Source organism: Uloborus diversus, chromosome 6 (genome assembly GCF_026930045.1).
Source record: "Uloborus diversus isolate 005 chromosome 6, Udiv.v.3.1, whole genome shotgun sequence".
Taxonomy (NCBI): domain Eukaryota; kingdom Metazoa; phylum Arthropoda; class Arachnida; order Araneae; family Uloboridae; genus Uloborus; species Uloborus diversus.
In genome coordinates, this window is record NC_072736.1 from 64,421,420 (window position 1) to 64,565,598 (window position 144,179).

At 34.0% G+C, this 144,179-nt stretch overlaps 1 protein-coding gene across 1 annotated transcript; it reads left to right on the forward strand.

The window, feature by feature from the left end:
• Positions 1–25,209: 25,209 nt before the first annotated feature.
• On the forward strand, positions 25,210–90,115 carry LOC129224786 (neuropeptide Y receptor type 5-like). Its single transcript, XM_054859333.1, has 2 exons — positions 25,210–25,408; positions 89,073–90,115. Exons 1-2 carry the CDS (start codon positions 25,210–25,212, stop codon positions 90,113–90,115), a joined length of 1,242 nt encoding a protein of 413 aa, XP_054715308.1.
• The last annotated feature ends 54,064 nt before the right edge of the window (positions 90,116–144,179 follow it).

The window sequence follows — 144,179 nt, forward strand, 5'->3', positions numbered from 1 at the left end:
TGTTTAGAAATGTTCCGTTCTCGAATGAAAACACCCATTCATTATTTTAATTAGCACAGAGTTTTTGCATAAAACTTGAATCGTTACTTAAAATTAAAAGCAATTAATTATAATTTTGTCATATCTGTACCGGCATCCTCATCATTTTTTCGACCTATTTAAAAAGTTTTCCGGGTTTAGGAATCATTTAATGATTTAGCGAATGATGCTATTCCACCATTTTTCCTTCTTTTTTATTCTGCATTCATTACCCTGTTTTTCTCAACAGTTTAAGTAGCTTTACGTATCATTTTGTGCAATTTTATCTAAAATTTCTGGTCTAGTTATGTATTTTTTTTCACTTAGTATTAAGGTAGGCGAACACTCTAATTTTCGGAAAAAAAAAATCATTTTAAGACTGAGAAATTTAGAAAACCCCAGTGTTCTTCTTTCTAAATCTGAGTTGTTTTTTAAATTGATGAATTATTGAGAAAACTAGAAGAAATTTACTTAACTCAAATACACTGCTTATAACTGAAATTTACTTTTTCTTTCTTGATTCATAACCACGTTTTCAAAGTTTTTATTTACGCCAACAGCTCTAGCGAAAAAAGTATTCACTCTAAAGATTTGAAACTTTTCAAATATGGTAATTGAACATATTACTGTGATATAATCCTCGAAAAATTAATCTACATGCAATAAGTGGTATTGAAATAATGATCAATTAAACTTAGGGGCCAAAAGTCACGTTTTTCGGAGGAATTTTTTTAACATTTACCCATAAAACCTGCTTTTAGTTAATTATTTACAAATTGGAGGATCATACTACTCTCTGGTATCTAACGAAGAGATAGACACAAAATATTTTAAAAATATGAAAAAGTGAATGCAATATGAGTGTTAAAGAAATTGTAGTTTTTTTTTTTTTTGCTATTATTTAAAAAATCCAATAGAAAATATATTTTTCAACAAATAAATTTTTTACTTATGTTATATTTAATAATTGTATAAACTTTTAGAAAGGTGCAATGAATATTGAAGAAAAAGATATTTAGGGTGTTCGCCTACCTTAACAGCTCTGGTGTTAGCATGTTTCTAGTCGTTAGTTTGAATCGCACTATTATTGAAAGATGTTTTATCGTTATGGCTGCCATTTCGAAGCTTTACAGGTCGCTTGGTACATCCAAACCCCTCTTTCTGAAACAATTACCGTCTGACATATAACTAGAGTTTGAGGTACATGCAATTTTTTTTGTCAATATACAATTCTATACTTTAGCTTCTTTTGGCGATAGTGAGTATAAATTCATGAAAGTGACAAAGTTTTGAAACAAAGCATTTTACTCCGTTTTTTATTTGCTATTAGATTTTTTACTATATTTTTATTAACTCGGCTTGCTGTAGGTCTGTTCGGATCAAGTACAGAGTTAGCATAAAAGAATATCCCAGTTTGAAAAATTTATATTTCACAAACTATTACACTTACCACTATAAACGATATATAAAAATAAAGATAAACTGTTCACGTTTTTTTTTTTCAACATACGTAATTAAAACATGTACGTTCCGCACTAGCGCAGCCAGATATTCCTTCCGGAAAGGGTTTTTTGTTTACAACAGTCCTTACACTTGCATTAACTACAGGATTGGTAACAAAGTTAACCAAGATCTATGGGGATTGTTTTTACCCCAAAACCTGCGCCATTGACGTTCCGAAAAGTGGATTGGCCGTGCAGGTGATGATAATTTACCCTTTATGCGTTGGCCGGCCAGGTCCCCCAATCTAACCCCATGTTTTTTTTTTTTTTTTGAGCTATCACGATTGTTTATTGCTTTTATTTGACTGTTTTGATGTCCTATGATTTTATTTTCCCACCAGCACCCTCTGCAGCATCACCGTCGACCGGCTTCTCACGATGCTGCTCCTCTAGCGAAAACCGTCTCCAGGTTGCATCCATATCCTACACACACGCGCATACATACACAACTACACACACACGCGCATACATACACAACTACACACACACGCGCATACATACACAACTACACACACACGCGCATACATACACAACTACACACACACGCGCATACACACACTACACACACGCGCACACACACGCGCATACACACACAACTACACACACACGCGCACACACACACATACACACACACTCAACCGCATACACACATACACCTGCTCACATACACAAACACATACATACAAAAACACACACACACACGCACACATACACACCACTACCCCCACACTCATGCCTGCACACAGACACAAACACACATGCCTACACACACACATACACCCCCAGACACACAAACACACACTTACACATACACACACACACTCGTGATTGCGAAAAACATAATTTGAATTCAAGATGACAAAATTCAAAAAAAAAATTTTAAGGAGGTTTTGTCAAAGACAGTGTTTATACACCAACAATTACCTACAACATTGCAAGAATTGAAAGAACGCACATGCGCAGCGTTACAAAAAATTGAACAGTGAAACATTCCAAAATGTATGTTGTAGATGTGTGTCGCGTTACGAAAGGCGCCCACATCGAACATTTGTGCGTGAAAAAGATCTTTCACAGTTAAAATTTATTTTATGTATCATTTATTATACCAAGTGCAATATTTTATGAAGTCGGATTTTTTAAAACCGGGATACTCTTCTATGCTAACCCTGTATTATGATTCATTTTTAACTAACTTCTCGGTAAGCTAGAGGTTTGAAATTTCGAACGCGGTTCAAAATCTGCTCACAGTGCAGGAAAATAATTTCGAAATGTTCCAAAGTGTTACAAATCTAATTTTAAAGCCTTAAAATTGCAGTAAAAATATTTTTTGTGCTCGAAATAAATGCAGCAATGTTTTGTATTTAATATCACTAAAATGCCAAAAAAAAAAAAAACACTAGAGGGTGTTGGTTTGAAACATGCATGACAACTAAGAACGCATGGAATAATTATTTTTAAATGATTCTAAGCATAATTATTTGAAGGCTGTGCGTCATCCAAAAACAAAGTTTTGTTTTGAATAACTAACTAACGTGAATTTTTAATGTAACAAACTGAACATCACCAATATTTTAGTTTAATGCATTTGCGGGAAGGTTTCGATGGCTGGAAGTCTCGCCAATGTTTCCAATTATAGCCATTTTTACACCACGTTCTTATTAACTCGGTTTGTTGTACTTCTGTTCAGGCAAAATCTTGTTAGTGGTTTTCAATTCACTTCCCGGTGAGCTAGGAGACTTGAAATTTTGAACATAGTTCAGAATCGGATGGCAATGCGTAAAATTAGTTTTAAAACATTACAAAGTGATTTATTTATCGGGTTAATAGCAAAATGCACAAATAGATAGTCATATTATATTTTATTATATATGAAATACAGTATGCGATAACATTTTTTTTTTCTTAAGTGTGTAAAAAAATATTAGTGTACATTTTAAAGTTTCAAGTGAAGATTTTAAGTTTTCTCAACACATATTTGCCTGCATATTTTTTTCGTTTTTAGTGTATACAGTGAAACCTGTGTAAGTTGACCACTTGCGGTGCACTACTTTAGTGGTCAACTTATAGAGGTTGAATTATATGATAAGATCTAATTATGTGCCTGAAAAAAGCGGTCAACTTAGACAGGTGGTCAACTTACAAGGGTGGTCAACTTTACAGTTTTTACTGTATTTCATATATTTTCAATGTCTGCATATTTTATTGGTTTTTTAGTGCATATAATATGTGCTTTACTTTATTAAATTTTTACCTGGATAATGCCTCCGTAATTAAATACATTTTTGTAAAACTTTATCTAATATCTTTTTGACATGCTTTAAAATCAAGTTAGAAAACAATTTAGGAAATAATTTCAAGTCAACTTTCATGAATGAATAAAGTTGTTAGTTGTTTGAAATAAGAGTGCATCGTTAAAGGACGTATCACTTGAGCATAAACAGAATAAGACAGAGCTGGTATTGACTCTCTGGAAGAATAAAAGGGTCGTTGGTCAGGAAATATTTTCAAAATAGCTCAAATCTTCTCTATCGTGTTTAAGAGTTTAGCTCATTTCGCTAACTACGGGAACATTTAATCACGTAGTTGGTTTGAAGTCTTGTTGATGTTGATTTGGTGTCTTGTGCATCTCCATTCTTTGAAGATGTAAAGTTTTACCTGAATGGCAGAAATGAACATTGGGCATGGCAGAAAATAACTTAATTTTTCATTTCGAAGTTGTGATAGAACGGAAAGGTTGCGAATTAAATAAAAAATAACTAAAATTGAAAAAAAAAACGACTAGGTCGCAAATGTAGAATCAAGAGGGAAAGTTCAAAATCTTTCTAAAAGCTTTATTCGCAACTCCAGTAGACTATAGGGGGAGCTGCAGCCACTGTCTAATGGCGGACGAAAAAGGTAAAACAAACGCATGCCGTAACTTATAACTTGCTTGGACGCTCAGTGAACGACATTAATTTTTCATCGTGTTTGTGGGAAGCTTTCTTTTCTATTCTTCTTAAATTACATTGCACCACAAACTGGCTGAAGCCTGTAATTTACCCCCAAAGAAAACACGTGGAGCGGAATGTTTTACCTTTTTCTTTAGTATTGTTAATCACCGCAAGGTAGCGTATTCGAGCTCTGGAGTTGCGAATATTATTTAAAATCAATTACAAGTATTTTATTTGTTAACCAATAAAAACTGGCAACAGATAAAAATTTTAAATCATTCCGTTTAATTTCCTTAACGAATTCGGTTACCAATCACGTGAATAAAGGCTTAGCCGTATTTAAAATCTGCTTTTAAAAAACATTATAATTCGAAATCTATATAACATGGAAGTAAGTTCCAAACAGACGCAGAAAACATTACTCTTTATTTTGGTACTAAATTTTTAAATTTTTGAATATGTTTTCACTGCAAAAATCGCATAAAACCTTTTAGAAGTTTTTAATTAATACCTCCGTTGACTAATGTCATCCAAAGACGCGACCTAGCTAAGAACACTCTCGATCAACTCTCCTATAGAACAAAACTTTTTTATTCAAAATCAGTCAATCGGTTTAGGCGTTAGAGTACCGCAGACAGATACACAGACACGTCAAACTTATAACCCCCATCTTTTGTGTGTCGGGGGTTAAAATAGGGGGAAAAGAAACTAGCAGAATCGGTTGACATCTTCCGGTCACGCAAACTTGACACAATATGAAAGAACTTCATTTTTTAGATTATATTTTTAATTTTTGACATTTTTTTTTTGTACTACTAGGCCATTTTTAAATGCTAAAAATGCATAAAAAATGTATTTTTCCCATTACTTTGCCAAATTTTGAGGCTTATACGCGACCAGAAAGTTATCAATTGATCGAAGCCACATTTAAACACGATGTTTTAATATTCTATTCGAAGACGTTACAAACTATGACATCGCGAAATCATCGAATTCAAAGTTTTTATAAATATTTGCAAAATAGGAAGTTAGCTTCATATTTTGTCAAACTTGTACGACCGGAGAATATCAACCGATTTTGATATTTTTCTTCCTTTTTTTTCAATAGAACAACTTTTCTGCGATTTTGGAGCTTCAAAATTAAAATAATAATAAGTTTAATTGGCACACCCTAGAGAACATGGCGAGGAAGAGGAAGGAAAATGGAGTGCTGTTCGATTTTTACTGATGGTATTTGGCATGGTAAGATCAGGCTATAATTTCGCATTTATTTACAGATTCCTTATTAAGGAAAAAACTATTGGGAAAGATTTTTTCTACTGAATGAAAGCTAAAGGAACAAAACTCGTACATTACTGAAAGCGTAATTGTGATGCTTTATAAACTCACGAGATAAGAAGGAGACGCAGGCCAGGCATATAAAGAATTCAGAAAATTTCTCAATCCCCATTCCCTCACGCTTCAAGTATGATATGGTACTTATTAGAGTGGTTCGAAATTTTTTTTTTTTTGAGCAATCACGATTGCTTATTGTTCACACTTGACTGTTTTGATGTGCTATCATGTTATTTTCCCGCCAGCACCCTCTGCAGCATCACCGTCGACCAGCTCCTCACGATGCTGCTCCTATAGCGAAAACCGTCTCCAGGTTGCATCCATATGCTCACGCGCATACTTACAAAACTACACAAATACACACACGCGTGCACGCACAAATACATACACCTACACACACATACACAAACACATACACACACTCAAACACATACATACACACTCACGCATACATACAGACACCTACACACCTACACACAACTACCTACACACTCATCACACTCATGCCTACACACAAATACCCACACCCTCATCACACTCATGCCTGCACACAAACACATATTAAAGTAAGACAAACAACGTTAGAAGAAGCACAAATTTACAAATTGCAGCAGATGCTGTTATTTGTAAATTTGTGCTTCTTCTAACGTTGTTTGTATTACTTTACTGTAACAGCACAAAGGTATTTATTTAACAAACACATATACCTACACACACATACACATTCCCCACCACACACAAACACTCATACACACAACTACCAACACACTCATACCTGCACACAGACACAAACACACATGCCTACACACAAATACCCCTTACACACAAACACACATACCCCCCCCCACACACACATAAACACACATGCCTACATACACACACACACTCGTGATTGCGAAAAACATAATTTGAATTCAAGAGGTCAAAATTCAAATTATTATTTTTTTTATATATATAATTTTTTATTTGTTTTGGAATCGCGTTACCATTCAAAAGTTGTACTTTGGTACCTACAATTGGGGAGAAATAAACGAAAAATTCTAAGTTGACATCTTCAGTTCACGCGTGAGGCTGAAAGTTGCCAAAAATTGAATTTTTCAAAATATAAATTAGCTTTTTTTTTTTTTTTTTTTGTGAGGCAACAGCCATAAATTGCAAGTATATAGCGTAGTTTGAACCTAAAAAAAATATTTTATTGTTTTTACATAAGATCTTTAGTTTACGCTTACGCATTTAATTGGGTTAAAATCTCCTGAAATTTGAAGCCCAATTTAAGGCGTATGTGTGAATTAAAAATCTTATTTAAAAGCTGTAAAATTAGGGTCAAACTACGCTACATACTGACAATTTATGGCTGTTGCGTTACGAAAAAATACAAAAAAAAAAAAATAATAATAATAATTTTATTATTTTTTGAAAATTTCAATTTTTAACATATTTTTTCAAACTTTTTGACTCATGCACGAACTGATGATGTGAACTTAGAATTTTTTTAATTTTCCCCCAATTGAGGATACCAAGCTATAACTTTTGAGAGGTAACGCGATTCCGAAAGTAAAAAAGTCGATTTTTTGGAACCACCCTAGTATTTATGCATGTGTATACCTTTTATTGTTTTTAATGCGTTGAGTACTCCCCCCCCCCTTTCACCTCCTAAATAAATTTAAAATGGCTTAGCTCTGGAGGTTATCCGATTTAGAACGATTTGTGCTAGTGACAGTTGAGGAATATAAACACAATCTCTTGAATTATATTAGCTTTCAATTTAAGAATGAACAATATTTTAATAGGAGTACACCGTCATGAAGATTCATGAGAATTCCATGCGGGGCATATTTTTCTTTATAAGAATTCTATCACGAATTTAATACTGTGAAATCCAGTTACAACGAACAACAAGGGGTGGCAGAAACTAATTATTTGACTTCGACAACCTGCCATTCTTCTGAAAGAGCGTCAAGTTCCAATTTCATCTTTTTGGATGACCCCTTAAAACTTTGAACTGCGATATATCCTTGAATTTTGGTCGCACAAATGTCAAGTTTTTTGTGTTTGTAATATTTTTCAATGGAGATTATTTCAAGAAAGATAAGTTAGGGTCCTCTAAATTTAACTAATCCTAAATTTAACTTTTTATGTGGGACCTAGGGCCCATGGAAAAAGTTGAATTTAGGATTTTTTGGCTCATTTTTCTTTTCGCTTCAAATTGTTAATATACCAACGCTGCACGTTATTTTGAACATTTTTGCAATTAGAAATATGCGTCTAGGGCAAACGGTTGCGAAAATAGAGGTGTTGCCGTTTTAACGGGAACGCTCTGAATAATGAGGCATAGTAAAATCCTTTACGAGAACCATTCACCACTTTTACATTGAACAACATGTATGATAATTTTTCTATTTACTTCCATAGATGTTAAATTTAATAACATTTCCTGAGCTAGTTTTCTAAATTGTTACCTTCCTCCTAGAAATTTAATAATCACGATATATGTGCCCTAGTTCGATACGCAGACGTGTTAAAACTTGCAGCTTTGAGATTCACCTGTAAACATTTGTTTTCCGCGCATAAATTCAGGAAATGTGCCAAGGAAAATGAGATTAGAGAGGAAACGAACTGAAACTCAACATGTCTCAGTGAAGAACTAGATAGATCATGAATTACTCTATACATCCACATGGAAATTTCAAAATTAAACAATTTTATGATCTCTAGAATTTATATTGTCAAAAGCAGCACCTAAATGTTAACTAAAAAGTTATTAAAGATAAAAATTTGTAAAGAAAAATAAATGCACAAAGGAATTAAAATTTCTGACGTCGAAGAATACCAATGAAAAATTAAAACTTCCAAGGTATGCATATGAACTTAAATGTGCTTATTTTTAGCAGATCATCGCCTCAGAGCAACAGTATGACATCTAAGCATCAGAACAACATTAAAATATTTTACTGTTACCCTGAAGCAACGATATGAAGAATATATCTTTTATTAAGTCAGGCACTCCCGTTAAAACATTAATTAATGTTTTTCATTATTTTTGTTATTTTCGAAATAAAATGAAAAGTATTAGATTTAGTTGATTTACTTTTTAATTTATTGTAAATTTTATGCAAAATTTGTTTTACGGTGGTTTCTTTTATTTAGTTTTTTTTTTTTTTTACTAAAACAAGTTTTGTTTTTAAGCTATTTTAGTTTTTTGTTCTTATATCACTTTTTTTTTTGTTCTCGATTTTTTTTTTTTTTTTTGATATGAAACATTTCAAAAAAATTTCATAATTTTAGTTTATTTTATGTGTCATCACAATGCACGCTTCTTTAATTTTTTAATTCATTTTACAATCAAAAACTTTTTTCCCAGTCATTTAGAGTAACTTTAAGTCACAATTTCTCTATTTTTAAACTGCCTCACTCATAGTTTAATAGTTTTAATTTTAGTTATTATTGGTATGAAAAGGACGAAAACTTATTAAAGTATTCTCCCGTGGGCAGGTAAATGGCAATATCTACAGCAATGAGTTTTTAAGATAATTAGGAGAAACTCGTTTTTGATTCTGCACAAAGATTACAAAAATGTTGGAAATCGATGTTTTATGACTCATGCTTTATTTTCAGAAAAAGCCAATCAAGCAACTTTGTACAAAAAAGAAAAAAGAAAAAAAGAGCAAAAGTTATGTAAATGACAAAAATGAAAAACGAAAAGTTTGCAGATACTGCTGTTCACCACCTTATGGCAGTATTTTATAGTTATCCAAAATTAAGAAAACAGAATTATTAAATCCATTTAAAATGAATTATTTGCCGGCTTCAAAGTTTGAATCACGTCTGAAATAAGATGTAAACTAAATCAGCAAATGTAGGGTAACTTAAATCAGAAAAATAAAATTTCTGAATGTTTAAAATCCTCTCCTTTGTTCTTCACAACACCAAAAAATTTATGTCATTTATAATATTACATGTGAATATTGCAATGGAGGAATAACAAGTAGGGCTCGACCGATGGCATTTTTTGGCCGATGGGCCGATGCCGATTGTTGGCCGATTGTTCAAAGATGGCCGATGGCCGATTGTTTTCCTCCAAACGGCCGATTGCCGATGGCCGATGTCGTTGGCCGATGCCAAAAAAAAAATAAAATAAAAAAATAAAACAGAAATAAATTGATAAAATTGTCAGGGATTTAAAGGATCATTGATTCATTTCACTTTACTTCCCTTCTACGAATAAGGAATTGTAATCACAAAAAAAAAAATCTGATTTTGACCTAAATATCTATTTTACGATCACCCAATTTAAACTTCACAAGTTTTTTCGGCACATCTGTACATGCATATGCACCTAAGAACATGTAGATGACCGAAATATCCATTTTGAACGCCTCCTCAGTTAATTATCGCAAATTATTTTCTGATGTCTTCACGCGCGTGAACTTACGTCACTCAAAAACGTTATGAAATAGTAAGTTGAAAACGTATACGTACGTAGTATGATCTAAAAGTTAGAGGACAAGTTGTATAAAACCTTACCCTCAATAGTTCACATTATCGAAGCACATCTATCTACAAAATAGTCACCTTGAACGACTATGCACTTCTGCCAACGTTCGTATAGCTTTTAGAAGCGCTCCTGGAAGACATTTTTCGCAACCTCCTGTAAGGCCTCTTGCGCTGCTGCTTAAACTTCATCGTGGGGAACAAGGCGACATACATGTTGAGGATGCACGGTTCGATTGGTCAATACTCTGATATGACAAACAAATAACATAAAGTTTCGTCGAACTTAGCTCCGTGTTACTTTTACCTGTTCCCAGCAAAAAAGAAAAAAAAAACATTTGCACGGACGCCGCTTTCTTCCGTCAGGAGAAGATAAAGCTGCATCATAGAAGGTAGCGAAAAATGGCTTCCATGAGTGTTTCCAAAAGTTATATGAACACTGGCAGAAGTACATAGTCCCTCAAGGTAACCTTTTGAAGGTGGATGTGCTTCTGTAATGTGAACTCTTCTGGGTAAGGTTTTATACAGCTTGTTCCCGAACTTTTGGATCGTACTACGTACAATCTGTATAGGGTGTAGTTATGCTTCTCCTTTTTTGACTGCTCTATGATGAAAGAGAAAGAACAACAGCCAAAATAAAGAAAGAAAGAAAGAAAAAGGAAGAAAAACAAAGAGACTGTTTAATAACCAATTGATTTTTTTATTATTATTATTGAACATTTCAGTAATATTGTAATGATGTATGGATTTAGTTACACTAAACATAGTTAAAAAACATTAAATTGTGTTGTTAAATCATTCAAAAAAAAAAAAAGAATAAAACTATGAAACCGTCAACAAAAATTATGCAATTAAAGTGAAAAAATTGCACGTAGACATTTTTTAGTCATCAAATTAAACAAAAAAGGAAACGGATAAATTAAAATACTAAATCAAAATAGGAATATTTTTATACTTATTTAAAATTTATGAATAGAAAATTTTGCATTTTTCAAAAAACTAAAACAGTTGCATAAATTTTGCTGAAAAAAAAATAGCCGTGAAAAGAGCGACGTTCTTAAAATGCAGCTACAATAAACAAACTCAATATTTACACCAAGTTAATAAATGAATACACATATACTACTTGATCTGATGTTTGCACACATAATATTGAACAATTTGATTGTTTAATCTTTTATGAAGTTTTACAAACAAGTTTAAATTAAATTGTTCAATTTAAAAATGATTTTCTGAAATTTAAAAAATTGCATAATAGAAAATGCTTTAAACTTTTCTATAAAAACGAAAATAACTTATTCATTGATTTTATATAAATACATAAAATAGTTAGTTACAATTTAAAAAAAAAACCGATCGCAATTAATGATAAAAAAAAGATGGCGCATTACCAAATGGGGGGGGGGTTACCCTCTGATTTTGCAGTAACTCACACTTCGGCCCCAACCTCGGCCTATTTTTTTTAGTACAGAACCGCTAAAACCAACGCCTCGGAAGAGTTTCTGAATCTATTTCAGCACTTAGGAAAAAAAAATTCAAAAGTCCCTTCGATTTCCGAATTATGTCACCATTCAAAACGTCTTTAATCAATTTCGTACATTAATGCTCTAATTTCTTTCTAAACAATAGATAAAGTTTTAAAAAAAATAAAAAATTCTCATAATATTATGAATGGTGTTAGTTTTAAACAACTCAGAAGTACAACAAGAGTTTAATTTCAGAAATTAAGGGAGTGGGAGGAGGGGCACGCAAGTGTTCTCGGAAATTCAAAAAATAGTCGTAAAAAATAGAGTTCAAAATAATCATAAACATTGAGCAGAAAAACCTTTTCAAAACTTGTACCCGAGTTTGTTTTCACGTGCAGTGGCGGATTTAAAATATAGGGTCTGGTGGGGGAAAGTGGTCAATGGGGAATGGGATAAAGTGGTCATTGGTCAAATAAATGGCTATATCTTGGAAATAAATGTTCGAATGAATGTGAAAATTTTATTATAGAGTAGGGCAGTTAGAAACTACATTTTGAATACAAAATTTTACAACTGGCAAAATTTAATTTGGTAAACAAAAATATTTTGTGTGAACATAAAAAGTTTTTAAATCTAAACGCCTCTTTTAACTTCCTTGGGAAATTTTGTTTGTTAGAATTATGAACAGATTGACTGCATAGGAAACTTCCTACATGTCTCAAGAACTCTTACTCATTAGCAATTAGCTGAATCTATTTTAGATAATTTTTTAGAACAATTTAAGTAAGATGGGGTAAAGTGGTTATAATATTAGGCTTAGTGAATATTGTTCTTCTACTGTCAGTTAATCGTTAAGTATAAGGCAGATATAAATTAAATATTAATTTCACTTAATATGTATTGTTTTTACAGTAAACGGGGTTAAATATACCAGTATATGCGTATGCATACGCATATACTCGTAGGCACGTACATAGACGTATTCACATAAATGCACCAATAAATACGTATATGGGTATCTGCAAGTATTTTTAATCTATACAGATATACATTCAACTATACACGTATACACTCGCTTATACTCGTATATATATAAACACTTATACACTCAGGTAGACACGTATATACACGTACGTACTCGAGTAGACACTTACGTACAAACATATGATATACAAGTATACAGGGTGAGTTTAAACTTTTGGGCAAATTATTAAAAGGTGTTAGAGGGGAGGATAAGAAGGAAGAATCATAAGGAACATATGGTCACAAACACAATGCTGACGCGCTACATGCACGCAAACACAGAAACTCATAAATACAAAACAGGTCACATATATATATATATATATATATATATATATATATATATATATATATATATATATATATATATATATATATATATATATATATATATATAAAATAAAAGTGAAAAATATTGAAAAGACCACACCAAGAGCCCATAGATGCGCAACGCAGCAAAACTAAAAAGCCAAGTAAATATAAAATTAAGCAATCAGAATTCCAAATATTAAACAAATTATAAATAATAAATGATAAAAAGGAAAAATGCAAACAGCTATTAAGTAGGAATAGATAAAGAGTGAATCCAGAGCTCATCAGCCGTGGAGGATTCATTAATTATGGTCAAAAGACCAAAATTTAACTATGAACTAGAAGAGAATGTTTAAGCTCAAGTACATGCAATATAGAGTAACAATGGGCAAAAGCACCACTTGCTAAACTAAAAACAATAAACTAGAGCTCAAACCTAAAACTAAAAGCAGGGGGTTTCGCCTCGACTAATTAGGAACAAGTTCCGATAATTAGCCTTCCTCGGGACAGTACCTGCCTATAACAAAATTGTCTTACCTTGAAATCCACGTAAACACAATCCAATCCATTGTTCAACCTGATAAAAAAACATTCCATTTGTCAACAAAACATTAAAAACATAAAAACATATCCAGAAATCAGTCCATAGACATACCGAGTCACCTGTTTCGCACGTGTAAAAAATTCATCCACCCCGGTGATTCATAAAAAATGGTTTGTCATGGTTGTATCATACATTTACACAGTTAAACAGATTCAAAAGAATCGAAATGCTCATCGAAGGCTATACTTAAGCAAATGTTTTCAACTAGATTTTTATGGAAGTTATTATTAAAAAGTAAGTTTTTGAGTACTGAAATTTCTTGCTTAAATGCAGAAATGGTATTGCTAATTCTTTTTATTCTGATAGCTTGCGAAACAATAATGCCAATAAAAACCTTTTTACTTAAGCAGGAGGAAAAATCTTGTAAGCTGTTAACTGTGAAATTGAATTCGCGTCTTTTATCATATGAAAAAATTATTGAAAATACAAAACTTAAAAAGACCAAGAAAAAACAATTCATTAAAATCAAGGGAATCCTTGACCGAATTAAAAAGTTCTGAAACAGAGGAAAAAAGTTCAATGAGTGGGATATTGGTGAATAGGTTTTCAAAATCAAAAACTTCTAAGTAATTTATATCAAGCATATTAAGTAAATTGATCACTTCAACACTATTAACAATCCAGAACCAATTTATTTGTTGAAGTTTAAGTTGTTCAAGAATTTTTTTGAGAAACTGTTCGAGCTTTACACTCAGATTTTTTCCGATGGTGTTGGTGGCAGAGCAAATAAAGCGAAATCCAACAGGTGTTTTATGAAATTTTGGAATTGCATATAAGTAAGGTAAGTTAACAGAATCAGGACGTGGCAATTTAAAAAGTTTGTAAGCAGCAGCAAATTTTTGATGATGGAGGATTCATTAAGTTTGGAGAAAACATAAATGGTGGTTTTTTCTAGTTCATTTTTCAAAATATTAGCATATAATTTTTTGCAGCAGATAGAGTAATTAGAGCTGGCTTTATCAACAACTGTAAAGACAAAGGCTTTTTTAAAATCATTAATGGCATTATTTTCATCAGCAGAGAGATGGAAGAATGAAGATTCTGTGTTAACAATATCACGTAAACGTGATTTCAGTTCAATTAAAAAATAGTGTCTATATTCAAGAAATGCATTAATCAAAATAGCTTTAATTTCCTGGATATCAACATACAAATTGACTCAAATTGTTCCACTACAATCTATGATAAAAGACGCGAATTCAATTTCACAGTTAACAGCTTACAAGATTTTTCCTCCTGCTTAAGTAAAAAGGTTTTTATTGGCATTATTGTTTCGCAAGCTATCAGAACAAAAAGAATTTGCAATACCATTTCTGCATTTAAGCAAGAAATTTCAGTACTCAAAAACTTATTTTTTAATAATAACTTCCCTAAAAATCTAGTTGAAAACATTTGCTTAAGTATAGCCTTTGATGAGCATTTCGCTTCTTTTGAAACTGTTTAACTGTGTAAATGTATGATACAACCGTGACAAAACCATTTTTTATGAATCACCGGGGTGGATGAATTTTTTACACGTGCGAAACAGGCGACTCGGTATGTCTATGGACTGATTTCTGGATATGTTTTTATGTTTTTAATGTTTTGTTGACAAATGGAATGTTTTTTTATCAGGTTGAACAATGGATTGGGTTGTGTTTACGTGGATTTCAAGGTAAGTCAATTTTGTTATAGGCAGGTACTGTCCCATGGAAGGCTAATTATCGGAACTTGTTTTCCTAATTAGTCGAGGCGAAACCCCCTGCTTTTAGTTTTAGGTTTGAGCTCTAGTTTATTGTTTTTAGGTTAGCAAGTGGTGCTTTTGCCCCTTGTTACTCTATATTGCATGTACTGGAGCTTAAACATCCTCTTCTAAATAAAGAATAAATACCTTTGTGCTGAAAAATTAAAATGTCAGTAATCCAACGTTATTAAGCACAAAACTTGCAAATGATTGCAGACACGTGTTTCGGTGTTACAAGGAACACCTTTTTCAATGCAAAGAAGTGTGAGCTTTTGGATGAAAAGTCATCCGAGAAAAGCAACACGGTGGAACAGGAGGTAGTATAAATATCAAAAAATAGAAATTAAACAAAACAAAAAAGATAAAATGACACATGGAGACAAAATTTATTATATAATTCCATCAGGAAAAAACCGTTAAGTAATAAATTTTAAAAGAAAACCCATAAACAATGCAAAAAGTCCAAAAATGAAACCACTCTGAATAAATTAGCAATAAATTTACCAGCGGGAAAAACTATGTATGGAAGCAATGTATCAAATGGAGAAATGCAGAAAAAACAGAGTGAAGGATAAACATATTGGAATTAGTTAATCACAAAACGAAATAAGAAAGCAAAAAATGAAAAAATAAAAGTAAGAAATGTACGACGTTTACATAAAAATAATAGAAAATCTAAACCAATTTTAACAAAGGAGTCCACACAGAGGAAAAATAGGGAATTGCAGTAAGATCGTTAACTAAAATAGAACGGTTCCTCAGGATGTGAAAAGATTCCCAAAAATCAAGATCCAACGAATTGGGGCATATTTGGATAATTTGATAAGAGTTAAAATCAAAAGAGTGATTCGATTCCCAACAGTGTTGAGCAATACTGGATTTATTCAGCTGTTGTTATCTCACTTTTGGTCTTTTGACCATAATTAATGAATCCTCCACGGCTGATGAGCTCTGGATTCACTCTTTATCTATTCCTACTTAATAGCTGTTTGCATTTTTCCTTTTTATCATCATTTATTATTTGTTTAATATTTGAAATTCTGATTGCTTAATTTTATATATATATATATATATATATATATATATATATATATATATATATATATATATATATATTACACAACATTTTAGGTTTTAAGAAAGTTTTAAAGCGATTGATGAAATTTCCGGCCAGCAGCTGTAATACATGTGCGTCGCAATCACAAAGCACTTTCTGTTGCAATAACGAGATTTTTGAAAAACTTTCATCAGTCCCTGCGACTTTGTTGCGATGCTTGTATTAGAGCTACTACAGGCCGTAACTTTTAACAACTGCTCTAAATATTTCTTAAAAACTAAACTGTTAGGTAAAATTATCTTTGTTTAATAAATTTGTTATTTGTTCTGCATCCATCTGTTTCTAGTTTTGTGTGCATGTAGCGCGTCAGCTAACGTAAGTTCCTTATAACTTTTTACTTCTTATCCTCCCCTCTCACACCCCTCAGATTTTTGCCCAAGAGCTTGGATCACTCTGTAGGCGCGCATGTATATAAGCTTATATACTCGTGTATACATACATGTAGTGGTGTATACACGTAAATATACGTATATACGTCTATACAGGTATATAATCGTGTTTGCACGTATACATACGTATATACTCGTGCTTCACAATATATATATGTGAGTAGACACGTACAAACACGGACTGGTTGTATCCACGAGTTAACTCGTGTATACTCGTATATGTATGTATGTACACATATATGCGTGTATACGTCTACTGTACACGTATATACTCTGGTATGCACGTATATACTGGAGATACAAGTGCATACACGCATATGATGTTTGTTTACACGGGTGTGTTGTATATCCGTACATACACGTGACACGTATTCGTGTAGAGACGCATACACTCCTGTAGGCAATCACGTATACATGCTTATATACTCGTGTATACACGTATATACTTGAGAAGGCACGTGCATGCATGTATCTGATGCATACTTGTATCTACTCATATATAAACGTGCTTACTAATGTTTACACGACACGTATATAATCGTGTATATGTGTATATACACATATGCTTGTGCAAATAATACTTGTAACTATAAAAATAACCGAAATATACAATTACTAGGGTTGTTTATAATGGTTTTGCATCTATTTTTAACTGTGACCACTTTACCCCATGCTATGACCACTTTCCCCCACCCCATGGGGTAAAGTGGTCATAAATACGAAGGGAAAAGCAAGTGTTATAAAACTACTTAAATCAATATTTATTTTTCCAAAACTCAATGTACCGTGTTCTTTAATAATGCAATGTAAAATAAAAACAAAAAAACTTTAAGTGTTTAAAGAACTTATTGTATTTATTATTCACCTAAGTTAAAAACCTGCGATTTTATGACCACTTTACTCCCCCAGACCCTAGCAATTGTTGCAGTTGCGCGAGAGGTCCCATAACCATAGAGGCACCGTAGGAGTTACAAAAATCTTATGATAAATGTTTTACAACTTCTGTGATAGAGAAATAGGGCCCCAAAATGTATTTCGACGGGCCCCAAACTTGTAACTCCGCCGAAGCAATACAGAAAAGACTGCATTACTGTGATTTATATTACAAATATCGAAAAATTAAAAATAACCGTCGGCTCAACAGGAGTCTATCAAAATGACACAAAAACCGGTTTTGCCATCTCATATTAGTTTCCATGGTCTCCAATTCGGCAATATATGACCAAATGATCGTCAGTCTGAGACGCTATATTACTTTTGCATTGAATAAGTAATTAATAGCCACAAAAAATGAGTAAACAGGCTTTTCAGAACATCCAATCGAAAACAAAAAAGGGAAGTGCACAACTGGAACGTACGAATATCCAACATGCGAAACCTTATTCTTCTACAGTTTACCATTTTAGAGTTATGACTTATGAGAGATACATACGTACATCCAGCAGCAAGAAACAACGCAATAATTAACTTACTTGGTACCTGAATGCAGTATCAAAAACTCTTTCAGGGGTGGCTAAAACAGAAATTCATACTGAAATTTAGTAAACAATTTTATATGAAAACAACCTTTACTTTGTATTAAAAGGTAAAACATCAAAGGTTCTTTTTTTTTTAAAACATCGGCCAATTCCATCGGCTTTTCGATGTTTTTAGGGCCGATGTTTCCTGCAATTTAACATCGACCGCCGATGCCGATGGCTAAATTGTTGAACCATCGGCGCCGATGCATCGGCCAGGCCGATGCATCGGTCGAGTCCTAATAACAAGTTCAGCAACATTAATAGTAAGTATTAAAGAGTAATTTCAGAATTACTGAATAGGGTAAGGTGGGCATTTGTGACTGAAAAATCCATTGTTGATCTTTGATTATTTTTAACTGGAAAACTATTTACAGCAAAGTATTAAAATAAAAACTGTCAGGTGATGTACATATTTATGTACATAACTAGAGGACCCGACAGACGTTGTTCTGTTCAAACTTTGTAAATTGAACAGTTAAAAAATTTCAATAAACTGTCAAGTGTTTGAACAGTTTTGTTGAAACAAATAAGTAAAAAATATGTTTTAAGCAGCTATGGTGTCAGAATGCGTATCTTTATTACAACTTGATTTATCGAATGACCACAGAGCAGTTGTTTTATTAAATATTTTTTCTCCCGTACTTGATGGTTTGTTCCTTCAGCCATACTCAAAGGATAAAAAGCGTCCTCAGATATTAAGTGTAAAAATCTAACTACCCATCTAGAACAAACGGGAAATCCCGCTGCAACATCTCCCATATGAAAAAGAATAAAACAATCGAAAGGATATCGTTTAGAAAAATGATAAAGGTAGATACAGTTATCTGAATAAGCGAAAATCACTCATCCCTCCCCCCTCCCTCGATGTAAAACAAACACATTATTCAACTAAAATGAATAAAACCTCTTTAAAAACGAAAAACAATTCTTTGCAATTTGAAATATTTCGCCAAATAAACAAAAAATACAATAAATTATATTAATAGTAGATTTAAAATGTAAACTATTGATCACACAACTCTATTGTTTATAGCCAAAGTTGCCAAGCCACCACGTTACTGTAATCCAGCCGATCACTGAGCGAAGCCAACTCCGACCGATTAGCCGTCCGATCTTTTGAAAGAAAACTTTTTAAACTTCATATATTGCCTAATTTGTTCTTTCCACCAAAGATAAGGATCTTCCACTGCACTGATTTTTTGTCTACAGAACTACCCTGTTGTAATTTAGCTGGAGGAAAATAAAATTTATTTCATCTTTAAATTCCATCATCTTTTCCTTTAATAGTGTTAATAAGTTAGATATTCCTTACAGTATTCTTGACATTGGTGCTAAAACTTAGATGGATTTGAGCCGAGAAAAAAATGTTGCTAGATACAGTACCTTCTGATCATTTGGTTTGGAAAACTTAAAGCGCCGATCCGGTCACATGGTTCAACTACGACGACTGAACACACGTTTTGCATGAACCTTCCAATACTTTACTTTAAAATGTATCACGGGCCCTAAAATCGTTGTTTTCAAGAAATGAAGGCTTAACTTTCTCACTCTACGCAGGGACGATTTAAGCCAACACGGGGCCCGTAGCAAATATTTCCAAGGGGCCCTCGTTTTTGCATGATATAGTAAACAATAAAGCTCTTCTTCATGGAGATGGGCGGTGCACTTATAACACGCATGAATACATAAATGTGGATATAATTTTAGAGCTTTACGGCGGTTAGGACCCTCTTATATTGCCCTTCGTCTTCCCGTTACTACACGTTTTCAACTTTTAATTCCAAAAACGCTATTTTTGGACGATATAAGGGGAGGGGTATCCGGGGGCTTACCCCCGGAAATTTTTCGATATTTCAATACTAAAAACTCACTTCTAACGATTCCTGGTGATATTAGGAAACGACTCCTGGTGGGAAGAGAAGATTCGGAGGTCATCATTTGGAGAAACTGAAGTCAAAGAACGCGATTGCATCCTATCAAATTAGGTAAGATCAAAGGAAAAAATTTGAGTTCACAATGACTCTCTCCAGGCAGCTTTTTAAAATTGAAGCCTTAATAAAACTGTAGATAATCTTTAATGATGTTGCAGAGAGAGGGAAGAGGGGTGTTCAAGGAGGTCTCATTAGAAAATTTTCGAGTTTATTACCTATTATTAACCTACAAACACAATTTTAAGCAAAAAGTCTCGAAATTATGTACTCTGAAAGGGTAGTTTTTTTTTTTTTTTTTTTACCTTCTTTGGTGATTTTGGGATGGAGGAAATTTCTCGAAAGTGAAGTTGTGAAAACGTGATAAATTGGAGGCCATCGCGAGTTACATTTCGGTATGGAATGGGGTTCAGGCACTCTCCAAGGCAACCCGGAAAAGTTTCGAAGTTGAAATTAAAAAGAACATTTTGGACCATCATTAACAATGTTGGAGGGGGAGAGGTACACTCCCATATAAATTTTTAGAAATTATAGTCCAAAATAGGCACTTGTAGGCCACCTTATTATACGACGTTATAGGGCGGGATCGAGCTCCGGATTACAACGTCGAAATTTTTCGAAACTGAAGTTCCAGAAAGCAATTTTAGCGGATTTTTGATTACGTTAAACAATTTTCTTCCTGATTTTTTCTGAATTTCAAGTTCAAATAAAAAAAGTTTAAAGCTATCTTTGGCGATGCAAAAGAAATGGATTACGTTCGGGGCATGGGCGGCAGCTTTTTAGTTCCCTCCCACTCAGAGGAAAAAATTAAAAACGATACTTAAAGTCTTTCTTCTACCCATAATTATTTTAGTTCATCAAAAAATAATATCCTCTTATCAATTTATTTATTTCGCTCAGCATAAGTGTGAAGTCTCAGAATCTTTTTCTTTTCTTCTATCATGATCTCTTAATTTTGCTAATTGTTGTTTACAGCGCCGGATCTACGGGCTCGTGTCGCGAGAAGAGGGGGTGGGGTGAGAGTGAAAAATTGGCATGAAGTTAAGTAACCAAAGAGGATTTAAGGATGACTAATAATTACCTTTTCAGGACTTCAATTTCGAAAGCTTTAAGAAGAAAGCCACTTTCAAACAATTTCTGGGTGGTAACCCTTTCCCATCTCTTGTCTAACATCGTCAAAGAGAGCTTTGAAATGTGGTTTTAGGATTTGTGTTTTAAGAGTTTTAGCATCCTCTTTCTCCAACCACCAACTCCAAACCACCACTCTTTACCCAAAGCTAAAACTAAAAATAGCCTGCTTCTTGAAATATTTCAGTTCCTAACATTTTAGGAAGCAAACCCGTAACCCCCCCCCCCCCCCGCCCGATAACGTCGTCAGTGATAATCTAAAACCGCGTCAGAATTGTTTCTGGGGGAGTTTCCTTTCTCTAATCCTCCCACATAGCTTGAAATTTTGTTTTCAGCTATACGATGGGACGATCCCTCAAACCCTTTCCTCCCAAAGATAGCCTGTAATTGACTTCAGTTTTGAACACAATTTCAGGAAATAACCCCCTTCCCTTAGGGCTCTCCAACCTACGGCTCGCGAACTCGTTGGAAATATAATTGAGACAATATATTCAATTACAAATAGTTACTTAAAGTCTTTTTACCGTTAATTTAAATTGTTTTTTGATCATTTTTTACCGTTAACTACGTTTGCAGCACTCATCTCTCTTTTTGCTCTTTCCAATAATAAAAATCTTTTCTCCGCGCCACATTCTCCCGCTTGTCCCCTGACACTGAGTTTTCCCTGACCCCGGGGAAAACATGTGCTCCATTTTACAGTTCTCTACCAGAAAAAGACTTTCTAAAAAATTCATGCCAAAGCTATGTTTTCTCTTTTTACATCCACTTGCAAGTGTGAGCAGACATTTTTAAAATTATGTTGAATCTAAATATAGATTTTCTTTATCGGACGAACAGTTAAAATCTCTCTTAATTATCGGAAGTACGAATTTTGTCTCCGAATTAACTGACATTTTTAGCGGTAAACAAATGCAATCTTCTCATTAATTGTTTAACTTTTTTAATGTTTTTAAACGTTTTACACGTGTTGTGTTCTTATTTATTTCCAAATGTTTAATCGTCATTAATTGAATTAAAAAAAGTTATTAGAGATTTATTGGCACATAAAATGTAATTTAATTTAGCTAGTAGTAAATATGTATAAGGAAATATAGCAACTTAGAAGTAAGCCCAGAAATTTTCAAAAACCACCACTGAGCGCTTAATTTAAATATATATATATATATATATATATATATATATATATATATATATTCGCTATGTATGGGTGGAGGGGAGATAGTGCTAAATAGATCATCTGAGCTAAAATAGTATTGTACTGGCCCGTCTTGCCTCCAAAAATTGACAATGTGGTCCGCGAGTGAAAAAGATGGGAGACCCCTTATCAAACAACCTAAATTTTCTTTCTTTTTTTTAGGTTTGAATAGCTAAAATTTTTAGGCCCCTAACTCCCTTAAATTTCTTTAGTTACCCTAAAACTGACATCATTTTTCAAAAAAAAAAAGAAAAAAAAATATCTAGAGAAAACTCAATACTCCGTTCTCCAAACATTGCCTAAAATTGTAATTTTTTGGTCAGTTTTGAAACTTTTCTTCTTCTCCTTCCACTGAGAAAGATCATCTAAAATTGCGCTTTTAAAACTTCGATTGAGAGAAATTTTTGGAAAGCAATCCAACGAAAAAATAAGATTTTTACTTTACCTGAGCATTTAGAAAAGCTAGATCTAATAAAAAGAAAATGATAGAGATAAATTTGAACGGATTAAAGTGCAGAAAGTAATTTTTTTTCTGGAATTTTTTCTCATGGCGCCGGGCCCGTAGCATTTGCTACTTCTGCTTTATGGCTAATCCGGCCCTGACTCTGCGTTTTATCTATTCTCAATTGACATATCACAGTAGGAAATTTCATTACAAATTGCAGAGCTGGCTTTCTTATTGTCCTTCGGCAACGGGTTAAATATTTTTTTTTTCAGTTCTCGCTCAACAATAGGTTAAAATAAATGTTAATCATTTGGGATAAATAACCATCCAAAATTATATTTTTAGAACAAAAATTAAAAATTTAGTGAAAACCTTCGTAGATAATCAACAAACCTGAAATCCATGTTCAAAAGTAATGTAATAGGAAAACTTCATCCATCAAAAAGTGTAATGTATATGCATCTCAAATACTTTTGAGTGTTACATAAGACATTTTTAGGTATAAGACTGAGGTAATTTCATACAGTAAATAATAATATCACCGGAACAATAAACCCTGGTCACATTTGCCCCAAATCACAATTGCCCCACCTTACCCTGCTGAATGTTGAAGTATGCAATTAGTTGTTTGGGGTTATTTGATCAAACAGAAATTAAATGTCTCAAATTTTAATCCTTCTCTTCTTTTTGTGTGGAAACTGGTGCCCCCATGAATTTGTTGTCGGTAGATAAGCGCAATATGGACAATCAGTTAAAAAGCTTAAAAGATTCTACAGCACTCATACTCAATCTGAGGTCCCTAGGTCGCTCGCAATCCCCTGAATTCTTCAAAATGTAATATAACATTATTCAAAAAGAAAAATCAAACAGAAAACTAATTTTTGCGGAAAATGTACATAAAATACGCTTAAATTTAGATTATGTTTTAATGGTGGGTGTGGTGGAAATGCGTTTCAGCTACATACGTCATTCGTCCCGGGATCTGATCCGCGGGTCACGTATCCACTCGGTTTATTTTCGAGCTCAGAAAATCGTCAGTGCCCATGTCGTATGATTATGTGACATTTAAAAGATCAATTGGGTATTCGTCTGGCTTTTAGTACCCTCTACAAAATTAAATACCTAGTGCAGTTTCGCATTAAAGAGAGCTTAGATACCTCCATCCGGTGGAAAACTGGGCGGCAAAATTATCTTTGCCATTGACATCAGTGCCTTAATAGTGACACATGAACGCTGGATGTCATATCGGAGGATCGTACTAGGTCTATAAAAGAGATCATCTAACGCAGCCCAATTAGAATGAAAAAAAAAACTTTAAAATTTAATCTTTCAAAAAAAGGAAGACTGATAAACTTAGTTATTTCCATTCACCCCATAGTTCACCATATATGAGAAAAATGGAAACACCTGAATTGCACGTAAAAATAAAAGAGAAGTCAATACTAAATATTTTTAGAGTAACTTTCTATATGATAAATAATAAAACTAATTGGAACCAGGGGACTTCCCATTTGTAGACAAGTCGGATAGGGAGATCAAGATCCCTAAATTAAAAATTAAAAAAAAACTTTAAAAAAAAACTTATTTCAGTGTCATTTTCAAACAATTATGGCATCTACAAAATCGTTTAGGAACGCACGAAACTCTCAAAATGTTTTCTATATATTGCCCAATCTTCACTCACCAGTAACAGAGTTTCAAAATAACCACTATCACGGTAATAGAGTTTGCCATCATTTATCCCGCGTATATTTTTCTCTCAACTGACCATACAATATTTCCAACATTTTCTTGTGAAGTAAAGAGTACAATTTTTTTTTTCACAATCTTGAAAGGAGGGTACAACACTTTGCCTTCTATTTTTCTTTTTCTTTCCTTTTCTTTTTTTACATTCAATTTATTAAAAACAAATTTAAAAGGAACTCAAAGTTACCCCAAATGACTCTTTATCTTATGTACGTTTATTTGAATCCTAAAACAAGTGTTTGATTGAATTCCTAATACTCTTTAACTAAAATGTATTTTTTTTTAAATACAATAAAAGGTTTAGACAACATACCTATCAGTGCCAGCGCTGCACAGGATGAACCTGGAAAGTTTCAACAACTCATCCGCAATTGCTTCTTCACAAACCGGATTTCACGTGACCTTCCAGGAGCGTCAAAAGATGGAATTACTGGCTGCTGGAAGTAAAAATGCCTCAACAATGGAAGTGTTCAATTTCAACATAAGTCAAGCAGTACTCATCCTGGAAGAGCACATGAGTGATCATGTTTTTGAAGGTAATATTTAACAGTAATAAACTTAAACTATTTTAAAATGTGTTAATTTCGGATGTATGTATTTCTCGTGCAGTTTATTTCGGCGTTACGAAAGTGTCTTTATGTCCATTTGAAAGTGTCTTGATCAGCGTCATGAAAGTGTCTTAGTGTTACTCTGAAAACTTACTTTGAAAGTACGTTGATCGGCGTAACGAAAGTGTCTTGATGTTACTTTGAAAGTTTCTTGATCGGCATTACGAGAGTGTCTTGATGTTACATTGAAAGTTTCTTGATCGGCGTTACGAAAGAGTCTTGACGTTACTTTGCAAGTGTCTTGATCAGCATCATGAAAGTGTCTTGATGTTACTTCGAAAACTTACTTTAAAAGTTTCTTGATCGGCGTTACGAAAGAGTCTTGACGTTACTTTGCAAGTGCCTTGATCAGCATCATGAAAGTGTCTTGATGTTACTTCGAAAACTTACTTTGAAAGTGTCTTGATCGGCGTTACGAAAATGTTCTCTTAAAATAGAATTTTAGTAGTATTATCTTAAATTTATTACTATTAATTTAAAGCGCCGTAAATGATATGTTATTATCTTGATAATTGGATGCCTGAATTGCCAAATAGAATAGCTCCACTTAAAAAATTTAAAAAAATCCTCATTTCTGCTTTAATAATGCTTTATCAATGCTAAGAATGAATTTATATTAAAGTTTTGGTACTATCGTAAAATGATTCAATGGGTAAAACACTTGCCACGTCAAATTCAAAAATCGACAAACGAATTGAAGGTTAGAAAAAACATTTTAATTAAGAACTGTTAGTTGAAACGTATATACAATGCACATTATTTATATCGAAAATTGGGAACATAAGTCCCATCAAAAGGGGGTGACTCTCGTCACATCAAAAGCATCGAATTTCAACATTCATCGAAAGGTGATTCAGTGGCGACTGAACTCTTGATTCGAGTTCATGCTAGGAAGCGTTGAATGGCTGTTGCCATTTCAAATCAAATAATTTTCCACACACTCCCCACTATGAACTCTTTCAAGAGTTCATCAATATCTCAATTTCAAATAATGTATTAATTACAAAATCGTAATTTCAAAATTTCAAATACACAAAATCAATAAATCAAAAATATGCATGAATCAAAACATTTTCAAATTTCAAATATTAAATATAATCCTAAAAATGTTAGTGAAATATACTAAATATTGTTAATTACCAAATTTAAAGGTTAGTACAAAATATCAATATAAATAAATGTTCAATTTAAATTAATATAGAGTTCAAATTCCAAAAGTTCAAAGTTCCAAGGGATACAAGTGTTGTATCGTTCTCCGCAAAAGTCCAGAAGCAGTTTTAACTTCGTATGAGCGTACGTTATTATCCCGTCCGAGAAACGCTCTTTCAATTTTTCCGAGTTTCCAAAGCAGTTTGTTTTTGGAATCCTCTTCGATGAGCACTACATCTCCTATTTTAAGTGCCGGTTGTTTGTTTGGATTATTCAAAGAGTGAACAGTTCTGAGGTCAAGTAAATATTGCTGCTTCCATTTTATCCATAATTGCCGGAGTAGAAGAGATTGATATTTTTTCTGTTTCAAAAGTGAAGATCTTTTCGATTCATTTTCTACTATTTCAGCGAAATTGATAGGATATTGAGGTTCTCGTCCAAAATTTAGGAAGTGCATTGGTGTCAAAGGCAAAGGTTCACTATTATCATTATAGACGTAAGTTAGCGGTCGCAAGTTGAGGACGGTTTCTATTTCTGTAAGCAATGTAGACATTTCTTCAAAATTTAATAAAGCTTTCCCTACAATTTTCCGCAGGCAATCTTTTACGGATTTCACAAGTCGCTCGTAAAAACCTCCTCACCAAGCCGCCCTTTCAATTATATTTTTCCAAACTATTCTTTCTTTAGTTAGAAATTGCGAAAGTAATTTGTTAGAAATAATTTTTGATAAATCTTCTATTTCTTTTCTCGCCCTTTTAAAGGCTTTCGCGTTATCCGAATAGATTACCTTACAGTTTCCTCTTCTAGCTAAAAATCTTCGAAGTGCCAATACGAAGGAATCTGTTGTCATATCGCTAACGAGTTCAGGGTGAATTGATCTAGTAATCGCACAGGTAAACAAAACTATATAGGATTTTCGAACCTCTTTAAAAATTTTCACATAAATTAGTCCCGCAAAAGCTAATCCGCAAACTGAGAATGGAGGCGTGGTGTTACTTCTGTCAAACGGCAACGGAGCTGTAATTTGATTAGCAGCCTTCGAAAGATATTTTTGGCAGATTAGACACTTTTTGATTACACTCTTGACTAATTGCCGTTCCTTTGGAATCCAGAAACGTTGCCGAATTCGCGCTAAAGTACAAGCTGTTCCACCGTGCATCACTTTCTTATGTTCTCTTCTCGCGATTAAAAATGTCAGCCAGGACCGTTTTGGAAGAATAATAGGATGTTTTTCTTCAGTAGATAATTCAGCAAATTCTAATCTTCCTCCTAGTCTGATAATTTCATTTTCATCCATGAATGGCAAAAAGTTAAACAAATCAGAGTCTTTTTGAATCGGATCTCCATTCTTCAAGGATTCGTAATCTTCTTTAAAAAAGATCTTCTGTTCTAATCTTATGAGATGATTCTCAGCTTCTATTAATTCTGCAGCGGTCAATATATTTCCTATATTAGAAATCTTTCTAAATTTCATGATCGACTTCTTCACCCAAGCTGTAATCCTTTCCAACTTCTCCATATTACTAAATTTAGTAATGTTGATTGGATTTTCCTTTTCTTCAACAAGACATTCAACAAGACCGATTTCTTTGTGTATTCCAATTCTTCTGTATTTATTGCTTCATCATTTTCTGACTTCGGCCAGTATTATGGAGAATTTTTTAGCCACTGCGGTCCTGTCAGCCAGGTTGGATCTTCTAGCAGTTTAGAAACTTTTGCTCCCCTCGACAAGGTGTCTGAAGGGTTGACTTTTCTGGGGCAAAAAAAACCAGTCTGAAGGTGCTGTGAATTCTCGAATTTCTTCAATCCGATTCTTGACAAAAGGTTTGAATTTTTCAGGATTTCCTTTTATCCAAAAAATTGTTATCTTCGAGTCAGACCAGAAATAGCACGGAATGTCACGTTTCAAGGATTTCAAAATATTAAAACTTAATTTTGCTGACAATACTGCAGCCATGAGCTCCAGCCGAGGCATTGTAAGAGATTTTATCGGAGCAACTCTATTTTTAGAAGCTACAAAGGTCGTTCGAACGTCTTCATTTCGAGATAAAACACGCATGTAGGCAACTGTTCCAAATGCTTTCATACTTGCGTCACAAAAGAAATGAAGTTCAAGAGTCTTGATATAAATATTTAGGTTTTCGGAAAAATAGTGGCGTGGGATTGAAATTTCCGTCAGTTGAGGAACTTCTTCGCACCAGCTTCTCCATAACGAACTTAGATCTTCGGGTAATCTGTCAACCCAATCAATACGTAACGCCCAAATCTGTTGCATCAAACATTTAATTCTCACTGTAAAAGGACCTAAAATTCCGATAGGATCAAAGATACGTCCTAAGACCTGGAGCACGTATCGTTTAGTGTCAGTTCCTCTAGAAACAAATTTGACTAGATCTCCAACATCAAAATAACGAATGTCCTTTAAGTTGTCCCATGCTATACCCAAGACTTTGTAAGTCATATTTTCTTCTTTGAGGGATTCGGCATTATCACTCGAAATCACTCCATGTTTTTTCCATAACTCGCGTAGGGTCTTCGAATTGGTGCGCCACTTGTGTAGTGACAAACTAGCACCTTCGAAAATTGCTATGGACTCTAATGTATGAGATAAGGCTTCCTCTACAGATGCATGACTACCTATGATGTCATCGACATAAATATTATCATTTAAAAATTTTGTAGTCACTGGATATTTTTCAGTATACTGTTTCAGATGATATTTCAAAGTTCCTGCCAATAAAAACGAACTGCTACTGATGCCGAATAGAACGCGAGTAAATTTATAAACCTGGGGTGCAATAGATTCGTCCGAGGGGTCATCGGTAAAGAAAAAACGAGTAACATCTCGATCTTCTTCTTTGAGCGAAATTTGCAAAATTGCTTGTTTGGTGTCCGTTGTATAAGCAATGGGGTGAAAGCGAAATCTCAATAAAATATCAAATATTTCAGAATATAAATTTGGACCTATATGAAGACTGTCATTTAAAGATAAACAATTAGAATCATGAGAGGAGGCATCGAAAACTATACGCAATTTACTCGTCTCACGATCTTTCCTAATTATTTCTCTGTGGGGCAGGTAAAATTTAACTTCGTCTTCCTCATCTGGGTTAATAACTGGTTCAATAATTTTTTGTCGTAAATAGTCATCTATCACCTTTTTGTATTCAAAATACAACTCAGGGTTTCTATAAAATCTGTTTCTAAGTCTAGAAAATCTCTCTTCAGCTATCTTCCTATTATCTTTTAAATCCCGCTTTTCTAATTTCCAGGGTAACCCCACTGTATATCTTTTGTTTTCATATTTGATCTGAGACTCGAATTGTCTCATGATTTCATTTTCTGTTGGGTCAGCATCTTGTTTCGAATCAATAAGACCTGAAGTTTCTAAGTCCCAAAACTTCTGAATTTGTTCTGAAATCGCGCTATTTTCTACGACTACATTCATCATTAAGGAAAAGTTATTTTCACTCTTTTTCCCTTGTAAACACCAACCGAAAATTGTTTCAACTGCAACTAGTGTTTTGCTCAAATGCTTAATATTTCCCCGTTACAACGTTATAATAATAATCAGCACCAATTAAAATTGTAATGGGTTCTTTACTTTCTGGAAAATCCGCGAGTGTCATATTTTTTAACTGTTTCATACCCTTAAAGTCTTCAACTTCGGGAGGGGGAATATTCGATCCTGATATTTCGTCGGTAACCAACACTTCAATTTCTATTTTTAAGTCGGGAGAGTTTCTGTTGATTAACGTAAGTTTGATGACATCGTAGTATTTTTCGATCGGGGTTTTACTTCCAAATGTGTACACTGACAATTTTTCTTTCCTTTGTACTTTGCATTTTAATTTATTAGCTATGTTTTGCGTGGTAAAGCTACGCATCGAACCACAATCCAGTAAAACGCGTGTACCACAGTTCAAATCTAAGTTTTCATTTTTTGCTAACACGTAACTCGTTTGCAAAAGAGTCCTATTTTTATTTCCCATATGCGATACAGCAGAAATTACATTTTCCGTCCCATCGCCCATAAGAGATTCTTTATTAGATTTATCGTTAGCTAAATTATTAAACTTGTAGCAAATATTTTCATTATGTTTACCGGAACAGTACTTACAATTCCTTCCCGATAAACAATCTTTCAAACGGTGTCTTAATCCAAGGCACAAAAAGCATCTACCTTGATTCTTCAATACGTTTCTCTTTTTTTCAACACTTAAGCGACAGTTGAGAACATCGTGTTCTTTTTTGCAAAATAAACAATTATCCGTTTTCTTATCAGCGAAAGCTTCATTTCCATTCTTCGCAGCAACGAAAAAACCGCTGGTGGAAATGTAAGCGCTATCTTGTCTATTAGACAAAGCTGAATTTTTATTCCTACTGTTTGATTCAAATGGCTTCGACCTACACGAATAAGTTCGTTCTCTTGTTAAAATTTCTGTTTGCAAGAAATTCAAGAATTGATTTATGTCTGGAACGCAAGAGGTTTTCTTATTCTGTCGATTATATTCCAATGCCAATTCATGGGGGATTATTTTCAATACTACTGCTAACAGCATTGAAGAATAGGAATTCGACTCCAATCCTAAAGCGGAAAGGCACCGAACGTTAACTTCTATTTCATTGTGAATCCGTTTTAACTTTGGAAGGTCGGTAATTTTGTAAACAGGAGATAAGTTAAGCAATTTGTTCATATGGCTGTTAATTATGACGTCTTTTTGTCCGAATCGTTCTTTTAATATTTGAAGCGCAGAGTCGTAATTTTCATTTGAAATTTCAAAACCCGCAATTGCATTAGCTGCTGGGCCGCCTAAATAACTTTTTAGGTAGTTAAATTTCTCAGTTTTTGAAAGAGTGTCATTTTCATGAATCGAGACTTTGAAAGTGTTGTAAAAGGAATAAAATTGGGTGCAATCACCGTAAAACTTTTGAATGTTCAATTTTGGAAGCTTCACGTGTTTTGTTTCGTATATTAATTTCTCGCTCATGTTCGAACTTATGTTTGCTTGGCTATTATTAGAGGATTTAATTTCCTTTAATTTTCTTTGAGCGCGAAATATTGTATTCGAAACCTTTTCAGCGTATTCATATGCTGATATCAGTTCTTTTTCGTATTCTTCTAATTCTAACAACGGTTCGATATCTTCATCAATTTTCTTTAAAAGTTCTGCTTTAATATGCAATTGATTCAATAGCTCTTCTAGGGTCTCTAAATCTATTTGATTTTCTTTAATTAAACCTTCAATAGTATTTGTTATTTTCGTGACTGCTGTTCTAATAACAGTTCGGTTTTTCTTGAGCTTTTCGAAATCCATTTTGGAAAATAAAAATGTCTCTCTTACCTTTTGTTGTCTTCGCACTAGGTGCTAATCCATATGAAAGTCTTCTAAATCAACAAATGTCACACGCAACGAACTAAAGTTGAATGCAAGCGTTACTTTTCGGCCGCTATGCACCATATCGTAAAATGATTCAATGGGTAAAACACTTGCCACGTCAAATTCAAAAATCGACAAACGAATTGAAGGTTAGAAAAAACATTTTAATTAAGAACTGTTAGTTGAAACGTATATACAGTGCACATTATTTATATCGAAAATTGGGAACATAAGTCCCATCAAAAGGGGGTGACTCTCGTCACATCAAAAGCAACGAATTTCAACATCATCGAAAGGTGATTCAGTGGCGACTGAACTCTTGATTCGAGTTCATGCTAGGAAGCGTTGAATGGCTGTTGCCATTTCAAATCAAATAATTTTCCACAGTACAGTGCATTTCTGACCCTGTGATGGCAGAAAATGTAACACTAGTGCCTATTCACTCCTATGGATAACACTATCTTCTTCATCACTTTTCTCGACTTTTTGTTTTATGGAGTTAATGGATTTAATCGATTTGGCAAGTGAGACATCCAATTAAGGCTGACCCTTTGAAAAGAAACGCGATTACGGAAGTTTATTTTAATTAGTTTTCATTAACAGATTAATAAATTTTTGAAGTTGTTTTATTCTACATGATATGTTTTCCATACAGTGAAGGTTTCAAGTTCTGATTTTTAAAAAAAGTATTTCGTTAGGAATTTTGTTAAGCTTCACGCCTTTTCAAACTTTTCTTTTCAGATACACTGTAAGAACATTTTTCTGCGAAGAAAAGTGTAATTGCATATTTAATTAGCTGAAGATATTAGCCATCGAGTTTATCGAACTTCAAAACTTACGTTCAAAAATCAAACACATTCGTTAAATTTTCATTTTTATAGAAGCTTATTAAGTTAAGTGTAAGTGTAGAAAGTCATTTCCGAAAATGATGCAGATTAAGCTTCAGAAAAAAATCATTAGAGTTTAATTTCACGCATCGATAGGCATTGAAAAGCAACATTAAAAACAGTATTTGAAAAAAACGCATCATTTCTTTCAAGCAAGTTTCATTAATCTGATTATATTTAATCTCCTTGTTTGGATTGTTAACTAACGTTTTCACTTTCAGAAAAGAATTTTAATGCTCAATGCACTTCAATTTTTTAAGTATCTCTACCTGTTTTCAAAAAACTGAATACTTGTTTTTTTTTTTTTTTTTGTTTCGATTAATTAACCCGAATTTTTTTTAAAAAAAACCTGGTAATATAGTTAATTCCTTTCAATTTTCCGCTTAATTTTTTCCCAGTTGACTTAAATGGACTGGATCTTTTTTTTTTTTTGCTTAAAGAAAGTGCATTTTATAAATAAAAACCGTACATTTTTTTGAGAAATTGTAATTTAAAAAAAATGCATAGAAAATGGTTTCGAGAAAATACATTGGTTTACTATACTAAAACAGTAAAAAATATTTTTCTCTGTACTGTCATGAATTGTAGTATTTACACTTTACGATTTGGTTGTATGAAACGTCTTCTTTCAAACAATGTGAGCTGCTTTCATAGATTTACGGTTTTGAAATTTTATTTGGAATTCCTAAAATAATACCTCGAGTCTCTCGATTTTAATGTTATAAATACAAAGGGCTTTCTGATGCCATGTTGAGATTTACTACTTTTAAAAGCAGATTCAAAATTTCAGAACTTTCGTAAAAGCATTTTTTTTCTTCAATTGCTGTAATTGTACAGGTATAGCATTAAAATTTGAACTCAGACTTTTTTTTTTTTTTTTGAGCTGTTCAATAACTGAATTCGATGTTTGAAACCGAAGTATGGGTATTTTCATACATTTCTTGGGGAAAATTCTTCATAGTGAAGTTCATCACTTCGAGACTCACCCATTTGTTCGAAGATAAAAGAGATGTGCTGCCGTCCATGAAGTTGCTTACCAAAGATTTTTGAACATTTCAAATCTGTGTTAAACCGAAATTATATTAGACAGTAGAAATTCGGAAAAAAGACTACGCTTAGTAATTCATCATTATCACCATTGTGAAAGACTTGGCTAAGAACCTGTTCCGGCTTCTTGGTTATTCCATCGTTTTTTCTAGGCCTCCATTGTCTTTGTTTACCTTTCGACCTGTAGTGGAAGGCAGCTCTAGGAAGTTTTCCTCATTTCATACGTTGAATAGTAATTATTAAGTAAAATGTTAAGTAAAAAGTTTTTGAACCTTTCAAATCTATGTTAAACCGAAATTATATCAGAAAGTAGAATTTCGGGAAAAAGACTACGTTTAGCAATTTATCATCATCACCATCATAAAAGAACTAGGCTAAGAACCTGTTCTGGCTTCTTGGTTCTCTTCTGGCATGGGGCTCTTGAAATAAACCATCGTTTTTTCTAGGCCTCCATTGTCTTTGTTTACCTTTTAACCTGTAGTAGAAGGCAGCTCTAGGAAATGTTCCTCGCTTCATACGTTGAATAGTAATTATTAAGTAAAATGTTAAGTAAAAGGTTTTTGAACCTTTCAAATTTTGTTGAACCGAAATTATATTAGAAAGTAGAATTTTGGAAACAAGACTACGATTAGGAATTCATCATCATCACCATCATGAAGGTTTAAGATAAGAATTTGTTCCGGCTTCTTGGTTAAACAACCGTTTTTTTCTAGACCTACAGCTGTCTTTGTTTACCTTTTGACCTGCAGTAGAAGGCAGCGCTTGGAAGTTTTCCTCGCGTCATACGTTGAATAGTAATTATTAAGTAAAATGAATAGTAATTATAAAGTTAATATACTTCCGCTTTTTAATTCATGCCAAAAAAGTAAAAGTATTTACAATGTTTGTTTTATTTAAGGAATTAATTTCAAGCGAGCAGACTATATTTGTTGGTTTGGGGCACTTTAAACTTTTCAAATTAGGCATGTTCTCAAAAATTTATTTAATTCCAGTCACGTTATCCGTTTAAAACCATATTCCACATTGCTTAAGTTCAGCATTTTATAAACAAAATAAACTTTATAAATACTAGGTATTCGTTTTCATTGTTTTTTGGCAACCATTAAAACGTGGATTTCCAGTATTGTCCAGTTTTCTCGTTGTTTTTAATCTATTTTGTTCATTGGAACATAAAATTTTGTTGTAAATATGTCACGCGCAGTCAGGCGCAAAAAGAATAAGAGCGTGACGTGAGAGAAAACGTCTGGGAGAAGTTACAGTTCAGAATGTGAAAACAAAAATGATAAAAGTTTCACTTCTATCGTGTGTCTTTACAACAGGCATTTTTTTTTCTTTTAGTACTCTTTTTTAGAGATTAGCAATTCAATGTAAGTAAACTAGTAATAAATGCATGAAATTAAAGAAACTTTTCTTAGCATCACACGTTCTTCTCTTAAATAATTGGTTGAAAAGCAGCAGACAAGCATATATTTGATATGATTTCTAGAACACAAATTTTTATTATTTGATTCCCATAATAGTATATATTTTACTGACTAGTTTGTGCTCTGATTTATATATTACCCGTAGTTCGTTAAATACTTAACACACAAAAACATTTTTTACAGTAATTACATTTATTCCATTTTCCCCTTTTTAACACACAAAACTCAACAGTTTTGTGTTTACGTTCAGCATTAAATGAAATCTTAAACGCGAAAAAAACCTTACTGAAATAACTAAATCAATATATCCGTAGCCGGGCTTGAATAAGTGGATTTACGCAGCCAATTGTAGTCAATAATTCTTAGAAAAGCGAAACAGAATGCCTTCTTCTATAAATGGCCGATGAGTGGGCCACTGTAAATGACAATAAGTGTAAACTTTCGCCTGCTGGCACAAAGAAAGGGAGCTGAAACCCGAGTGTTCTTGACATCGCCTGAAGATCTATTTATTAAGCTTCAAAGAAAATTATTGGATTCCGTGCAATAAAACCTTTCAAAAAAAAAAAAACTCTACCGATACAAAGTTCTAGAAATTGGGAGATATTATATAACTAGAAAATCGCCCGTAAAGGTATGACGGGTGAAAATTGCTTTTATATTTAAACGAAGCAATTGCCTGTAGATGTGCTTTAATTTTGGAAAACGATTGTAAAGGTTGTTTTTTTTTAGAGGTATAGAACTTTAAGTTGGCAACACTGTTTGATATGTGTGGCATTTTGATAGCTGTCCCTTGTTTTGTGTTCAGTTCGGTTTGCCATTTCATCATGAATAGACAACAAGGCGTTGCAACATGCCACACAGCACGCGTCACAATTGATTTATTGAAAGAAACGTTCGGTGAACGAATAATTTTGCATAATGGACCCGTGAATTGGCCTGCAAGATCATGCGATTTAACGCCGTTGGACTACTTTTTGTGGGCTATGTGGAGTCTCTGGTCTGCACCGATAAGCCACAGACAATTGACGCCTTGGAAGAGAACATTGGCCACCTTATCACTGACATACGACCTCTATTGCTGCAAAAAGGGAGAAAATTGGACTTTCTCCGAGCCAGCCGAGGTAGCCATATGCCAAAAATTATATTTAAATAAAAATGGCAAAGAATCATCTTTCGAATAAAGCAACATTCATGGCAATTAAAAACATTTAACTGTGTTTTATTTGAACCTAAAGTTTTCTACCTCTAAAAAAAAAACTCTTTATTATAATAACGAGTTCTTATATTTCAGTCAATTTTTAACAGAGAAGTAATATTAACTTGCTTATGCTATCGGAATAATAGATATGAGGAGACAAAATATTATTAATATGCAATAGAAATATCAAAAAATATATATATAACTCATACTAAAATAGTACGTTTTAATGAAAATTACTCATAAAATAGCTTAAGCTGATTCTTATTTTATTAGATTCACTAAAGCATGCACATTTTATGTTTTTTTTCAGTTATCTGTTTTTTACCTTTTTCGAGTTTAGTTCGAGCATTATTTTAAACAAGAAAATTGCTCGTCAGGGTATGACGGGTGAAAATCGCTTCTACAATTAAACGAAGCAATTGCCTGTTAGATGATTTTTTGATAGCTGAAATTTTAACCCTAACTCGAGTGGTTTAACCCTAAATGCCAGTAGATAGCGTTAGCCGTTGACCAATTTTTCGTTTCTGTATTCTCGTAAAATTAGTCTTACCAGTAAAACAGTTAAGTTACCAGATCCAGTTCTGGCTTGACAAAATAAAGCACTTCCCTGCATGTCAAAAATTACCAAAAAATATTATCGAATTATCATGCTGTGGCGCGAGTTTCATTGTTGATGACGTAAGCGTTACTCGAGCTGCACTGTAAAAAAATTCCGAAACGTTACTGGGTATTTCCGTGTCACGTTTCGGGATTTTAATGGTTTTTATCCACTTCCTGGAAAAATTAAGTATGCTTGACGTTTCCTGAATTGCTACAAGTCGCAAGAATGCAGACTTTTCACTGTTGTAAAAAATATTTTTAGCTCCCAGTTTAAAGATTAATTGAGCGTATTTATCAAGTGTATCGGCTTTACTTCAAGTATGGCCCGTCCATGCTAATTAAACTCCGAAAGGGAGCGAAAAAGTGTGGACTGCATTGCTCTGCAAGATTTGCAGGCAAGTAAAATTCTCGTTACTTACTTGCAATTCTGGCATAGCTTTGGCCATGTTTGCAATAATGCACTTTTAACTTCCTTGATAAATAAGAATGATGCTACGATATTATTTCCACGGACAAAACTGGTTTTAAACGGGAAGAGTTCTGAATTTTTCAGGAAGCTTCTAAGATAATATCAGGACGGTTACTGAATTTTATCGGAAAAAGTTCCTGGAATTTGCAAGATATGTTACTGGCAGATATTGTGCACATCAGCTGCACATTATTTTCCAGGAACGTTTCTGAATCGTTTTTACAGTGTGTGAATTCGCTATTATGTATATATGAGGATGCTGATTAATGTTTATAGTTATAAAATAAAAGAAATATGCAAAAATTAGTAAAAACTATTAGTAGTAGTTTATAGTAAAAACTAAAGAGCAGACATTTTGTTTTTACTTGCTAAAGTTGTATGTCAAAGTCTAGTTCTTTCATTTATATTTCAATAATTGAGAAAAAAATAAGTGAATATTCAAACCGTATGTGGATGACATAGGATTTCCGACTCTGAGTCTGCTTCAGGACTGTAGTAGCGCCCCCTCTTCTCACCCTTGCTTATAGTGTGGGGTGCAAGTAAGCAGAAGAAACTCCAAAACGAAGTAAATGGATTCACGTAGTCTTCATATTTTTTCATATTTGAATAGTAGAACAAACTTTTTTTATTGATATCAAACTGATTTTTTTTTCCTTAAAGATTGCCCCCGGGGGGATGAAACTACGAAAAATCAAAAACAGCAAAATTATTATCGATAGATCTTCAGTTCTTTTCATCATTCAAAACACAAACTCTACGGTTTTACTTCTTAACTGCAAGATGATAGCTTACGTTTTGAAGACTAAAAGTTTTATATTTTATGTTTCTTTTTTGTGTAAATATTTTATTAAAGAAAAATGTACTTAATGTTAAAACAAAATTCGATGTTTTCTCTCCAATTGTGTGCAGGAAAAGTTTTGCCAATAGGTGGAAAGATATAACAGTAACTGAAGAAAAAAAAAGAAAACATAACAAGTTCTGGAAGCCAAATTACGAAGTAAACTGGTAGTGAAAGTCACGCTGATGAGCCTTTGTCCAACAATGAAAATCAATGCTTAGAACAAGGGTTTCCAAACTACTGCCCGAGGGCCACATCCGGTCCAAGGAGCTGATCCGTGTGGTGGATCGGTGATTTGTTAAATGATCAAATCGAAAAGCACGATTAGTGACAATATCACAAATTTAAAGCAAATTCGGAAATTGTTTTCTGAAAAACAGATGCATTTAAAAAAAAGAAGCATAATAATTGAGAACAACAGTTATTGGTTTCTAATTTTCTTTCCTTTTCTATCTTTGCCCATGTTATTAGAAAAGAATGAAATATTTTGAAATTTTATATGTCTTTTAAAGTGTGTGGATGATAACTATACTACGAAGCCATCTCTCGACTATATAATGTTTATAGACTGGTTATGATGACTGCCTGAAACGTGCACGGTGTACAATAGGGTGGATCGAAAAACACTTTTTTTTCCTAATCAATTTCTAATGGCGCGGAGAACGTGCGCATTGGCATCCTAAAAACGGGAAAAATAGTTTTAAAAAATTTAAATAACTTTTGAATTCGCGCAAGAGCCCTCAAGTTGAGAAAAATAGAAAAAATCGGCAATTTCTCAAAAAATAATTTACTTCATTTCTAATACAAAAAAAAAAAACACACACACATTGTAATTACTGGAATGTATAGAAAAAACTTAGGGACACATTATCGATCCTTTGAATTGGCGCAGAAAGCCTCAAAATACCATTTTTAAAGTAAAAGTTATATTATTTAAAAAATTCTTAAGGTGCTTAAAGCAATAAAAATATACTGTTAAATTTCCGTTTTAATGTTTTACATAAATTTCTATTATGCTGAAATGACTCAGGACTCACCACATGCAGGCTTATCATTTCAAATTTCTCCGGGGTGGGGGGGGGGGGTCGAAAGGTGCAAATTCAATGGAAGTTTCAACGGAAAACAGCAAAAATCACGCCCACCCAAATGTAGATACATTTATTTCTCAAAGTTGTGGTGGAGGCAATGGACCACCCTCTGACCTCCTAAATGACGAGCCTAAACAGGCGACGGTGGCACCAGGTCGAGTCCAACTCTCCAACCTACCCAATAAACCAATAAAATGAAAAGGTGAAACTTCCGTGCCATACTCAGTCAGTTGGAGAGATGTGTAAAACTTGTGACAGAGACTAGTGAAAAATTTTGTGAGTATGAAAACTCAAATGATTTTATAAGTAGACAATATTGAGATAAAGATCTTTGATGAAAATTTTGATATTAAGTCAAAACTTAAAGAACTTCAACAGAAAAATCACACACAAATTGGTTGGGTAGGGTGTGTGTGGGGGGGGGGAGAATTCGACTTGCTGCTACCGCCACGTGGTGATTCCTGAGTCAATTTAACCCGGTGGAAAATTAAGTAAATCATTAAATGGATGTTTGATATTCATTGAAAGCCAAAGCCCTGCCATAACTTGAATATTTGATACCACACTCGATCGGTAGAGATAAGCAAAACTTGTGACAAAAGCTGAAGGAAATGCCCCAAGCGTGAAAACCAAGAAGGTTTTCATAGTAAATAACAATCAGATCAAGAACATTTGATAAGAATCCAGAATTTAAAGAACCTCAGCATAATGAACCACATCGAAATTGGTTGGTTGACAGGGTAGGTGGTGAGGTTGGGGGGAGGCTCGACTTGCTGCCCACCGGGGGTCAGGTGGTGGTCCATTGCTCCCCACCACGGCTTTGATAAATGCATTTACATTTGAGTGGTCGTGATTTTTGTTATTTTCCGCTGAAACTTCCATTGAATTTGCACCTTTTGACCCCGCCCCCACCCCCCACGGAAAAATTTGAAATGACGATCCTGCACATGGTGAGTCCTGAGTCATTTCAGTAGAAAATGTTTGTAAAACATTAAAACGGATGTTTAATAGAATATTTCTATAGCTTTATGTCAGCCTAAAAGTTTTTGAAATAATATAATTTTTACTTTTAAAATGTTTTTTTAAGGCTTTCTGCGCGAATTCAAATGATCGACATTCTGTCCCCGAGTTTGTTCTATACATTTCAGTAATTACAAAGTGTATTTTTATGCTGTTAGAAATGAAGTAAATTATTTTTTGAAAAAATATACGTAATTACAAATTACCGATTTTTTCTATTTTTTCCCAACTTGAGGACTTTTGTGTGATTTCAAAAGTTATTGAAAAATTTGTTAATAATTTTTCCCGTTATTAGGATGCCAATGCGCAAGTTTTCCATGCTATTTGAAATTGATTAGAAAAAAAAATGTGTTTTTTGGCCTACCCTATTGTACAATCAAAAATGAAATGGTAGTGAAAAGATAAAAAATTTAAAAAAAGTGCTAAAAACCGCAAGTGACTGACAGAAATATATGTTGTTGTTGCTGTTGCTTATCCTCACTGTCTGACGGACTCAGACAAGATCAACGATCCCGTTTACTGTAAAGAAGTCGAAGACCAAAAGGAGATTGCTATAAAGATCCTCACTGGGGACTCCCATGCAATCCAAAATGTGAACTGGAGACTTAGGCACTTGGTGCAGGTGGTGAAAGTTTTGTGGTTAAGTGAGTCACTTGATGTGACCACTAGCAAGTCTTGAGTGAGCAGTTCAGGCACGTCTGTCACACGGGAGGCCAAGGGACAACGGACAAACCCGGTTTTGATCCCTTGTACCAATCATAAGTGGAGGGGGGGGGGGGCTGGGGTCCACTGCTCCAAGATTTTTTATTTTTCTCGGGAGTATAACTCCATAAAGGTAAGTGTGGATGATGGAGTTGTTGGAATCCTGCGACCCTCCTTAACAAGATTATCGGCCATTTCGTTCCCGTGTATGTTGACATGAGAGGGTATCCATTGCAAATGAACATCATGATTAAGATAAATGAGCTTTAACATAAGTAAGATGGAGTTGCTGGTCTTGTTGCCCAAAAGAAGCCAATTACTAAGATGGTGGAGAGAACTACGACCGTCAGACAGTATCCATAAGTCACCCATAATCCTCCTCAGAAAGAATAGCTTCTAGTCCAAGATCTGTTGCAATCAATTCACTTCTGAAGACGGAGCAGTGATCAGGGTTACGATGAGAAAGAGTCAAGTTAGCATGAGGAGTCTGTATAAATATGCCAATACCTGCAACGCTGTCAATTTTACTAACGTCAATAAAAAGTCTGATGGCATTGTTAGGAATGTGATCTAGGTTTCCTAAAGCCAGTTGTCTAAGATGTTCTGGGATGTAGTCTTTCTTTTTAACAAGAGAACTTAAGTTAAAGTGAACCCTGGGGAGACAATCTGCAGGATTCAAGCAGCATTGAAGCAAGTTGGGTTCAACTTTACAATTAGGCAGCTGTAGAGAGGCGGGCAGATTGAGAGGGCTGTTTCTCTTTAACCTTTGATGATTATTCCAGGTCTTGTTCTCGGAGTCATAACTAGAGAGTTTATTGTAGTATTCAACAAGACCAGCTTGTCTTCTAGTATGAAGTGGCTGCAGGTCAGCCTCATAAAGAACGATTTCAGAAGGACAACTATGTCTCAAACCAATGATAATGCGAGCAGCACTTAATTGAACAAGTTCTAACTTCTTAAGGTTGGTTTTGGAAGCGCAACAACAAATTGGGAAACCATACTCAAGAATAGGGTGGGCCGAAAAAAGCCGAAAAGTTTTTTTTCGAAATCAATTTTTGGATAGCGCGCAAAAGTTGCGTGATGAGCTAGTTAGCCCTCACAAACAATTTCTTGGATATTAAAAAATATCTAGCCGGCGCTATTTGACACTAAAAAACTGAAAAAAATGAGAAAAATGAATTTTTGTCGAAATTTCTTTTAAAAAACTAAATTCCAAATATTTTGCTGAAATGCACCGAAAATGTTATATAACAAGAAGTTCCGTCTAGAACTAGACGAGCCTACTTTCCCGTGTACCCATACTACTTTCTAGTACCTGATCAATATTCTCAAAAATAGCTAAAATCGCAAATTTTTTCAAACATATATTTTTTAATATTTTAAGCTGATTTCTAGGAATAAAATATTCCTTACTTTTCTTCAAAAAAACGAACAAATAAAATAGCAGCACCTTTTAAACAAAGCAGCTAATACACTTCTTTCCATTAAAAAAAATTTTTTAACAGCTTTCAAAACGAAAAAATAATAATAAGTTCATTAAAATAAATACATCATATAAAAAAAATCGTTTCTTTTTCCCCTGTTGCCGAAAATAATTTTTTAAACGAATTAATGCACTTACCAAAATAAAAAAAAAAACAATAAAATGTCAACTTAAAGAAATAATTTTCATTGTCAAAAAAAAAAAAAATCGTCTGCGCATATTTTACGAGTTTATTCACCGAAAACTAAATACCTAAATTAAAACTTTAGCGTGAAAATAAAAACAAATCATATCAACAATAATTATTTCACAGTTAAAACCACAGCAGCGGAGTCGGAGTCGGAGTCAATCTCATTTTGGGATAAAAGAGTCGGAGTCAAATATCCAAGAATCGGAGTCAGTCATTTGTCCTCCGTGTATAAATGTTTGCCAAAGCTACGAAGTCAGAGTCGAAGTCGGGGAGTCGGAGTCCGATTAATTGTCGGGAACAGGAGTCAGAGTCAGTGTCAGGTCCCCCTAAATTCTCGGAGTCGGAGTCGGGAGTTGGTCGTCAAGAGCTATTTCCAACAAAGTTTGTTTGAAGTAAATCCGCCTTCAAGTACGGAATCTACATTGACTTTCAGTTTCCCCGTAGGCGCTAATGTTAAGGGATTTGAACTGTTCAAAATTGAACGGAAAATTGTTCAAATCAAAAAGATATCTTATATACAAGTTTTTTTATCAAAAGCTTTTTCCTACAAAGTTTGTTTGAAGCAAATTCGCCTCACAGTTCGGAATTGCTTTGAATTTCCCCGTAGGCGCTAATGTTAAGTTTTTTTGAACTGTTCAAAATTGAACAAAAAATAGTTCAAATCAAAAAGTGAAATATGGGAATGAGGTGTCCTCGCCGAGATCTTTCGAACAAGAAAAAGTTTGTTCGAATCGGACTATTCATTCAAAAGTTATTAGGGGGGGACAGACAGACAGACCGACAGACAGACCGACAGACAGACAGACCGACAGACAGACAGACCGACAGACAGACAGACCGACAGACAGACAGACAGACAGACCGACAGACATTTTTCCCCATCTCAATACCCTACTTTCCAATTTTTAATTTTTCAATATTCATTTAATTATTTTATTTATTTTTGACTTTTTTTTGTTTTTCACGATATTTTTAAGATGCATTAAGCCTTCTTTCATGCTTTTTTCTTATTTTTCTGACTTTTACTAGGAAAGTAGGCTAAAAACTAAATTCCAAATATTTTGCTGAAATGCACCGAAAATGTTATATAATGAGCCAGTTCGAGCCCATAAAATGTTTCATTGATTTTAATGAGTATTTAACCGCTCCTTTCGGACATCAAAAAATTGGAGAAAAATGAAGAAATATTGAAGTTTTTAAAAAACCATTGTGAAAATTATTTTTCAAAATTAAATCATAGACTAATTAATTAAATAGCACTTTAATGTAAGCTGTCTAATTGTAAAGTTGAACCCAACTTGCTTCAATGCTGCTTGAATCCTGCAGATTGTCTCCCCAGGGTTCACTTTAACTTAAGTTCTCTTGTTAAAAAGAAAGACTACATCCCAGAACATCTTAGACAACTGGCTTAATCTTAGTAATTATTATCACGCAATAATATCATACATTTTCTAGAATTACATATAAAGATAGTAAAATTTTGAAAAAGAAATCTTCAAATTTGATTTATAATACCTCATGCATAATGAATATTATTTTTTGGAATAATATTGTCCCTTGTTATCAAATGATGGAAGTTCTTTCCTAGCTTGAAGTTTGGGACGAATGTATCCATCTCGTGCAGTTTCACCACGAACTTTTATTGCAGCTTCGGTTTTTAGTTTCACACAACGTTCCACAGCTTGCGTGTGACAGGGAAATTTCTCGAAAGTGAACTCTGTAGGCTGTTCTTTGCACATTTCTTTCAATTGCTGGTCTTTTAGATGCTTTGTAAGAGGTGGCTCTGTTGCAACACAGTTTGCCCAATGAACTAAATCAACATTATCAATGGCTTCAAAATTGAGTTTAGGACGCTTAAAAAATCGTAACCATCCAGCTCTTCATCTTCTTATTTCTAGAGTTCAGAATGCACCTAACAGCTAATTCCCGAATGTATTTTCTTGAGTCAAACAACATTGTCAACAGTAGCTGTTCAGAATGAGCGAAATATGCATTATTTGTTACCTTATCCACTTTTCCAATAGCCATTTTTCTTACTGTCCTTTGATCAATTAGAAATTGTTTTTCTCTATCAGTTACTTTTGCTTTTTTTCTGCAATTACACGAATATAAATCTGCGCATTTGCAGGCACAAACGTCAAACAAAGTCGTAGCCTCTGCTTTAAATTTGCCTAAGCTTTGATTGTAAAAGTTGCGTCTTTATATTTTTAGCATTTTTTGTTGCGCTATTCACTATTATATTTAGAATAATAAGATAAAATCATGGTAATCACTCTTCTTATCGAAACAAGGGGAAGGGAAGCACACCCCCAAATATCAATAACTTTTTTTGCAACTACAGCGGCCACACTTGCTGAAGATGGTTGCTTACTTCCTTCTCCCTTTATTTGCATCTTGGTGATTTGATAACATCTGATAATGTCCTCATATGTTGGAAGAAATAAAACATCGGGAGGAGACAAATCTTTTCCAGGTCCAAATAGAAGACTACTTGTGCTTGCTCGCGTTACTTTCTTTTTCGCGCGTTTCTACATAACAGTCGTGTTGTATACCAAAACAAAGATAATGCAATGACATTCGAAATGTCCGGCTCCCGTTTAAAAGACTTCAGAGGATTCACATTTTTTTAATACTCAAGGGCTCTATTTGTCAAACATATATAAAATAGTTATAACATAATCTTAGGAATAATAGAAGCAGTTGAGCGCCGTTTATTATCCAGGAGAAACAATTGGAACCGAAGATTAAAAAATTAGCATCTTATGTAACTATTTTTTATTTGAGTGTGTGCATTTTTTAAAATTGGCTTACAAATGTCGCATAAAATTGATTGAATTTTCACTGTTTTTTCTAAGTAACGTATTGCGTAACATTTCAGTATTTACTTATTTTGAAACTACTTTATTTATTTATTTTTTTTTTTTTCATTTTTCCCATGTGTCAGTCTTAAAGGAGCGTAGCTAAATATTCTACGAAATGTATAAAAGTCTTTGAGGATTTCAACTAATTCACTGACAGATACTTCTAATGTTTGCTGAAACTAGCTTCAAACTTTCATTTTTAACCCCCCCCCCCCCATTTTATTTATTTAGTTTTTTGAAAAAAGTGCATTTTTGCCCTTTTCTTCAGTTTTTCAAGGTCAAATAGCGCCGGCTAAATATTAAACAAATTTAGCGAAATTTTTTATGGGTAATAACGGGCCCATATAGCAACTTTTCCGCACTATCCAAAAACAGATTTCCAAAAAAAGTTTTTTCGGCCCACCCTACTCAAGAATAGACCGAACCCTTCTCTTCTCTCTCAACAGAATTAGATAAAATATTCTAACAACTTCCTTTTGTTAGCTATAAAGTTACTTTTCTGCTGTGTTCACAATATGATGGTTTATTCTAATTTAGTTTAGTAATAAGGTGGGCGCTCCAAATAGGGTCATGTGGACCAACGAGGCCAAACCTGCGTTTTTCTATGTAGGATAGTAAAAATTTCCTAGATAGTGATTTATCGTAATCAGAAAGCCTAACTTATAATAAAGCGCTATCAACAAGCCGTTTTATAACCATCAGGCAAAAATGTGGTATTCGTTTTTACAAAAGAGTCTCGTCAAAATTGCCTCTTCCTATTTCACAGTAAATTTTGTCTCTTCGTGTTTATTTGGAGAACTTTAGCGTGGAGAATTTGGGAGTTCAATTTTCACACCAGGTACACGCTCCTGGGCTCTCTTCGATGCGAAACTTTACTTGGAATTTTATTTTACCAAGTGTCTTCTCGTGTTGCAACGAATATTTTGTCCGAAGCAGAATCTTCGGCCTCTTCAGCCCCTTCGACGAATGCCTAAGTTAATATTTGGCCTCGGTCAAATACTGTGCAAAAAATGTATTTTTTTTTCGCATTAAAAGTTTCGTAAAATGTTATTTAATCTTATTATGTTTATATATATAATGGGTACTTAAAATGCAACCTTTTTATGCTATAGTTCATAGTCATTTTTGAAGGGTACTCAATCAACAAGTAAGGCAACTGACAATCTTTGTAGTACTACAAATCATCACTATCTATTAACACATAGAGTAAATCTATACAAAATTTTCAGGTAAAGCTGAAAAACAAAATACTTTTTCTGGCATATTAGGAAAGTTGATACGTTGATGTTTATTTTATATTATGAAACTATCTCTAATACATAAAGAATTCAAGTAGATAAAATGTAAACATAACTCATATACGAAGCATTGGCTAGTTTTTCTTCTCCTTCAAAATAAAATACGCATAAAAATTGAATAGAATGATATAAATGAGTTTTTTCTCCCAATCTTTTCAATTTTTGCTTAGTAAATATGACAATTTAAAATGAGAAAATATTCATTAATGTTATAATTTCTTACACAACATTTAAAAAAATATTATTTGTAATGTTTACTGTTGAGGATCATAGAACAAAGCTTTTTGCTGTGCAAACCCAGATCATGATATTATGAAAAAAAATTAGCATTTTTAGTCGATAGGTTTTTTTACTCTCTCTCTCTCTCTCTCTCTCTCTCTCTCTTTTCTCATAAAAAGTTACCAGATTTTAAAAAGAAATGTACATTACATTTGGTACATGTAATGAAGCCCAGGGTTCTGAAAGGTACTTTCTGGTCATTGGAGAAATTTTAGGGAATTCATTTTCCATCACTATAAAGACCAATTTCTTCATTCAAACCACAATTCTGGGAAGATAAGTCAATTTCTTTTATTTCGTATTGAACCCACGTTTCTACTGAAGTTTCACTTTGTCGTTGGTTAGCAATTTCATTAATATATTCCTAAAAGGAATTTTGTGCTTGAGATAGTGAAACAATTATGATAGAAATATTTTGTTCCGACTCTTATGCTGGTTTTACGCTGATATATTTACCCACGTAACTAATTTTAATTTCTGTGTCCTCCACCTGAATTTTGTTGTAGAATAATTTGAACATTCTGCAAAAGCAGTTGCAATGCATAATGGTGTTCATGATCTTTGAATGAGAAAAATTGCTTCTCCTTCTTTTATTCAAGACTAATTTTCATGGTACCTACATCAATAAACTCTGTATTATTAATCTAAACATAATTATATTTTTTCTTTTGGAATAAGTTCAGAGAGTAAATTTTCTTATAGTTAAATTTGGTTTATTACTGCTAATTTTGTGAATGTATATGCGTGATTGCAATTCCATGTTGAATCCTTTTGCAGTTAATTTATTTTCTTTTTTTTTTTTTTTCTTTTTTGAATGAGAAATTTTTCAAATGATAAGAGCCTAATAGAATATTTTTTAATTTTTTGTCTGAGAAGCTTCATGAAATAATAAGAATGTAATAGAAGTATCTAATAGAAAAAAAATACTTTTAAAAACTGAAACATAGGACTCTAAGAAATGCTATTAAAGAAATATATTCTTCTTTCTGGTAATTTTTTCTACAAATATTTTTGTAATTTTTAAATAATATTATCACTTAAAAAAATACTCCAAATTATTTTTTAAAATATTTGATAATCTATATTGAACAATTACCCATTCAAAATTATGTTTTAAATGCAACCTGTGCTTTGTTTTTATGTGAAGACAAATTAACTATTGGACACCCGATCAGCCGAATGTACGGCCTAGTTTGTGACCGAGTATTCGGTATTCGGTCAAATCACTATTCCTTGCATCACTAGGTGAACTCGAAGACTCATCAGTCTTAGAACTCATCAGTCTGGTTTAGTGAATAACCGAGCTGGAGGCAGATGTCAAATCATTGAAGCTGAGAGGGCTAACAAACCGGTAGAAAAAAGAAATTTAGCTAAACAGCGAGTGTCCGCAGCATGTGCGGTTCGACTCGTGAATTGAAGGCAAAGCATGGGTATTTAGCAGTACGTTACCGCCCCTAAGCCAGGGCTAAGGCAGAACTACATGCAATATGTCGTACATGTTGTGAACACTCGCTGGTGAGATTTTCTTTTTTATCTACCAGTTTGTGTTGGTCCTCTCAGCTTCAATGAGATGACATTTGCCTCCAGCTCGGTTATTCACTGCAAGCTGCATCGTGGGGCCAGATGTTCCTTCAGGGAACGTTTATATAGTCTGTTGTGGTGTTGGCCTCCTGTTCTTTCAGATCTCGTAAAATGTGCAGAGAGATTTGATGTTCTTCGGGGTTTTGTTTTGTTTCTTGGACTCTAGTTGTTTTTGTGCATTATATTTTTCTTGTTTGTGTTGTTAGGTGTTTTGTTTTGTGTTTTTCCTTTTTGTTTATTTGTGTCTTATGTTATTCTTGAATGTGTTTTTTGTTTGTTTAAGCATTTGTGATTTTTACTTACTTTTGAAAGTCTTATGTTATACTTTGTGGTGCATGAGGAGTTCTGAATAGCTCTTAAATAAAAAAAAAAGCCCTGATGAGTTCTAATAAAAACAAAACTGCAGTCTCTGGATATGATAACCGGGTTGTCTGGGATATTGCATGTATTTACATTGAAATTTACGTCCCGTGGAAAGTGTGTCCTTAAATCTTTTAATGAATAACTATGCAAAAGTTTTAGCAAATCAAATTTTGCTTATAAAACGCTGCTCTCATCTTTGACAAAATGATCTTTGCAGTTGAAGGCGCATCAGGATTTTATCATTTTTGAAACTTTTTAAGCATTCCCGCTCTTTGATCACATACGAAGAAATTTCGACAATGGAGTCGTTTCCAAAATTTTAAATTTTTTTTTTTTTTTTTGAAAGAGCATGCTTAAAAACATAGGCTCTGACCATTTTTTGATAAATTTGTTTGCGTTTAATATTTTTAAAAAAGTACTTAAATCGGAGTGCTTTTATTGCTTACGGCTTCTGCCGATGACATCACAAATGATGAAATGCTATTCAGTGTTGCCATTCACAGTGCAAAATATTTAATTTGCATCTTTACTCAAGTGTATTGGCAACGATATAGTTGATAGAAAGCGTAAAGCGCAATTGTAATTCGATGCTTGATTATCATAACGTGGAAACGTAGTAGAAAGATGCGGCAAAGTGCATCATTTCTGACGTCATAAAGACCACGCCTTGTTTGAAAAATCGGCTATTTTAAAATATTAATTTTAAAAAACTGCTGTAAAAATAAAAGTATATTCTGGATCCATGTTTTTTTTTTTTTTTTTTTTGGCTCATTTTATCCATTTTAATGACTAAAAGTAGTACTTTTGACTGAAGGAAACCTCCCCATTGTGACAAAACAAATCACTATTGGCAGCATTAAACTGTAACCTGAAAAAGCGGTCTATGTCTATTTTTAATTAAATATTTTGTTTCCAAACACACTTTACAAGGAAGTAAAAAAGGGAAAAAATCACAGCTTCTCAAGTAGAAATTTGTTTAATTTCTAATTTTAGATTATTATATTAACGAAAAGGGTTGTTTTGTATTACAGAAAATACCAGACAGGAATATGTTTTCAGCATTTTTATGTCGATTGCTATCTACCACACCATATAAAGATTTGAAAGAGATATTCATCGCTGAACAAAACTTCTTATATTACTTTTAACTTCTTAGCAGGTAATACCGAGAAAAAAACTGCATTTAACATTAACGATACCTGACTAAGCTTTTTTTTTTTTTTTTATCGATTAATGTCTTTCACCTTTCACTCCCTATCACATCTCAAAGAGAGATCAAGTCAGAGGAAAAAAAACTACTTCCCGAAATCAGAGAAGTTTTTTAAATTATTTTCAGACTCTAAATACATAATTGCGAAAAAAAAAAAAACTATGCTTAATACTGAGAAATACCCGAGTGAAATATTTTTTCAATCAGTTTATATCATTTGCACGCTCTAATAAGGGATGAAATGGGGGTGAAAATACATTGCTATACGTCGTTTTTTTTTTTTTTTTCTTTTTTGGCTACTTTCAGATTCTTGAGGCGTATGAGCAAGAAAACGTTGTCTCTATAATTAATCAGTTACTCTCTCAAATATTTTTTCTATTAATTAATCTCTTTCCCCTCGACTTCCCGCTTTTAGGAGGTGGCAGAGAGGGGTGTAAACAAACGTCTGCGTATTTGCGCAACTTATAGAATAGTAAACCATTTTAAAGAACAGTCACTTTCTTGGGAAGTATAAAAATTCAAAACTAATTCCGGATTTCATGGTTCTTTGTTATATTTAGCAAGCTTTTTGCAATAAATATTTGAACATTTTGCCTTTATACAAAACTAAAATGATAAAAATATTTTTAAATAAATTTAAAATTATTTTTTACTATTCGGTCCAAATTTTTCATTGGAAAGAGAGAAAAGCTCGACTTTTTCTTTTACCTACTAGAAAATCTCCTGACAAGTTATGACGGGTGAGACGGCTCCTACATTTGAACGAAACCATTACCTGTTTGGTGATATTTTGAAAGTCGAAACTTGAACAGTAACTTCTGTGGATTAACCTTAAACCCCAGTAGATAACGTTCATTGTCGACCACTTTATCGTTTCTTCATTCCCCCGAAATGACACAGTCTTACCAGTAAAACAGTTAAGTAACCAGATCGAGTTCAGCCTTGTCACAAAGCCTTTACCTGCATGTTAAACATTACCTAAATATATTATCAAATTACCATGCCGTGGCACGAGTTCCATTGTTGATGACGTTAGGCGCGTTACTCGATCATTGTCTATTATATATGTGAGGTTGCTTGGTTCAGGAAATAGCTCTATAGCGAGTGGTGGTGTTTGTCTGTGTGCAGTACAGGAGGTCGTGGACTCCAGTTCCACCGGTGCCATGGGTGTGAATTCCTCTCTTTATGCTGCAAATATTTTTCGCATTACCTTGTCTGTCAAAATAGTTGAATAAATTTATTTAAAAAATTATAAAATAATCGTTAGACAAGCAATGGTAAAATTAAAAATTTGAAAAAACCCCGACTGAATCGCAACTGTAGAATCAAGGGTGAAAATTTAAAATCCTTTTAAAAGCCTTAAATTATTAAAAATCAATGTCAAGTATTTTATTTGCTATTAAAAAAATGGCAACAGATAAAAATTTTAAATAATCATTGCGTTTTATTTTCTTGTCGGCCAATAATGAATTCGGTTATTAATCGCGTGAATAAAGGCTTAGCCTTTATTAAAATCTGCATTAAAAAAACGTTATAATTCGAATTCTATGAAACATGGAAGTTCCAAACACATTCTATCAGACGCGGAGAAAATTCTCTTTATTTTGGTATTAAATTTTAAAAAATTTTACTGTGTTTTTACTGCAAAAATGGCGAAAAACCTTTTAGAGGTTTTTAATTGATATATTCGTTAATTAATGTCATTCAAAGATGCAACCTAGCTAGGAACATTCTCGATCAACCCTCCTTTCGGACTTTTTTTTTTTTTCAAAATCGGTCCATTCGTTTAAGGCGCTAGAGTGCCACATACAGACACACAGACACGTCAAACTTATAACCCCCTTCCTTTGTTTGTCGGGGGTTAAAAATGAAACAAAGGTAGGGTGCGTAGCATTTAGTCCTTTTATAACTGCGTAAGCAAATGCGTCCAACAGAACTTGAACTTGATTGTTTCATTACCTATAACGTGCTTCGCAGTAATTTACGTGACAAAAGATAACGTTGTTCTGTAAATCTTCTAGATTTTTTATTCATTATCTTTCAATTTCATTTTTTTTAATTCATTTGTTTACTTATTTATTTAATTTGGTACTGCTTCTTTAAGGAAGTTTCAACGCCTGCTGAAGTATACATACCTTTTTAAAAGTGAACAGTAAAGAAATGAGACAGAGAGATAATTTCAAAAGCGATTTAACAGAAAAAAAAATCAAGATTATTAACTGCTTTCACTCTGTCGTGGCCTTAATATTATATCAATCCACATTCTGATTGGAGACAGCTAGTCACATGATCCCTTTTCGCATTGTAATTGGTAAATTGCAGTCAACATGATCCATTGTTTCATTTGACCCTGTTAACTTAAGTTTTACGATGTCGTGGTACTTAGCTAAGGTCCTTAGATGCGGTAGAAACAGGAGAAATCAATTAATATTCTTTGAATCACATATAACTTAAGAATTTCGTATACCAAATATACTTAAATGAATTCATTTGGAGTACGTTTTCCATTTTCATTTTGTCTGCTCAGAAAAAAAGTTGGGGTTTTATTTATTGCTTAAATTTTTCAGCAATATCTTTTAATATTACAACTATAAACATTTCGTACTGCATAGATTTTTTTTTTTTACTGATTGCTTAATGTATCTTGGTATAGCTGTGAATTTTTTTACGATTTATTACTTCTGTTTTGCATGAATAAAAAACTATACAGGTGAGCTGGAATTTATGTAAAATTACACCTTCTAAAAGTAGAGAATATTAAAATGGAGAACTTAGAAATTCAAAAAGGAAAAAAAAAACATTTAAAATACAATAAAAAGTGATGTTTCAAAATTTTGCCCGCAATATTTGATTGCGATAACTTTATCTTGTAGAAAAGAATTTTTTTTTTTCTTTTTCAATGTGCGCAAACTTAGTTATTTATTACATTCCAAACCTTCAGATTAATATCTTCAGTTCAATTCGCAATCCAATAAGCTATGGGAAGCGCTGCAGTCTCTGGCCAATGACCGCTTAAAGAGATAAAACCAAGACCCGCCCATCTACATAGGATTTAACCTGTCCAGTGAGACATCTGCCGTGGCCGCGGAAAATTGAAATGTTTTACCTCTTTGTTTCATTTCTTAAATCACCGCAGGATGGCGTTATAATGTTCTAGAATTGAAACGACGTAAAATTTACATTTTTTTTAATCCTCATACATATAATAGCCAATGATCGAGTAACGCTCATGACGCCATTAACAATGAAACTCGCGCCACAGCATAATGATTTGATAGTAAGCTTTGATAATGTTTAACATGCAGGGAAAGGCTTTATTGCGACAAGGCTGAACTGGATCCAGAAACTTAACTGTTTTACGGGTAAGACTAATTTTAGGAGAATGAAGGAACGAAAAAGGGGTCAACACTGAACGCTACATACTGGAGTTTAGGTTTAATCCACTGGAGTTAGGGTTAAAATTTCAACTACCAAAATATCACCAAACAGGCAATGGCTTTGTTCAAATGTAGAAGCGATTTCCACCCGTCATATCTTGACGGGCGATTTTCTAGTAATTAATATTTAACAAATGCTGGAATTTATTTTTCATTCCTTTTTATCCATCATTGAAATCAAGTTTTTGAACGGTATTAATCATTCATTAAAAAGATTTCGCTCATCTAAATGAAGTTATGAAGGGTCATATTGCGTTAAACAATGTTTAACTAACGTTAAGCAATGCATAAACCGTTTAAGAGCGTAAGGCATTTCCCCTCCCTGAAACTCGCTCTTCTCTGCTTCCACCAACCAATTACGTGTCACTTTTAATCAACGCCAGGGCAGTCAAATATTTGTCTGATAAAGAGGGTAGTTATAAACTGGCTCAGGAATGTTTACTCAATAAAGAACTTCTCTCACAAGTATATTATACATACTACCTGGAATGGCGATAATATCCCACCTGTAATTTTTTGTTATCCTCTTAGATTATACTTCTTAAGTTGAGCATTTCAATTATTGTTTGAGAACATATCTTTGCTTCATTATCATAAATTTCGCCCTATTCGTTAAAATAACTAGAAAAGTGTTATTAAACTATAGAACGATAGCTGCGTGAGTCAAAAATTTTATAAACTGAGTAAAATATGGATTTGGGTTTTGATCTTTAGTTCATCTATTAAGTGTATCAATTGCAAACAAAAATGCTAAATATATTGCCTTTTAAAAGCACACGTTGACTATCCACTAACTGAAACTGCTAGTCAGATGATAACGAAGTGGTGTAAGCAGAACGCACCGAACTTAAAATTTTGGGAGAGCAGAAATTCTCAATTTGCCGGATGAAACTCCGAAGATCGCCGAATGATGATTTATTTCATTTATAATTCTATCGCTCCAAATTCAACTGTGTCATAAGTTTTTTACTGCCTTTTGCTACAACTTTCATTTTATACACATTCATGTCCCTTTTTGTTTTTCTTTCACTTGAGGAGTTATTTATTAAAAGGGAACATATCCCCTTTTTAGAAAAATTCATTTTATGACATTTCCTACATCTTTCAGATGACCTTTATCAAATCGCTTACTCTCAAAAAGTCCAAACGTGGAAAACCCTCTTTTATTTAAGGGTCAAGTGTGGCTTTTTGATGAAAAGGTAACAAATTCGTCCTCTGCACGTTTTATTTTGAACAAAAGTGAACACACCTTGAAAGAATCTAAAGACTTTTCGATCCAAAGGAATACATGTCCAAGATCCTCAAATTTTAATCCACTACTTTTAGATTCATGTACTTCGATATGATAATATGAGAAAGTGAAATGTTAGGGTTTTGGTGAAAGTGGAATTCTCAACATTCAGGTGTTCGTTCAAAAGGGCACATATCCAAAATAAAAGATGGCGATATCTCTTTTTTTTCGGGTTTTTATGTATGTTTTCGTATTACTCCAAGAATACTGGACCGATTTGAAAAAAAATTTTTTTTTTGTTTGGAAGGGTATACTTTCCAGATTGTCCCATGTTAATTGTGTCTGGATCTGATGAGGGGTCCGGGAGAAATCTAAGAAAATTTCATATTCATACGTTGTGGCTACGTAGACCCGTTTTCTTCAGCTGCACGAAACGTTACAGGTTGCGTGGTTTTGGTGTGACTGGTGCATTTTTTCGATGGAGGAATCTTGTCTTGAACAATATTTAAGTCTTACGCATCGGAATGTTTTATTTTCACAGCGCCGCCTGCTAATTTTAATTATAGTCTTACTATTGTATTTATTACTCATGTAGCAAATCATTAAATTAAAATGTATTTTGCTACAAAAATAGTTGAATTAATTAATTTAATATAAAAAAAATTTTGCTAATAAAAAACTTCATTTAGTCATTAAAGGTTTTTTTTTTAATATATATTTCAGTTTTCAAGTATATTTAGTGTTCAATTCAAGGAGAATTGAAAACAAAAAATCCCCCTCTCCCCCGCCGATTAAATTTATATTCCTTCTTAAATGCATGGTAACTGGTGTCCGATTTCTAAAGTCTGGCAAGTATTCAAGATTTAATATTTCATGATACCGTCAGTTCAATTTAAAATTATAGCAGTACTAATTAACAGACTTCGTTGGGATTTTTTTATGCACTATGCTCCTCGATTACTAGAAGACGCCTGGACCGATTAGGAAAATTCTTTTTCTGTTTGAAACGGTATACTTTTCCCGGTCGTCTAATGGTCTTCAAGTCCGGGTATGAGGGATCCTGGAGAAATCGAGAGAAACTCTTCAAATCTCATACTCGCGCTTTCTTGCTTGTAAATTCGGAGCGTCTCACTTAGTGAAATAAGTTCCAAACCTTTGCTTCACCATAATTGTTCTTTAGGAAAACGTTATGGGCAAAAGACAGTAAACTTCATTTAATTTCAATATTAAACGATTAAATATAAATCCATTGTTAAAGAAAGTGCCATAAAACGAAGGTACATTCTTTACAGTGTTAAAGAAAATACCATGAAACATTAATATTAATCAGGAGTGCCCCATCAAGGGCGGGGGGAGGGGAAGTGTTTTGAGGGGTATTTTTTTCCTTTTTAGATGGTTTTTGCATTGGGGGAGAACCCCCCCCCCATATTATATATATATATATATATATATATATATATATATATATATATATATATATATATATATATATATATATATATATATATATATATATATATTCCCCTGTATTAATCATTAGTAGTCATATCACAAATCTCTGAAGCAAACAGGAATTTCATTTTGTATCATTGCTTTAGTAGTGTTTTGATCATTATATATACAACATTACAGTAGATATTTTGTTTATAGTGTTGTGTTGATCAATAACGAAGTCAAGTAAAGAGAAATGTGACTTTTTTCACTAGTTACGTGACACGTATTATTGTGAAAAATAAAATAATCAGGAAAACCATTGACTTTTAAATGGCGCATCTAATTAAACTAGCGCACATATAAGTCCTGGAGAGGAACTAAGATCAGTTTTTTGTGCCAATCGTACAAAATGTTATGCGCATTAAGATTTTTTTCTTTTTTTTAAACGACTTAAAAAAAGACGTTTTCAATTCGTTAAAATCTTATTGTGTACGTCCCCCGTAAACTCAAACACCCATTGATCAATTTTTAAAATTCTTTTTTTTCTCCCGTTTCAAAAGGTATATACTTCTTAGGTGAACCCATGGTCATCAGGTCAGTATCTGAAGATGGGATCCTTAAAAAATCAAGAAAACTCTTTTAAACTATATGGGCAAAGTTAAAGTAATTTCTGTTGTTTTTAAGTGACTCTGGATTTTTTTTTTTTTTTCTGAAAGCTTACTTTGGTGAAGTCAAACTGATGATGAAGACAATTTTCTTTGTAAATAATTGAGCATTTGAATAAGACTTAAGTCTTCGGAAGTCTGTGATTTATTTATTTCTCTATTTTGCTCATCTTAGCTGTTTTCAGACTCCTGTGCTTGACGCTTTCTCACTCGAGATGTACGTAAGGAGTGTACCACATGCTCTACCCTACGAACTTATTTTATATTTACACCACTATAAAGCAAAAAATAAATTTATTTCAAATAAAAAAAGAACCGACTTCAAAAACAAAGAGGAACTTAAAAGGGAAAAATAATTGGTCATACTTACATACGATTTCCTACCCAAACGTATAAATCAAATTTATTTTACAATTCCAGTACAAAAATCAACTAAACTAAACCTCCAATTATAAAATAAACACCGATTTTAATTACTGTACGATGAATCATTTTAATACCGAACTAATTATATACGATTTCTTAATTTTTGATAACCATTTGAAGTCGGAGCCTCCTATAAACTACTACCTAACGTAATTGAGTAGCTTTAGTTTTAAAGACTTTCGCGTTTTGTTAAATTAGTGTTTGACTCAGGATTTGGTGGGTTGTCAGTTATGTTAGGTAGTAGTTTATATGAGGCCCCGACTCATTGAATTCTTCGCCAATTTGCTGTGTAAATTTGCTCGTCCATATTATGGTTCCACGTTATGATAATTTGGTAATTTACTTGTCCACGTTATGATAATTTGTTCGGTAAAATGTTCTTGAAATTGGAATAGAAAAAGAATAAAATCGAATTTCTGAAAAATCGCTTCGAGGTGCACACCCTCATGCTACAAGCTAATTCACTGTCAAATTTCGTGAAAGTCGGCCAAACGGTTTAGGTGCTATGCTCGTCAGAGAAAGACATCCCGACACAGATCCGAACAGATATCCCGACAGAGATCTAGATATCCAGACAAACTTAGAGCTTTATTATTAGTAAAGATAAAGATTTTCGTTTCTCTGGCAGCCAATAAATTTCTTGTCCCTCCCACCAACGACATAATAAGTATACAATAAAAGCGGATGATAGCAAGAAATTCCGTCCATAGTTACCGAGCCTACTTTTCCACATACCAATATATCCACTTTCTAGTATCTGATCAATATTCTCAAAATTATCTTCATAGCTTTCTTTTCTTTTCCATATTCTCTCATATTTCCCTTGTTATCTCCCATATAAGATTTTGTTTTAATGTTATGAAATTTTGTATACGTTCTGGCCCGTGAGAATCCTTTTAATATGAGGTGTGGACCTGGGGTAGAAAAATATTGGACCTCACTGTATTTACGTAATGGGGTCGTTTCCAAAATTTTAAAAGTATTTTTTTTTTCTGAAAGAGCACGCATAAAAACATAGAATCTGACCATTTTTTGAATAACTTCTTTAAGTTTAATATTTTTAAAAATTTACTTAAATCGGTGTTCTTTTATCGTTTAACGCTTCTGCCGATGACATCACAAATGATGAAATGCCATTCAGTGTTGCCATTCACGGTCCAAAATATTTAATTAGCATCTTTACTCACGTGTATTGGCATATGGTTGATAGCAAGCGTAGAGCGCAATTGTAATTCGCTTCTTGATTATCATAACGTGGAAATGCAGTAGAAATATGCGCCATAGTGCATCATTTGTGACGTCATAAAGATCACGCCTTGTTTGAAGAATCGAACACTTTAAAAAATTAATTTAAAAAAAAAACCTTTGGGAAAATGAAAGTATTTTCTGAGTCTATGTTATGTCTTTTGCTTATTCTATCAATTTCAGTGACAAAAAGTCCTTTTCTTTTGCTGAAGGAAACAACCCCATTGTTATTAAAGTTCCTTCAAAACTCTCCACTATATCATTAATAGCTACATTTAAATTAGTTGCCTGATTAGTAAGCTTTCAATCGTTAGCTATCCTTTAGAAATTTAGTTGGTGCTATGTGAAAATTGCTCACTGTAAATCCAATTTGCAAACTCTTACAATTTAGTATATATTTACATCCATCAAAGCAGGAATTCAGGACTGCTTTGAAGTGTTCAAGTGGTATGGCGGTGAAAAGATCTTTATACATTACCATGTGCAGTAATTTCCAACTTTTACATTACCACTTTAATGTGCGTCTCCCGGTGCACAAAAGTTCCAGTCGAAAATTACAGAAAATCAATACAATTTAACTTTTATATATATGCGTCTCTGATGTAAGAGGTAACTTTAAATTTTGCGTAGATAAAATTTTTACACTTAGCGCCTATTTCCTCAATTAGTTTTAAAACTTGTAGTATTCCATTTCGGAGAGCTTAAGGTAGAAGCTGATTCAATACGCATTCCTACGTGGACAAGAATTGTGAGTTTAATTTCACGTTTAAAAATATTCTACAGACATAGCATTAACAAAACAATAAATACATAACAAAAGAGACTTAAGTGGTAGCAAAGTACTCGCTTTCATAAGTCACGACTAGATTTATAGTTACAATCATGATTATAAATTTACATTTAAGTATTGCCACAAACAACTTCTTATTTATAAAATAAATATTGTTACACGAAACACTGGATGCAGCTGTTTTACCGCAGGAAATTTCTTGCAAGCAAAGGTTATTTTCATAACCCTTTGCAATATCTCACAATAAGTGACCTTCCCTCATCAAGTTTCCAAAAATTGCTACTATAGATAGAGTAAAAGTTGTAAATAAAAAAAGTATATATATATATATATATATATATATATATATATATATATATATATATATATATATATATATACTTATTGGAAAGATTATCATATCACTATAAGTAGAGGTATATGGGCCAAAGTGCGTGAAATGGTAAAATATTTTACTGCGGTACCTTCTACCGGGAAATACTTTAGCAACGTTATTAAACATACTTGATTCCAGTCGGAAAATAGCCTTCTCTGAAGGTTGAAGTACATGGTAATAAAAGTGATCTTAAAAATTTGATAGACATATTGTAATATTTTATGGCTCATTAGAAGTAATTTTTTTTTACTTTAAAATAGTAAAGAACTTGCTGTTACTATTTAAAATATTAATTGTGACTTACTAATGTTCAGTGCAGTATTTATTTATCCAACATTACGCATGTTTTAATTTTAAATGTGTAGTATAATTTCTCGAATGCATGCAGGGCAAAGTGAAATGGTTTACTTCATCTATTGATTCATTTATTAGTTTTTTTACACATATTTATTGTTTCACTCAACCCTTTTTCAATAAATAATTTAATTGTATTCATTAAACATTCAGTATTTTATCTACTTGTTTATTAGGTCATTAATAATTTATTTATTTTTCATTTATTCATTCACTTTTTCATTCATCATTCAGTAATTTATTTACTCATTTTTTTCTGTCATTAACCATATATTTATTTTTTCATTCATTCATTCACTGTTTCATTTATTTATCCAATCAATCAGTAAATAAAGTATTCATTCAAGGAAAACAAAATATCAAGGAAAACAAGACCAATAGAAAATATTTTAATAGAAAAATATTTTAACCATCATTTTCCCACAAGAATAAGGCTAAATGATAATTCTCCACTTTTATTTGAAACGTACTAATATGCAACACATAATATGAACAAATAACGTTTCAGTTCCAGATCTATTATAAAGTACAATGTTGTCTCTTAATATAAGAGAATTTTCGAAATAAATTAGCATATTGTGTATTTCGAAACATGTTATTTTATCTTAAGCTTTTGAAACATGTTTTTTCTCTTTTTTATCTATTTCACTTTGCTCCACATTCCTTTGCAGTATTTACTTCCGCGAAGCGAGGGGGGGGGGGAGCGTTTGTTAACATACATTATTTTCCATAACGTTGTTGCGTTATTCGGCACTGTTTCAAAACTTCCAAGGTTCTAAATTTTCACATTACGTAGGAATAACCAAGCTAGAGCATTGCTCTTTAAAGCAATCGATTATGAATTATATTTGAGTTAATGGAAGGATGATCCTATAAATCGGCTAAACTATTTCGAGTTCGATAAGCCAATACTGACGTCATTATGGTCGTTAAATTTCCAGGTAATTCTTTGGATTAAACCCTTTATGCAACGGGTTACAAATGAAAACACAGCCACAAGTGAGTAAACTGATTTAGACGCCATAATTAGAGTAAATAGGTCAATTGAGTTGTATGCTACGTAGGTAATGAACAGCTAATATACTTTTATATGAGGGTCATTCAATAATTAAAGAAACAAACTAAACTGAACCAAAAAAAAACTATTTAATGTAACGGCAATAGTAACAGACATGCTTAAGGCATCAGGGCCTGATTACTGCACAGGCCTATAAGACCTGGGCCGGGGGCCCCATCTTACAAAGGGGTCCCTAATTTCTTAAAGAACTCTGCATAGTATTACAACTATATGAAAAATACATGTATTTTTGAAATAATAAAGTTTTGGCTTGTGTTGTAAAAAAAACTTCATTAAAGGGGACTTTTTATTCATTCTGCCAGTAACGAATTTATCATAAATATGAGGAGCCTCAAAGGGGATTATTAAATGCACATGATAAATGATTTACACATAGATAAATGATAGACAAAGAGCATTCCGACAGGCCCTATACCTGTAACTCAACCACTGTAGAGTCTTCAGGGGGCCTCCAAATTAACGTGGGCCTAGGGCCTCAATTTTAGTGAGTCGGGCCTTGTAAGACATCGCTCTCAGGTTTACTCTATTTTCTGAGCCTTTTAATGTATTTATACTTTTAAAACTATTTTTCCCTCATGCAACTACATCTCATCTAACGTTTGGCTGCTTCTGGATCCTCTAAATTGGTTAATTCTATTTTTATTTGCTCAATTTCAAAAAATGGTCTGAACCCCCATTAACAGACACTGACAATTCTGATGATACCCAATAACAGATAGGATGAGGAAAGGATAGGTAATAGACAAGATTCCCTTTTTCTCTTCCAAATGGGCAAGAGTTCTTTATGTTTAACTCAGAAACCTTATTAAACTCATATGAAAATGAAACACTGACAGACCTCGTGGTGGCTGTTCATAACCTCCCACCACCTTGTAAATACCAACTGGCTCATAAATTCCCTCTGATGGTTGCACCGCATTCATGGGTCGCAGCAACATCAGTTTTACCCGCCTAAAATTCTATTCAAATCCAAATTTACGACTGTCTGTTACTGGACCCTTGCCTGTTACTGGTGCCGTTAACCTATTTCTACAAAATAAGATTTTTCCTACTTTCTAGCTCAATCCACGTCAACACTAATGCACTTGTCCCAAAAGTTTATCAGCTTTTCTATATCGGCTGCAAAAAACTCTTTGCCTTGGTGTCAGAGCCAAAATCTCACATCACTCTTGACATCCTCGTTATCCTGGAACTTCTTTCCTCGTAATGTCTCTTTTAGTGGATCGAACTAATAGAGATCAGAGGGAAATAAATTAGGGCTATAAAGAGAATGAATAAGTACAGGGTGTCCTGTCAAATATCTATAACAGGAAAACAGTAAATGGTAAAAAAAATAATGCCTGCTGAAACTTTATGTGGTGGGCCGTAAATACTTCCCCACTGAGTTCCAAATTTTAGTTGAAAAATTTTCCAATAGATGGCGCTACAGATAGTAAACCCGTAAATAAAAAAAAGGTAGAAAATTACATCATAATTTTGCGAAAATAATTAACAGAAGAACAAAACAATATTTTCAAACAATCGGCGGTTGCAATCACATGCCGCAATCGGAGGAAAAATTGGTGAATTTCAATTCTTTTTTTACTTACAGGCTTACTATGTGCAGCGCCATCTGTTGAAACATTTTTGAACTAAAATTTGGAACTCCGAGGGAAAACATTTAGCGCCCACCACATGAATTTTCTACAAAATTTAAGAAAACAGTCAGTCGTTTTCAGGACACCCTGTATCATCCAGCCGATTTTATCAATGGTTTCAAGAGTTAATTGTGCGACGCGACGACATGCGCTGTCTTGCTATATAATCATACCTCTCCCCTGATATTCACGACGTTTCTCTCCCATGGCTAGCTTCAACTTCTTCGAAAGCATATCTGAGTATTGTGTGTTTTCCATGAGAAGGCACTTGACTCCGCCTTCGTCACGTGGTATTCGATGATTCTGTTTGGCTGTTTTCTTCAGAACGCATATTCGGATCATAGCATTTTGTCGTAAAAGCAGCAGTATTTAAAATGTAAGAATAACGAAAGTAACAACAGACAAGTGAAGCAAGTGATGTTAAGGGCACTGACATTTTTTTTCACATTAAAATGCGTCCCAAAGTTGAGGTTGTCTGGTTGTTTCATTTATAAACGCGTCGATATGGTTACCTATCACCCCCGTGTAAAATGGAACTCTGCGTTTGAGAAAACGGGACGAAATGCCTTCTTGTGGAAAACGGACAACAGTATTGGCTTATAATGGAAAAAGGGGCATTTTTGCACCTCCAGTTTCTAAGTTTAAAATTACCGATCAGTATAAGAAATGATAAACTAATGTTTGTGAAAAGTGCAACGCCAAGAAGGAATTATGTAAATGAACCGAAATTCACAGGAAATGTATAGCAGAATAAGATGTGCAAATGATTAGAATTACAGAGATGTCGCGCATGCGTAAACCGAGAAACGGCCTTCGGATCTGCGGCGTAGACTCTGTACATAAAAGGCTCTAAAGGTTTTTCGAAATCAGTGTATGATTATCTGCCGGTACATATGGTAGATGTTGCTCCAGTACTCAATATTCCTCGTCCAAAGTGCAGAGCATCATAGGAACGAGTCACGGAGTTCGAACGGGGCTGCATGATCGGCATGCGTGAAGGTGAACTTACGTATAGAGAAATCAGTGCCCGCACGGGGTGTAATGCATCAACTGTGATGAGTATTTGTAAAAGATGGACAGAGGATGATGAAATTAGCCGAAGGACTCGCACCAGCCCACGCAACCAAGCAATGCCATTGGGTTATCGACACCTGACCCACCTAGTTGTGAGGGATCGTATAGTGTCCTCTCGTACGCTAGCACAACGTTAGAGTACGGCTACAGGTGTCACACTTGCTGTATATACAGTTCGTCGACATCTGCTGCACCATTACCTGCATGCAATTATTATCCTATACAGGAATCCCTTCATCCTCATCCATCTTTTGCTTCTGGCTTCAATGGGCACACCAAAATGCCGAGTGGCGTGCGAACTAGTAGTAGGTCGTCTTATCGGATGAGTCCAGATTTAATTTGCACTATAACGATGGACGTCTATGCGTCAGACGTTACACGTGGAAACGTTACCTCCCAGCGTGTGTAATGCGACATAACACCAGGCGTAATGGTCTGGAGCTCTATTGAATATCAAGGGCTGTCCCATCAAGTCTGAATTGCGGGTAACCTCAATAGCGAATGCTACTTCAGGGACGCTGTGATGCCGGAGGTACTACCCTTTCTTCAGAGCATTTCTGGTGCAGTGTTTCATCCGGACAATGCACGTCCACATGTCGCACGTAACGTACAAGTGTTCTTCGATGCGCGACAGGTTACGCTACTTCCTTGGCCTGCCCGTTCTCCGGAAATGACGGTCATCAAGCGTGTCTCGGATTGCTTTGGTCAGAGACTAACCCATGTGTCTCGTTCTGCAGTTGGTACGGATGAACTTTGGCTTCAGATTGAAGACATGTGGAATACCATTCCTAATTTCACATTCAGAAGTTCTATGATTCGATGCCAAAACGTGTACAGGCTCGCTTAGCTGAGCGGGGTAGCTACATTCAATATTAATTTACGCCTGTTATTTTTATTTCATTGATCTGTAATTTTGATCGTTTAATTGTAGCTCGATGAGTAATATGTGTAATAAATTTTATTCAATTTCAATGAGTCTTTCATGTTGTTGCAATTTTCACAAACATGAGTGTAGGGTAAAAGTGGGAGAGACGCCATAAGAGGAGAAACCTTCAGAATACCTTCAGAAAATATGTGTTTAAGAAAGAGATGGCTGTATTGCTCACTGTTTTAATTTACTCATAAACGTTTCCTTCTTAAGGTGTCAGTTCTTATTCGACTGAGTTTGAGTGTGAGGTATGTATGACGAAAAGCTGATTTTCGTACGAGCATTTTTCGACGAAAATTTTGAGTCTCTGTGATTTCAATAAGTGTCAAATGAAAAACAAAGACACCGTAAGGTAAGAACTGGGGGGGGGGGGGGGGGTAATGCTGATTTAGCTTGTAATTAACTTATTTCTACTACATTTTGCAATGTATGTTAATACTTAGGTGCGTAATACCAATGTGGCATATCTTCCACAAAAGAGGACAGATGCCAAACTTTTCAAACGTGTAAATGAAGTTGTGTTTCGTTTATTATTATTTTGTTTTTAGAATGCAAAGAATGTATACGTGAGGAAGCATATGGAAATTAGGGAGTAGTGGAGTGAAGATAACTTAATTCGGGCTATTGAAAAAAAAAATAAAGAAATATTAAAAAATGAAGCTCGAAAACCACATGGAATTCCGTGGGAAGTGCTAAATCAGATTTTAAAGCTTGTGGTATATTCCCACTCAATCCTAATGCTATTCCAGATTGTTTGTTTGCTATATCAGATTTAGTTGAAGAAGCTACTCATGACATTCCTCTACAAAGTACTACCACGCCAGCTCTGTCTCCACAAAAACCATGAACTTCCAGACAAACATCCTCTAGTAAAGAAATCCCTACAAAGATTCTTCGGAAGTTTTATCCATTGTAAAACTACCTAGCTCGACAGTGAAGTGAAAATAAGCTGCGTGGGATAATGGGGAAAATATTGTTAGGCAAAAAAAAAAAAAAAAGACTGAATTAAATGTTTCTTATGATAAAAATGGCGGCATGAGTCAGCTACAATGTGCTGTAATAATTAGTAGGGAAATAATCCGCAAAAATATCAAAAACCTGAAATAATAACATGGATGGCATTTCTCTCACACTATACACTGGTGTGCAAAAATTAAGGACGAAGTCGAAAAATTGGCATATCAGCTGAACGAAGAGGCAGAGCGGACAGAAAGACCAATCAGGAGATGAAGTAAGGTGATGTACGGTAGCACATGCGCAGATATGCAGACAGACGTAATGGGGGAGTGTCTGAGTAGTATAAAGCATGTTGTCGGTGTAAGATCAGTATTTCTGGTCAAGAGATTGCACGCCGTATAGCAGTTAAAATCACACCGAAATGCAGCCTTTAGCGAAAAATGGCAAATAATCAATCTGTTAGACGACATCTGGATGCTTTTAGCCGAGGTCGAATCATTGGGAAGTTTGGAGGAAGGCCGCAGTGTGACAAGTGTGGCTGCAGAGTACGGAATTGCTCACAACATCGTTTCACGATTTTGGAGACAATTTCAAACTACAGGAACAGCTATCTGGGGGTTCAGTAGTGGTCGTCCACGAGGAACCACACCCGCAGATGACCGATATATTGTCTTACAGGCCAGAAGAAACAGGCTGCAGACAGTGGGAGAAATCGCTAGACAAACCCGACACAGGCGACTCGACGACCGATATCGCGTTTTAGCGTGGCCAGAAGGCTGCACGATGGTGGTCTGTTTGCACGACGCCCTATACGGTGTGTACCTCTAACGCCTGCCCATCGGAGAAGGCGTTTTCTGTGGTGCCGGGATAACCGGAATTGGAGAGACAACGAATGGGGACAAGTACTGTTTACAGATGAGAGCAGATTCAGTCTGAGTAGCGATTCTCATCGGATACTCATCTGGAGAGAGCGGGGAAGCCGCAATCATTCCTCGAACATCATTGAAAGGGACAGGTATGGAGGTCGCAGTGTTCTCGTTTGGGGAGGCATCATGCTTGGTAGTCGGATAGACTTTCACATCTTCGACGCAGGTTCAGTCAACGGGACCCGTTATCGTAACGAGATTCTTCTTCCATATGTGTGTCTTTTTAGAGGCGCTATGGGTCCACAGTTCCTTTTCATGGACGACAATGCACTATGTCATCGCACAGTAGCTGCCGAACAGCTCTTAGAGAGTGAGGATATTGAACGTATGGATTGGCCGGCACGATCTCCGGATCTCAATCCCATCGAGCATGTATGGGATTTTCTAGGCAGACGCTTGGCAGCTCGTACCTTACCACCAGTAACGATTCGGGAGCTTTGATTGCGCTGCAAGACGAATTGGCAGCAATGCTTCAACAACTCATTGACACCCTCATTCTCAGCATGGGCAGACGCTGTGAAACCTGCCTAGCAGTCGGGGGGGATCATATCCCCTACTAAAGACCGGATGTTTCTTGCTGGACACCCATTACAGGGATTTTTCGGCCTTCAGTCGTATTGCGCTCCATGCTACTTTTTCAATAAAGCTTCTTTTTATCCCTCTGATTTCTCTTTTAGTAAGTGTTGCTTACATTACACATGTCCTTACGTATTGGGGATCTTACGGTATTAAATGTGTTGATTTGGAAAGCTTTTGTACAAAGTTATATTAAAAAAACCGTCTCGTCCTTAATTTTTGCACACCAGTGTATTTCGTTTCTCCTACACGTTATGGGAGAGATGGCCTGTTGTCAACTCGCACTTTTTATTTTTCATTTATTTTTTATTCGGGTCTAAATCTAGTTAATGGTAATTTTAATATTTAATAATAGTGTAACATTAAAATAAAACATACAGGGAGGATTTATATCGCATTTTGAATTTTTTACCTAATTTCTTCAAAAAGTATGGCGTCTCTCCCACTTTTTCCCTAGTATTGATCGATTTCTGTGTTGAAAGAAAGATGAATAGACTTAAGTGTGTTTTATATCTCTCTTATGCTATTTCATAGAAATTATAATAAAACTTTGAATTGGATGGAAGGAGTCTACACTGTGGCTATCTGTCCCGATTTCTGAGGTCATGCCGGAATTTATTTGAGAAGGTTAATTAATCCAGAATGAAATTAAAATCCAATAGCACAGCCAATTTGCTCAAGGAGTCACCTATAGGTGTGCTGCTTACCAAATTTCCCCCTCCTATGACCTCCCGCTCCACCTCTTTTTTAGTTCATCAGCCTCATATGCTCACAGTAATTCGTTTTTCTAAACAGCGAAAAATGAGCTTTCATTTTGAAGTCGGAATGAGCATTAGAATAAACAAAAAATAAAGTAATTTATCTTTCGCATGTTTTTTGTTGTAATTTCAACTGCTTTTATTCAAAATTAATAAAAATGATATTGTTTAAGTTTTATATGACTTTCGATGAAAACTGTTTACACATATTTCATAAACATAAACTATATTACGTATTCCTAGAGATAATTTTCCAAGGTTACTAGAAGTTAATATACGTAACCTCTTCTACCAGGGTGATTTTTGATATTTCTCTGAAAATAAGCTCTGTTATGTTGGTGTATTTTCTTAGTAACATTGCAATTTCTTTTTTAGTAACAAACTATAGAATACCAGTAACAAATTTAACTGATAATATCAGAATGACTGATAAGCAAAAATTCTTAATACCACGTTACAGGTTTTAAAATTTTTTCATTTTAGTCAAGTAAGAAAATATTGAATTGGCCTTGGAAAATAAAAAAATGCGCGTAATCAATTTCTTTAACATTTTCATAGCAATCCCCGTATATATAAGACAATAATCGAGTAACGCGATTGTTTCAACAATGACACTCGCTCCACGGCATGATAATTTGATAATGTGTTTTGGTTATGTTTAACATGGATTGGAGTTTAGGGTTAATCTACTGGAGTTAGGGTTAAAATTTCAACTATAAAAATATCACGAAACAGAAAATTGCTTTGTTAAAATGTAGAAGAGAAGCAATTTTCACCCGTCATGCCTTGACGGGCGACTTTCTAGTATTTAGAAATTATTCCCAAAGCCAAGGGTTACATTTTTCACTTCAAATGCAATCTAAAGAAACTGCATCGCATTTTTTTTTTTTTTTTTTAAACTTTTTAGTGAAACGATATAATATTTTGGTTAGATACAGTCAATAATAAAAGTAAAACAATTCGTAAAATTCAACCAGAAAATAAATTCAGAATATTCTGAAAAGTTTTGGAAAAAAAGTGATTTTTCACATGACTTACATAGAGAGATGAGAATCAAATTGAAAATATTTGACTGTGCTCATTAATCAGAGTTACAGAGGCGATCGTCGATATAAAACTTTTTCTCCTTTCAAAAAATCACCAAATCCTGCTGTGAGGAATTCTCTTACGTAACAGTTCAGAATCCTAAATATTCGTTATTCCTCCTTACATAAAAATACTAGTGGCCCCCGTACGGCTTTGTCCGTAGTTGAAAATTAAAAGATAAGATCATTCGGTTCGCCTGTGTATTTACAAAGAATGGATGACGAATTTCTCGCCAATTGGCTTTGTTCATTCGCTCTCCCATTCCACGTCATGATAATTTCGTAATTTACTCGTCCATCTTATGATAATTTTGCTCCGGAAAATGTTCTTAAAATTGAAATAGGAAAAGAACAAAATCGAATTTTCGAAAAAGTGCTTCGAGGTGCACAACCTCATGCTACTAACTAACTTTGTGCCAAATTTCGTGAAAATCGGCAGAACGGTCTAGGCGCTATGCGCGTCACAGACTTCCTACAGACATGAGACAGAGATACTTTCAGCTTTATTATTAGTAAAGATTACTAACACAAATAACTTGACATTTGTGTGACCAAAACTCAATCGAGTATCAAGTTTCAAAGGACAATGCAAAAGATGAGATTGGAACTCATCGCACTTTCAGAAGAATGACAGAGTATCGAAGTAAAAAAGTATAGAATACGGTGCAACCATCTAGTGTTATCAGAGATAATTTTATGAGCCAGTTGGAATTTATAAGGCAGTGGTGGAAGGTTATGAACAGCTGCCACGAGGTCTGCCGGTTTTTCATGTTTATTTGAATTAAATAAGGTTTTAGATCCAAAAACAAGAAATGTTGCTCATTTTGAAGAGAAAAATAGAAATCTGTCCATTACTCATCCTTTCCTCATCCTATCTGTTACTGGGTATCATCAGAGCTGTCGGTGTCAATTACTGGAAGTCGGACCATTTTTCGAAATTGAGCAAATAAAATTGAATTAACTAATTCAGAGGATCCAGAAGCAGCCAAACGTTAGATGAGATGTTGTTGCATGAGAGAAAAATTATTTGTGAAAGTCTAAATTCATTAAAAGGTTCAGGAAATTGATTTAACTTGAGAGCAATGTTTTACGCCTGTCTGTTACCCTATTTATATTTTTCATTGCTATTCAAAAATAAATGCAGAAAATCACACTACAAAAAGTCGTATAATTTGAAAGAACATTCTATGCACACACCATAATTTTAAACCTTTGTTAACCGCTATATTTACTCCCTACAGGTATTATTGACGGCGCACGTAAAGTGGTGTACATCGCAAACCGCTGCGTTTCATATCTCGATGAATATTGATCGAACTAATGTCGTTTGTTTTTCATTGGAATTATTTTTCAATTGAGATCCTTTCTTTAAATAGACGCTTCGGGAATTAGGGCGCCGTATAAAAGTTACATTTCGTATTTTCTGACTCGTTTTTTTTTCCCCCGCTTCTCACTTTCACCACCTTAACTCTGCATCTGATTTTGAACATTTAAACAGTTAAAATATGAATCTAGGACTAACGGTTGCAAAATAGAGGTCTTCCAGGTTAAACGGGAACACCCTGTATGTATACAGGGTTTCTCAGTTAAATGTTTCAGAATTCCTAAGAGAGGTAGGATATATCCTGACAACTGGAAATGATATAGCAATGCAGGGTAGGAAACATTTGCTCGACCCGAGAAATTTGAGATATGCGAGAAGTATTTCAGACTCTTCAGAGTTCCCTGCGACGAAGGTGTGGGGTGTGCATTGAAGCCGGTTGAAAAAACTTCCAGCACTTGGATCCATATACCTTTTACTTTTTTTACATGTATTATTGAAAAGATTTTTCATTTACGGTATATTTTCTTTATGGTGTTTCTGTGTACATCACCGCTTCAGGAAAGTATTTCCGATCCCGCATTGCTATATGATTCAAGCCATCAGGATGTACCCTAATCCTTCTTATGTACACACACACACACACATACATAAATTATTGCATGGTTTATGTTTCAAAAGAAAAACACGGGAAGAAGAAAAAAAAGACGAAACTATAAGGAATCTTTTCTTTCTCATTACAAAACCACAGTCTAGATTCCCCCCCCCCCACACAGAAATCCATTTCTTTTCGACCTTCGGAAATAAAGTCCGCGAATAATTTAAAAATAGATTTACGGTCATGCATAAAGCTTTCTAAATAAATTTCATGATTTCATTACTCTGCAAAAACCAAGATTAGGTTGTTAAAAACATTTGAAAAGCAAATATGTTTTTAGTGCGATACATCCACGTAAACAAATATTTACATTACCTAAGCAAGACATAAACATCCGCCGATGATTCTACTTTTGACAGTATATTAATAGTGTTTATCATTTTCTTAAAAATATGAAATGCAAAACAGCTCAGCTTTTAAGATGCGATGGATTTTTTTTTCTAAGTGCATGTGTGTTTATTGTTAATCTTAATATATAAAAATCTTCTGTGCGGACGTTTGTCACCATAAGGCTTTTAAACGGCTGGACCGATTTTGATTAAATGTTTTGTGTATAATTAAGTTGTGGCAAACATGGTTTCGAAGCGCGATGGATCGAATCAGAAAGATTTTTGTTAATTAATTAATTAATTTAAACATTGGATGGTTATATCTCCCAAACGATTAATTTTTATTTTAGCCCATTGTTGAGCGAGAACTGAAATAAATATTTAACCCTTTGCCAAAGGACAATAAGAAAGCCAGCTCTGCTTTTTGTAATGAAATTTCCTACTGTGATATGTCAATTGAGAATAGATAAACCGTAGAGAGAGAGTGAAGCCTTCACATTTTTCTTAAAAGCAACGATTTTAGGTCCCGAGATATAGTATTTTAAAGTAAAGTACTGGAAGGTTCACGCAAAACGTGTGTTCTGTCGTCTTAGTAGAACTATGTGACCGGATCGGTGCTTTAGGTTTTCCTAACCAAATGATCAGAAAGTACCGTACCTAGCAACATTTGTTTCTCGGCTGAAATCCATCTGATTTTTGGCACCAATGTCAAGAATACTTTAAAGATTATCTAACTTATCAGTGCATTATTAAAGTAAAAGATGATGGAATTTAAAGACGGAACAAATTTCATTTTCGTCCAAATAAATTACAACAGGGTAGTTCTGTACACAAAACTTCAGTGCAGTGGAAGATCTTTATCTTTGGTGGAAAGAACAAATTAGGCAATATATGAAGTTTAAAAAGTTTTCGTTCAAAAGATCGGACCGCCAATCGTCGGAGTTCTCTTCGCTCACTGATCGGCTGGATTACAGTAACGTGGTGGCTTGGCAACTTTGGCTATAAACAATAGAGTTGTGTGATCATTTGTTTACATTTTAAAGCTACTGTTAATGTAATTTATTGTATTTTTTGTTTATTTGGCGAAATATTTCAAATTGCAAAGAATTGTTTTTCGTTTTTAAAGAGTTTTTAGTCTTTTTAGTTGAAGAATGTTTATTTTACGTCGGGAGGGGGGGAGGGATGAGTGATTTTCGCTCATTCAGAGAATTGTTTTTACCTTTATCATTTTTGTAAACGATATCCTTTCGATTGTTTTATTCTTTTCCATATGGGGAATGTTGCAGCGGGATTTCCCGTTTGTTCTAAATGGATAGTTAGATTTTTTCTTCCTTTTACAAATAAAGGAAGTATTGTGTTCGCGAAAAAATTTTCACTCAAAATTTGGCCTTAATTTCAAATTTGCTCACCCCCGAATAAATGTTGGGTTTTTTTTTTCAACCCGACCGCAAGTGGATATATACCTAGGAACGTACAGACACCCGAAATATCCATTTTGACGATCCCCGAGTCAAGTACGGCAGAAAAAATAGTTAATAAAACAACTGCTCAGTGGACATTAGATAAATCAGTAATAAATATACGCATTCTGACACCAAGCAGCTTAAAACATTTTTTTCTTTTTACTATTTTTTTCAACAAAACGGTTCAAACACTTTATAGTTTATTAAAAATTTTAAACTTTTCAATTTACAAAGTTTGAACAGAACAACATCTTTTGGATCCTCTAGTTTAAACTAAAATTAACATATGTACTGGATGATATTATTCTTATTTCTGGTCTAAAATATGCAATATTTGCACAAGTTATCAATTGTTTAAAACTTTCTTAATTCAAAATACGAAATCAGAACTGACTTGCGCAGCCATACGGATGCCTCAATTCCAAATCGATTAACTCCATTTTTTTAAAAAAATCCTCATTTCTGCTTTAGTAGTGCTTTATCAATGCTTAGCATGTGAGTTTATATTAAAGTTTTGGTTCAGTACATTTCTGAACCTGTGATGGCAGAAAATGTAACACGAGGACCTATTCACTCCTATGGATAACACTATCTTCTTCATCACTTTTCTCGACTTTTTGTTTTATGGAGTTAATCGATTCGGCAAGTTAGGCATACATATATATCAATACTAATAATATAAAGCTGAAGTGTTTTTGTTTGCTTATTTAAACGCGCTAATCTGAGGAACTACTGGTTCGAATTAAAAAATTCTCTTTGTGTTGAATAGTCTATTTATTGAAGAAGTCTATAGGTTTTTTTTGTTTTTAAATCAGATCGACCGAATTATTTGTAATTGCAAATTAAATATTTAATTAATTGTTTAGTTTTATGAATTCCTAATAGATGGCGGAGTAACTTCTGTTCTATGAATTTGTAATAGATGGCAGATTAAATCATTGAGAGGGCGCAGGCCGACACTGTCGATAGCTACGAGGAACCATGCTGCGCGACTCAGACGCGTGGTCGACTACGCTGTTGTAGTCAGCGAACTGATTTTTTTTTGGGGGGGGGCCGATATTCAACTACATAGTTTGATTTCGTACGATTTTTCTATTGAGTTTTGTTTTCCTTATTTCTTCAACGTTTGTTTTTGTTCTTATAGTTGAAGATAGTTAGTTATTCAACCTAAATAATTTGATTTGTCGTATTATTCAATTGTGATTGCTTTTAATAACATTTTTGCTATAGTACTGTTTATTTGGTGAAATATTTTAAATTGCAGAAAAAAAAACGCATCACTCGCTAAAGGGCAGGGTTGCGGTAGCGTGGTTGCTTGGCGCGTTAAGCGATGAACTATACAGTTGAAGGATTATTTTGAGTTTTAAATTTACTGTTAGTCTTTTAAAGCTACTGTTTGTGTTTTAGAAAATAGTTTTAAAATCCAAAGAGACTTTATAGACTAAGAGCTGGCTACACAAAAAAAAATACTCAAGGTACATTAAAAATTTATGTAATGGAGAGAAAGTAGATACATAGCCAAGAATTTATCACTTGGTCTGCCAGGACGGGTAAGGGACCGGGCGGGTAAGGTTAACAGACAACCCACTAAATCCTGAGTTGAAAACTAATTTAACAAAACGCAAAAGTCTTTAAAACTAAATCTATTCAGGTACGTTAGGTAGTAGTTTATAGAAGGCACTAACTTCAAATGGTTATTAAAAATTTAGAGTCGGATATAATTAGTTAGGTGTTAAAATAATTCATCGTACAGTAATTAAAATCAGTGTTTTGTTCATAATTGAGTGTTTAGTTCAGTTAATTTTTGTACTTTAAATGTAAGATAAATTTAATTTATATGTTTGGGTAGGAAATTGTATGTAGGTATGACCAATTATTTTTTAGTTCCTCTTTGTTTTCTGAAATCGGTTCTTTTTTTTATTTGAAAACTAGCCGCCTGCGGCGACCAGCTGGTCCGCCTTTTTACGCCATTTAACTTTTTACGCCAGGGGTGCCGCCTTCGGCAGCTGCTTAAACAATTTAGCGACGACATTAATCAATGTTTTTCTCTATAAATCAGTTATCATTCGTTTTTTTACGCCAATGTTGCCGCCTTCGGCGGCTGCTTAAATAAATTTCGTGGCGGTGTCAATCAATCTATATCTATCTATATCATTAATAATTTGAATAAAATATTTTCTAGATCAGTCTCCAGTTTCGTCGGTTGGAATATTTTTAAAGGAGAGGGAGGGGAGACACAAACGACGTACTCTTCATGCAAATTTTGTCGAAAAATAACAAAAAGCACTTCCACATGAAAGCATTGTTTTTTCAAAGTCATGGTGTATGTGGGGGAGGGAGGGGGGCATTGACATCCAATGTGCAAGCAGCCACCTACGGCGGCTGTTTGGCTAACTTGTCATTTACTTCAAGTTTGCCGCCTTCGGCGGTTGTTTAAATAAATTTGGCAGCAATATTAGTCAATCAATCTCTATCTTTTTTTTTTTGTGCCATTCACATTTTTACGCCAAGATTGCCGCCTTCGGCGGCTATCTACATTTACAATCTATCTCAACATTTTCTTATCCATCTCTATTTATTTTGACCTCCTCACCCATTTCCTAATAAAAATAAAGAACACTCAAAAAACCGCTTTTTTTATTTAAGTATAGCAAAAAAAAAAAAAAGCTCAAATTCCCCGTAGTGTGCAAAAAGTAGCGTTTGACAAAGATAAAAAAAAATCTCGCTGTTTTTATTGAATTAATGCGCACGACTATGAAATGTAACGTAATATAGATACAGCGAAAAGTCCAGCTTGGGGGGGGGATGGAAAAAAAATAAATGCAATCCCTAAATAAAACAAAAAAAAAGGAAAGAAAAAAAGCAAGCGCTGCCGAAAAAACACGTGGTCATCACGTCAGAAAATGTAGAAGTAAGCTATATAGTAAAAAAAAAAGATTAACATGGCTTGCAATTAAGATTCCATCGTAAATATCGAATCGAAACCCAAGTAGTGACGTCACAGGCATAAAAGATTGAAGAACGCTTTTTTCGACTGATGCGTGAAAGGACATGATGTGTTCAGCATTAAAAAAATTGTAAAAAAAAAACTATTGCGTATTTTTAAGAACTTTTTTCTTTTGAAGAGGGCGAAATGTTTTTACTATTACCAACTTAAATTTCAGAAATGAGGCTTTGATACTTCTCGCAGGATGATATTAAAAAAAATAAAACCCAGAAAAACATGCAAATTAAAGGTTTTTTCAAAAATTCATAAAAAATTCAAAAATTGCTCTATCTTCAAAATTTTTTTGTTCATCATATTTAAAATTAAATTTCCGACACTATAGTACCAAAAATATTTGTCTGGCGCGATTGGTTCGGGGTCTGTGAGGTTAAGAGTACTAAAAAGTGCTAAAAATCACATAAAACATTAAATAACTTTTTTTCTAATTAAAATATCAAAAATCGAAGCCCGAGGTGCACAACTTCAGCAAAAACTACACCTGTATACCAAATTTCATCTTTCTAGGCCTTACCGTTTTCCCGGGATGCGCGCCACACACACACACACACAAACATCTTATTTTATTATATGTATAGATAATTTATTGATAGCGAATTCGGGACCACACATTTTCCTTTTTGTATTGCATTGACAATGTGCATCAAATACTTTTTATCGCCTTTTAAGTCAGTTTAACTTCTATATACTCCGATCGAGTTCTGGCAAAGTTAATAACAGATGATTTTAAAAAGCAGTTAAAACTTTATCAATAATGCCTTAAATTTTCCTCTTTCACAGTCCAGCTATTGAAAGTGTTGTAAAACAGGTTGGTGAGTCGGTCGATAAGTATTTAGGGAAAAGGCAAGCTACGGATTTATAAGGAAACTTATACTCGTGATCATCAATGCCAAAACTGAGTCCGAAGTCCGACTTAAAACTTTGATTTAAAAGTAGAGACATGTTTAAAATCATATTGTAATTGTACATATATAAATAATGTTGCTGGGTGGATGGAAAGGACAGAATGGAACTTGAAATGCAGCCACCATTTTGTGCTAGGCTCTGAGCTGTTTCTGTGACAAATTATAGTTGCATTTCCAACTAAAACTGCACTTGCAAAAGCATAATAACAGGAGTACAAAAGAAGAAATACGGCAATGTGCAAAAAAAAGTGCTATAAAAAGTCAATTTTTGGTTAATTTCGCGAAATTTTAAGGCTTACGTACGAATTAGAAACTGCGAAGAATATAAATAATTTTAAAGATATGTGAAAAGAGTGTTAAAGGGAAGCATTTGAATGGTATCAGAAAAAAAAATTAATATTAATTTTCATAAAATGTTTTGAAAATTGACCATTTTATCCTATTTTCAGAAAAATTCAAGCCTTGGTAGAACCCCCAAGGAGTTTTTTAAACTGGATAATATTTTATATCTGTTTTATGCTTGGCAATACGCAACTTTTGGTGGGAACTGGTAAATCGAGATTCCAACTTTTATTTTTTTGCGGGACACCCTAACATAACGAATCACGACGTTCAAAAAAAACATGGATAGTTTATCTATATTTTTATATATTATTTATAGAGGTAAGTGTAATATTTTATGAGGTATAAGTGTTTAAAAACAGGATATTATTTTATGCTAACCCTGTGTAAGTTGAGGGTCACGAATTTTCTATTTAGCTTTCATTCCACAAAACACTTTTTCTATTTAGTGAAAAACAAATAGTTTTAAATTTTTTAAGACTTGCTTACAAACGTTTCTTATAATAGATTTTCGGTGACATAAATACGGTTTCCTGTAATTCAAAATACTTTTTTAATTGATAAAAATAGGGGGGTTTTTTTTTCGATTTTGCAGAAAGTGTTATTTTGGGAATCATTGGGCGTGCGTTCTAATCCCGTCTGCACCGAAATTAAATTTATAATCTTGCAACTCAATTTTCGCCCACTTTTTGTGATCAGATTCTTTTAAAATTTCGAATGCAACCTCAGAGTCGATGACAACGCAATATTCTATAATCAAATTAATTTATTAACGATAAATCATTAGTTTATTCTAACTAACACGCTTTTATTAGCTTAACTTGTATGTTTGTGGGTTCAACTTCCATTTGGGAATAATATCCCTTTGGGCAAATAGCCAGTTTCTTATTGGAATTACTTACAACGTACAAATCAAAGCTGCGGAATGTAAAAATGTTTGCATATGATTTTACCAGAAAGCATTCAAAATGTCGGATGCAAATAATGCAATAGAATACTAAGATACATTCCATTATAAAAATCGAACACACGCACAAAGATTTCATTTAAGAGTTACAAGTGTTAGCAATATTTAGTATCTAAATCTTATTTAAAAATAAAATAATAGTTTAAAAAACTGAAAAAAACACGCTTAGTAGCAAAATGAACTAAATGGTTAAAAATAATCTTTGGATGACCAGTACATAAAGTAATTGACCAAACACTTAATTTTACTGCAGTAAAAAAAAGCGTGGGGGGGGGGGGTTCTTATCAGTTGTCTTAAATTTCCTCCACTTGTTATCCATGCAAAAATGTAAATAGGCAGGCCCCCACGCTTTTTTTAATTACAGTAAAATTACGTATTTGGTCAATTACTTTATACTACTATTCGTTCAGTGGTCGAAATTCGACCATATTCATAAATGAATATTTGAGAAACCTTGTAAGAATTTAACTATTCCCAACATTTTTATTTCTACGTTCACTCTTGTTTACTTCATATCTGGAAACATACGACTTTTATACGTACACACAATAACAAAAAGTAATAATTTATTCCAATTTTGCTTTCTGTCTGTTAATCTCAAAATATATGGATGAAAAGGGATATTTCGGTAATGGGGTCGTTTCCGAAATTTTTAAAGTGTTTTTTTCCGAAAGAGCAAGCTTAAAAACATGGGTTTTAACAATTTTTTAAATAATTTTTAAAAATTAAATATTTTTTAACCATTATTTTAATCGGTGCGCAGGTTGAATTCAGTTTTTACGCTTCTGCACATGGCATCAAAAGCGATGAAATGTCCTTCACTGATGCCATTAGCGTACAGCGCAAATTATCATAGCGTGGAAAGATGGTTGACAGCAAAGCGTAAACATTTATAACGGCAATGGAGTAGCGCACCAAAGTACATCACTTGTAACGTCATAAAGATCACGCTTTAATTCCAAAATCTAACGCTTGAAATATTAATTAAAAATAACTGTCGAGAAAACAAAAGTTTTTTCTGGCTCCACATTATTTCTTTTGCTTATTCTATCAATTTCAGTGACTAAAAGTAGTACTTTTGACTGAAAAAAAACAACCCAATTGAGAAATTGGTGTGGTCGTCAAATTCTTGGCTTGATTAATTTTATTTTGGATACCATGTTGCTTTGTGCTAACCCTATGCAAATAGATACTTCCTTACTCTTTGTTTACGTATGCAAAGGAAAAACATTTTTTGCGCTGGCATTGAAACAAAAAATTTGACGCCAATGGATAAAAATCGTCAATAATACAATTTTCGAAATGTTCCCGTATGAAATGAAGCATCAAAACTCAGTTTATACGAAAAACTTATGTGTGAACAATATTACTTATAAAACGTCTACTATTACTGAGTAAGCAGCTTCTTCATCATTAAAAATATAAATTTCCAAATATCAAATGAACGAACTCTACTAGTGGCAACATATAACTGTCCATTCGAAAACACTGGACGTCGCAATAGTAGTACATTTTAAAAAAAGGTCATCTTTGAGATTTGTTTATGGTTAAGGGCGGTGCATAACAAATGTCACGCTTTTCAACATTTTCGACCCTCTCCCCTCTTTGTCAAAGTTTCGCAGTTCACCATACCCCTCTTCCCGTAGTCACATGTCATGCTGTTTTTCATAGACGTTCCTATTGAAAAAAAGGCTTGTAGTCACATTCTCCCCATTGTATGTCCCTCTTGTCATTTCTTTCCTCTCCCTAGTCACAAACTTTTACTATTTCGTGAACCCCACCTCAAAGCGGGACTTCATTCGTAGACAGCCCCTGCTTTGTGGTAACCGTATGGAAATATATATTTCCCTACTCTTTGTTTACGTATGCAAAAAAAAAAAAAAAAAAACATTTCTCGCGCTGCAATTGGTGCTAAAAATTTGACGCCAATAAATGAAAAGCGCAAATTTCCAAATTATCAAAATCTTCCCGAATGAAATGCTGCAAAACTCAGATTATACGTAAAACTTCTTCATGAACAATATTTCTTCTAAAAAGTTTAAATGTTATTGAGTAAGTTGCCTTGACCTCTTCCATTAGAAATATAAAATTTCAAATAGACAAATGAACGAATGGTACTTGCTACATTAAAAATTGTCCATTCAAAAACACTGGACATCGTAATAATAGTGCAATTGTATTTAAAAAAAAAGTCTTTGTGATATGTTTACGGATTAGGAAATAACAGACAAATGCACTTTTCAAAATTTTTGACCCTTCTCCCCATTGTCACGAAGTTTCACACTTCACTTGTCCCCTTTGCTACATGTCATGCTGTTTTTAATAAACTTTCTTACCAAAAAAAAGGCTTAATGTCACATTTTCTCCATTGTATGTCCCTCTTGTCATTTATTTCCTCCCCCTTGTCATGAACGGTTAATTTAATGAACCCCACCTTAAAGAGGGACTCTATTCGTAGTCAGCTCCTTGCAAATAGACATTTCTCTACTTTTTTTTTTTACTTTTTTTTTGCGCTGGCATTTTGGTGCCAAAAATTTTACACCAATGGATAAAGTTCGCCAATTTCACAATTATGGAAGTCTTCCTGAATGAAATACATAATACCGTAAAACTCCTTTAATACGTAAAACTTCTGTATAAACAATATTCTTTGTAAAAGTAGGCATGACCGTTGCCGTTAGAAATATAAAATTTTCAACGGTCAAATGAACGAATTCTACTCGCGGCAACATAATTGTCCATGCAAAAGCACTGGACGTCGTAATAATATGCCAATTTTATCAAAAGTTTCACTTTGAGATTTGTTGCTGGCGATAGCAATTGCAGGAATTATTGTGAGAAGAAGGTAATTTTATCGAAACTGAAAGTCCTCCCTCCCTCACTCCGTAAAACGATTTATTTAAACATTAAAATCGCGAAAACATAATCAAAATGAAAATATTTTTAATGCTCATAGTTACCCAAAAAGCCTCAATAATAATTTTAAAAAATGCAAGTATTTCATTTCTTTATGCTCAAGCGAGGAATGGCAACACCGCAATGTTATCCAGCAATTTCTTCACGCTAACTATGTCGCGTGAAAAAGCAAACTAAAATGAATTTTCACTAACTTTTAATTGCTTCTAGTTCATTTTCTAGTCATCTTAGCGGGTTTTCGTTTTTTGCCGTAAACAGGGAAGTAAACTTTTTTAGAAGTAGTTTTCACGAGCTTTCCGACCATACTAAGCTCAAAGCACTAAAATGCATTTTTCGTGTAGAAAAAGCGGTTTAAAAAATTAATTAAAACTTAATGTTTCAAGCTTCCAACAATGAATTTCAACAATGGAAAAGAGATAAAATTAAAATGTTTGAGTTTCTCTAACTAAAAAACGCTTATAACTTTTTTCTAGTGGATTTAGGTTATTGGACTTTGAGCGCCATGACAATTTTTTCGTTAGGAGTATTTTTTAAAGACCTTTCCAACCATATCAAATTTGAAAAAATTAAACCATCCGTTCCGGTAGAAAGAGGCATTTAGGACGAAAATGCGTTTTTTTATTAATATCTCCGTTAATTAGCGTTCGATTAAAAAAAATTATTGATGACACTAAAACTCGGCAATAGTTACCGAACAAAAAAAGAATGAAAGAAATCGGTTCACAAACAGAGGAGGAATCGGTACCGAAAGAAAACAGCTTGTCTATTAATAAATGCGTTTTTTATAAATATCTCCGTTAATTAGCGTTCGATTAAAAAAAATTTTATTGATGACACTAAAACTCGGCAATAGCTACCGAACAAAAAGAGAATGAAGGAAATCGGTTCACAAACAGAGGAGGAATCGGTTCCGAAAGAAAACAGCTTGCCTAAAAATATATATAAAGATTTTCTTCATCCAAAGATTATTCTTAACTTTTTAGTTCATTTTGCCACTAAAGCGTGTTTTTTTAGTTTTTAAACTATTATTTTTCTTTGCTTTCTGCTGCACTGAGAGTAATAAACATGTTTTCTTTTCTTATTCGTGTCTTGTCTTTTTGATGATTTGTGTCGTCACTACCGCGCCAAGAAAACGTTTCTGACTATGCTTTGCTATGTGGTTTCCCATCGTCTAGCTGCACTCTATCTGCCTTGAAAGTCTGTAAACGCTGTAGTGATACACCCTGTATATTGTAGGACTTGATATCTTCAAGAAGTTAAGCCTAAATTAAAACCGAAATACAATTTCACAAAGCTGTGATTTAGTTATTTTATTTCATAAGCGTAACTTATCTGACTTCATGCAATTGACTGCTGAAGTTTCTCAGAGAAAACGTTATCTTTAAAACAATTACAAACGAATGCCAAAAAAAAAAGAAAAAGAAAAACAGCTGTTAGGTTAGCTCACAAGCATAAATAATTACTGTTTTTCCTTGGAAACTTTGATTTCCAGTATACCTAATAAAATTAATTATGACAATTCCGCGAACAAAGTAGAATAGGAATTACGTAAATCTGTTTCCCAACGTGAAAAAGATTTAGATATATGTGTAGAGAGCAATATATATATAGCGTAATTCAATTAGTCCATATTCAATCCTTTTCATAGAAAATACAGAAATAAAAACTGTTATTGCCATTAATTGCTTAACAGTCATAGAGTATTTAAAAATTACGCGTGTATATACATATTTACTACTAGACAATATTATAAAACGGTTGAAAATTACCGTGTATGTACAACGTAAAGTCTTCGCTCATCAGGAGTAAATTTCCATATGTTTCCTTAAATGCTCCAAAAATTTTTAAAAAATCTATATTGGATAACTGCTTTGCTATTATATCGTATGAAACATAATATTTAACTGTCAGAAAATCGTCAACAAGATATTCTAATCAAAATTCACAATATATAAATGACTAATTTCGAATAAATTTAAAAGCATTTTATTTGCTCTTGTGAATTTACTTGAGAAAAGTAGAAAAAAAGTTCGGATGTAGTCTATAAAGTCTTAAGAATCGATACAATATTACCTGAATAAACATTGTCAAAGTTACCGTTTACTAAAATTAAAAGACAGTCATAGAAATGAGTTTGCAATTTACTTTTAATATGGTGTAAACACTTATTCCGTTATTTAATCGAGAAATTAGTAATATCCCAAATATGTGAAAAGGTAGCAGGATATTGTCGAAGTAGCAAATTTTCGCGTTTATTATCTCGGAAAAGTTTTATATTTTAAATATGTACTTAAAGAACCAACTAGTTTTATTAATTACACAAAAATTATTTTAGGGCTTTCTAATTGGATTTAGCCAGAAATATTTCAAGTATCAACACAGTGGCAGGGATATGTATGTTATCCCCATTAAACGCCAAGTCTCCCATTTTGGGACCATACCACATCTCCTAACCTAATAAATATTTTAGCAAAATTTCAGCTACATATGATTAGATATGTGTATTGAACATCAAAACATATGAAAACTTAAGTATTTTCAATGTGATTCATATAGCGGAGCTTAATGGGTTAAAGCACCCCCCCCCCCTTTTTTTTTTGAAAAACAAATTAAATTTAAATATTTTTTTTTAAATATTTATGTAATGATTTTGCTTATAAATAGATGGTAAATCAGTGCAAAAAATTTCAAAACTCTAAACTGTTTAATAAAAAAATTTTCAAAATGTGTCCCAGACCCCCTAAGAAAGCGTTAGTAAGGTGATTTAACCCTAAACAGTGTTTCTTTTTTTCTGTAAACTTATTCTTACTGAGTAAAAGAAGTATTATGCTAACGAAATCATTTCAATTGGATATCAAATTTTAAGTTCGCTTTTAATAATACTTGAATGAATTTTTACTGTAGTTTTTTCGGTACTTCTGTCTGTACGAACAGCACTGTCATTGAGAGAGTTGCGCGGGAGGATAGTATTGCAGAATAATGTCAAAATTATGTAATTTTCACGTCGAACTTTATTGCATTATACAGATGCGATCACGATAGTAAAGTACTTTTTTTTACTATAAATGAATGTTGTTGTTGTGTGCCAGCCAGGCTGGCAATTTGGGGTGCGCTGCGTCACTATTCCAACTGCATCGTAATTTGGTGTGAAGTCCAACTTCTACAGTACAAACATGCCAAGGGACCCGTTTATAGGGTAGGCAACCATTCACAGCATAACAACACATTCACACAAAGAAAGGACAAGTACAGGAGAGAGAAAGTACGTCCATGCCCAAGCCGGGATTCGAACCCGGACCTTCGTGTCGCAGTCAGACTTCTCTGACCACTAGACAAGGCAGGTGGCACGATGAATGAATAAATTCAGTTAATGATGCTAATGGTGGATGATCATGTTGCTTAAATTTTACAATGAATAAATTCGGTTAATGATGCTAATGGTGGATGATCATGTTGCTTAAGTTTTACAATGTGTAAATCTGTCAACCAAAAATCTGTACCTCAGAGCCAGAAAGACGTAAATCTTATGATAATTTTACAGGAGAGGGAAAAACTTTTTTCTGACGCATGCGAAGGATGCGACACGCGCTTTTTTATAACAATGATAAAAAAAATTGGAAAGGATTTTTTTTTAAGAATGAGGTCGTTTCCAAATTTTTAAAAAGTATCTTTTTCTGAATGAGCATGCTTAAAAACATAGGATCTAACCATTATTTAAATACTTTTAAAAAATTACTTAAATCGGTGCGCTTTCATTGTTCACATTTCTTGCCGATGACATCACAAATGATGAAATGCCATTCTGTGTTGCCATTCTCAGAGCAAAATATTTAATTCGCATCTTTGCTCACGTGTATTGGCAACGATATAGTTGATAGCAAGCGTAGAACGCAATTTTAATTCGCTTCTTGATTATCATAACGTGGAAACGCGGTACAAAATGCGCAGAAGAGCATCATTTGTGATGTCATCAAGACCACGCCTTGTTTGCAAAATCGGACATTTTTAAAAAAGTAATTAAAAAATAACTGTTGGGAAAATGAAACAATTTTCTGGGTCCACGTTACTTTTTTGTTTATTCTATCAATTTCAGTGAATAAAAGTACTACTTTTGACTGAAGAAACAACGCCATTACGTTCTCATGGCTCTGCGTCAGTCTGGCTCTTAGGTATAGAAATAAAACCACAGTGATAATTTTATCTCAGAAAGGTTCCGTTGCACAATGCTCTTCGAAATAAGTGAAATTGCAAAGTTTTGCAACAAGTATATCAACCTGTGAATAAAATCCAAAAGTACTTTCCTCGTGATAATTCAAAGGTTTCTCAGGATATTTGTGGTGTATATTTTTAGAAGATAATTTTAGACAGAGAGGATTAATTCTAAAAGTGGGGCAGTTGCAATGCTAGAATAAAATACTTTTGTGTAAAATATTTTAAAATGTTAAATAAAGTAGTTAACGTGCGGCAATGAGCGGTATTCTTCTAGTACAATGAAAAGATTTGAGTTCCTCAATAGTTAATTTTCTGGTGAACTAATTCCCACCAATGCATGTCTCTCAAGAGGGAAGATCATTAACAAACTAATCTTCTTACAGTGTCTCCCTTCCCTTATTTTCACAAAATAGCCGGCAATTAAAGACTATGTGTGTAGAATCGGCGTGTTAAGGCCAAGTAACTTTCCCACTCTCCAAAAATTTCCTCCTTCTGGTTGCCATGGCTACTGCCCTATGAATTTTTCCCCCATGTTGCTCCTGCAACACTTAAACTACTTTATGTATTGCAGAAGCAATGTGGGGAAATGCCGAAAAACACTTTCATGAAATTCCAGGCATTTATAGTCCATGTATCTAGAGTCGGCGTGTTAAGGCCTTGTAACTTTCTCATTTACCACCCTTTTTCCGTCCTGGTTATCATGGTTACCGCAACATGACTTTTCCCCACGTTGCTTCTGCAATATTTAAACTATTTTACGTGTTGAAGCAACGTGGTGGAAAAGTTCATAGCGCCGTAGCCATGACCACAAGAAGGGGAAAAGTGTGATGAGTGAGAGAGTTGTATGGTCTTGACAAGGCGATTCTAAATACATAGGCTACAGCCTTCTCTCCATTTTTACATGTTCCTCTACTCAAAAGCAAAAAATGTTTAAAATAAGTCCTTCTATTACAGTTGTTGGTTAGTTTTGTGAAATTTGTAGGCAGAAAAAATGGTGTCACCTTGCTAGTTTTTTTAAGTTTTGGTTTCCGAAGATACACCGCAATCGGTTTATAAAATCAACTGATGTACCGTTTATGTTTTTATTTCTTCGTTTTGATTTTAAAAGCCAAACACGGAAGGAATACAACTTCAGCCTTCAAATGCTTCTAAATTAATAACATGAATCCAAAATTAATAAATTTTTTAATTTGTTTTATCATCGATTGGCTTTTCTAGAGATTTAATTGCATTTAGTCTCGAAAAATTATGGGAACAATAATTTCCCATATTTAGAGTAATAATAATGATTGAACTAAATCTTATAACAGTCAAAAGTATTAGAACAATCTTGATCTAAATACACTCAATTTTTTGTTATGCAATGCAAAAGTTAGCAAGACAACAATTAATTTCTATCCTGGACTTTACATGAAATAATTGGCACAGCTATGACTTCCTGCAAATTATTTGTTCAAAGCCATTGTAATATTTTTCTGAAGAAATGTTAAAGAATTGTGTTAATCTGTGGCATAAAACTTTGATTACCTGTATCCTAATATATTATGAGGCAAAAGTGATCAATCCTTTTATTTCTAGAATATTCTCTTTCTAGCTGAATTTAGATGCAGCTTCATTATTATCTAAGAACGAGTAGCATTGACACGGTATTGAGTAATGGGATTTGCGGGATTTTGTACTGATGAATGGAAATAGGATCTAGCTTGAGAAGAACTAGATAGATTTATAAGGAAGTAATTTTGAGGAAGCTCTAGCAATAATCTTGAACTTCATTACAAAGTATCAGCTACGTTTCCGTAAGCTTATTTAACGCATTTCCTCTTAATAAATTCCTTGATAACCTCAAAATACTTAAGTTTTCCTTAAAAATAAACTGTTTATTTTCATTGCCTCTTATTTTAGCACAATAATTTTCAAGCATTTTTGAAGTTGTTTCATGAAAAAGTCAAGTAATTTTTATGCAAGATCGAGAAAATAAAATGCTCGTATTAGGTCTAGACAAAGCAGGAAACTTTTTTTGTTACTCTTACTTTGAAGCATTTAAAATATTTTGCTTTGATTTAATTTTGATTTTAAAAAATTGTGTCAATTTACTTAACAAATTACTCTGGAGATCAACAATTAGTTTGTCTTAAATTTGTGACATGCTTTTAACTGTAACGGCCTTGCGTTCAAAAATGATATTAGTTTCCATCAGGCCAATTTTTAAGGTTCATGAGGATCAATTGGAGCTACCAATGCACAAAATATATTTTAGTAAAAATATATGACAAAGAAAACACAAACAAAATTTTTAGATAAACGACAATTGCATACATTGGTAAATTTTTGTATCAATAATACAAAAAACTACCTATTTATGACACTGATGATCACTGAACTATAGCACATTTCTTATTGAGAATTCAATTTTTCGCCGCGACAACAAACTAAATTAAAATTTGTCACAAATAATAATAATTATAATAGGGAACCTCACCCCTTTTTCGTTTTGCACATCAACCCCCGTACTTAGGCACAATGCCGCCTGCTGCGGGCGATAATTGAATTGGGTTTTAATGCTTTTCAATGTGTCAGGTCATCCATAGAATGGATGTCCGGCTCTTTAAGATCTAGAGGGGTGAGACAGGGCAGAATCGTCTTACCAGGATGTCCTTCATCCAACGGTACCAGTATTGACTTGATAGACATTGTCAGCCCGGAAGAAGCAGACGCACACAAGTTTTAATAGTATAGATTTTAGAAGAAAAAAAATTCAATTTCAAGACTGTCTCAGCCATATACTAGCAGTAGAGCTTCATATGATAAGTGCTCTCCCGCAGAAAGTGGTTACCTTCACATAAGGCGTAGACTGTAGAGAAAACTCCTGACATGAGTGGAAACAAACTACTTTATTTAACAAAAAAATACATGATTTTTGAAATAATTCATTTTACTGTGGATTCACTTTCGAAACATTCTATCATCTGTTGCATTAAGTTATTTTTCGGTATATATTTTTTTTAATCTTAAGTCCTATTAATGAAACCAATTATATTACAGAAGACAACAACGCAAAAACAAAATGGTAAGAAACTGATACCAGCTTTTTTGTCCAATAATGAATTACTTTTTTTTTTCTCACAGTTTAAAGAAACGATTATTGCGTAAATACCGAACGTGTCATTTTTAATATCTCACTTAAATCTATAAAATATTATTCGTATTTTGATGTTTATAAACTAATTGAGGCTTATTTAAAATTCCCATTACAACGGATATCTCACACTTGGTAAATCAAGCCTACATATTATTGTACTCTTGTATATATGTTATCTTTCCTCTCCGTTGAGTTCAGAGAGTTGTGGAAAGGCTCCCATTTTCAACTGCGTCGTTATTAAAGTAAACAAGTGAATAAACTAGTAGTATAAATATTTTTCTGTTACAGGTACAACCAAGATCATGTTGTTCTCCGGATATGTGCTACTCATCATCGCTGGTGTGTGTACAAACCTGCTAGTCTCCCTAGTCATCATGTCAAACTCACGGTTGAGGGTAGCGCGCAACTTGCTCATCGTCAACCTCAGCTTCGCAGATCTCATGTTGTGCCTCTTCTGCATGCCCTTCACCCTCGTCGACCTCCTCAACAGAGACTGGAGCCTGGGCTCATTCCTGTGCCGCGGGGTTCCCTTCGTCCAAGGAGTCATCATCTTCGTCTCGGCCGCGACCGTCTCCGCCATAGCAGTGGATCGTCAGCAGGTGATTGTCAACTTCAACAGCAGACAGAAGCTCGACAAGGGCAGAACTGACATGCTGCTGTACACATCGATCCTGTGGTGCTTCTCTGTGATCCTGTCCTTGCCTATCATCTTCTCCAAAACAGTCACCACTGTCTCGATAGCTGGCATGGTGCTTTATGAGAAATGCATCGAGCAGTGGCCATCGAAGCATGCCAAAGCCATCTATACCATTCTGATCCTGGTGACTCAGTTTTTCACGCCAAGTGTGGTGCTGAGCGTTACGCACTTCCGGATTAAAGCCTATCTGAACAGGAACCAGAGAAAACACGACGCTAAAAGTTCTCCCCGAACATCGGAGCGTCTGCGAAAAGAACTTAGGAGGAACAACAGGGCTACTGTGGTTCTGTCTTTCATTTCGGTTGTGTTTGCCTGCAGCTGGCTTCCTTGGAATGCTTTCAACATCATGGCAGACTTTGATCTTCTATCTAGCATGCCCACGGATCAGTTCTATTTGGCGTTTGCTGTATGTCACCTAGTTGCCATGACATCCAGTGTCACTAATCCCATTCTTTACGGTTGTTTCAACAGCAATGTGAGGAGAGAATTGAGACAAATGAGAAAAGCTGCAGGCAGACACATTTTTGGCTCCTCCAAGTTGGGGAAAAGCGAACGCACCAATGGCTCGATTCTTTTTGAAAATACATACATTCGATCAACGGCGAGGAAGGATTTTCAAGAAAGTCAACTATAGGAGAAATATTTCCTCGAGACCCATACTTTTTTACACAAAAACATAGCGTGAGATGATAGACCTTTAAATACATTATAGGCTTAAAACGGCTATTCTTTATAACAAAACTAACCTATTTTAAATGAAGATCTGTATAGTATCATCGAGCTCGTGCTACAGAGCTAATCTATACTAATATTATAAAAAGAGAGGACGGATTTTTGTGTGTATATATTTTCGAGGTAATCTCCGGAACCACTGCACCTATTTGAAAAATTCCTTCACAATGTGAAAAGTGCTTCCTTACTGAGTGACATAGACTATAATTCGAAAAAATCCGATAAATATTTTTTTTAATTCCAATTTAGGTCCAAATTTCTCATAAATTCCCGAATGTGGGAGTGAAAAATTACTTGCACATACTAATATTATATATCATTGAAAAGGGTAGAATTTTTCGGGTTTCAAACAATTTATTTCAATGCTCTAACTTAATTACGGCGGAAGTAATTTGCATTTTAGCTCGAACTTTTTTAGGCTTAGCTGAAATTTAGGCACTACTTTCTTCATTAAATCTATCAATAAAAAGGGAAGGAACTGTCCCACAGTTTTCTTTTTGACACCATTGGAAAAAGGGACATTTTTTACTCCAGATCTCTCTCGACTTATGGTCGAAAAACTTAGCTTCTATCTTCAAAGGAAAAAAGTTACAAGCGTTTTTAAATCAAATTCAAAAAATGTCATTTTGATTCAGGTTGTCAATCGTTTTATTTTCGCGTTTCCACGGTTTCGTTTTTTGAATCCATTGTTTCTTTCCTTATTTTGCATTTAATTTCTTAAACTTACTATTTTCTTTCGTGTTCCCATGGTTACGCTTTTAAAATCCATCTTTCGCATTTTATTTATTAAAAGTATTTTAATATCTGTCGTCGTTGTTTGGAAGGGTAATTTTGCATGTTTTTTTTTTTTTTTTTTTTTTTTTGTTCTTTTATTTAAGCCTGATGGCTGAATATATGTCACTTGACACGATTTTTATTCTCAAGGTAGACCGGGCAAAGTCGGGTAACGCAGCTCTTAATATATAAAGATTTAAAAGCTACTGTTAATGTGATTTTATACTTTTTTGTTTGTTTGGTGAAACATTTATTATTGCTAAAGAAAAAACATCCGCTTCACTCGCAAAAGGGCTGGGTTCCGGCAGCGTGGTCGCTTGGCTTGTTAGGCGCTGAGCAGTTCAGTCTAGAATTATTGTTTTAAAGCAACCGTAAATGTAATTCATTGTTTTGGCGATTTGTTTTGAAAGAAAAGAAACTTTGATTTGTTTTTATCCCAGTATAATGTACGACATTTTCTCCTTTTTTTCTGACGATGATTTTTGAATGTTTCACTGGATGGGGGGGTTTTTTTTTTCTTTTTTTTTTTCGTTAGATGGATGGATTATGAGTGTGGTTGCTGGGCGGGTTTGGCGATAAGCAATACAGTTGCGGAGCTAGTTTTACATTTGAAAGTTATTCTTTGATTTTTTTTTTTTTTTTTTTTATTCGGCGAAATATTTTAAATTGCAGTAAAAACCGCTTCCCCCGCTAAATAGAGTTTTAAAGCAACTGTAAATCTAATTTAATGATTTGGCGAAAAGTTTTAAATTTCAAAGAAACTTTTATAGGTTTTTTTTTAAAAAAAAAAGGTGTGTACGCATTTTATACAAAGAAAAATTATTTCACATCAGAGGGGGAGGGGGCGTCAAATTTTCTAATTCAACGGACTTACATTAAATTTTTAGCACGGGCATCGCTGTGCGGGTACTGCTAAATAATTATATTATTAAAATATAATTATTTAGTTTAGTCGAAGTGATTCGGTATTTTCGTTAACATTTTGTAACGAAACTTGGTTCTTTCATCGCATTAGCTACTGTTTAAATAAGAAAATTGTCCAAAAATCTTTCTGTTCTCCTGAAGTTTGTATTTTCTTACATCTCTTCTCAAAGGAGAAAAAGGAGACATCAACAAAATCATGGATAAACCAAAAACCAGAATAGCAAATTATACCTCGGGTCCCTTTCGCGAGTTAATTTGTACATAAAATGCTGTCAATGTGTGGCAAGGTACATCAGGCTTTTTCAGTATTTTTGAATGCTTATCTAAAAAAAAACTGATTGTAAGCACCGTTTTTTTGGCCTTTCTGTTGACATGGCAAGGAGTTTTTTTTTCTTTGTTATTACAGCATCAAAAATACAATTAGTGATTGATCTCACAAATAATGCATGAAAGACCAATACAGAATTTCGAACACTTCATTTAGAAACTCTGAAATTTGTCTTTAACTTAGAATCAAATGATAAGTGGAATCTGTAATCTACTTCTCAATCTAATTGTGCACAACTATCCTAAACTTTAAAAGAAAACAATACATGAATCTATAGACATTGATATTTATCTATACATAGGGTAAATGACTAGTTATGGACATAGTTAAGGGATTTTTTTGTTTTGGATTGTTGTTGAACTATGTTGTTGCAATTGGAAAATGCTAATTCTCACGGTGCAATTAGAAACAGCAGTTTTAAGACTGTAATTTTAATTAAATTTTAACTATTATTTACGTTTTCTTTGTTTTTTTTTAACCACCGACATACAGAGGATGGGGGATATAAGTTTGACGTGTCTATGCGTCTGTCTATATGTATGTGGCACTCTAGCGCCTAAACAGATGGACCGATTTTGAAAAACTTTTTTTTTTTTCGAAAGGAGAGTTGATCGAGAGTGTTCTTAGCAGGTTTCGTCTTTGGATGACATTAGTTAACGAAGATATTAATTAAAAACCTCTAAAAGATGTTTCGATATTTTTGCAGTGGAAATATATTTAAAAATTTTAAAATTTAGTACCAAAATACAGAGTAATTTCTTTCTAGAATGAGTTTAGAACTTCTATGTTTTATAGAATTCTAATTATAACGTTTTTATAGCATATTTTAACAATAGCTAAAGATATTTAATATCTTAATAAATGAGGAAAATATACCTATGGGATAGGGGAAAAGCTACAGAATGACTACGTAGCAATAAAACTACAGCAAAATGCTTTTAAAATAAAACAGCAAATCTCAGCTCTATAAGAAAGAAACCCTTTGAAAAACTTAAATGGAAATGAAATTCCTTATTGATGTCTGAGAAGCAACAACATTACATAAATCACACTGTTGTCAAAACTTTATGTTCGGGGAAAAAATGTGATGGGGGCGTTCTTGAAAGATGCTTTTTGGAAAATCCACTGCTGGTGTTCCTGGAGTATCGATTAAAAACTGGATATTGACGATGCAACACAAACCTGTCCATCACTGGTTGGATGTCCAGGACAGAACTAGTTATTTACCCTATGTCTTTACTTTCAAACTGCTGGAAGTTTGTTCAAAGACATGTTACGTATTTAAAAAATATGTGTAACATTACCAAAACGACGCAACATTTTTGTAAACTAATAAAAAGCATTGAGTTGTTACGTAATGTAAAACTTCGCAAAAATAATTATTTTTTATGCATATTTTATGTTTAGATTTGTTAAAATCTTAATAAACAAGTTATTCGTGCAATATTATTTATGACTAAAATTTACCAAATAAATGTTATCATTATTTTTAATCTATTATTTTCGATTGATTTCACGACAATTTTGCCTCGTACTCAAGTTGAATGATTTTGTAGATGGTTAATAATTAAAATTTGACAATTAGCTCGGAAAGCAGTTTATAGATAAGTAAAACTGCTGACGAAATTCATTACGTGAGTAACAAAATCGAGAGATTTCTTTACAGTACTGCATGAGAAATTAGCTATTTAAGCAAAAGTTTTGTCAAACTATTTAAAGCGAGTTAGCTTGTCAGAAATCTTCTTCGATAGGAAAAGTTATTTCTGTTGTGAGTGTTGCCAACATTTGATTTAGTATTAGTTACATATATTGCGACATACATTCCCCTTTAAAACTTCAAAAGAATTCAGCTATCATTATAACTAGAAAATTGCTTCAACATTTGAAGGAAGCCATTGCCTGTTTGATGATTATTTTGATAGTTAAAATTTTAACCCTAACTCCAGTGGATTAACCCTAAACTCCAGTAGATGGCGTTCATTGTTTACCAATTTACGTTTCTTCATTCCCCTGAAATGTAAGTCTTACCATTAAAACAGGTAAGTTACCGGATCCAGTTCAGCCTTGTCACAATAAAGCCTTTCCCTGCATTTTAAACATTACCAAAACACATTATCAAATGATCATGCCGTGGGGCGAGTTTCATTGTTGATGTCGTCAGGAGCTTTACTCGATCATTAGCTATTATATAAGGATACTTGAGCTGAAAAAACATGAAATATTTATAAAAACAAAATTCGTTGTTTGATTTACTATACTTTTTTATTTTACTGCCAGTGTTCCATTATAGACCATAAAAAATTGAAATTGCTATAAGTGAAAAGGGTTTTGAAAAGCAGCTAAAAATTCCAAGTATAATTTAGTTGAAGCGCATTTTGTATGATCTGATATTTTTTATAGCTTTATAACAATATAATTCAGTTTTTATACAACTTTAAATATATTTTAGTTGATTTGATGGTAAAAAAAAATCAGCTAGCAAACAAAAAAGAGAGAGAGAGAAATCGTTATAAAAATTCTTTTTGGATACAAAATCGTTTTTATGCGTAGAAGCTCTAGATAGTTGCTGTGCTGTCGGATAATTTATGAAAATTCATTTTAAAAATAAGTTAATCCAAGTTAAACATCAGTAGTAACTAACTCGGTATAGATATCGAATTAAAACTAGAAACACTTCACTCATTTTAACCGGTAAAATTTTGAATAAAACGCTCGAAAAGTTCAAACTGTATGTAGACTTTCATTCTGCTGTATAGCAGATCCTAGCAGGGTTACTGTAGTACCATCTCTTGCACTAAAATAGATTATTCTGTCGCTGTATCACCAGATTGCTATTTTCGGCTCTTATACACGTTAATTTTTAGGTGCTTCAATTGCCCAGTTTATCTTTTAAAATATTTTTTGTAATCTAGCAGAAATATAACTTTTACAAGGGTACTATGTAAAAAAAAATTTTTTTTCCTCTCAGAGCTCTATAGCTAAGACGCTGTGAGAGAAAAATATTAGAATTTCAATATTGTTTTTCTTAACGTCCTCTCACTGCATTAAAATATTGAAAGTTTAGGGTCGACTGATATGAGTGTGTTTTTTTTTTTTTTTGGAGGTGAAAGGGGCACTTGATCATGAAATCGTTTCTGTGACACCTGCGCAACACTCAATATGACGTTTCTCCAGGAATGTTTAAGATCCAAAATTTTTCGAAAATTCTGGGATGTTTTTTCTGAACATTTTAAGTTGACGACACATTCTAAAGCTGAAAAATTATTGAAAAAAAAAAACCATAAAAGGTTTTTTTTTAATGATTTTGTATGCATATTTGCAAAGTTTCTACAGGGGAGGGGTCGAGATTCCTCATAGTTCTAAAAAATTTCACACCGTCTAGAGCAAGTTTTATATATGAGTTCACTATCACCCCAATTTTCTTCTTTGCAGCCCCAATCAGGTGCACCCCGATAGGAGGTCACTGAAGATCACCGTGTTCTCTAAAAATGTCTTTATCCGGCAAATTATGCTGAAAATTCGGCAAATTTGGAGGAAATATTGCAACATTGAGCTTCTTTTCTTCGTTTTTAATTTTGAAATTTTTCAATCGAGTCTAATCTTTCTTCTCATTATATGTTATTAATGTATGATATGTGTGCGTGCTTCGTATTTTATCATTTGGTTAAAGTTGTGATTACATCAGACAAACTGAGAATTTTCCTCCTCTAAAATTTTAGCTTGGGGTGCCCCAGACCCCAATTAAATCCCTATGTCGTAGCTTTAGTATAGCGACACTTCCGCTATCTTGCGGCTAAATGCTGCTTTCTTCCTATTTCATGAAATAGGTTTGATTTCCTTCTTGATTGTGGTGCTGCTCAGTTGTGGATTAACATGGAGCATGGCCCAACTAGATGGCACTGACGCTTTCGGATCTTGACAATTTATGACTTTTTTGTGTTAAACTGATGCAACTATATGATCTGCTCTGTGCGTCCACCAATCAATGACACATTTCAAAGTTGGTCTTTTTTTGCTGGACGTCGTTTATTTTGAGCGCAAGAGGCGCTAAAAGAAACCCGTACTCGACGTAGGCAACGTGATTGATCTCTGTAGCGCCCTCTTTGTCGCCATGAGTTCATGACTTTTCTGTGTTAAACCGATGCAAATATGATCTGCTCTGTACATCCACCAATCAATGACAAGTTTCAAAGTTGGTTTATTTTTGGTTGAACGTTGCCCATTTTGACAGCAAGAGGAGCTGAAAGGAACCCCGTGCATCCACCAATTAATGGCAACGTGAGGATCACTGTAGTGCCCTCTTTGTTGCCATGAGTTTATGACTTTTCTGTGTTAAACCGATGCAACTATGATCTTCTCTGTACATCCACCAATCAATGACAAGTTTCAAAGTTGGTCCAGTTTTGTTGGATGTCACCCATTTTGACCGCAAGAGGCGCGGAATCCACCAATCAGTGGCAACGTAGGCAATATGATGGATGCCAGTAGTGCCCTCTTTGTTGCCATGAGTTTCAGCGATTGTTACGGCCTATAAGCGTAAGCGAAATTTAGTGGGGCCATGCATGGAGTTAATAAGAAACCACAATCAAGAAACAAAACCATGGAGTAAAGAGATTACATAGAGAGGCCCCACTATACTAAGAAATTGAAGCCAGAAGTTGCACCGCTGTATCCTAAGATCCTTAGCTTCTTACTATATATCTTAAGATACATTTTGATTCAAAGCATTCTATCACTGAATCTCAATTGGTTGTTAATTTAAACTTAGATATTGTTGCAAGTTTATGTGCCACAGTTTGGAAATTGCATTACAACATGAATTAAAACATAAACTAATCCGCTAGCTACTTTATTTGATTGTCATCATAACCCTGTCCATAATTGCACCGCTGTATCCCATAATTCCGGCTTCAATTTCATCTCTTTTTTGCCATAGACGGGACCTCTCTATGTATATTTTTTTATTCTGTAAACAAAACACGTTGCTTCACCGTAGCAGACATAGGAAGAAAGCATCCTTTAGTCCCAAGATTGCGAACGTGTTGCTACTCATTTTACGATTCAGGATTTAATACCAAGAAGCATTTTAAAACGCTTTACATCCGTCACGAGCAGAGGAGAAAACTTTATTGTGCTTCTATTTCTCTATCTGTTGTTTTGCCAAAGTGTGAAATATTTATTTTTGGAATTTTTCCTCGTGGAAAAATGTATTTCGTCTGAAAATATTGAAAATAACTTATTGTTACTGATATAAAAGATTATTGTGAAATTTTCAAATGTATTATATATGATGTATTCCACAGTAATTTTTTGAATAAATATTTTCTTCATGGAAATGCAAGCGATTTTTTATTTATTTGTTTCCTTCACAAACTCAGACGATTAAAAACAGGAGGTTTAACATCTTTTAAGCAGAAAATTTTGTGCTAAAATTTAAGTGGGCAGTGTTTTTTTTTTCCAATACTTCCATAACTTTTTGCAAGGAAGCAAAAATTTATGTCTCAACGCGCTTTAATGCACTTTCGAATTAAAACTATTTTTTAAACTTTCACTACTATCAAAGAAATGTAATTTTTTTAATATATTAATCAGACCTATACTAACCAATTTTTCAATGACATAGACTATGACCAAAGCTGTAGAAAATAAAATAGCCACTTTTAACGAAAAATTCTCCAGGCCATTTTTGGTGGGATCGAAATAGACATATAGTTTGGGGAAAATAATAAAGTACGTAAAAAGTAATCAAATAAACTGGATGGCACATACTTTTAGAAAAGACGGTAATTCTAAACTGAAACGAGCTGATGTGTGCATCACATGATTTCCTTTTACTCCAATTTAATGTCATTTCCCCGTTACTGGTAATTTTAATGTGATTCAAGAGTTAACTTTCTAAATATCACCAACAATGGCCAAATTAAAACCAGATTTAAAAAAAAAAAACGCCAAATTTGTCACCAAGTTGGCGTCAAAACTTGGCGGCCAAAAGACTGGCGATATATCGCCAAGTGTCCGCCAAATTATAACACCACTTGAGTTTACATCGAAATTAATAATGATTTTCCCCTAAAAAGGGGCAAAAGACCCCTTTAGAAACACCCGAATGAAACCAAAAGGGAAGGCGCACTGCTAGACCTCACTAGAAGTCTACGTACCAAATTCCAACTTTCTAGGACTTACCATTCTTGAGTTATGCGACATACACCTGCACATACGTACATACAGACGTCACGAAAAAATTCGTTGCAATTAACTCGGGAATCGTCATTATGGATATTTCGCGTGTCTATACGTTCTTATAGGCATTTATCCACGTTAGGTCACAACTCAATATTCATTCGGGGGTGAGTAAAATGGAAATTAAGGTCGATTTTTGAGTGAAAATGTTTTCGCGATTACTCCTATTTTGTAAAAAGAAGTTAAAAAGAATCTCCTTTGCACACCATTAATAAGTAGGAGAAGGGCAATACCCAGATTGAGATGGAAGGAATCTATGATTATTGACTTCCTTACCATACAAGAAAAGAAACTAGCGCACAAGTGACAAAAATAAAACGCGGTGATTCTGAAAATTCAGAAGACACTGGCCAGTCTAGCAAGCATGATAATGATGATGTCAAGACAGACACACACATATCTCAATGAAAAAGATAAAATTGGTTTCCGTACTAGAATGGGTTTAATCAACCAAATTAATTTTCCACATTTAGTGAAACGATATTTTACAGAAAAAGATACATATTTCTTTTCAATCATTGCAGTAGTTTATTTTTACGTTTGTTGTAAACGGTATAGTTAATTGCTGAAAGTGCTTTCGCATCATGTTTCAAAAAGCGCAGGAAATATAAAGACAAATCTTTCATATTTTCCAGGAAAGTCGCAAAAATGACGAAGGAATTGAATTTGCATTTTTTTCCTGTCTTTTTTAATCTGAACTTGAAAAAATACATATACAAATAACCCCCCTTAAACTTTTATCAACCTTGGTAATTTTATAGAAAAGGTAAATTTATAATAATGTTGATTGTGACATAAAATGCGTGAATTTTTCTTAATTTTTAAAATAAGATAAACTCATTTGTGTGCTCTTTCATTGCGCAATGAAACTTATAACAATCATTAATAACAACCTTACATAAACAATTTTTTTGGGGGAGCAACTTTCCTCTTTATGACTTGGAATTCCATTACCTATAGTAAATGATTCTTCACTTAAAAATACTTTTCAAATCTGAAAATAAGTGCGGAAGTTATTTTTGCCAACGACATTAATCTAACAGAAAATTTCCCTCAGAAGCAAAATTTTCATAAATCTCATTATATTATAATGTCATATTTCGTTTTCTAGCAAATTTTCATTTTCGCTCTGAAATTCAATCTACAAATAATTTAACAAAACACAATTCTCCGAAACATTTCTAGTAAAAATGTAAACTTTGAAAAATGTTACTTCAAGTTCCATAATTCAGCACACATTACGAGTCTAATTTAATTTCAAAACAAACACAACACATGACAATTCGTGTCACGGTTGTTTTAAACTCGCTCTCTGAAAAGAGTTTATTTTAAACACGATACGTGTCGCTTGCTAGCAATACTAATCTACTTAATCTGACGTTTCTGTTCTTTCATTTTATAAGGAAGAGAGGAAATTTATCTTTCAATGTCGTTTACATTTTAACAGATTTCTCTCCGTGCCAGGCAGAAATCGGTAAATCCTTTGGCGTTGGGCTACTCTATGTATTATTCAAATAAATCATGTTCACTGGCGTAAAATATTCATGGGTGTACCGTGATTCCAAAACTGCTGCAATTGTATTTTTTTTTTTTTTTTTAAATATCCGTTGTATGAAACTTTCAAAGCGAAAACCATATACTTCTGTTTTCACGCATATAATTGAAAAACTTCGTTTCAGAAAGCGTTCTGTGAGATGTTTTTGTAAAAATTTTAATTCAATAGGAAAGAGGAAAACCTCTGGTAGATTTTTTTGATGGAAACACACACTACTTTCATAAGACGTTATTTTCTTAAATACAATTTATTTACAGCTTTATTTAAAACAATTTTCCTTCACGAAGCAGTTGAAAACGGTTAAATATTGCTTATATCTGTTTTTTTTCAAAAACATATTTCCGTGAAATGCTATAGGTATTACTCGATTTTAAAATTTTACTTTCTTACTGCTGCTGGTAAATTTGTAGCCTCAAATCATTACTCATAGAACCCAGTTTTCAAGCCTCGTTAGTAGTTTTTGATCAGATCAAGCTATTTCATTTATTTACTTTTTTTTAGCTTAAGGGGTCTAAGGACCTTAACCTTCAAAGTTTTCGATTTTCTGGGGAAGATATTGGTTAAGCATAGTTTAATTCTGGACAATTTGATAGGTACGTCCCTGAAAAACCCGAATTTGACAGTGCAGGGCGGGGGGGTCCCTCATTGTGTACTTTATTTACTACCATAAGGGGAAAACTTTTCGAGTTAGCGTTAAAAACGTAAGCGAGATTTCTGTAAACAACAGCTGTTAAAACCTCGATGATTTAAATCTCTTTTTCTCAGCAATCTGTTTTTCGTTTTACGTGCTGAAAATCTCAAATTTTTTTTTTTTTTTTTTTTTTTTTTCAATTGCTATCAAATTTTTTGAATTATTTGATTAGTTTATCGTTACGACTTGAATCTAAATATTATTTAAAAACGGAATTTAATTATTTTTCTGGGTTTGCCACATACGAGCATTTTGGTAAATTTTCATAGTTAAAAAAAATCAGAAAAAATATACCTTTTTTTCTAAATTAAAATTCAAGTTTAGTTTCTGAAAGAAGTATGTGGCAAAACTTTAAAATTAATATAAAACTGTACATGCATTTTGCAGTAAGTGAGAGTTTAGGAAATCTGGACGGTAATACGAAGGTAAAAAAATAATAAATTAGCAAGATTGGAATGTGGGGAAAAGAAATACAGAGTTAACGCAAAAGAATATCCCGGTTTTAAAAATTTATATTTCATAAACTATAACCATTATTAACCTTCATAAACTATTACACTTAGCATCACAAATGGAACATAAAAATATAGATAAACTGAGAAAGTTTTTTTTCACCCACAAATGTTCGGTGTGTACGCCTTTCGTAACGCGGCACACATCGATAACATACAGTGCTTGCCAAATTATTAGACTAAGAGAGTTCTAAAAGCAAATTCTTTATTGATTACATAACTATAGACGCATTAACGAACAGTGAAATAATTATCTAATATTTAGTATGCATTCCCGTGTTCTTGATGAGCATTTTAAGTCTTTTTGGCATACTTTTCACAAGGTTTACACAAATTCTTAACTTTTTAAAAAAGGATATAAAAAATTGTTTATACTCACTATTATATATACTCACATACACATACTCACTAATTACCTAAAACTAACTGTAAATATAACAGAACACACTAATAAAAAGAACTAGTGAACTGCTTAAGCCGATTGAGGTTATGTTCCTGGTAGGTAGATAACATAAACAAAGCAGACAGTGCTGCCACCTGCAAATATTAAATTATGCTAAAATAACGTAATAATCAGTGTACAGTATGTACTGTACTTTAACAGTAAAATAAATAGTATTTTAGTACAAATAGTGTACAAAAAACAAAAAAAAATCTCTTTAATTTAATAATTTGGCCAGCACTGTAAAGTAAATGTAATAATAATATGAGTAAAATAAATAGTATTTTAGTACAAATAGTGTACAAAAAACAAAAAAATCTCTTTAGTCTATTAATTTGGCCAGCACAGTAAATTTTGGAATGTTTCACTGTCAATATTTCGTAATGCTACACATATGCGATCTTTCAGTTCTTGCAATGTTGTTGGCAGTGGTGGTGTATAAATACTGTATTTGATGAAACCTCATAAAAAAAGTCACATGGGGTTAGGTTTGGGGATCTGGCTGGTAAGGTATAAAGGGTAAATCATCATCATATGCACGGCCAATCCAGCGTTGCGGAACGTCAGTACGCTGCAAAGTTGGGGAGGGGAGTAAAAATACCCCCCCCCCCCCCCCCCAGAGGTCTTGGTTTTGGCGTTGCCAATCCTAATACAGTAGGTAATACACGTGTAAGGACTGTTGTGCCCAAAAAAACCTTTCCGGGAGAAATTTCTGGCTGCGCTGGTGCGGAAAGTGCACGTTTAAGTAGTTACTTACTTTCAAAAATACTTTTATTTTTTTACAGTTTATTTTTATTTTTATGTATCATTTATAGTGGTAAGTATAATAGTTTATGAAACAAATTTTTCAAACCGATCTTTTATTTTATGCTAACCCTGATTATTACACATAGACGTCAGTTTTCAACGTCAAGAAGTACATTCATGTTTCAATTATTTTTGAAAAGACAATTCGAAACACATTAACATAGCTTTGAAAATAAAACCAAAAATATATAATATGATTGATTGTTTCGATAAATTTTTACTCCTACCCATTCTTAAAAAACCATAGCAAAACCGACAATAAAAATTGTCCAAAATACTACACGAAAACCTACGATCAGATAATTTTTTTCAACTGTTCTTTCATGTTCTCGTCATTAGAAAGATATCTACTAGAGACAAAAAAAAATGAATTTTAGGAAAACAATTATTTCTTACTAGGGGACGAGTTGACTTTGAAAGCTTTTTTTTTTATTTATTAATTTTGAAACGTAAAACTTGGCATAAAAGTTATTAAGTTTATTAGCATGCAGAATATCAAGCAAAAAGATGCAACATAATAATAATTTAGTTAAAATTTAAAATAAAAATTTTAAAACGCTCCACGCGACTCAATTTTTTCTTTTTTCTCAAAAAATTTGCATTTTATCAGAGAACAGAACATTGCCAAGAACTTAGGGTATCCATTTAAGGATTGGTCCATTATTAACTGCACAGTATTTTTTTTCTCGCAAAGCAATAGGTTTTGTTGCGAATATTACATAAAAATCAAAGCATTAATATTTTTAAGCAACATAAAATTATCTTAAACCTTAATGTATACCCAGTTTTATCAAACTACTACCAAAGTAGCATATTCTGAAATTTGAGCCATATGGAACAAAAATTAAGTCGCATGGAGCTTTTTTCAATATGTGTCAGCATCGAATTTTCCAGTCCGAGATAAATGACGTTAGAGTCTAATTTCACATACATCTCATGATCTTCGTATTTTAATACCTCCCGAAAGATATTTTCACAATGACTAAATATTTGACATTAATACAAATGTAAGAATTTATTGAAACTTACATGTTTGACACTTAGTTTTACTTAGTTTTTCGACTTTGTTTACATGTTTGACGGCCATTTTAATCGAAAACACGCTCTGTTAATTTTTTTTAACGCGATAAAACATCAGATCAACAAGCCGTTTTTTCATACTGTTCACAGCACGCTTCATATATTGTTATTTCCACTGAATAAAAAATCAAAATTTTGACCGATTTGAGCTATTTGGAAGGCCCACGGTCCCCTTAAACAATAAAATATCACTTACCCAATCTCCTGTTTCATGTCTTAAAATTACTTTTTTTGGCTTTATAAAACTAGATGAATTCGACATATAAACTTTGATTCAGACATAATTATACTAGTGTTGGTTTGCCACAACAACCTAAAATGTTTGTTTGGAATTGCTAAATTATTTTTCTGCTAAAATATCTAATAACATTAATTGAATTGACTCATTTCCCCATGGAAAGTAATAAAAGACATCTGGCTACTTAAATTATTTTCTTAAATAAGCTGCATTGTAATTTTTACAAACATTTCTTAATCTTTTACAAACATTGTTACAAATCATTGGTCCCAAAAAACGTTTGATAAATTCTGTACCTCAGAGCTAGAACGACGTAAGTCACAATATGATAATGTTACAGTAGAGAGGAAAAACTTTTTTCTGGCGCAGGCGAAGGATGGGAAGCGCGCTTTTTTAACCTTGGTAAAAAAATTTATAAGGATTTTTTTTTTTAAAGAATGGGGTCGTTTCTAATATTTCAAAAGTATTTTTTTTTCTGAAAGAGCATGCTTAAAAACATAGGATCTAGCCATTTTTTAAATAACTTGTTTAAGTTTAATATTTTTAAAAAATTACTTAAATCGATGCTCTTTATCGTTTAACGCTTCTGCCGATGACATCACAAATGATGAAATGCCATTCGGTGTTGCCATTCACAGAGCAAAATATTTAATTCGTATCTTTACTCCCGTGTATTGGCAACGATATGGTTGATAGCAAGCGTAGAGAGCAATTTTAATTCGCTTCTTGACTATCATAACGTGGAAACGCGGTACAAAGATGCGCCAAAAAGCATCATTTGTGACGTCATCTAGACCACGCCTTGTTTGAAAAATCGGAAATTTTAAAAAATTAATTAAAAAATAACTGTTGGGAAAATGGAAAAATTTTCTGGCTCCATGTTTCTTTCTTTCTTTCTTTTTTTTTTTTTTTGCTTATTCTATCAATTTTAGTGACTAAAAGTACTACTTTTGACTGAAGGAACAACCCCATTACGTTCACATGGCTCGATGCGGAATGAGATTCTACATACAATGCACTAATAAACAGAAAATTGCACTTTTTGGACTTACGTCACTCTGCCTCTGAGGTACAGAATTCTTCTCTTGACATTCTAAGAATCCTAAACGCTTAAAGAAAAATCTCTGTTTGATGGTAATAAAAAAAAGCGAATAAAAATTTATGCAGCGTGAATAATGAATGAATACTAACATGGAATAGAAACAATGAAGGACTACAATATTCTACCGCCAAGTTCTGATGCATCAAAAATACATTCTTTTGATAAATACAATAAAAGCATTTTATTCTTTTACGAAGCAAAGCAATTTGCGACACAGATATTTGTACGAGAACATAGGAATTGACAAGTTAACAAAATTATTCATACTGCCATTTTGCAGTGTAGACTTTAAATATTTGAATTTCAAAAAGCACTATTTAATGCAACTATTCAATTCAGATCTGAAAATATATATTTCGTTGAAATTAAATCAAAACAGTTTTGAGAATATTTACACTATTTACGAAATGATCACCTTTGGCTTAAGAACTAAGTAAACTAATTGAAATCAAAAAAACTAGCGTAAGTACAAAACCGCTAACAGACACACGGTATTTTCAGAAAAATTATCGCAGCTTATTGGTTCCGAAAATAGGCCCGAAGGTAGAGGAATCTAAAACAAAAAGAACATGCAATATTTTATTTTTATGAAAGTATTATGCAAACAAAAAAACATTCTAATTCTTTTTTTAACCTGTTGGTTTTTTTTTAAATATGTATCCAAAAAAAAATATTAAACAAAAACAAAAACCAAAAAGTAAAAACCAAAAACACTAAAAAGAAAAATGTATAAGCCCAGTAGTTCAGAATGGTATTAAGTACTACTGAATAACTACATCGTTGAAATAGTTTTATAACCGTACACAGATAAGACAAATCATAAATTCAAAAACAGAATAGAAGGATCAACAGTCGGGACACATTCCTTTCTGGATTCAAGGAACCCGTAAAATTTGAATGAACCTCGACTGTTAATCCTTCTATTCTGCTTTTGAATTTATGATTTGTCTTATCTGTGTACGGTTATAAAACTATTTCAACGGTGTAGTTATTCAGTAGTACTTAATAGCATTCTAAACTACTGGGTTTATACACTTTTCTTTTCTTTTTTTTTTTTTGATTTTTACGCAGTCGGGTTTTTTGTTTTTATTTAATAATCTTTTATTTTACACTTTTTAGTTAATTTTCATTGACTTAGTAATTACGATTATAAGACGGTACATTTCGCAATCTTGTCATTTCATTGAAAGAGTTTGTTTGTATCGTAAGGTCTATTAAGTAACTTGCGGTCTTCTAAACTACTGGTAATTAGTCCCTATAGGGACCTAACTCCGCTGAAAGCTACATGTGCTTGACCTTCGGCAAAAAAGCGCGAACTTAAGTCAACCACATCACAGATATATAAACAGCCTGTATAACTCATGATGACGCGAAATCGGAAACGCCGTCAGTGAAATCTTTCTCGCAAAACTAAAAAAGCCTGTTGAGAAAGTACACATCGCGAAACTCAGTCCCTTGAATCAGGGCAAAAACAAATCCAACGTGTTAGACATGAAAATCGAATTAGTAGACTTTCTTTCTTTTGGTGCTTATTGCACGGGTTTATTTTGATGCGGACTACAATCTGAGTGTCTTGCCTTTTTTACGCATAATATACTTTTTATTACACTACAGAATACATATAAATAACACATGAAAGAATTTACATCAGAACGAGGGGAAAGTACATCCGGAGCGAGGGTGTCTGGACACACCGCCTCAAGTGGGAGAAGCAATCGCTCAGACCACTCGGCAACTGAGATCTCAATAAGTAGACTTAATAAACAAAAAAAGTCAGGCAGTGAAAACGACCTGCATTTGTCGCAAGCAGGTAGCGTGCGACACGGTGTGCAATACCAAACAAACGCCGATCCCGAACTGACAAAATATGGCAACTGGTTGTTGATATGGTAAATTTTGATTAATGTCATGTGTTTAGTAACACTCCCAAGGTTAAGACAAATCGATTGACGTAAGAGTTATCAAAATTGACCAAGGCGTTTAGCCCCTAGAACGCCACATTGGAACAGACATACATACATAGACTTATAAACACACTAGCTTACTACCCGGCGTTGCCCGGGTGCTTTTTAATGTAACATATCTTTCGGATAATCAATTGAATGAATTATATCTAAATGAGCATAAAAAAATATTCATAACGCTTTCTAGGCTCAAATCTTCAAAACACTTTAAATAACACAGAAAATCAAGCATTTGAAGAAAAAGTAGCATTAACTTAAAGCAAAAAAGTATGGGGAATATTGTTTGGGCTATGTAGTGTCCACTGGTACGTTGTCTGAGGTTAAATCAGACAGGCGGTACGTAAATTGTCTTAATGCACAGACAAATGATTGTCTTTTGCACATCTTGTGGGACATCCTTTTACGTGATGCTTCGAAAGAAAAGCGTTGTGCCCCCATTGTAGGTTTTGTTTTCCCCAGTACATCAAAAAATGCAACAGTACTTTTCACATACATTTTATTCGGAAATAAATCATTGAATGTTTCCTTAGAAAGAGTCGTGAGCTTACCAAAAAATAAAAGTCAATCCCTAATTTTAGGCACAAATATATACAAAATAGTCTTCTTGGACATGGTTACAATATTTTCAGATTAATTTAAAATCATCCTCAATGTCCAAAAGCTAAACAAATAGTCCACCGTACAGAAAATAAAGAATTCAGTCAGTGTTGTTAACAGACGATAACACTCCGTTTTACGAATTTTTTGTCGGTGTTTTTGAGAATGAAGGTATCAAGTCATTGGTTATTTTGTATGTTTTCAGGCAAGCACATTTCGCCAAAAAAAGTTTGCTTAGTATTAAAAAAAACTTTACCAAATGTGTCTGCTCGCCCTTGCCCCGTTGATTTAGTGCAATGCAATAGAGTAAAATTGGATAAGTGTAATTTACCTAAAAAGACGCACTTCAGCTACATTTTATTTTCTTATATTGACGTCAAATTTCTATTTTCGTACATAAAAATGATAGTTAGACAGGAATATTAATGTCTTGTACGATTTGAAATTTGTCAAGATTTAAGTTCTAGTTCAAATTTTTAAAACCTAATACTTGCCGTAAATGTTATACGTGATATCACACTGATGCAGGTAGAGAGAACATGTATTTAAGTTTGTTGCTTTAGAGAGAGTATTCCTTAGAGAGCATCAAAATTTTAATTTAGAGGGATACAATCGTCGTGAGAGGTGGGAATGGGTCCACTGTATACAAACTTCCAATAATTTTCGATTGTTTACAATAGCAGTTATCGAACTTAGCTTTTTAATTGATATGCAGCTTTTTTCAACTTATTTCACGATGAAGAAAAAACTTCATATTGTGGAGTAATATTTCATCATGCCTTTAAATAGTAATCTCTGTGCCAAAAGTTGCATCATACCCGCTAACAGATTTAAAATTACTGCTAGTCGGCGAAGATGCTTCATCAGGTGTATTATTACTCCAGCATTAAGGTAATATAAAATTTCAAATGAAGAAATTTGTTTAGATAAAAAACGTAGAAATTTTTTGCAGTTTGAAACAGTTTAAATTTAAATTAACATTTATTCGCATTTTTTCCAAACTTAAAACTCCAACCCTCCCAAACTTTATGAATTCCGCCGAATTATATTTCCGTGTGGTTTTGCGGATAAAAAAGGTGCACAACCTTTCATTTTAGCACACATTGGCAATCCTAGTATGGTAGTTTATGTGCATGAAAGAAACGTCATGACCATCCCCTCTCTCCCTTGAAAAACAAATTCCAGATAAGCTACTACGCACGAATATAATTATTTTGTAGTTTGTTTGAGAAATTAGTATTTTTTACCCCTGTTCTTTGTGAGACTTCAGCGATTAAACTTAGTTGAACCGAATTATGTAAAGATCCGGCGTAAATCATGGAATAGTATAAAGAATATATGCATATTGGTTTAAAGGACCATCCAACATTAAATTGTTGAAGCTTATACGTGGATAATAAGTGAATTATTCATACCGAATTAATTTTCGTATTTTCTGGGCTGTTTATATGGAGAATACTGACCCATATTTTCGCTTTACCATTACTGCTATGGAAATACCAAAGCAAGTTAGAACCGTCGGAAACCGCAATGATTCCTGCTTTGCAGGATGCTATTCAAAAAACGCGAAACAGCAGCATTTCTTTTCCATTCGGCTTTCTTGCCAACATGTTTTACCCTTGTCGCTAATCGATTTTACAGCCACTGTTAAGTATACTTTTTGGGTTGATTGCATTTAAAATGTCTCCTGGTGGTAACATGTTGCTGAGCATTTTCATTTGCTTTGAACCAAGGTTCACAAACTTAACGATTACAGTTAATCTTTTAAGAGACTTCATTTAGGGCATTTTTTACAGGCTTTTCATTCAGACCAAACTCATAACAATATGAAAATTCGTTACGTCGAAAACAGCCTTTTTATGATTAAAAATGAATACTTTAATCTCTTAGGATCTTTTTTAAATTCCAAAAACCAGCCTATATGAAGTCTTGAGCAATAATTTACCTCTGTGCCAAATTTGGAAGAAATCCGACTAAAACTGTGGATTTGTATAAGGAACATACACCCCCCTCCCACACACACACAAACATACATCCATTTTTATATTTATAGATACATGTAAAGAAAGTCTTAACTACATCACTCCCCTTTGAAAGATAAATTCCGAATGCGCTATTGTGCACTACTATGATTATTTTGCAATTTATTTGCTTTATTAGTACTTTTACCCCTTTTCTTTGACAGCCGGAAGCGACTTCTATTAAACCGAATTAGGTTATCGGTTATAGTTGAACCGAATTACTTAAAGAATCTACGTAAATCAAAGAATAGTATAAAGAAAATTTACATATTGCAAATTGGTTTCATAAGTTCATAAGGATCATAGAACATTAAGTTAAATGTTTGCTGCAAAGATGAAATGGATGTAGTTTTAATAAAAGTAGTCTAATGCTGAAACAGTCGAAGATTGTACGTCAATATTGAATGCAATATTATTACCTTACTCATGGTCGTATTTTCTCTGCTATTAACGGGAAAAACACTGATCAAAAATTACACGCAACCCTTACTGTTGTGGATTTTATTATTAAACAATATTTAAAACTTATGATTTAACGGTAGCATTCAAATTAAGTAGCAACATGAGCAGCATCAATGAGCCCTGGGGCTTCGTAGGTCGCAATTTAAGAAACGATGTACAGCATCATTTTTAATACCTACGGCTTTCTCGCCAAACATGCTTTAACGCTCATCGCTAAACGGCATTGACGGCTAGCGTTCAAGATACGTTTTGTGTTGATTGCATTTAAAATAGCTCCTGGTGGTAATATGTTGATAACCGTTTTTATTTGCTTTGAACCAAGGTTCACAAATTTCACGATTAAAGTTAATCTTTAAAGAAACTTTATCTAGGGCAGTTTTTTACGGGTTTTCCATTTAGACTTAATTCATAAATATACAAAAATTCGTTCGTGCAGAAAAGAGAGTTTTATAACTCAAAATATGAAAATAGACCTCTTTGGGTCTTTTTAAAATTTCAAAACCCCGCCTATATGAATTTCTGAGCAACAATTTACCTTTGTGCAAAATTTGGAAGAAATCCGACGAAAAATGTGGATATGTATAAGGAACATACACACATACCCACACACCCACAAACATACATCCATTTTTATATATATAGATTACCCTCCTTTGCGTCGCGCACGCGCAGTCGGGTAAAAACAGGCCGGTTCCATTTTAATTTACTGATTAGCTCAAGGCTTTGCCTGTAATAGACAAAAAGGTCATTTGGTTCGCACGTATATTTACAAATAATGGATGATGAATTTTTCGCCCATTTTCTATGTTCATTTGGTCGCCCATGCTATGGTAATTTGCTTTTACACCTTAAGATAATTTACTCGACTTTGTTATGATAATTAAATTTACTGGTCCATGTTTGATAATTTGCACGATAAAATGTTCTTAAAATTGGAACAGAAAAAGAACAAAATCGAATTTTCGAAAAATCGCTATTAGGTTCTCACCCCTATTGTACAAATAATTTTGTGTCGAATTTCATGAAAATTGGCCGAACGGTCTAGGCGCTATGCGCGTAACAAGCATCCAGAGATCCAGATATCCGGACATAGACTTTCAGCTTTATTATTAGTAAAGAAAAGATAACAAATTTTTATTACTCGTTTTTTACTTCCTTTTACCAAAAAGGAAGTATTGTATTCGTGAAAAAAATTTCACTTAAAAATCGACCTTAATTTCCATTTTGCTCGCCCCGAATGAATATTGAGTTCTTTTTCAACCCGACCATACACGTGGATATATGCCTAAGAACGTATAGACACCCGAAATATCCATTTTGACAATACCCGAGTTAATTACAACGAGTTTTCTCGTGACGTCTCTATGTACGTATATATGTGCATATGTATCTCGCATAACTCAAGAACGGTATGTCCTAGAAAGTTGAAATTTGGTATGTAGACACTTAGTGGGGTCTAGTTAAGCACCTTCCTTTTTGGTTGCATTCGGATGCTCCAAAGAGCGTCTTTTACACCTTTTTTTGGGAAAATCATTGTTAATTTTAATGCAAACTCAAGCGGTGTTATAATTTGGCAAACACTTTGCAATATATCTCCAAGCTTTTGGTCGCCAAGTTTTGTCGCGAACTTTACGACAAATTTGGCCGGTTTTTTTTTTTTTTTTGGTTTTTTTTTTTAATTTAGTTTCAATTTGGCCGCTATTGGCTATATTTAGAGAGCTAACCATTGAATAACATTAAAATTGCCAATATTGAGAAAATTAATCTGTATAAAACGTTTTTTTTTTTTTTTTGCTTCGGTTTGCAACAAACTTGGGGTGAACATATTTAAAGTGCTTCATTGCTTACTCCAATACTCCAAGTCCAAGGCACTATTATCATTAAATTAGCGTAAAAAGAAGTCATGTGATGCACACATCAGCTCGTTTTAGGTGCTTTCTAAACATTTTTGGTAGTTTTCATTTAAAGCACACTCTTGCAAGATCAGAATTTTTTAAGATGTGTGAAACCTTCATCGTCCATTTTAATTATAGTTTCAAAAAATATTTCCAAATGATCGTTCAATCAGCATAAGCAGTAACTGATTAAAGAAAGGTCCTGCAGGTTCGTGGACCTAGGCACCAGAACGTTCTTTCTTCTCTTTTAAGGAAACGGTAACTTAGAAAACGTACGAATTTTCTTGTGAAAGAGGCACCAAATTTTTCCAGAACTGGAAATGACCTTGGCATGATCGGTCCCTGAGCATAACGTAGCGGTAACACTAGAATCGGGGCTTCCCAAACTTGATAACCGGCGGACCCCTTCCAGACACCAATATTTAGTGCTGACCCCTGTTATTAGAGTGTAATATACATAGATACTTGTAGCTTGTACTTTATTGAACTTAAAATTAACTGTATTATTTATTGGGGGAAGCAGTTGGTAGGAAGCTTTTTCAAAAATTCTGGAGTTCAAAAGTGAAATTGATTAGACAGAGTTCGATGGGTAATTAAGTAACTGGAATTCAAAATTGAACATAGAGTTAATGGGAAAAGTGAGGTTATTTTAGCTGACACAATTTTACTAAACTGAGTTGAATTTTTTGACTGCTTTAGTCGAATGCTTTAGTCGTTCAGAATATTGACAACTTCTGTTTTTACACGTGTGCGCGAAGCAAAGAAGGGTAATCTGTTTATCAGTCTATATATGTAAACACCTTGGCCAATTTTGGTAATTCTTACGTCAATCGATTTGTTTTAACCTTGGGAGTGTCACTAAACACATGACAGTAATCAAAAGTACCATTTCAAAAACCAGTTGCCATTTTGTCAGTTTGGGATCGGCGCACTGCCTGCATTATGTCGCACGCTATCAGCGTGCGACATAATGCAGGCAGTTTTCTCTGTCTGAGTTTTTTGTTTACTAAGTCTACTAATTGGGGTCTCAGTGGCCGAGTGGTCTAAGCGCGTCCGCGAGGATCTATGACTCGGATAACGATAATGAAGCAGTAGGCAGCGAATATCAAGAAAATTCGAAAAATGAGGAAACAGTTACCGACTGTACACCTGTGTAAAATTTTAGGAAGCTCGAAAAAAATGTGGTGCGTATTGCGTGGTAATTTATGACGACATTTTATACCCAGGAAAAATCATCAACCTGGACAAAGAAACCGCAAGAGTTTCCACGATGACTCCCAGATTAAAAGCCTGGAAATGGCCTGATAAAGAAGACATCATTGACTACAATTGGTCAGATGTAATTGGAGGAATTAATCCGCCCCAACTTATTACGTCAGCTTCTTCAAGGAAGAAGGAAGTTTACAGAGTTCCAGAGTTGACTCAGTTATTAATGTTGAATCGCTTCTCGGCCTTTTGGCTAAGATCAAAGTGTAGATTAATGTTGAGAGCTTTTAATGTTGAAAGCTTAAATTTTTTTTATCTTTATTTTTCTTCTAATTTTACCTATTTGTTACTTTCTACCGTTGTGAAATTCAGGAACACTTGTTCTCAAGTCTTAAGTACAATTTAAAAGTTTGCTATTAGGTACATTTCGTTTTTCATTCTAATTTATTTTAATTGTATTTGCTACTTTGTATCGTCGATTTGCAATTGAAGAAATTGTTCCTAGTCTTAAGTATACTTTACGAAGCTTTATTTACTATTACGTTTGGTTTTTCATTCTATTTTCTTGTGGAAATCAATAAAATGTGTTCTATACCAAGGTTATCATTTTTTAACCTTCTCCAAATGGTAGAGTATATTTATAACGTCAATGAGTACAATCGCAGGGGATACATTACTCCTAATGGTAAACATAATAAAAGTTTTCAATGTTTTTAAAAAGTGGTGGTGCAAAGTATTCCCACCTTCGAGTAACGTTGCTCCATTTTTCTTTAAAAAAAATTAAATATATCTACTTCATAAGACTGCGTAATGTGCACATTTTGGTGTTCTTTAAACTTTAAACTATTAGATTAAAAGATCCTCAGAGTTTTTTCGTGAGGTAGTCTACTTAAGATTCCGAGAAAGATTTCCTAGATTTCCGAGAAAATCCGAAAATTCGGAGCAAAGTTATCCCAAACTACGGTACTTAAATTTTTTATATAATAATAAACAGAACATTCAGAGGTATATGCATAATACAAATTAAAACGCAAGCAATGAATCTGCTTCTAATATTTGTGAAACATTTATGTGTGAAAAACTTTTTGAAAAATGGAAATGTTAGAAATCCAAATATTTATTTAGTAAAATGCTATCCCACTAGATAAAAACAAATAATTAAAACTGAATTGGTTATTCATATTGATCAAACTAAGAACACTAATATATAATTTGCTGATTATAAATAGAAAATGTATTTATCGAGATGTAAATTACATCAAAATTAAATTTCGATCTGAACTCATCAATGATTCTTTTCAAGAGTTTTTTGGTTTTACCTTGTACCAATTTAATACCAGCTTTCATACATGTTATAAACAAAGATGTTGTTCTTTTGCATCAAATATTAGTAAGTTTTAGGGAGAAGCCCTCAAATACTATACAACATTGAAAATCGCTCAGAATTGCGTTTTTGGAGCTATAATTTCGAAAAATCACTGGCCCTAATATTACAAAATATGGCCTTAGAAAAATATGGCCTTACCTTGCGTTTTAAGACTTGAGTTTAAGAAAACATTCGTGCGAGGGTCCCCATGCTTCCTTTCTTCAATATCACAAGCAATGGGTTTTTTAAACGACACTTACAAAAAATGTAAGTGGAATAGCCCCTGAAAGTAAAACATTGCTTAAATTTTTTGAACCATAGTATTGAACAATTTTCCTGGGATATGCTCCAGATCCTCCTATCCATGAAATCTTCAAAGCTTGTCTAAAAATGCGTTTTTGAAACTTCAATTTCGAAAACTTGCAGGGGGAGAAGGAATTGATTTCAATCTATTTGAAAAAAATAATCGACCGGAAACAGCCTCTGAGTTCCCTTAGATGGGCGCCTATCTCTTACTTCAAAAGAAAGAAGTTCACCTACTATTTATACTGGTTCTCTCCAAATTTTAAACTTTGTCACCATATTTTTGAAATATTATTAAAATTTAAAGAATTAGATAGGGTAATTATGAATGATTACACTTTAAGCGTTTCTTATGCAAAAGTTATATTTATGAATTGATTTCGAATGTGTTTCCTTTTCATTTCCTTTGCGTAAAAATTTAGTTATCTTTTTTTAACTATTTTTACCACTATCTTTATTTGATATCAAAATTGCGCATTTCTCGCAGTATTGTTAAAATATTTTATATGATTCCTCCATGTATTATGATGTAACATTCGAAATATTACCAGTTATTCGAGTTTTTTTCGTGGATATTTAGTGAAAATAAAAATTACAACTTGGAAAAATGATTTAATTAACTTTAAACCATTCATATGGAAAGAGAGAAGAAAGAGCGTTTAAGAAAACTTTCAAAACCTGATTGCAATCCTTGACGGCGAAAACTTGGAATTTGTCAGAAAAAAATTAATCCCCCGCCTTCTCCCCCAGAGAAAACATGCATTAAACTATGAAGTCTGAAATTGTATATCTGCACTTAAAAAAATATATTAAAGAAATCCTTTTTTTTTTAACTGATACAGGTGACTCTATTTAAAAAATAAATAAAAGACTTTTTTCTTTATTAAAAAACAGAAAGAAAAAATGCAGAACACGATTTGCAGATGTTATTGTAGTTATGAACAATTCAGTTAATTTAGGGAACTTAATTGTGAATTAAAAGGAAGAATTACGTTCCTTAAGTGTTAGGAAATGTTAAGTAAGGTAGTTTTAAAGTTGAATAAATACCTTTGGCCAGAAAATGTAAAACCAAGAAATAACAATGTAATTGAAAAAAAATGCAGATTATTGCATAACCGTGTTTTGAAGTTTCAAGAAACGCCTTTTTGAAGGCAAAATAAGTGAGCTTGTGGACGAACAGACATCTGAAAAAAGGACCTTGTCTTTTCATCTTGTGGTTTCTTGAAGCCACAAAGAGACCCCATTTCAAATGAGATCGTTTCCGAAATTTTAAATGTACTTTTTCTGAAAGAGCATGCTTAGAAACATAGAATTATACTATTTTTTAAATAATTTGACAAAGTTTAATATTTTTAAAAAATATTTTAATCGATGTGCAGATTCAATTTTCTTTTTTACGCTTCTGAACATGACATCACAAGTGATGAAATGCCATTCACTGATGTCATTAGAGCAGAGCGCAATATTTAATTTGCTTTTGAATTATCACAACCTCGAAACGCGGTAGTCACAAGCGTAAACATTCAGTGCATCTTTATTTCGATTCAATTATTGACATTAATAGCAATCACATATCTAAAGCTACAATTCAGAATGTCTAGTCACTTTTACTTCATAGTTACCCATATTCATAAGAAAGAAACAAAACAAATTTAAATCCTCTTTACATGCAGCGAAACCTTGGCGATCGTTGCTGTCGCCAAATGCATTTCAAAGTTTGCCAAGCTAAGCGTACACAAAAACGAATTTAAAAGCAAAATTTAAAAGAGTAGACTGCGTTTATAGTAGTAAAAATAGGTGATAATGACAAAATGAATGCACATAGATATCTTATAGCACCTAAATAAGCAGATTGAACAAGGATATTGAGCAGAAAAAAAAAAAGCAGAAAACAGTATGGATGCTTCACTACCGGAGCACAAAAAATAAAATTTAAAAATAAAGGGCTTTTTTAGAAAAAATTGCACATACATATGAATTAAACATTCATACATTGATAACTAAAATCAAAAGAATCGTTCAGTCCTGTATTTCATCGGATTCTACGGATTTTTGATTGCTCTCGGACGCTCCATGTTAAATCTACCGGAGGAAAATCTTTATCGCCTGCGGGAGTAAACTGGAGGCTTCGACCAATGATGCTCCCATATGGGGAGTAAGGATCCTCCTTGGTGGGGGGCATTGAGAAGAGATAAAATGGAAGGAGCGAAGACTTTCATTCATGAAAACAAGACCCCAAGTTACGTGATGGATTTTAAAGCAAAGCATCGGAAAAAATCAGGTTTCTTTCGCTTGTTTCACGCATAACGTGCCAACCATTCGTCGTTGTTGGGTCACGTGACTTGGGGTCTTTGGGTCAGCTCTTGCTAAGCCAATGATTGGACTCGCTCCCTCCATTTTAATTCTGCTCTAAGGTGGGGGAGCCATTCAATATCTTTTACTTATTCTTCAAAGCACGTAAGAATAATTTTCCATCGTACATTAGATAATCAAATTCAGCAAATTTGTAAAACCCTATAAGTTACTCACGCACCTTGGTTCCAATAGCTAAAAGAACTTTAAAACAACCCTTTTGTAGACAGATTATATTGCCGACAGCGCTTTCTATAGTGAAAGTAAGAGTTACTTTAAAGAAATCTAAATAAAAAACGAAACTTTTCATACTACTCGTATTATTAGCTCATTTTATTTTAGAAAGACTGTCGTAGCCAAACTTTTAAAACTGTTCAATTTTAATGGAATTTTAACTAAACTTTAGTACGAAAGAAACGGGGATAATGCACATAAGCGAAAAAGGTTTCCGATTTAAAATTCTGAAAAAGATTTTGATGAGAGTTTGAAACATTCCTTTTCATTATTGCTTATTTTCTAAAATTTTGGAATATTCAACCAACGAATTCTTTTTTATTTAACTGTTAGCTATTATCCGTCAAGAACGTAAAACATATTAAAAGTTGCATCATACCGGAGAAGATTAAGATATTAAATATCAAATTTCCGCTTTCCGTCTGGCAGTGTCACTCGACAAAGTTTTAATTGAAAATTAGTTTAGCACACAAAACATTTTTCCATGCGCAGGTTTGAAGGTTTTATTTAATTACTTAGTTTCCTTACTTTCTAAAAATAAAATTAAACTATATTTTTCAAGTTAAGGATGTTTCATAATCTTTTAATCTTTTTAACGTGTTGCTACATTTTAATGTTATTTTTATATTATGCTGCCCTGAAACGACTATAACGACTCTGTCTTTCTGTTTTTCATTTAAAAAAAGTAAAAGAAAAGAACAAAAAGAAAAATATCAGAAATACTAATGCTCGAGCAGCTTAATAGAAGTGACAAAAGCAATAATTGAAACTTTGAGGAGGGGGAGACAATTGAGATTACTTATTCCTGTTTAGTGACAGGAATAAGTAATGTCTGTCGTCGTGCGGTTTGACGTTTTTCTCAAAATTATTTGTTTGTGATAGGTAAATAATGAGTCACGTGATTCATGGCTGGCTTTGTGATTGACAAATAGTAAGTCACGTGATTCATTGGTGGTTTTGTGATTGGCAAATATTAAGTCACTTGATTTATTGGTGGTTTTGTTATTGGCAAATAGTGAGTCACGTGATTCATTGTTGACTTTGTGATAAAGCTCTAGATTAGCGGTAACCAATTGCCAACAGGCGACCATTTCATTGAAACTAGCTACCAAAGAATGAAGTCCCAGAATCCAAAACTGGTTATCGTGGGCTTTTTTTTTTTTTTTTTTTTGTTTGTTAAAAAATAATGTCTTGTTACGCCAACAAGCTTTCAATGATATTTGAGTCCTTTTTTTAAATCTATAGTAAGCTTATCCTTGATTGTGTACGAATAAATTTTTTTTTGTCGTTCATTTCAGATCGAATATTTTCAATTAAAGTAACAAGCTCAATGATTCTTGACGTTTTTACACGTATTCGTATTTAATTACTTTTAAATTAAAAAAACGCCTTCAAAAATACCCAGGAACTAAAAAGCAAAAAATAACTAATTACACTTACATCAATTTCCTACCCAAACATTGAAGGGCAATTCCATGGTGTCGGACGTAACAAACGAAGAAAAATTTCTCAGTTTTAATTCCATTTACCAAATATAAACTGTTCCAAAATGATCAAATTTATTTACAAGATACTTACTACATCCCACTGAATAAAAAATCATGTTAGTTTTTCAAAATAGATCCCTAAAGTATAAATTAAAAAAATTTTAAGAGTTGGTGTCGAACGTAAATACCCAAATAGTAAAATTGATGGTTCACTTAAAAATTATTAAAAGTCTGTGATTTGACTTACATTTTAATTTTAAAAACAGCATAATTATAAAGTATACTTATGATTGAAGCATATTTCACAGTTTTCAAATGATATTACAAAGAATAAAATTATTTAAAAAATATTTTTAGCTTGGTGTCGGACGTAAATTTTCGGTGTCGGACGTAAACTATTGCACTTAAATGTAAATACATAACAATAATTGCAGTTATGAATATGTAAATTATAGGTTACTAGCTGTACCCGACGCGCGTTGTTACGCCAACAAAAAAATACATCATTATACTGATTTTCATGACAATCGGTTGAACGGGGCAGAAGTTGCTACTCTGCAGTGCCACCTGATGGCGAGTGGCTTCAATGAGCATATTATGCACCTTCTCCGTGGAAAAATACATGTATATAGCAATTTTCATAATAATCGGTCCAGGTGTCAAGTGAGGCCGTGACTATACTCAAATTTTGTACTCACGCAGTTTGCAAGATCAATCAATCGCTAAAAATATCAAATGGAAAAAGTTTTAAATCCCCCTCATTGCATGAAAAGCCATAAAACAATAAAGAAAGAATTTATTTATTCAAACTCAAGAAAAATGGCAAAAGCTAACTTCTTATCAATGAGATCTTTCACGCGAATTAATTTCTGCAGCCGATAATTTTATTGGCATTTATCCAATGGATTGTGACTTAAATTGGAATAAAAAAGGAACTATCGATTGGATTTTTTTCGAACTGGTCTATAAACATTCCCAGTACCAAAAATAACAAACGGTGAAAGTTTCAGCCAAATCTGCCGGGTAGTTTTTGAGTTCATGGATGACATACAGACAAACATTCATTTTTATATATTTAGATATATACTGAAACAAAATTTACCACAAATTCAAAAGTGGGGTTGATTGGGGGAAATGGGACACTGGGGTAAGTGGGTTACCCCCAAAAACTGAAATAGCCTTATAGTTTTTATACCATTTTACGTTAATCATGTCACGGTTCATCACAATGATTAGTTTTGCATATATTTGGGTTACGTAGAATTTTTTTTTTTTTTTCTAGGTCAGAGAGCTTAGTCAAAAAAAAATCTGAAAAATATTTTTTGGCGAGTTTAAGCAGAATTTTTCAAAGAAGTGTTTCCCTGTTAGCATTTATTTTTTTATAATCATTAAACATTCATGTGCAGTTTAACTTAAAGTGCATACTGCAATCAGAATTTTTGAGTAAAATATTATTATAAACTGTTTTAGAGGAGGGGCCCCACTTACCCCATAAAATTTCGCTATAAGAGGTCCATACACTATGGGGTAAGGGGCTCCCCTCCCTCCCCCATAACAGGGAGGATTTAAAGATCAAAAGCAACTCTGATGAAATATTTGTATTTGTGAAATACAGGAAAACTATGATGACTTAGTAGGAATTGATAGTTCAGCTACAAAAGCTGGTGTTTAGTTATTTGTGAAAGTTACCTGAAAGAAAACCATCAAGATTTATATGGGTTGAATGTTGATAATGGTTCTTCCTTAGCCAACTTTACATAGACGCAGTCATTTAGCGTTTTCAATTTCTTTTTGCACTTCTAGTTTTGGCAAATTTGCCAAAATTGATCTTAATCAACTGTATTACGTTCATTCAACACATCTTTTCTCAAAAGGGGTCCTACTTACCCCTATCAACCCTAAATGCATATACAATAAATTCATTAAGTTGTTTTTTATGCATGTTTCACTTTAACTTTAAAATTAAAGGCAAAAAAGGGAGAAACATAGTTGAAAACATATGTTGTTTAAAAGAATGTAAGTGTCGGACGTAAAAAATTTTTACGTCCGACACCTAGATTTTAGTAAAAAATATTACTTGTTACAAAATGAAAATAGGTGTTACATCAAAGAGATTGAAATTCTTACTTTGTACCCAAAAATACATGTATGTAGCTTTAAAATTATTGGCTCAGCGCAATTAACTGCATATTTTGGTGTCGGACGTAAAACACTTGATGTACCCTAGAGGAATTCTTTTACAAATCAAAATGAATTATATTTTGACGTATTTTTGCAACATCACCAGCAACATATTGTATCTTTAAATGGTTATTCATCTCAATTCATAATATTAGTATGTATTTTTTGGAAAAAACAGAATTTCTTCGAGAGTCAACAAATATGGTTTGAAATTACTCAAGATGTTGACCTTAGTTCAACCTCCTGTAACTTATTTATAACTGAAGTGATCAAATTTTAGACAGGCATTTCAAAATATACACCTCTTTACCTTTTTACCTCATTTGTTTAGAAATTTTAATTTTGAAAATTTAATCATCTGGTCGACCTTATCATGGAATTGCCCAGAAATGAAATTTATTTCACAATTCCAGTACAAAAATCAACTAAACTAAACACCGAGTTATAAAATAAACACTGATTTAAATTACTATAAGATGAATTATTTAAAATACCCAACTAATTCTATACGATCTCTTAATTTTTACTAACCTTTTGAAGTCGGGGCCTCCTATAAACAAGTACATAAAGTAACTGACAACCCACCGAATCCTGAATTGAACACTAATTTAACTATGCGTGAAATTAGTTTTTAAAACTAAACCTACTCAGTTACATTAGGTAGTAGTTTATAGACTCTACACGAATTTTGTCACGAATATGTCAACTGGACCTATCTCAAGACTTGAAAAACGGTAAGTATTAGAGCTTTATCTTTTAATCATATGTAAGTTAGGAACTTCATTTATTAAATGTGTTTAAACACATTCATTTGTGTTTCTCAGTCATTCCAGCTCCGAAAGACGAGTGAGCATCTTATTATTATTTTCTTTTAACTTTTTCTTTTAGCAATTACGGATTGTTTATTGCTCTCACTTGCCCGTAGTTGATGTTTCTTTCATTTTATTTTTCTAAGCTTATAATGCAAACTCCTCTGGCTCACGGGCCTCACAAAGCAAGTCCCTCCTCCTGGACAGTGCCGTCCATATTCCCCAGAACCGATTTTATTTGTACCCGACCCTCTCGACTTCCCACAACGCTCTTCAGATATCCAGTACACAGCATCCAGTCCCTGGCATTTAATTGAGTTTTGACGCCACGAATTCATAAATTCATAATATGTTTCATGGGCGACTAGTCCGCATAAAAGGTGAGAGGTCAAAAGAAGTGGGGGAGGGGGGGGTTTCGGTGCGCTACCCCAAAAGTTGATTTTTACCCTCAAATTCTGTAAATTTGAGTCATATGTTATTGTGTTTTCACATTACTGATTAAGTGACCTCTGAAAAATGCGAAATGTGACCTAGAAAATCGGAGCAAATGACCACTGTCGACTCCCCTCCCCTCTTCCAATGGAGTTGTTTCCTTCAGTCAAAAGTACTACTTTTCATTGGCATAAACTAGGAGGGGCATAGGGGGGCAAGTGCCCCCCTACTTTTTTGAGCCATGGGCAGAGTTATTATTTTGACCCCCTAGTTTTTAAGCAAAGGTTTGTTTTTCATTTACTTGTCAAATTGACCTTATTTTCAAAGGATAACAAAATGTAATCATCAATGCAATTGCTATAAATTATAAGCAAAAGTTGTATCCTTGTCTTCAACCACCACCAATCAGTAATTTCAACCTATAATTTATCTTCAGTGTTACCGCCCTATAGCCAGGGCTAAGGTAGAAATACGTGAAATACACCGCCAGCTCAGTAGGTTTTCCATCTCCAGCTCAGTCACTTTCCTATGTTGGGTTGATGAGTGCTAATAAGCACGAAACTGCAGTCCTCGGCTGGAAATGACTGAGCTGGCGGTGTATTTCACGTATTTCTGCCTTAGCCCTGGCTATAGGGCGGTAACTTACTGAATATACTTGCCTTGCCTTCAAAATTTCGAGTTGAACCGAACCATTGCTTCGGGCACTCGTCTGGTCAGTGCTAATTCTGTATTAGCTACCAGTTTGTTTGGCACTCTTGGCTTCCTTAAGAGGTTTTCCATCTCCAGCTCAATCACTTTCCTATGCCGGGCTGATGAGTGCTAATAAGCACGAAACTGCAGTCCTCGGCTGGAAATGACTGAGCTGGCGGTGTATTTCACGTATAGTTTATCTGTTTTTAAACTGCACCACAGCATTTTTTCTCTTTTTTCCCTAGCTCATCTGAAAATACGAACGTGTTCAAAATGCTGCTCCTCCGAAGCCCCCCACCCCCGCCACGCCCACACACACACGTGCGCACATCGGAAACATTATGGAGCATCTGAAATTTCATTTTCAGGTCTTCAATTTTGAAAATTTTCCAGCGGAAAGCCCAAAATTTCCGAACAACATCGAAAATCGCTCAAAACTGCGTTTTAGAGCTTTAATTTTGAAAATTTCCTAGCCCTAATATTACATAATAGAGCCTTACAATCGTGTTAGCTTTTAGCACCATCATTTTGAAAATTTTATCAGGTAAGAGCTTCAAAACATCCTACCAGTAAGATCTTTAACGTTTGTCTAAAATTGCGTTTTTGAAACTTCAATGTCGAACGCAGGGGGGGGGGGGAGGAATTGATTTCGACCTATAAAAAAATCGGTCGGGGACAGTCCTTGAGCTCCATCCGTTACCCTAACGTCGATAAATATGGCCTATAATCGCGTTTTTAAAGCTTCAATTTCTAGGAATTCCGTTGAGAACCCTGTACCTTTTGTCCCACTAGCCTCAGCGAAGGAAGTCTAAAATTGAGTTTTTAGATCTCAAATTTCAAACGGACCCGCCTTTTCAATCAGATCTACATTTTTCTTCTCGTTTTGGATGTACTCCTTCTCCCCCTTCCCTTTTTCTCATTCTCATTCTCATTGAATGTTTCACAAGGCCTAGGCAGAGCCTATTTACCTCGAGTCTAGTAGGGTGATGAGAGTAGCCAAAATATGCAAAAGCATACCTAGAAGGGAAGAGAAGGGGGGGGGGAGAAGAAAGCCTATGGGCTCGTAAGGGCGACGAGTCCGGCGATGACGGCTTGGAGCTGTTGCTGCTGGGCCTGCATTTGTGAGAGCGCCTGTGCGAGCATAGTCAGAATTTGACTGGTGTCTGGCTTTGCAGAGGATGTTGACTGTTGAAGAGCAACGGGTCGTGGGATGAAGTCCAGAGGAGTGGTTGTCGGCTTGATGAGGGGGCGAGTCCAGGCGTTGCCGGATGCATTCGGGAACATTCTGGGTGGTTTTGGCTGGCGAGGCTTGGGACGAGCAGGACAGACTGGTGCATTGGCAGTGTGTTCGCCGCCACATAGAGCGCAGCAAGCTGGGGTATCCTTTTTTTTCGTACACTCAAACGAGCGATGGTCCTGAGCACACTTAAGACATCTGGGAGTACGATAGCATTTGGCGGCAGTATGTCCATAACGCTGGCACTTGTAGCATTGTATGGTGGTGCTTTTGGGGCGAAGTTTTTCTATTCGGATTTTCAGGAAGCCAATGTCGTGTAGGTTGAAAATTTCATCAGCATTGTCCGATTTCTGGAGGAGCACGATGAAGAGGGGAATGAGTTTCTTTTCAGGCCCGGTCCGCATTTGGATGACTTTAATGGGGTCGTAACCTTGTTCCTTGAGAGTGGAACTGATGTCCTCGGTCGAGTAGTCAAGGGGGAGGCCACGGATGACTACCTTGAGTGGTCGTTGTTTCGGGAGAAGGCGGCTGTGGAATTGGAGGTTGTGGTCCAACAGGTAGCGTTCGATGATCTCAACATCTTCTTCTATGCTGAGGAAAACTTGAAGGTCAGAACCAGAAAGTTTTCCTTGGACCTTTCCAGCGCAGATGTCAGCAAATTCAGCCAGGAGCTTGGATGGGGAGGGAGCATCCGCCACGATTATGGGAGGTGGTGAGCGACGTCTAGCTGCACTAGGTTTGGCAGTGTCGTCTGCTGCCGTACTAGGATTCTGGCTTTTCTGGGGGGGTTCTTCGGAAGCTAAGACGTTAAACTTGTTTTTGGTGGGAATGTTGACTTGCACCTCGGGCCTGTGATGGGGGGTCTCAGGAACGTCATCAATCGCTTGGTTGATCTCCATATCGTCGTCGCTGCTGTCGTTGAAGAGAGTTGCGATCTTGTTTTCGACGTTGTCAGAGAGAGCCATGATGTCTTTCTGTACTTGAAGGTCGGCTGCTGTCCAGTCGGTGGACTTGGCTGATCTGAAGAGGTCGGTCCTGATGGCCTGTAGATAATTTGAAATTCCTTTGAGGGATGGTTCGTCGGAGGAAGATTCAATTTTTGATAAAGTTTCCATGGGGTCAAAGTCATATTTTTCTAAGACAGCATTAAAGGATTTTGTAGACATGGTCCTGCGTCCGGATGAGTCGCTCCTAGTGGAGGTCGTTGAAATAGTTGAAAGAGATGGAGAAATGGGTTGATGTGCGGCCGCCTCCCGGGGGACAGTTTCGATGACGGAGTTAACTCCGCCGGCCCTGACAAGGGCCTCTACGCTGTAATCCCCGGAGCGACGGTTCGCAATCTTCCGCGCTGGTTGCCGTGGCATCGAGACGAAGGAAAAACACGTCCGACCAGGTCGGACGCTCAGCGTGGAAAAGAATCGAATCTCCCGCTAACCGCTGTGGCAGGATATATATGCCACCCCCTTCCCTAAAAACTCGTGCCACTGAAAAAGAACATCACTTTGGTTCAGGGTATAGGTCACAAATAACAGGGTATGTATACTGTTCAGATTCCTCATTCCTGGGATCCTTGAAAACAACTTCAGAAAAAAAAACTTCATTTTCACTTAGAACTCCCTGAACTTTCTAATTAGTCCATGAAGTTATTTGCGAATAAAAACCAACGCAACTTGGAAAAAGAAATATGTACTTAAGGACTACAAAACATAAGCACAACTGTTTTGCATTATATTAGTTGGATGGCAGAATATGAATCAAATAAATATCCCTTGAAAAAAAAGTTTGCCCCCCCCCCACTTCATGAGGCCAAGTTACGCCTCTGCTACTTTTAGCCACTGAAATTGATAGAATGAGTAAAAAAAAAATAGCCTGGACCCAGAAAATACTTTTATTATCCCAACAGTTATTTTTTAATTAATTTTTTAAAATGTTCGATTTTGAAAACAAGGCGTGGTTTTTATGACGTCACAAGTGATGTCTTTTGGCGCATTTTTCACTGCGTTTCCACGTTATGATAATCAAGCAGCATATTAAAATTGCGCTCTACGCTTGCTATCAACCCTATCGTTGCCAATACACGTGAGTAAAGATGCGAATTAAATATTTTGAGCTGTCGATGGCAACACTGAATTTCATTTCATCATTTGTGATGTCACACGACAGAAGCGTAAACAATGAAAGCGCACCGATTTAAGTTTTTTTTTAATATTAAACTTAAACAAATTATTTTAAAAATGGTCAGAACCTATGTTTTTAAACATGCTCTTTCAGAAAAAAATACTTTTAAAATTTTGGAAACTACTCCATTATAAGTTCCATTCTTATGAAATAGCATGAAAAAAATCCATTTATTTAGAAGTTTTAGTTTTAATTTTCGTGAAATAAATCAATCTGTCAGTAAAAAATCATTTTTCAATCGGTTGTTAATATTTAACTCTGAAAAGGGAGGGGGCAAGGCGCCTTTACATTTGAAAGTGAGGGGCAGTCGTCCCCCTTGTCTCCTGTACGAGCCGCCAATGAATATGTTTTTTCGAAAATTATAATTGCGGTAAGAGTCATCTGTAGCCACATGAAACCTGACGAGTAGGGTCCTGTCGCAATTCATAGTTGCGAAAGTCATAAGCTGAACTCAAGACGTCAAAAATCAAATGAATGCCATTGGCTGGGTGCTGGATATTTTTTTTCTTTCTCAAATCTCGTGCTTTAAAAACTTTCCTGATTTTTTTGTTTAAATTTCAATGAATCTTAAAAGTGGATGACGTCAACTTTGTGCTTAAAAACGTATAAGTTCATTACATTAAGTTCCGCTCACATTTCTACTTGTACCTGGGAAGTAAAGGGCATTAAGTCACAAACACTAAGTTTGTCTGAAAATGAGCTTGAGTTTATTTTATGATGACATACATTACTAGATAGTCTTAAATGAGACATTTTTATGCATAAATTTCACCTTTATTACCGGAGTTATGAACTTTGGCTTTTGATAATGATACATTTGAATATAAGGAAGTAGCAATTTTCTAAAAAAAAAACTGTGCTTGAAAAATAATTACTATTTGTACGTGTTGCGTGTTCGTGCGACCGTACAGTCACGCCCGCATTACGTACAAATCGTTATTTTTCAAATGCAAGAAAACTTTTTAGAAAGTTTGTACCTTGATATCTAACGGTACCTGAAATGGTTCATTATATTGATAGATGTGCACAGTACCATCGCTAGAGGTTTCTCGAATAAATAGAATATTCACTCCCGATACTTTCTGAACAGCCCTTGTATTTCGAAAATAGTTTCATCGCAAATACATTTAAAGTACTTAATCGACTGCCCTTATGACGTCTCACTGGAGATTGTAATCTCTTAAAGTTTAAACAAAATCTATCGTGGTTACACGTCAGATACTAAGTGTTTCACCTTATCCCTATATCAATAACGGTTAAAATGCTTAGGAGTAGCTACAAAATTCCAATATTTTTCGATTGTTTACAATAACAGTTATCGAATTGAGTTTTTTAATTGGGAATGCAGCTTTATTCAACTTACTTCGCGATGAAAAAAAAATTTCATATTGTGGCGCAATATTTCATCATGCCTTTTTCAGTAGTAATCTCTGTGTATTAAAAGTTGCATCATACCCGCTAACAGGTTTAAAATTATTGCTAGTTGGCGAAGATGCTTCATCGGGTGTACTATTACTCGAGCGTTAAGGTAATATAAAATTTCAAATGAAGAAATTTGTTTGCATAAAATACGTAGCAATTTTTATGCAGTTTGAAACAGTTTAAATTTAAATTAATATTTATTTGTATTTTTTTTTCAAACTTAAAACTCCGACTTTACCAAACTGTATGAATTCCGCCGAATAAATTTCCGAGTGGTTTTGCGGGTAAAAAAGGTACACAGCCTTTACTTTTAGCACACATTGGCAATCCTAGTATAGTAGTTGATGTGCATGTAAGAAATGTTATGACCATCCCCCTTCCCCCTTGGAAAACAAATTTCAGATACGCTACTACGCACAAGTATGATTTATTTTGAAAAAATTGCGAAATTAGTATTCTTTTACCCCTGTTCTTTGTTAGCCTTCAGCGATTAAACTTAATTGAACCGAATTAGGTAAAGACCCGACGTAAATCATGGAATAGTATAAAGAACATATGCTATTGATTTTAAGGACTATCCAAAATTAAATTGTTGAAGATTGTACATAGATAATGAATGAATTATTAATACCGTACTAATTTTGGTATTTTCTGTGCTGTTCAAGTGGAAAATACTGATACACTAATCTATAATTTCGTTCTACCATTACTGCTACGGAATTACCAAAGAAAAGGATACAGAGTAAGAAGAACCGTCGGAGACCGCAATGCATTCCTGCTTTGCAGGATGCTATTCAAAAAAAAAAAAAAAAAAGCTGAACAGCAGCATTTCCTTCCCGTTCGGCGTTCTTGCCAAACATTGTACGTTAGTCGCGAATCGGCACGAGAATACCTTTAGTGTTGATTACATTTAAAACATCCCTTGGTGCTTATAAGTTGCTAATCATTTTCATTTGCTTCGAACCAAGGTTCATAAATTTAACGATTACAGTTATTCTTCTTTGAAGGAACTGCATTTGGAAAAGTTTTTTTACAGGCTTTTCATTCAGAGCGAATTCATAACTATACGAAAATTCGTTCGAGTAGAAAAGATCAATTTTCTGGTTAAAAACATAAACTTAAACTTCTTTGGATCATTTTTTAATTCCAAAAAAAAAAAAACCCTTTATGAATTCCTGAGCAACAATTTACCTCTGTGCCGAATTTGGAAGAAATTTCACTAAAACTTTGGATTTGTATAAGGAACATACACACAAACACACCCACCCACAAACGTACATCCATTTTTATATATATAGATAGACAGAAGATAGATAATACATGTTAGCAAAGCCATGACCACCTCCCTCCACTTTGAAAGATAAATTCCTAATGCGCTATTGTGCATTACTATGACTATTTTGCAATTTATTTGCATTATTAGTACTTTTACCCTTGTTTTTGATAGCATGGAGCGACTTCCATTAAACCGAATTAGGTTATCGGTTATAGTTGAACCGAATTAGGTAAAAGATCCGACGTAAATCAATGAATAGGATAAAGAACATTTACATATTGGTTTTTATAAGGATCATAGAACAATAAATTAAATTTCTTGCTGAAACAGTCGAAGATTGTACATCCATATTAAATGCAGTATTAATACCTTACTAACATGATTGTATTTTCTCTGCTATTAACGTGGATAACACTGATCAAAAATTACACGCAACCCTTACTGTTGCGGATTTTTTAATTATTTTTTTTAAATTATGATTTAACGGCAGCACTCAAATTAAGTAGAACCATGAGTAGCATCAATGGATCCCTGGGGCTTCGTCGGTCGCAGTTTAAAAAACGATTTACAGCATCATTTCTCATACGTATCTACGGCTCTTTTACCTAAAATACTTTTCGCTTGTCGGTAATAGGCATTAACGGTCGTTGTTTATGATACTTTTTGTGTTGGTATTATTTAAAATATTTCCTGGTGGTTATATGTTGCAAACTATTTTTATTAGCTTGGAATCAAAGTTCCTAAATTTAACAATTATAGTTAATCTTTGAAGAAACTTCATCTGAGGTCAGTTTTTTACGGGCTTTTTATTTAGACTAAATTCATAACTAAGCAAAAATTCGTTCGTGCAGAGTCGAGCAATTTTAAGACTCCAAATATGAATTTAGAACTCTTTGGGTCTTTTTAAAATTCCAAAAACCCGCCTAATCCCTGAGCAACAATTTACCTTTGTGCCAAATTTGGAAGAAATACGACGAAAACTGTGGATTTATATAAGGAACATACACACCCACACAAACACACCCACAAACATACATCCATTTTTAACACGCTTTTATTAGCTTCACTTGTATGTTTGTGAGTAACTCTCCTTTGGACTAACAGCTAGTGGTTTATTATTGTTAGTACATTTCACGAATTTATGAGCGTTCGTGGCCGAGCGGTCTAAGGCGCGGGTTTTTGCTGACGTCCACCTCCGGGAATCATTGGCCTTGCGTTCTAATTCCGTCTACACCAAAATTAATAATCTTGCAACTCAATTTTGGCTCACTTTTTGTGATCGGATTCTTTTAAAATTTGGAATGCTACTTCAAACCCGATGACAATGTAATATTCTATAATCAAATTAATTTATTACGATAAGTTATTAGTTTATTCAAATTAATACGCTTTTATTAGCTTAACTTGTATGTTTGTGGGTCCAACTTTCCTTTGGACAAATAACCTGTACCTTAATGGAATTACTTACAACGTACAAATCAGAGCTGCGGAGTGTAACAATATTTGCACATGAATTAACCAGAAAGCATTCAAAATGCCTGATGCAAATAACGCAATAGAATACTAAGATACATTCCATCATAATAAAAAAATAGTTTTAAAAACCACAAAAACACGCTTTAGTAGCAAAATGAACTAAAAAGCTAAAAATAATTTTTGGATGACAAGTATATAAAGTAATTGATCAAACACTTAATTTTACTGTGATAAAAAAAGCGTGGGGGGGCTTCTTATCAGTTGTCTTAAATGTCTTCCACTTGTTATCCATGCAAAAATGTAAATAGGCAGTCCCCCACTCTTTTTCTTTTCTTTTAGAGTAAAATTAAGTGTTTGGTCAATTACTTTATATACTTGTCATCCAAAGATTATTTTTAACTTTTTAGTTCATTTTGCTACTAAAGCGTGTTTTTTTAGTTTTTTAAACTATCCTTGTATTATACAGTGGCTCCCAAAAGTGTTCATACACTTATGATTTTCAATGAAATACGCCATGATCCATTCGTTAAGATTAATAGTTTGGAATAGGTATTGAAATGAAATCTATGATCTATTTTCAACAAAACTACATCAATTTTTTTAATAACATAATAAAGCTTGATTTTTAAGAAATCAATAATCAAATAGTGCCAGAAACTTCATCTCACAAAAATTTTCGTACATTTTGAAAAAATGTCAAAAAATTAGTATATACTATAACCTTTTACTAATTTGTTATTTAGTGGAATATCACGCAGTATCAAGAACAGCTTTTAAACGTCTGGGAATAGACTTCATTGTTTTTTCTTTCTTTTTTGTGCAATTTCTCTGTGGGTAAGTGTTCAGCCGCATTTCGAGTATTACTGTTTCTAGCTCGCTTTTCGTTTCAATGGTGTATTTTCGTAATCTAGCCACCAGACATCTCCAAACATGTTCCATTAAGTTTAAATCTAGTGATTTAGGAGATTTTCCAAAGCTTAAAGACAATTTTTGCGGCACCAAACGCAAACATGTGCTTCTTATCGTTATCTTGATAAAAAATAAAGTTGTTTCCGATTACCAAATTTTGAGCTAATAGTTTAAAATTGTTTTTTAAAATATTTAAATCAACAGCATGATTCATTATTTCATCAAAAAATTAAATAGTTCCAAGTCCTGATGCTGATATGCACCCTCACACAAGAACACCTTCGCCGTGTTGATTAACTGGTCCAACTAAGTTATTTAGATTAAGTTCCTAATTTAGTCTTCTATCTACAATTATACAACAATTTAACCCAAAATGTTGAATTTATTTTTATCTATAAGTAAGACGTTGTTCCAAAACGGTTTAAACTTATTTATCATTGATTTTACGACAGAAAGCGTAAGCTTTGTTTTTTGCACGAACGAAACAATTTCTGTGGAAAGAGGTCACACTTAATCCAGCTAATCAAAGAACTTGGCGAACAATTTTAGGTGAAAATTAAACGTAAAATGTTTCATTTAATTCTGCAGAAACTTTTTCATCACTCAAATGTGTATTTTTCATAGTATTTTTAACTGTAAATCTCCGATCACGCTTTGTTAACTTTGCCAGTTGACCTTCTCTTACCTTGTTCTCGATTCGATTCTTGTCTTTGAAGCATTTTTATCAAGCACTTCACTATAGAATGGTATAAATTAACTAATTTAGAGACATTTCAAACCAATTTACTGCTAGTGGGAGGGGAAATTGCAATTTTCGAATCGTGTTTGTTGTCTTTTACGCATACCTGCCATTTTAAAATAATAAGCAGAATATTAGGGCATAAATAAACAAAAAAATTAAAGCCAAATGACTTTACAGTGTCATCACAATGCAAAAATAATAAAAAAATAACATAATTTTGATCATGAATTTATTCGAAAATATTTCAGTGTATGATGACTTTGTGGCGTATTTTTTCTCTGTCTCTTCGTTTTTTGACAAATTTCAAAAATAAAAGCTGGCAATATCTTGAAAAAAAACTATTGTGTTTTATTGAGAATAGCGTAGGAATAGTGTGAAAAAAAATTGGACTTCAAATTCGAATTCAGTTTCGCGTTATTTGAGTTTTTCTACAAAATTTCAAGGTGTACGCACACTTTTAGGAGCCACTGTATATATAGATAGCTAATCATCGTAGTCACACCCTTCTTGTTTAAAAAATGCATCCGATGCAAACCTAGTATCTGTACCTCAGAGCCAGAAGGACGTAGGTCACATTCTGGTAATTTTACAGGCGAGAGGAAAAAATATTTTTCTGGCGAATGCAAAGAACGGGTTGCGCACTCTTTTAACCTGGTAAAAAAAATGAAAAGGAGTTTGGTTTAAGAATTACGTTCGCATGGCTCGATGCGAAATAGGCTTCTGCATACAATGCTCTAATAAACAGAAAATTGCCATTTTTGAACTTAAGTCAGTCGGTCTCTGAGGTGCAGATATTAGGATTCAATTTTCTGAAAGATCATGATTCATGGTACAATAAAACCTGTAAAGTTGACCACCCTTGTAAATTGACCGCTATTTTCAGGCACAGAATTAGATCTTACAGTAAAACCTGTAAAGTTGACCACCCTTGTAAGTTGACCACCTGTCTAAGTTGACCACTATTTTCAGGCACAGAATTAGATCTTATCATATAATTCAACCTCTATAAGTTGACCATCTGCTTATGTTGACCACAAAAGTAGTGCACCGCAAGTGGTCAACTTACACAGATTTCACTAGGAGCATTTTCCATGCGTAGTTGCAGTCCAAGGAATTCTCTTTCCAATATTGACAACGCTGTATCGTCTTATTATCTTTTAATATCCTAAGCGAGGAATTGATAGGTACGTGCTATTGCTCCTATCTGCACAACAAGCACTAATTTAATTTGTTTCTGCATCGTTTTTTGCTTTTATAAGAAACTGAATAAGCTAGTTTTCTCAGGACCGAAATACTGATTAACTTTCTGGTAAATAACAGTTTATGTTTTTTCATGTACACTATATTATCTGCGTATGTTTGTTCATCTATTTATCGATAATATCTATACAGAAAAATATCAGTAGCGATCCTAGCACAAGTGCAACCCGGAGTGATAATTTGTAATGTCATCCCCCCCCCCCCCCGAGTCAAAAAAAAGACTTTTGACGTTTAATAAACCATTAAGTTCATACAATTTTCAGTAACAACTCATTTTTACTTTCTTCTATATCTAATATATAGAAGAAAGTACTAGATTCGTGCGAATTTCCGAATTTCAAATTTTGACAGATTCGAAAGTTTTGAGGTGTGCTGAGTCCATTTCGACCCATTTTTCGAAAATGTCTGTCTCTCTTTCTCTCTGTGAGTGTGTGTTCGTATGTGTGTGACCTGTTTTTTGTGACCGTTCTACAGCAAAAACTACCGCATAAAATTGAACGAAATTTGGTATACATATGTGCCCCTATGTGAACTTGTGCCCATTGGTTTTGGCACGAATTCCTCCAAGGGGATGGGGCAATGGGACGCTTCTTGAGTTAAGCGTGCCTGCTATTCCCCAAGAAGTAACTGGCGGAATCAAACAAAATTTGATCCATATGTCGCCACTAACAGGTACTGATTCAATTTTGGTGTCAATAGCTTGAACGGGGGTTGAGCTATAGAACTTTTTGTCGTCAGTTGTGACTGCTGTATCACAAGAAATAATGAACGGAATTAAACAAAAATTTATCGATAAGTAGCCCTTTGAGGGTATAAGAGCCGATTCTATTTTGGCGTCAATAGCTGAAAAGAGGGTGGCACACTCGAACGCTCTTTTTTTTTTCCATTGTGAGTGCCCTTTTTTTTTCCATTGTGAGTGCCATATCTCAAGAAGTAATGCTACATTCTGAATGAAATTTGGAATGAACGTGAATCCATATGTAAACAGGCGTTGGTTCAATTTTGGTGCCAATCGCTCCATTGGGAGGAGGGAGGGGCTGGTTTTTTTTTTTTTTTTGAACAATCAAGATTGCTTATTGCTTTCATTTGACTGTTTTGATGTCCTATGATTTTATTTTAACACCGTCACCTTCTGCAGCATCACCGTCGACCGCTTCCTCACGATGCTGTTTCTATAGCGAAAACTGTCTCCAGGTTGCATCCATATCCTACACACACGCGCATACATACACAACTGCACACACACATACATACACAACTACACACACCAGACACATACACACACATACACACACGCATGCATACAGACACCTACTCATACATACACACAAACACATACACACAACTACCCACACATTTATCTGCACACAGACACAAACACATATGCCTACACACACATACACATACCCTGTTCCCACACACAAACAATCATACACACAGCTACCCACACACTCATGGCTACACACAGACACACACACATACATACCTACATACACCCTACACACAAACACACATACCTCCCCCCACACACACACAATACCCACGCCTACATACACACACACACTCGTGGTTGCGAAAAACATAATTTGAATTCAAGATGACAAAATTCAAATTGAGTTTTCTTTTCTTTTTGTGAATAAAAATAGCTTTTAATTGCAACAATAAGAAAGATAAACCACAATAGACTGCCGTCTGCGTATTTCGCGTGATTTTAATTGTTAAAAAATGACCAGAAAATCGCGACGATTTAAACTTTTTAACTGTTGTCATCTTGTGTTTGTTAACAAATAAATGTTTGTAATTATTTTAAGCAAAGCTTTTAAAATAATTTTCAATTTTCATTCTTTGCTTTGCTTTTGAGATAAATTGGGAATTGGGATGGTCGTCAAGTTTTGGCGTGTGTAATTTTGTTTTTGTTGGGAATATTGTTTCATCGTCAAGCATGGGGATTGATTAGAATTATAAGAAAGATATAGAGAAAGTTTCGTAATGGCCACAACATACTTGTTTATTTTGTGGTGAAATGAAAGCTTCAACTAAAAGACAAGTATGAATTACGAATGCATTTTATGTAAATTTTGCTTAGACGTATATGAAACCGCCCCCTCCTTGTAATATAGAGCTCTATTTTCGTTGAAGTTCGAGAGATTAAATACAATTTAAGATATATGGAAAAAAAATTCAGAATTAAAGTATTAACACTTTTTAGACAGCTAAATCTACTTTGAGTGTCACTCTTAGCAGGTTGTCACCTGTAGAGGGCCATTCCCTTTGCCCCTCCCCTCCCTCGTATAGTGATGCTACTGAATAAATGTAAAATTCGAACTGTAGGCACAAAATGAAAAAAAAATTAAAAAACGTAGGTATGCAAACACAAATGTAGCAATCAAACACACAATTAGCATAAGATAGTTACCACGATAAGCTGCTTCTCCGTCATGGTTAGAAGCAGCAAAACATGTCGTCCTATCTTTCGGAACGCGTTGCGAGTCAACAAGTAATCAAATTTAAGATTATTATCACTACAAAATGTAAAGACTCTGTAGAAACAGTAAAATGTAACAACTGCTTGTTGCAACGAAATACAAAATTGAAAATAATAACTAAATAAAATAGTAATATAAGTATAAAACTTCGTGTCAAAAATTATGCCGCCAGACTGATACTTTATGATTAAAGTATTCAAAATACTTGCTGAATCGCAATGTCCCTACCCATACTTGCAAGGTAAAAGGAGAGCCAAAATTTAAAATTTAAAAACAACTTACTGATTCCACAAAGTATTCGCGTACAGTCGATTCCTCTGTTTAAGTTCCAAGGCTACATTCGGAAATAGGCACCAGTCGCGCCGATGCCACCGCAAGCGGTCGAAACGGTTGATTCCCAATGTAAAACGAGTTGAGACTCGATCGTTTCCGAATGCTTGCGGTTGAACCGGTGCCTGTTTCCGATAATGTTGCTCAAGAATCGCATACGTTTGCAGCTGTATTTTAGAAATCCAGCAGTGTTTCCGTATTCGGTGAATCGGAATTATTCCAGCCAATCCTCATAAGTAGCAAAATTCTTACATCCAACAGGAAGCATTCCACTTCGGGACTTTAGTCACCAGTTATCATTCGTTTTATAATTGTGCATTAAAATGGTCAGAAGGTTTACTTACTCTGCAATATGCTATTGTGAGATTGAATAAAATTTATTGGATAGTTGCTGCTGTAAAAAAAATAGCAGAAAATCTAAACAACAATATGTTTAAATTATTGTACATCGAAACCTGTTTTTGTGCGGTGGATGGGGCATACAAAAATAGTTCGAAACTTCACGAGTAGCTATAAAAAATATTTTTCGCAAAACAGTTTTTTTTTTTTTTTTAATGCGGTGGATAGGGACCGCATAAAAAAAGTTTCCCGTAGAAAATAACCCAAAATCTTACGAAATGACTTGGAATTGCTTCTTTGAACGAAATCAAAACAAACCAAGTGATGACAATTTTGCCACATTGTCAGACAAAATTTCTCGAATAGGAAAACCTTTGGGCGGTCACAGTGACCTCCCATCATAGTGCCCCTGTCGTCACTTGAAGATACTACCTCGCCCTCGTGTTATAAATATTTTCCTTAATTGAGTCCGAATCGGATTGAATTTTTCATATACCGCACGAAAAAAAATGCACAAAAACAGGTTTGAATTTATCAGTTACATATTTTATGAAACTTTTAGCGGTCTGGTGATTATATTGATGAAAACAAATTACAGAAAAACCTGTCTACAACGATATTGTTGGGACCTAAAAAAAAATATCGTAATAAACAGGTTATCGTTATAGACAGTTTGATTATTCATGCTGACATTTTGCTGGGGCCAAAAAAAAAAAACGGTTGTTATAGACAGGTTATCGTTATAGACAGTATCGTTATACACAGGTTTCACTGTAGCATAGTGTAAAAAAATCAGTATGCCAAAACTGTTGGTAGCTGTTACATATCTTATGGAATCTATTTTGCTTCTAAATGATGATATTGACTTCTTAAAAAATTGCAGGAAATAGAAAAATCAGTACTCTAAAACTATTGTATTCGTCGTAAATCTTATGGAAACTATTTTGCTGTCCGATGATGATATTGCAGGAAAAAATTAGCATGTTAAGACAAAAATTAACAGAAAAATCACTATGGTAAAACTATTGTAGCTGTTACATATCTTACGGAATCTATTTAGTTTCCCGATGATAATATTCGCTTGTGCAGATTACTATGCCAGTAATGCAGAGAAAAGATTTAAAAATCAAAATTATTTCTATTCTTGTAGAGATCCAGATTCAGGAAACTATTTTCAAATTTTATAGTAATATAAAAAGAATAGCGAAGTTTTTGTCTTGATTAGAACTGTTAAGTTTTAAACAATCAGGATGGATTCTTTTACGTATTTTTTTTTTTTTATTATTTCTAAACTTTTCGAGTTACTACTTGAGTTGATGACGTATTTGCATCGTAATAAAAAAAGAAAAAGGTTTGCTGCTGTACTACAGTAATTTGTATCTATACCAATTCCATGAGTTTCTCTGTTTATTACTGTTAAAATGAAAATTGCAGAAGCTTAAAATTAAACCCCTGTTAACATTAAGTTCCGTTTCAAAAGAAAAAAAATAGAAAATATATTTGATGTTATTATATATAAGAAATGAATTGGAAAATTATTGCACAGATTTTCAAAACAAAAAGCTTGAATAGAAACAGGTGTGCTACCGTAATTTAGTTACTTTTGGTTAACTTTTGCGTTTTTCGTAACTTTGCTACAGAGGTGTCTGGTGATTAATAACTGCCTGTTGATAACGCTTTATCATCAATTAGGTTCTCTGACAACGATGAAGGCAAGATCAGTAGCAGATTTACTATACTGCAAATGTCGCAATTGCAAGGGCCTGATGGAGATCCAAACAGGCACATGAAAAATGTTTTCCTGTTACCCTGTTCATGTCATCCCCAAAAAATGCTTTGCGACCCCAACGGTTTTCCAAATTTGTAAATACACCACTACTCACAATCTAGCAAAATTTTGTAATACATCAAAAAATGAAAGAATGACCTTTTTGGTCTACATGGTCTCATTTGGAGCACCCATCTTTTTTGTTTTTCAACCGAAACGAATATTACCAAGCCGAACCATTTTTGTCCTGTCAATCTAATGCTTGAATTACTGATGATAGAAGCAAAACTTATTGTAAAATAAGATCAAGAAATTTTGAGAACGCTCTACTATTGCAACTTTTGTTGCAATGTTGTTTAAAAACTGCTTGTTGGTAATGATTTATCTGACATGCTTTCTGACGGAGCTGAATTCACGATTAGTGACGGATTTACCATATCCCAAATGTCGCAATTGCGAGGAGCCCCCAAGACATATTGGCTCCGAAAATTTAAAAAGGCACAAGATCAATTTTTCGTAGTCCTGTTCACGTCTAAAGGGACACGAGAAATGCTTTCCGACGGGCTCCCAAATTTGTAAATACACCACTGCTCACAATCTAGCCAAGCTTTGTAGCACATCAAAAAATAAGGAGATGGCCTTTTTGGTCTCCATCAGGCCCATATTTACGTATAAGCTAGACAAGCTATAGCTTAACGCCACCACTTTGTTAGGGGCCCCCATCTCCCAAAAAATTATACGATTCCTGAAAAAATGAAAAGTACGTGGGGAAAAAATCTATTTCACTTTCAAGTGCTTAAACCTTGAAAATTTGGAAGCGTTTGGCTACAAACTTCGGATTTTAAAATTTCGAACAAGTGGGAGGAAATAAGAGGGAGGAATACCAAAATACATCAAATTAAGCTCTTTGCTACATCCTGCATCAAAAATGTAAAAATCATGGTTCTCACGTTTCTGTAACATTTTACTTGAGACAAATTTTTGTGACTCGAATGTTTCACATGTTGCTATTTAATTTAATCCCGAATGCAGTATTTCCGAAAATCTTTTGCGTTGCTTGCTTTTTTCTTACTTCCACTGCATATTGCAAATCTGTATAACACGAAATAAAAATATTACACTACTTCTATTCCTTTTCGTTTTCTGCTGTACTTGTAATTAAAAAAATAAAGCTGTTGTAATGAGAAATCTATAGCTTTTTTCTTTAAACTTAAAATAGCTGTTTTTTACAGAGTTAGAACAATACTACAAAACTGTACAATCAAGTACTAAAATATCAGAGACTGGAAAGTTCAATGTAGTGACTTAAATAATTTTAATTGTTCTCGAGTCCTTAAAAATAATTAGATGAGTCTTTGAAACTCTTAAGCAAAGTACTTCAATTTTATTTCTTATCAAGTTTATAAATTATGAAATGCCTAAATGGGCAGTATGTTACTCTCTTGTTACATATTTTCTAAATCTGTAAAGCATTTCTGTTCAAGCATTTTTTTTTTACTGTTGATCGTTTTATATTTAATTCATTGTCATACTTGCAGGTGGTTGGAGGGGTGATCAAAAAGTAATTGTACCGAAACCCGATGTGAGCGAGTAACAATACATTACCTATTCTCCTAACTTCCTCCGGAGGAGAAACCCCCGTACACCTCCCTAAAAGTAGGGACATTCTATAGCCCTACGGGGAGCCCTGTAACACCCTCTTGATCCTAGTGATCCTCTTAAAAGTTAAGCTAAAGAGAACAACAGGCAAACACATTAAAAACACAAACAACATAAAGAGTAAAAGCACGGCTTTATTTATTGTATGAAAAAGACAACACATAGTGCTGGGAGGGGGGATGACACGCTTAAAAAACGGCCTACTTCGCCACGGATAAAATAGTTGTTCCGACTGAAAAAGAGGCCCCATATCTGAAATAGCTTAGGGCCCCGTTAAATTTAAATCCGGCCTTGGTCTTCATGGCTTTATTTGGTGCACCAACCTTATTTGTTTGCAACCGAAACAAATGTTACCAAGACGTACCATTTTTGTACTGTCAATTTATTGCTTGAATTACTTATGATGGAAACAAAACTTAATGTAAAATAAGATGAAGTAATTTTGAGAACGCTCTACTGTTCTTAATAGTTGTTACTGAACATTTGTTGCACTGTTGATAAAGCGTTATCAACAGGCAGTTTTTAAACATCTGTAAGGCTTTTTGACGACGATCAATTCACAATCACTGACGGATTTACCACATGCCAAATGTCGCAATTGCGAGGGGGCTCACACGATATAGGTAATACGAAGGAGATCCAAAAGGCACATGATCAATTTTTCGTAGTCCTGTGCATGTCTGACGGTCTGCCAAGCTCCTCCCCCCCCCCCCTCCACAAAAAAAGGCCTTGCTCCCAAACTTGTAAATACGTCACTGGCCACAATCTAGCGAAGTCTTGTTATACTAGATCAAAAAATGGAAGTATAACTTTTTTTGATCTACATAGCTACATTTGGTTCACCCACATTTGTTTTTAACCGAAATAAATATTACCAAGATAAACGAATGCTGTGCTGTCAAGCTAATCCTTGAATTACTTATCACTGCACTTATGTTGAAGATAAGGCAATGTATCACATTAACCGAAATCCGTAAAGCTTAGAAACTTCTGCTGCGACTCGGTAATGATTAATCCTTTCAGAAAGATCTCATTTAGTTATTAGTCTCCGAGCAAGGAATAAAAGCTCATAGAACATTTCTGATAGGATAGAACAGATTCTCGTAAATAATTCCAAAAATATAGAATTCCAGGAATCCGATTTCCAGCAGAAAACTACTTTCCCTAATTGGACGCAATGGATAATTATCTAGTATTAAATGTTCTATACTTATCTCTGCGTCTGTTGCCTCTAGGATTTTCCATCTTTAAAGCTAGAAAAATCTATATTTTTAGAAAGCATTCGGTAAGCATTTTCCCTATTTGTTGTGGCTATGCTTAAAATAACACGAGTTAGTATTACAGTGATTAACGTCAACAGTAATTTTATGTCATTGTTATTCATATTTAGCTTATGAAGGAAGATGTTACTAAAAATTTGAAATATAAAAGGATTGAGAGTTTAAATTCAAATTGTTTGTGTGGTGGAATTTAGTTGCAGCTTGTTCAAGTTAGTGATACGAATTAGACAGGAAATAAATCTGCTGCTCTTGAACTGTTGTCTTTGTATACGTACCGTGTATTTTTACTTCCTTTTACAAACGAGCTGTTGTGTGCATCACATGACTTCCTTTTGCTCCAATTTAATCTCATTTGCGCATTACTGGCAATTTTAATGTAACTCAATAGTTTACTCTCTAAATATCACCAACAGTGGCCAAATTGAAACAGATAAACAGATTTAAAAAAAAAAAAATCGCCAAATTTGTCGCCAAGATGTCTACAAAACTTGGCGACCAAAAAACTGGCGATATATCGCCAAATATCCGCCAAATTATAACACCACTTGAGTTTACATCGAAATTAACAATGATTTCCGACCAAAAAGGGGCAAAAGACCCCTTTAGAAACACCCGAATGCAACCAAAAGGGGAGATGCACAACTAGACTCCACTAGGAGCCTACGTACCGAAATTTCAACTATCTAGAACTTACCGTTTTTGAGTTATGCGACATACATACGCACATACAGACGTCACGAGAAAATTCGTTGTAGTTGACTCGGTAATCGTCATTATGGATATTTCGCGTGTCTATACGTTCTTAGGCACTTATCCACGTGTGATCGAGTCGAAAAAAAAAACTGAACATTCATTCGGGGGTGAGTAAAATGGAAATTAAGGTCGAATTTTGAGTGAAAATTTTTTGCGAATATAATACTTCCTTTTTTGTAAAAGGAAGTAAAAAGGAAGTATTGTATTCGCGAAAAAAAAAATTCACTGAAAAATCGGCCTCAATTACTATTTTTCTCACCCTTGAATGAATGCTGAGTTTTTTTTTTTTCCACCCGACCACAAGTGGATATATGCCTAGGAACGTACAGACACCCGAAATATCCATTTTGACGACCCTCGAGTTAATTACAACGAATTTTCTCTTGACGTCCGTATATACGTATGTATGTGCGTATGTGCTTATGTGCATATGTGTACATGTGTGTATGTGCGTATGTATCTCGCATAACTCTAAAACGGTATGTCCTAGAAAGTTTAAATTTGGTACGTAGACTCCCAGTGCGGTCTAGTTATGCACCTTCCCTTTTGGTTGTATTCGGATGTTCCTAAGGGGTCTTTTGCCCTTTTCCGGGGGGAAATCATTGTTAATTTCGATGCAAACTCAAGTGGTGTTATAATTTGGCGGACACTTGGCGATATATCGCCAGCGGCAAGTTTTTTCGCCAACTTAGCGACAAATTAGGGGGATTTTTTTTTTTTAATTTGGTTTCAATTTGGCCACTGTTGGTGATATTTGGAGAGTAAACTATTGAATCACATTAAAACTGCCAATAATGAGAAAATGACATTAAATTGGAGTAAAAGGAAGTCATGCGGTGCACACATCATCTCGTTTAGATTACTGTATGTCGCTTTTCCCCTAAGCGGTAAAAATATAAGTTGCTGTTTCGTCAGTCATGTATGTAGATGGCGGAAAACGGTATGCTAGCAATTTACAGAAATCGTCAATTTTCTCAGCAACCAATACCTCTCCGAATACAGAATGACACCAGTGTGCCCGATAGACTGTAAGCCAGCGAGATTTGTGCACTTTTATAAGAAATCTCAGGCAAAAAACTTTGGATGCGGAATTTTCTCACCATTTACGCCTTTTAATTTGAATTACTAATAGCAAGTAAAAGGGGAAAAAAGAAAGAAAAAGATAAAAACACCCGAACAAAGCAGTAAATAACATTAAAAGATCGCCGGATTTTTCATATGCAGTCGGAACGTTTCGGGCTATTACACTCGGACCATGGCAAAACAGTCCGGAATTTTTTAATAGTATCGACACTGTCGGGAAAAGCCTTTATTCTTATAAAGCAGAAAAAGTTAGCATGGCGATCTTCAAGACCCCGATTTTGCCAAAATTGAAGCATATCTTTTTTTACTGTATTTTTCCTTGCTGCAGGGGTGAACCCATCCTCCTCCTCCCCCCTCCCCTACCAAAAACAAGAGTTCCCTTAAAAAATGAGAAAAATACCCTCTGAAAATAACCCCTCTTAAAAATTTCAGTGTTGCGGTCTGTGCCGGAGTCCCTCCGTAAGTGAAACTCCGGTTTATTGATTCTTTTATACTCTGACTTATTTGAGGTATGCTTACTGATCTATTAACAATCGTCCAAAGCGATTAATTAGAACATTGGAAGCTAAACTAAATGAAAAATTAGTGAAAGCTAAATTTTGAAAAGGGGAGTGACTGAAAATTTTTAAGTTACCGACTTAACAAAAATCATAAGTGCAAAAAACAGACCTTTTGCATGCAGAAGCACAAAAACTGTTAAATTTCAGGTTTTTTAATTATTTATTGCACTTTGCTTTCATTCTTTTAAAAGTATTTCTCTTCAATATTGCGCAGTAAAATAATAACCAAAAAAACGGCATTTCCAAGTGGTGTGACTCAAGAACACTTAGATAAAGCTGCTTCCCTTTTAAAATATAAAATGTTCACTGCTATCAGCCAGTCCTACAGCGACTTCACAAGGTTAAGTTTTGAGAAGTAGGTAAACGTTTTCATATTATTTGTTCATTTACAACTTAATTGAAAATTCATTGCAGCAGCCAAGTGGGCACAATTTAACGCCAGAGACGATCGTTTTTGATACGAATCGTTACTTCAAAATCAAACTAGAAAATCGCCCGTCAAGGTATGACGGGTGA

Bases quoted from the DNA above. Each gene is read 5' to 3' on its own strand.
- LOC129224786 (XM_054859333.1), top strand. From the start codon at position 25,210: ATGAACCTGGAAAGTTTCAACAACTCATCCGCAATTGCTTCTTCACAA. The intron at 25,409-89,072 runs GTAATATTTAAC...TTTCTGTTACAG, and splicing joins GAGTGATCATGTTTTTGAAG to GTACAACCAAGATCATGTTG.